The sequence below is a fragment of the Apium graveolens genome, chromosome 1 (assembly GCF_009905375.1).
Source record: "Apium graveolens cultivar Ventura chromosome 1, ASM990537v1, whole genome shotgun sequence".
NCBI lineage: Eukaryota > Viridiplantae > Streptophyta > Magnoliopsida > Apiales > Apiaceae > Apium > Apium graveolens.
Window position 1 is genome coordinate 10,144,825 of NC_133647.1, and position 144,179 is coordinate 10,289,003.

At 34.1% G+C, this 144,179-nt stretch overlaps 5 protein-coding genes, 1 long non-coding RNA gene and 1 pseudogene across 11 annotated transcripts; 2 read left to right on the forward strand and 5 right to left on the reverse strand.

The window, feature by feature from the left end:
- Positions 1–10,656: 10,656 nt before the first annotated feature.
- Positions 10,657–13,495, reverse strand: LOC141707984 (uncharacterized). The gene is made up of 3 exons (XM_074511467.1): positions 11,924–13,495; positions 11,689–11,803; positions 10,657–10,889 (listed from the first exon to the last, which is right to left on the reverse strand). The coding sequence occupies exons 1-3, from the start codon at positions 13,493–13,495 to the stop codon at positions 10,657–10,659; spliced, it is 1,920 nt and encodes a 639-aa protein (XP_074367568.1).
- A 21,568-nt stretch (positions 13,496–35,063) lies between these two features.
- On the reverse strand, positions 35,064–36,610 carry LOC141719155 (putative E3 ubiquitin-protein ligase XBAT35). 4 transcript variants are annotated; one of them, XR_012574040.1, is made up of 5 exons: positions 36,355–36,610; positions 36,129–36,239; positions 35,843–36,041; positions 35,498–35,612; positions 35,064–35,363 (listed from the first exon to the last, which is right to left on the reverse strand). XR_012574040.1 is itself a non-coding variant. In XM_074521538.1 (5 exons), exons 1-5 carry the CDS (start codon positions 36,416–36,418, stop codon positions 35,266–35,268), a joined length of 546 nt encoding a protein of 181 aa, XP_074377639.1. In that variant the 5' UTR covers positions 36,419–36,610; the 3' UTR covers positions 35,064–35,265. The 4 variants fall into 4 exon arrangements, 3 of the variants coding, with proteins under 3 accessions (XP_074377639.1, XP_074377643.1, XP_074377649.1); XM_074521538.1 differs by having other exon boundaries at positions 35,843–35,992; positions 36,347–36,610; XM_074521542.1 differs by having other exon boundaries at positions 35,843–35,992; positions 36,355–36,609.
- Positions 36,611–43,776: 7,166 nt separating this feature from the next.
- Positions 43,777–61,528, forward strand: LOC141708046 (phytyl ester synthase 1, chloroplastic-like; annotated as a pseudogene).
- Positions 61,529–64,806: 3,278 nt separating this feature from the next.
- LOC141708275 (uncharacterized) lies at positions 64,807–66,144 on the reverse strand. Its single transcript, XM_074511843.1, has one exon. It carries the CDS (start codon positions 66,142–66,144, stop codon positions 64,807–64,809), a length of 1,338 nt encoding a protein of 445 aa, XP_074367944.1.
- Positions 66,145–86,172: 20,028 nt separating this feature from the next.
- On the reverse strand, positions 86,173–86,933 carry LOC141719168 (uncharacterized). Its single transcript, XR_012574041.1, has 2 exons — positions 86,564–86,933; positions 86,173–86,437 (listed from the first exon to the last, which is right to left on the reverse strand). It is a non-coding gene; the product is annotated as an uncharacterized LOC141719168 (long non-coding RNA).
- A 5,108-nt stretch (positions 86,934–92,041) lies between these two features.
- LOC141708338 (NDR1/HIN1-like protein 1) lies at positions 92,042–92,686 on the forward strand. Its single transcript, XM_074511957.1, has one exon. The coding sequence runs from the start codon at positions 92,042–92,044 to the stop codon at positions 92,684–92,686; it is 645 nt and encodes a 214-aa protein (XP_074368058.1).
- A 1,648-nt stretch (positions 92,687–94,334) lies between these two features.
- On the reverse strand, positions 94,335–106,680 carry LOC141660705 (alpha-glucan water dikinase 2-like). Of its 3 annotated transcripts, none has more exons than XM_074467701.1 (31): positions 106,078–106,680; positions 105,882–105,991; positions 105,719–105,797; positions 105,540–105,631; positions 105,297–105,450; positions 104,148–104,597; positions 103,228–103,338; positions 103,036–103,134; positions 102,807–102,938; positions 102,377–102,465; positions 101,722–101,856; positions 100,561–100,723; positions 100,387–100,476; positions 100,065–100,250; positions 99,719–99,778; positions 99,570–99,632; positions 99,342–99,401; positions 99,076–99,228; positions 98,913–98,996; positions 98,342–98,518; positions 98,126–98,232; positions 97,752–97,965; positions 97,519–97,622; positions 97,312–97,438; positions 96,843–96,968; positions 96,346–96,456; positions 95,984–96,082; positions 95,714–95,887; positions 95,551–95,643; positions 95,099–95,214; positions 94,335–94,721 (listed from the first exon to the last, which is right to left on the reverse strand). In XM_074467701.1, the coding sequence occupies exons 1-31, from the start codon at positions 106,153–106,155 to the stop codon at positions 94,517–94,519; spliced, it is 4,041 nt and encodes a 1,346-aa protein (XP_074323802.1). In that variant the 5' UTR covers positions 106,156–106,680; the 3' UTR covers positions 94,335–94,516. The 3 variants fall into 3 exon arrangements, 2 of the variants coding, with proteins under 2 accessions (XP_074323802.1, XP_074323797.1); XM_074467696.1 differs by having other exon boundaries at positions 104,148–104,600; XR_012549881.1 differs by lacking the exons at positions 94,335–94,721; positions 95,099–95,214; positions 95,551–95,643 and having other exon boundaries at positions 95,852–95,887; positions 96,313–96,456; positions 104,148–104,600.
- Positions 106,681–144,179: the final 37,499 nt, after the last annotated feature.

Sequence of the window (144,179 nt, forward strand, 5' to 3'; positions counted from 1 at the left end):
TAAAACCAAATAATATTGAAGCCATACACTAAAATATCTGGTTAAAACCACTAAACCTTTTACACTACTTCCAATATTAAAACCACAAAGTCAATTGATGTTGAAGCTTCTTAAATATTTCTTCTAAATACATAAAAACTACACAAAATATGGCTATTGCAAGGTCGAAAAAGTGTAGTACTAGACACCAGATATGTTACAATACAATTTAATGTAATTTTTTTCCCAAAATTTGGGCTTTCATTTGCGGTTGATGTAGTATACCCCTATAGTGACATTTATGCACTTATTGCAACATTTTTAAAGTATTACAATTGCCATTACATTGCAAAACTTTTCTCTATTTTTGTAAAGCAACATTTTTTATAACATTTGTTGAGGTAAAAGTGTTGAACAATGAATTTACTGCAAAATTTAGCCGCAACATTATTTTCGAATTATAATTCTTTATAGTTGTTAACAACATTTATCCGCAACACACTTGTTTTTACTGTAATATTTTTATATTGTATTAATAACAATTATATGCACTTTTTATTATTCCGGATTTCATTATGTTGTTTAATTTTTTATATACCATCACAAAAGTATACCAAACATATTATGGCAAAGAAACAATAATTTGCACTGTTGTCTACAGCTATAGGAAGGCACCCCCAAGAAAGAAATGATTTTTTTCATTGAGTAAAAGACAGGGAAAACTTGCCAACTTTTGTGTGAATGAGTGATTGATCTTCAAGAATGCTACCCAGCACTAAGTATCTTAAGAAAATAAGTGCAAATTCTTGGATAGTGATGTAAATATGTTGGACCGGACACTACACCATAGATGACCTATCGCAATAGTTTAATCATCAATGTTACAAACTTATGTTACATTAGATATGTTTATCTTTGTCTACCGAAACATCGCACATTTTATGTTACCATAGCCTTAGTAACATGTTGCTATAGAAGGAAATTGTTACACACTGCAACATCTGTGAACTTATGTTACCACAAGGTATTGACACATAAATATTATCATTTTACAAAGTAATTAAATATATACATATACATATTAGATTTTAATTCAAATTAAATAATTTTGTATTATAATTAAATAAAAATTAAAAAAATAACTTCAATCAAATAAGTAAATAAATCTATTTATATTTTAAAAATTTAGGTAATATTATGCTTTTAATATATAAAATTTTATCTTTAAGAACTGTATGTTATATTTAATTTTATTATTTGAATATAAAATTAATCAGCTTTTAAAAATTTAAAATTATTAACTGGATTTATAAATTGTAATAAGTGATATTTAAATAATAAAGAATTTAGTTATAATTTATAATAAAAAATCTTACTTCAAAATAAAATAAAGTGCAGAATAGTGAATTAGACCGGCAGGAAAGTTATTTGGGCCAAAATTTGGACAAAGTGCTAAAATTTGGAGAAACGGGCTTTTAGAAAGTCAAAATACACTACCTCATCTCTAACGAAATACACACACACTCTCTCTCTCTCTCATCTTAGTCATCTCTGCAATATTCTATATTTCTCTTAGATTTAAGTGTAAACTAAAATTGATTTCATTCAATACATAGATAAACTTTCACAGATCGATGGATATGAAGGCTGCTTGAACTGATTCGAGCTTCAAAACAAACTAGGGTTTTTATGTTTAAATTATGGGTTTTTGGTTTTTACACAATTCTCCTTGTAATTGGTTTTATCTCTTTGTTCCAGGGTTGCTTTGTTTTTCTTTGAGGTCTAATCAATTTTCACAGCTTGGGCTTAGCTTGTACTTCTACATTAAGGTACTCCCTTTTTTCTATATATTGTCTCTCTCAATCTCTCTTTGTGAACTTGTATTTTTATCAACCCAATTCGACTTTGTTTCATGATATTTAGTGTTGGTAGTTATCTCAAGAATTTTGTTGTTGTTGAATTGAGATAATTATGGTGTATTTGTAGTGGAGATTATAGGGGTTTTATGATAATTTCTTATGTTCATACGAGTTTGTTATGATAATTGCTTGTGTTTAATCTGTGCTGAAGGTAAAAAGCGTTAATCAGAAGTTCTCTCCATAAATATATACAAGTTTGTTACCTTTCTAACCATATTTTGAAGTCACATATTGCACAACAAATTCAAATGACCTATTCTTGAATGATAGATTTTGTGTTTCTCGTATTTGATTCAACAATGTTTAGTGAAGATTCAGGGTCCAGTTTTCTCATGGCGGACATGTTTTGGTCAAAATATTGGTGACAGACTCACCTTCTAGTCTTTACATGCCACTATTAAAACTGTCTAGTTTGTGACCCTGAAAACATTTTTAATGTGTTTCTTATCCTTCCCCTGCAAACATTTTCTTTAATACAGTTGAATTTGCATTATGCTGTACATTATTCACATTTTACAATGTAATGTATAGACCTCAGGCTTTGTAAAGATACTGCAGAATCTTATATATAGATACTGACAATAGAAAGTTGTTACTATTCTGTATTGCACAAAAGTAATTTTGAATGTAGTAACAAGACAACTAATTTAATCAGAAGTCTATTAACTTATCTAAGGTATTTCTGTGTTTTAGGCTTTGTTGCATGTTTCTGTTGCTTGCCACAGGAAATTAATCATTGATTGGATCCCTGTCAGTGATCTCGAAGAAACAACTGCACAAGAGGTTAGTCAGGCTTCCCTTCTCATTAAATATTTATCTGTCCTGTTTCATAATTATATTCTCCTCAACAGAATCCCTATGACTAATCTGCTAACTTTGAGTTAAGAAATAATAGTCCAAGTCAAGAATGAATACAAAATATTATATTACACTTTGGAAAGGCTAGTACATCTTGCACCTCAGCACCTGCTTATTGAAATAGAAAGATTGATAATCCTCCGGCATATACTGATGTAGAGTCAGAGTTTTATGCTTGCAACTAGAAAATAAACTACATACTTAAATTACAACACTGCAGCTGCATCTAGATCTTACAACATTGATACATGAAAGATATACACAGGTTCTGAATTATCAGTGGCATTTGACATAATATATACTTGTTAGGTGCACTAATGGTAAATGCCGAGAGCAGCATAAGAAGGAGACGGAGTCATTGCTGGTCTTGGTACGCTATCCAGTGATAACTCTATCATTTTGATTGCATAAGGTACGTATTGTAGTAGTGAAGCCTCACTAGGATAGGTCTGATGCTGTGAGAAGAAAGTATCACATTCAGCATCAGGTCGCTGGTTGGGAAGGGCCTTGATGCAATTCATGTTGATGTTAAGCATATTTTGGCGTATCAACTTTCGGCACTACAGACCAACATGTGTAAAATAGTTGTCGTTCAATGTAAGTTTGGACAATTTACCTAGCTTGCACAACATCCCAGGCATTGTACCGGTAAAGTAATTATGTGACAAATTCATTAACTGCATATTCTCCAGGCATCCGAAGGAATATGGAATTGGACCCGTTAACTAGTTTTTGCTCATATCAAACACCCTCAGGAATTTCAAGTTTCCTATCCCATAGGGTAGGCATCCAGTGAGGCTGTTGTTCAAGTAAAGCACTTCAACCAAGGTTTCGCTATAGTTACCAATACTTCTAGGGATGTGACTGGTGAATAAATTATTTGCTAAGGTGAGGTAAAGCGCTCAAACGTGGCCTAGATTTTCCGGTATGTACCCGGTGAATTGGTTGTTGTTGAGAAAGAAAACATCGAGGTATAGTTTGAATGCTTCATCTGGAATAGTCCCATTTAGACTGTTGAACTTCATGTCCAAAAATGAGGTTAATTTGTTAATTGATTTTAATTTTGTTAACAACTGCACAAGAGGTTAGTCAGGCTTCCCTTCTCATTAAATATTTATCTGGCCTATTTCAGAATGTGACGAATATATTCTCCTCAACAGAATCACGATGCTTAACTCTGCTAACTTGTGATATTTCTTGCCATAAAATATTTGGCGTCAATTATATAAGTAGTCCCTGCTGAGTTAGAATATATTCTTAACTCTGCTAACTTGTGATATTTCTTGCTTTAAATATGGAAATAAAAGCTTCATAGATGAACGACATCGGCATAGATATGAGGTTTGTTGCACTGATTAAGTTTTGCTTTTATTTTATATGTTGTAGTGCCCTATTGCATTTCGTGTAAGGATATGGTACAGACTTGAGAATTGGGCTTTATTTTATGTAGGTAAACCCGGATATGGTACCGCAACTTGAGAAGGCAGGTCTCTCATTCCCTGGAAAAGATGAAACTGGCCAGCGGATGGAGGTAGGTGTTTTTCCTTGTGGGTAAAAATTTTATTTTCGTATCTCCTAGGTCCAGGGGTTTATTGACATTGAATATGTAAACCCCCTCCCTCGTATTGTAAAAAAAATATTCTTTCTATCTATGTATTTGCTAGATAGAGCTTCTCCAATGGGTATCTTATATATTTGGTGTCAAAATTCAAAAAATATTTCGAAATATCTGTCTTCTTGTAGAATGACGGAGTCCTAAAGGCATGTGTTGAGCCACCCAAAACTGCACAGATGGACAATGAGGGATTTCAGTCAAAGAAAGAATCATTTAGTAGTACGCATCAAAATATGGTGTAACCAAAAGGTAATAATGTCAGTCATCAGCCTTGCCATTCTTCTTTTCTGTCAAATTTGTGTTGTCTAATTAATTTGTGCATTGTTATCTTTGGGGTATCCTGCAGTTAAGGACATGCTGGTAAAGGAGGACAATTAACAAAAAGTGGACCAAACACTTGCGTCTGAAGTCGAGGAGAATGTGAAGAGTTTCTAGTGTTATTATTTTATTAAGTTTATCTTTTTTTTTCTAATGTATAGTAATGAACCTGAACTATTTTGTTTAGTTAAAATAATTTTCGTTGTCGTAGTTTTAGACATGTGATGGTTTGAGTGTTTGAGTTGGTTTGGATGTAATACATTTTATGGTATGTAATGATATTTTTGGATTATTCGATTTCGAATAGCATAATTTTATGTAGTATTGTTTTTTACGTATGAAAAACATGTTAATGGTATATATATTCAGTTTACAAATAATTCCTGCCAAATTAATATAATACAAATCATTATAAATAATGGGGCCTACCTGTGGGCCCCATTTTTTTTCCAAATTCAAAATGCAAAGGTAACATACATAGTGTGATACTATAAACATAAATTGATGTTACCTTTGATGTCTATTGTAACACAAAAGTCCATGTTGCACCAGGGCAAAGGAAATGTTACCTTAGGGGTCAAAGGTAACTCGAAAAAAAGCAACTTAAATTTTATGTTACCTTAGGTCTTTTGGGTGGCTATGGTAACATTTTTTTGGCCTGTTGTAACAATTTTTGGGTGTTGTTGTAGGCCATCTATGGCGTAGTGGGAGATAAACTCACTTGTAAAAATAAGCAGCAGGACCCATAAAAATGCATAAGATTATGACAGCGGCAGAAGTTGCCACTCGATATAAGATGAACAAAACAAGAAAATTAAAAATTTTGATTATGAAGAATACATTCAAGGTCCACTACAAGAAAAAAAGGCTAAATTCGACCGAAAAAAATCGGTCAAATTTAGCTTAATTCGACCGCGCGCATTCGAATTTACGTAAATTCGACCGATTTTAAACCGGTTGTAATAAACAGACTCGAATTTAGAAGTTCGGTCGTATTTAACTAAATTCGACCGTCCAAATAACGATCGAAAAATACGACCGCTTAAATTCGATTGGAAGAATTTGACTGGAGGCAGTCAAATTGATTTATCAATTAAAATTTGAAAATCCCACCAAAACAATTAAAATTTTCAAAAATCCCATCAAATTCAATTGTATGTGGTTGAAAATTAATTTTAACTACTTTTGGTTGTAAATTAAATTTGACCGAAATCAATCAATTTTAACAAACATATTTTAAAAAAAAAGGTAGCGTACATTAGTACTCCATACAAACAAAACCAAAGATCCAAAATTTCATAAAGATCAAATGGGTGGTTTTCAATCACATCAGCAATTACTTTACTTACAAAACGATCCCGCAAACTGAATTAAGATTTACTAGATACCATAATAGTCAAGCTAACTGTTTGATAATTAAATGGTTGAATAGAAGTATAAAACAATCCCCAACAATCAAAGAAACAAATAAAAAACAAGTGATTTTTAATTGTTGCAAAACGAATATCCAAACTTTAAAACCCTAACAAAAAAGGCTTTCATCCTTGCATAAAATCTTTCCCGATTCTTTAATTTGTGCACCCTTTTCTCCAAAACATCAACCTTAACAAACAAAGAAGTAACAAAAAAAGTAGCCAAGAATCAATGAATAATAAGCATCAGCAATGAGTAGAGCATTTCTCTGGCTCTTTCTAATAATCAATTGAGAAAGTTTCGAGTGACTGACTAGGCCCTTTGCGGATTGGGTTTTGAATGGACTTGGCTTACCTTTCCAGCCTCCTGATTAAAATAAAAGATAAACTAATTGAATCAAAGATACATGAGAGAGAGTACAATTTATCGGCTTTAGAGACGAGCTTCTAGGGATTAGAAGTTGTCATGGCTGATCACTTTAATTTTTCACTGATCCTTGCAACAATTAACCAATTATCTCTTACTTGGAGAGAGATGATTAAACAAAAAGAGTTGGAGATTAATGTGTAGCATGAACATGGCGGCGCTGCGTATAGGAAGTAGTAATGCTTTGTCGGGTTTTGAGATGGGGTTTTGAACATGGTTTGTTGGGCTTTTAAATTGGGCCTAAAATCTCAGTTAATAATTTGCTTTATTGAGTAAAAAAGTGGTCGGTGGGTAATGTATTTGTAAATGTAAAATTAGAAGTAAAATAATTATTTTAGTGTCAAGTTCAAATTCTTAGGTTTTTTCGAAAAGAAATGTTATTAGCTTTTGAAGTTGGTGGACAATGAAAGAGATATTATTTATTTACTTTTATGAATGGATTTGATGAGACTTAACGTAAAAATATATCTTATTTTAAATTATTATATATATTGATATTTCAAGGGATTTATTTATATTAATATTCATATATTAATTTTAATGTGTTTGACTATTATCAAAGCTTGCACCATATGAATTCTTTGTTTTAACAAAAATTAGAAACTAGATTTTGTTAAAGTTTATTATAAATGTAACTGAAATTTGAGTGCGGTAAATTTAGAATTAAGTTAAATTATACCTTATTTATTAAAAAAAATTAGGTTATGTGGTTATATATATATATATATATTTTAATTTTGTACATAACATTTTTTCAAAGCATTTTAACATCTATGTGATTGGATCATTCGGTTAAATATGATAATATTCTGAATTTAGCCTTTTATTAGGGTAAAAAATGCTTACAAAAGCTATTGTACACCTAACTAGTCTTTAGTCCTGAATTGGTATTTCAATTTTTTTTAAATATTTTTCAATAGATATATATATTAGGGATATAACCAAAGTTTCAAATCAAATAAATTTATTTGGTTTTCCATTTTAACAGTCACACATCTGTTTGACTAGTACAACTAACAAGTGTTTAGTCCTGAATTGGTGTTTTGATTTTTTTTTTTAAAATTCAACGATTCAACCATATGTATGTCAATATATATATATATATATATATATATATATATATATTAGCGATATAACCAAAGTTGCAGATTAGAATAATTTTATTTGGTTTGTCATTCTAACAGACAAGCATCAGTTTGACTAGTACGACTAACTAATGTTTAGTCCTGAATTGGTCTTTTTATTTTTTTTTAAATATTTTTCATCGATCCAACCGTATGGATGTTAATATATATATATATATATATATATATAAATATATATATATATATATTAGTGATATAACTAAAGTTTTAGATAAAAATAATATTATTTGGTTTGTCATTTTAAAAGTCAAACATGAGTTTGACTAGTACAACTACCTAAGACTAGTACAACTACCTAGTGTTTAGTCCTGAATTGGTGTTTTAATTTTTTTAAAAATATTTTAAATTAATCCAACTGTATGGATGTCCATAGATATATATTAGTGATATAACCAAATTTTCAGATCAAAATAGTTTTATTTGGTTTGCCATTTTAAAAATCAAGTATCAATTTGACTAGTACAACTACATAGTGTTTAGTCCTGAATTTGTGTTTCGATTTTTTAAAAACTATTTTTAATCAATCCAACCATATGGATGTCCATGGATATAACCAAAGTTTCAGATCAATTTTATTTGATTTGCCATTTTAAAAGTCAAGTATCAGTTTGACTAGTACAATTACCTAGTATTTAGTCCTGAATTAATGTTTCAATTTTTTTAAAACTATTTTTCAACTTTCAAACCTTATGGATGTCAATATATATATGTATATATATATATTTGTGATATAATCAAACTTTCATATCAAAACAATTTTATTTGGTTTTCCATTTTAAAAGTCAAACATGAGTTTAACTAGTACAACTACCTAGTGTTTAGTCTTGAATTGGTGTTTTGATTCTTTTAAAAATATTTTACATCGATCCAACCTTATGGATGTCGATATATATATATATATATATATATATATATATATATATATATATATATATACATATATTAGTGATATAACCAAAATTTAAGATCAAAATAATTTTATTTGGTTTACTATTTTAAAGTCAAAGTATCAGTTTGACTAGTACAACTACCTAGTGTTTAATACTGAATTGGTGTTTCGATTTTTCTAAAAAACATTTTATCGATCCAACCGTATGGATGTCCATAAATATATATATATATATATATATATATATATATATATATATATTAGTATAACAAAAGATTCAAATCAAAATGACTTTATTTGGTTTACCATTTTAAAAGTCAAGCATCAGTTTCACTAGTACAACTACCTAGTGTTTAGTCCTAAATTGGTGTTTCAGCTTTTTTAAATATATTTTTTCATCGATCCGAATGTACGGATGTCAAAAGATATATATTAGTAATATAACCAAAGTTTCATATCAAAATAATTTTATTTGATTTGTCATTTGAAAAGTCAAACATTAGTTCGACTAGTACAACTACCCAGTGTTGGCGAGTAGTTAATATCTTAAATAAGTGTGTTTAGTCCTGAATTGGTGTTTCAATTTTTTAAAAATATTTTTAATCGATCCAACTATATGGATGTCCATAGATATGATATAACCAATGTTTCAGATAAAATTAATTTTATTTGGTTTGCCATTTTAAAAGCCAAACATCAGTTTAACTAGTACAACTACCTAGTGTTTAGTCCTAAATTGGTGTTTCGATTTTTTAAAAAACAGTTTATCGATCCAACTGTATGGATGTATATATATATATATATATATTAGTCATATAACCAAAGTTTCAGATCAAAATAATTTTATTTGGTTTGCCGTTTTAAAAGCCAAGCATAAGTTATACTAGTACATCTACCTAGTGTTTAGTCCTGAATTGGTGATTCGGTTTTTCTAAAAATACTTTTCATCAATCCAACCATATGGATGTCAACATATATATATATTAGTAATATAACAAAAGTTTGACTAGTACAACTACTTGGTGTTTAATCCTGAATTGGTGTTTCAATTTTTTAAAAAATATTTTTCAGAGATCTAACCTTATGGATGTCGATATATATATTTTATTGATATAAAAAAAAATTCAGATCAAAATATTTTTATTTGATTTGTTATTTTAAAAGTTAAGCATTAGTTTGAATAGTACAACTTAGTAGCACCAATTTTTTTGAAAAAAGTAAAGAAATTTGAAAATTCTTTTAGCGTACAATTTATGTTTTTAAGAACTAAATTTTTATTTGGATAACTTTTATTCTCTCTCATATTTATAATTTCAAAATATTCACTAACATGTAAATAAATTTTTAATTAAAAATTTAAATTCTGAAAAATCCTAAATACAACCGAATTCCATTGAAATATAACTTTGAAAAGAGCGGGAAAGTTACCATAACTTGTCAAATTTCACCAAACTTGAGTTTGAAGCTCTTACTATTACCAGAAAGAACTATTTATAATGAATATTGGATATCGAAATTCATTTGGTCGCACAAGTTCTTGGAGACACAATCAAAGTGAGAAATAAAGATTCTTAATCAAACCGCGCAAAGGAAATAATTTTTATTCTCCTCCGTCACCTTCATGAAGGCCATATAACTGAATAACTTACTCTGAAAGATCCACTTGAACTTTTTAAAATTTGAGAGATATATATGATCATCAAAAGACCGCGATTCCTCCAAAAGCTTTGATACTAACCCTTTCCCTAAAGTAAATATGCAACAATTTATTAATGAGGTTTTCTTCCATACCTCTTGTACCACTCCCAATGAGAATTATTTGGAAATCAAGTTTCATTCGTTTCAGCTCCGATTCACTTCGGGACGACACCAAATAAACGCCAATACAATTTCATAAATCAACAGGGACAAATTATGAAAAGATATCCAAAATACGGGCCGCCTCAATTTTTCCTCCATACCTCGTGTACTACCCTCTACGAGAATTATTCGGAAACCGAGTTTCATTCGTTTCAACTCTGATTCACTTGCGGGCGACCCCAAATAAACGCGAATGCAATTTCATAAATCCATAGGGACAAATAAAAGTGATGTTTATAGCTTTGGTGTAGTTCTTGTTGAGCTTTTGACAGGACAAAAATCAATCCTTGTACCTATATTCGACAAAGAAGGACGAAGTTTAGCAACACATTTCATATTAGCAATAAAAGAGAATCGAATCTTTGACATTCTTGATCCCCGACTTGTAGAAGAGGGCTGAAAGGAAGAGATCACAACATTTGCTGACATTGCATATAGATGCTTGAACTTGAATGGGAGGAAGAGGCCTACAATGAAACAAGTTGCAGCAGAGCTAGAAAGTATTAACGTGCCACGTAATTCACCTACAGCTGAACAATCTTATGAAGAAATTTAATATCCAGTAAATGATCAACTGAATGGGCTTTGGGAGCTTGTTTAACTTCTATGAGCTCCTCAACAAGTAAGAGTGTCAAGATTGATACAGAGCCTCTTATCAGAAAATAAAAGAAATGGTGTGTCCAGGCCTATTCCTGCTACATGGTCTTAAACAGAGAGCAAAAAAGGCAGGCTCTATCCTCACGGTGAGGTATTCATCCAATCGCATATTAACTATTCTGAATTATTTTTGTACTTCCGTATTTTTTTTCTGTCGCTTTTTGAAAATATTTGAAGGAATGGATAAATATGGTAGAAGCTTCACTTAAGGTATGCCTGTATATTGAGGGTAATGTATTCGAAACTTAAGGAATATATTTAAACTATCACGAGCATATCCTAACATAGCTTCGCTTCCTGAAGTACTAGAACCTAAAATAATGTGATGCAAAAGGAGACCAAGAAAAGTTGCAGCAAGGGTTAATTGTGTGATTGCCTCGCAAAGCAAGGAAACACAATGAACAAGATAATAAGAGGAACTTTGCTAGTTTTTATTAATAATATCAAATGCAAAAGAAAGGTTGAAAAACAACAGAGTACTTATTCATGCCGTTAGATAGGCATTACTGGTTATCACACACCAAACAACTGAAAATTGAAACATGGTCCTAGTGGAAAAGCAAACAACAAAAATGAAACAGACTTCATGTGCCGTTGGATAAGCATTACCGGTGACGCACCGAACAACTGAAAACGAAAACAAGAGACTGATAGTGGAAATAGGAACTATCTCCACTACTCTCCGGACAGTATCTCCACCTGCACGACAATTTATTAGTACTACCTAGAACACAAAACATTACAATACATAAGAAACAGTAATAAGACTTGGACTCAACAACGCGTGCGAGTTTACTAGCAGTTCCTTAAAATCAACAACGCCTTGGTGCCACTTTCATTCCACTTGAGCTCCTTCTTCGATAGGAATGAACTCCCCTAACGGTGACAGTATACCAAACGGCTTCCATTCTGGCTCAGTTTCCATGTCATCAGGGTTCTTAACTAGTGGTTCCTCCAAGCTTTCAACTTTGTAAGAGTAGAAATTGGCGCCAGTAAAAATGCCGTCGTCCATCACTGTGACAACTGTTTCCCCGGTATAAAGGACATCACGCTGAGTGTAAGAAAACGGAACATCACAAGTACCATTGGTTGCCACCATTCGCATCGTCACCTTTTTCCCTGCTGGTACCATCTTCAGGTAGCTATGGGTTGTCTTAGTTTCGTCTACAGTGGTTTTATTCCATGTAAGCTCTCCATTATACTCACTCTCCACTGTTACTTTACCTTCCTTGATAAATGGGATGCCTATCCTAGCAGTAGCTGTCGCAGTCAACCTGATTGAGATACTGCTGCTCCATGTAGTGGTTGTCCTCTGCAGACGTTGGAGCATGTACGCATGCAACTCGGGAGTACTGGTGTTGTTTGAGTATACTTTCTCGCTCATTGTGTCGATGGTCTCATTGTAAATTCTTGCATTCATGAGGTGGTATTGGTAATTAGAGATCGTCCTTGAAGAGACAGCCTCTACAACCTTAAATCTGGATTCTGGAATGATTGAAGAAGGATCACGAGCGAGGTAGTTTTTTTTATTATCCCTGTTGGGCACCCTGTTGCAGAATCTATTAACGGCTACGGTTTTAAGAGCAATAGTATCATCGGTTAATTTGATTGCCTCAAATAGTGTGGTGTTATCTGGCGTAACTAATTCAGGCCGAATCCATCCGCGTTCGTTCCAGTATTTTTGAAAGTGCAAGCTACGAATGTGAATGCTACTATTGGCAGTCTGGATGATCTCATTGGTCGACAAAATTGGATTGTCGTCCACCTTATTTAGATCAAACTGAAGATGTTCATGTTTTTTGTAAGTGACGGATTTGAGAAATTTATTTGCATTCTGGAAAGCCACATATCTTGGAAGTATCACCAGCGACTCCCAATCAATTACATTGAATACATCGGAGAGGTCCGCAGCATTTGAGGTGTACTGTGCCAGTAAGCATCCCTCATAGAGTCCAGTAGTTCTCCAGAAGGACACATTCTTCCCAAGATGAACATTGATAAGCCGGGTGCTATTAGCATTTCCAGTAGGCCTGAACAGCGTACAAGAACGCTTGGATTGGTCTTCCTCAGTGGTTTCAGCCTTGGCAACAACGGCATCATTAGTGTCGTTCAACACCAGGTAGCGGTTGTTGTAACAATTCCTAATGTGAACCATTCCATTCCCAGTTGCAGATCTGTGGACTTCAAACTTTGCTTCGAGCATCCCAACACGCTCAGCATAAAACTTGACATAATCCTTGATGCTGTCTGGATTTCCTTTGACACATCCCAATAAATTGGGACTAAATCTTGACTTGAGCAGAATAAACTTTGGCAAGAAAACAGAAGCCATTTGAATCGGTGTCTCCTGACTTGGAAAAGATACATCAACTATTTCACTCATTTTTGGGTCACTTGGCAAAGTTACAGAAGCCATTTCACTCAATAAATAGTCTTCTAACTTGCTGTATAGATAAATGTATGTGTTTCAGTTGGGATGCCCTTAAACTCATCATATCCACCCTCCTTTTATAGTGAATGACAGGCATACTGATCAGCTTACAGCTGATTCTTTCTATAAATTTCATATTTCACCAATTAAAAATCACATGCATATTCACGTATGAGTACGACCAATCAAACACAAAATCACAAAACAAAAATAAAAACGTGATATTTAAAGAAGGGGCGTGACCACAGGAAATTAGGCAACCAAAGAAAAAGGCAAGAAGAGACACGTGGTTTATTAGTCCCAGCATGAGGACAATTATACATGTCTGTTCCTCGGGGACCCTAAAAACAGTGGACCAAATTAAGTGGATTGATGGGTTGATTAGTGCATGGATATGTGCCTCGATCGGCTGAGAGAGAGAGAGATAGAGCCTTTTTGTTTCTATAGATTTCTGAAATTTATGTTTAACATAAGCGAGAGAGTTTCTAAGAAAGCCATAACTCTTAGGACAATTGCCAGACTAAATTGCCAGACTAAAAGCTAATTAATTGAGAACAAACAATGACAACTCATGACAAAACTAAACGACTGATTTTACATGAAAATACTAAAAACGTGAAATTAAAAGAAGGGATCAGTAGTTAATAAACTAAAGAAAAAGACAGAGAAATGTTTGCAGGAAGGGACACGTGGTTAATTTGTCCCAGCATTAGGATAATGATATATGTCTGTTACTGGGGACCCTAATAACAATGGACCATGGACCAAATTAAGTGAATGAATAGTTTGATTACAACTTTGAAGATTTTTCTTTTAAATGCATTACATTGACTAAATTTCATGTTTTAGACATGGGAGGACCAAGTTTTTTTGATTTATAAAAGTTCTATAAGTAGATGTATTATGTCGTACTTTCCATTTTAAAGACTTTACCTGTTATTTTAAAGACTTTACTGTTTCTATCCCTACGGATGATGTAGGACTGAGATGTGGAAAACCTGTAATAATATGGTGATTGCCTGCCTTACATCTAATGTTTCCCCTACCATTAAAAAATCAGTTATGTACATGTCTTAAGCCAAGGACATATGGCTTAACCTTGAAAAACGATTATCTCTAACTAATGGTAGTAGAAAGTACAAACTCAATAGAGATGTTGTCGAGTCAAAACAAAACTCAAACTCTATCACTGAATGCTACACTGCTATGAAGTCTATCTGGGAAGAGTTGGACTCCCTTAATCTTCTACCTACTTTTACGGCTACTACAACTGATGTCTTGAAACTACTTGAAGCTATTAATTTGCAGAAAGAGGAATCTCGATGTTAGGTCACACAACACTATAGAAGGGGGTTGAATATAGTGTTTACACAATCAAATCGATTTCAACACAAGTATGTAACAAAGATCAAGTATATTCAAATAAACTCTTTTATAATAGAACTGTTGTTCTCTCTCATTGATGAACAAATATCACTAAGAGTTGCTTGGTTACAATGTATAATCTTCTCGATAATGATAACACATATAGTGTAAACCCTAAGTCTGTGTTTATATAGTACACAGTTACAAGATATCTTCTAATTGATAAGAAATATAATTATGTCTCCTAAAATATATCAATCAGATATTTTCAACAAGTCTTTTAGTCCTCTAACTCTTTCCATGCATATATTCTATTATTTTAGTCCAGATCTTCTCCTGTAAATCAGTTTATTTCCTTATCTGAAGTCTTCCCGCACTTAAGTCCTGATATATATCTTCTGACGCCTTAAGTTCTGATATTAAATTATGACTTTAGTAAGTTCTGATTTCAGTAAGTCCTGATATGTCCTGTTGTTAAGTTCTGAAAACTAAATACAAATCAGATTAGACATGACATCTCAAATATATCTAACAATCTCCCCCAACTTGTAAATTATGAAAAATATACAAGTTAATAGATTTGATGATGTCAAAAACATTTTAAGTACAAATGCAATGAGAGTTTAAATAGACAATTAACTACAACTTATAGTCCATGCAGCTTTTACCAATCTCAGTCAGTCAATTTGAATCCAAAGTGATTCTTGACAAAGCTTGATATCAGCTTTTCTTCTTTATTTCTCAGGACTTGAGATAGTGTAGTCTTGACTTGCTTCATCTCTTCTGTTAGATATATTCGATAATGTCATGGCTAATATGTTTTATGTTTAGCTTTCAGATCTTACTGAACAGGATAAATCAGTACTTAACTGTTGATCAGTACTTATACTGGAAGTCAGGACTTAAGGAAACAAGGTGTCAGGGAACTAACACAATTAAGAAGAACAGGAAGACAATATTCACTCAAGAGTATGAACACTTTGACTCAAAGGCTAATGAGTCATTGAATGATTTATATGATAGATTTGTTAAACTTTTGAATGATTTGTCATTGGTTGATAAAGAGTATGATCTTGAAGATTCAAACCTTAAGTTCCTGTTAGCTCTTCCTGAATGCTGGGATTTGAAGGCAACGACAATAAGAGACAACTACAATCTTGATGAAACAACTCTTGACGAAATCTATGGAATGCTCAAGACTCATGAGCTGGAGATGGAACAAAGAAGCAAAAGGAAAGGAGGAAAGTCAAGGACAGTTGCTCTTAAGGCTGAAGAAGAATTCCCCAAAGCAGCTTCCTCAAAGAAAGACAAGGGTAAAGCTCTTTTCATAAATTCTGATACTGAGTCATCAAGTTCTGAGAGTAATGATGACTTAGATTCTGAAAGCTTGCCTGAGACTGATGCTGATGAGGAGATGATGAAGCTGTGTGCTCTTATGGTGAAAGGAATCACAAAGATTGCATACAGGAAGTTCAGGAAGGGAAAGAAGTTTTCCAGGAAAGGCATAAGTTCTGATAAGAAGAATTTCAGAAGATCTGAAGGCAGAGGAGGAAAGTCTGACAGAGGAGATTACACCAATGTTAAATGCTATAACTGTGGTGAGAAAGGCCACATATCTCCTGACTGCAAGAAGGTAAAGGGTGACAAAGGCAAGGCTCTTGTCACAAAGCAGAAAAGCTGGACAGACACCTCAGACACTGAAAGTGAGGAGAACTATGTATTGATGGCAAATGCTGATAAAGAAAGTGCTGAGAGCAGTTCTGAAGCTGCTGAAACAAAGGTACCTCAGACTACTTATGCTTTTCATACTGATGATATTAATGAGTTGAGAAGATATCTTAAAACCATGTTTGTTAGCTATAGAGATCAAACTTTAACATGTGAAAGATTAACTTCTGAAAATCTTGCATTTAAGAAAAGGAATGATTTCTTAGAAAAAGAGTTAGTCATGTTCCATCAAACTCAGAAGGATAGAGATGATGCTTTTTATGTTAGGAATGAAGTGCTAAAATTAAATGAATCTCTAAAAACTGAGTTAGAAAAGGAAAGAGAGATTATCAGGACTTGGACTAACTCTGGCAAAACAACTCTAAATTTGCTAAGTAGTGGAAACTGGAAAGAGGGCTTAGGTTATGGAGAAGATAAGAAAGATAAAGGAACTGAAGAAATTTAGTCTGTTGATAAGCAAAAGCCAAAGTTAAAACCTGTTAAGTTTGTAACTGTAAAGTCTGAAAATGAAAAATCAGAAGTTACAAAGGAATCAACTTCTGACAAACTAAAACAGGAAAAGACAGTTGAAGTGAACATAGGCTTAATGACTAAGAAGCAGCTTAAACATAAGCTGAAAGATGTTAAGAATGCAAACAAGGTAAAATCACCTAGGAAAAATAGGAATGGAAAGGAAGGTGTGAATAAAAGCAATGATTATAAACCTGTTCCTGATGCTCCTAGGAAAACATGTCATAACTGTGGAAGTTCTAACCATCTGGCTTCTTTTTGCAGGAAGAATAAGAATATTAACTCCTTACCTCCAAAATCAGGAGTTAAGAGTCAGTCTGTTAGATACAAACCACAAAATCCTTATTTTCATTGTGGTAGTTTATGGCATTCCATTTATACTTGTAAGGAATATCATAGTTTGTACTATGATTATTATCAAATAGAACCGTCTTTGAAGAAAGTTTCCATTGTTCCTTCTAGTGTAAATTCTGATTCAAAGTTTGATAGTGTAAGTTCTGATAAGAAAAATGTTAACATAAACTCTGATGCTAAATCCGCTGCAAATGTTAACAAACTTAATAAGGCCAAAGGATCCAAGCAAGTCTGGGTCCTTAAAACTAATAATTAGTGGTCTTTGTGATTGCAGGGCAACAGGAAAAATATTCTAGTTCTGGACAGTGGATGTTCAGGACATATGACTGGAAATAAGGCCCTGCTATCAGACTTTGTGGAGAAAGCTGATAGCACTTTGTGGAGAAAGCTGGCCCAAGTGTTTCTTATGGAGATGGCAACATTGGAAAAACATTGGGATATGGCAATATCAATCTTGGAAATGTCATAATTAAACAAGTAGCTCTGGTCTCAGGACTTAAACACAACCTACTGAGTATAAGTCAAATCTGTGACAGAGGTTATCACGTTGATTTCTTTGAAGAACACTGTGAAATTGTGAGTAAATCTAAAGGCAAAGTTGTTCTGAAAGGATACAGGCGTGGTAACATTTATGAAGCTAAGCTTTCAACAAGTACTGATGGTTCTGCAATCTGTCTGATGAGTAGAGCATCAATTGAAGAAAGTTGGAATTGGCATAAGAAACTCTCTCATTTAAATTTCAACAATATAAATGAACTGGTCAAGAAAGATCTTGTGAGAGGATTTCCAAACACAGTATTTGCTCCTGATGGTCTTTGTGAGTCATGTCAGAAAGCCAAACAAAGAAAATCTTCATTCAAGAGCAAGACTGAATCATCAATTCTTGAGCCTTATCATCTAATACATGTTGATCTATTTGGTCCAGTAAATGTCATGTCTATTGCAAAGAAGAAGTATGCGTTGGTCATAGTGGATGAGTTCATCAGATACATATGGGTGTATTTCTTGCACATAAAAAGTGAAACTGCATCTATCTTGATTGATCATGTCAAACAGCTGGATAAAATGGTCAAAGATTCTGTGAAAATTTTAAGGAGTGATAATGGTACTGAGTTCAAGAATTTGATAATGGAAGAGTTCTGCAAAAGCCATGGAATAAAGCAGGAATTTTCTGCTCCTGGAACTCCACAGCAAAATGGAGTTGTTGAAAGCAAGAATAGAACTCTCATTGAAGCTGCACGTACAATGCTTGAAGAAGCAAAGCTTCCAACCTATTTCTGGGCTGAAGCTGTGCAGACTGCTTGTTTTACTCAAAATGCAACACTCATTAACAAGCATGGAAAAACACCATATGAGATGGTGAAGAAAAAGAAGCCAAATCTGCAATATTTTCATGTATTTGGATGCAAGTGTTTTGTTCTCAAGACTCATCCTGAACAGCTATCAAAGTTTGATCTAAAAGCTGATGAAGGAATCTTTGTTGGATATCCACTTTCCACAAAAGCCTTTAGAGTCTATAATTTGAGAACAAGAGTGGTCATGGAATCTATCAATGTCTCTTTTGATGACAAAAAGATTACTGGTCTTGAAGATTTCATTGACCATGATCAGCTGAGATTTGAAAATGAAGACTCAAATTCTGATACAGAAAATTCTGATAGTCTAAGTCCTGATACTGTAAACTCTGATGGATTAAACTCTGATGTTATTGAAACTGTGGAGACTACGTCAAAGGAAGATGCACCTATGCAGGGGGAGCATACTCAAGATCCTACCATAGCTCAAGAAACATCAGAACATACATCTGTCTCTTCAAGTTCTGATTCGTCAAGTTCTGATAAGCCAAGTTCTGATAGTGCTGAAAATCTAAATACTGAAGAATCCAACTCAGAGAGCATAGTTTCAGGGGGAGCATCAGAAAATGAAAATGAAGATAGCATGGATCATGGGGGAGCATCCAGTTCTAGAGAAAACCTTCCATCTGCAAGGAAGTGGACAAAATCACATACACCTGATTTGATAATTGGAAATCCTGATGCAGGTGTCAGAACTAGAACAGGTACTTCAAATGAATGTCTTTACAATTCTTTTCTCTCTCAGACTGAGCCAAAGAAAGTGGAAGAAGCTCTTCAAGATGCTGATTGGGTGCAAGCAATGCAGGAAGAGTTGAATGAATTTGAAAGAAACAAAGTCTGGACCCTAGTGCCAAAACCAAAGAATAGATCTGTTATTGGTATAAAGTGGGTATTCAGAAACAAAACTGACAGTGATGGCATAATTACAAGGAATAAGGCAAGGCTGGTTGCAAAAGGATATTCTCAACAGGAGGGAATTGATTATGATGAAACATTTGCACCAGTTGTTAGGTTAGAAGCCATAAGGATATTTTTGGCTTATGCTGCTCACAAAAAGTTTACTGTCTTTCAAATGGATGTGAAAAGTGCTTTTCTCAATGGAGAATTGGAGGAGGAGGTATATGTTAAACAACCTCCAGGTTTTGTAGATACCAAACATCCAGATTATGTCTACAGGCTTGATAAAGCACTTTATGGACTTAAGCAAGCTCCTAGAGCATGGTATGAGACTTTAGCTCAGTTTCTTCTGGAAAGTGGATTCAACAGAGGGACAATAGACAAAACACTGTTCTATCTCAACCATGGAAAGGACTTACTTCTGGTCCAGATTTATGTTGATGATATCATTTTTGGATCTACAAATGACAAACTTTGCAAAAAGTTTGCCAAGCTAATACAGTCAAGATATCAGATGAGTATGATGGGGGAACTTAGCTATTTTTTGGGCCTTCAAGTCAACAGAATAAGGAAGGCACTTTTATTTGTCAAACCAAGTACACCAGAAACTTGCTGAAGAAATTTAGAATGCAAGATTGTTCAAGTGCATCCACTCCAATGGCCACTGCTACAAAACTGGATAAGGATACCGGTAAATCAGTAGATATTACTGACTACAGAGGTATGATTGGCTCTCTACTCTATCTAACTGCTAGTAGACCTGATATCATGTATGCTACCTGTCTTTGTACAAGATTTCAAGCAGATCCAAGAGAACCTCACTTAACAGCTATAAAAAAATCTTTAAGTATCTTAAAGGAACAGCTGCTCTGGGATTATGGTATCCCAGAGAATCAGATTTTAAACTAATAGGTTACTCAGATGCAGATTTTGCAGGGTGCAAAATTGACAGGAAGAGCACAAGTGGAAGCTGCCAATTTCTTGGAGGCAGATTGGTTTCTTGGTATAGCAAGAAACAAAAGTCAATTTCCACATCAATTGCAGAAGCAGAGTATATTGCTGCAGGAAGCTGTTGTGCACAGATTCTTTGGATGAAGAATCAGTTACTGGATTATGGGTTAACATATTTCAAAATCCCTATTTACTGTGATAATCAAAGTGATATTGCTATGACAGGTAATCCAGTTCAACACTCAATGACGAAGCACATCAGCATCAGGTACCACTTCATCAGGGAATATGTGGATGAAGGTACAGTGGAATTGCATTTTGTTCCCACAGATCAACAACTAGCAGATATCTTCACAAAACCACTGTGTGAAGCTACTTTTACAAGATTGGTAAATGAACTTGGAATGGTTTCAGGTTCTTTCTCTAAATCTGCTTAGTCTTGTTATGTGTTATCAGACTTTATGCTCAGTATTTACAGAATTAATCTCATTGTGTATTCTGTGCTTAATTGATAAATGTCTTTAAGTACTGACTGTTGTCTGATATATGTTTCTAGACTCTGATAAGTGATATGTCTGTTCTAGTACCTATTCAATCCTATGAGGATAACTGTGCTAGATACTGACCTAGTAGTCTTCAATAAACAAATGATTCCATGTAAGAAGTAATTATTTCAGTGGAAATCTTATGACACTAGCAAATTCTGATAATTGAGCTTAGTTAAGTTTACTTTGTATATCTTATTACTAAGTCACAAATTAGAATAATGCTACTCATCTCTTAAGTTCTGATACTAGTAAAACTGCTGAATGTACTAAGTGCTGATAAACCTCACTTATCAAAAGAAAAAGCAAAAAGATCAAAGAATAAAATCAGGTACTCCTTTGAGATCTAGAGTAAAAATGTGGAAGGGACGACCCAAGTGCATTGCTGGTATTAAGTAGATATGCATTAGAAAAGCAAAATATTTTCTTGGTGACTTTTCACACTCTATGATTACTGGAGAAATACTCTGATAATAGCATAAATTCTGATAAACAGTCATGACTCACTTACACTGAGAAGCCACTGTAAAATAGAATTTCAAAAGATGCATAAAATTAGCACAAAACAGTTGAGGTGGACTCAAGCATGAACTCATTCATCAGTAGGTTTCAGGACAATGACAGCTCTTTAGCAAAATTTTAGTTATGCCTTATTTCTAAGATGTACTGAAGTGAATCAGACTTTACTCTTTGTCTGTTATTTAGCTTAATGCACACACTAATCACTCCATCTGAATGATGAAAATTTCTGTGGTGGTCTATGTTATTTTAGATAAACAGTCATTGTGTCACATTGCACAAATTCTGAGGACAAGTTCTAGTTACACGTTCTGATGATTAAGTTTTGACGTCTATAACTCAGAACTTGTATGAGGATTTACTAAGATGGGCATTCCTTTTTCGAGTTAAGAAATTATGTTCTGATGACTGTTAAGTTCTGGTATAGGTCTAAGTTATGATTTCTCAGTCTAATCCTTTACTTGGCTTATCTGTGAATAAAATTTGATAACAGTCTCAGTTCCAACTAGAATATGTTGAAGTGGAAGATTAATAGTCACTATGATTAGGATTAATGGTATTCGTCCTTGAACAGTCCACTGTTTCTTGTGTCTTGTGTGATTTAAACCATGATTCCTCTTTCCAATGAATGTTATTCTTTTTCAAGTCCGGGGAGACGAGGTAGACTTAATTCTACCTGTCAGCATTCAATTTCTTTGCGTCTCCTGGCATTCTCTTACCTATATAAGCAGCAACTTCACATCAGTCTTTCCATCACATTCTTCTCACACACTTATCTTCCTACTTTTTCTTTCAAAAACACAATGGTTAGATACAACATATTTTTGAACTACCAAACATTCAATATGGAGCTAAGTTGTGCCGAGTGGCAGCAGGAGTGGCATGTAACAGCCATTCCTGAGGAGATCTGGGACTCTGTCCCACAGGAGGGTGCTGACTCACCTTCTATTCTTCTATATGGATTACCATCGCCATCTGGAGCGATTGGAGGAGGAAAGGAGGGAAGCTATCCGTCAGCAAGAGCGAATCATCTGACTCGCCATCTTGTTTGTCGAAGATAGGAAGAGGAAGATGACTTAATCTTGTCTTCTTCCTGTTCTTCTTTATCCTCAGCTTTGTCAGGCTTCTTAGCTAGGACTAAAGCTGTTGATGTTAGGTTTAGAAGCTTAGGGAAAATCTTGTATAAGTACTGATGTAAATTTCTAATTCATGAATGTATTGTCTTGATATATTAATGAAAATTGTTTTTACTTCAAGATTTGATCTCTGAGTTATTTGTCTTGTGTTGATAAATCCTGATTGATATTCTGATGACCATTTAAATTTTTTTTTATTTAAGTTCTGATTCTCTGTCAGCACTTATTCATCGAAATTATCTCGGTCATTTTTAACATGATTTATTTTCAGAATATTAATGTTGCAGTGAAAAATAATTCAATCAGTGCTAACGGGTTAAATTTTGAATTAAAATTGTTTCCCTTGATACATGGAACAGTTTTTCCTTGAAACTCGATAAATGGGTAAGTAATGATTACTGTTTTCTCGAGCCCAGTAACTATCCGTTATTACTGCATGTCTGACAGGTGTCCAACGGTAATATTTTTTTTGTATAAGTACAGCAGAGAGAAGATTTCTTTAATCTTTTTTACTTTCTTCATCTTTTATCTCTCTTCTTACTTTTACTCTCCTTCACTTTACTTTGTTTTCATACAGACATTATATCAAACACCTAATAGGCATACTTAATTCTCAATTTTTTTTCACATGGCACCAAAGGATTTAACCATTGATGGGGCTAAGTTTGTTCCCAACAACTACGCAGCAATTCTCGATCACGCTGAAGCTCCATCAGAATTGCACTTTGTGCAAGATCTTCTTGCACATAGTGAGGTTGGGTACGCCCTAACTCAGCCTGAATTATTTTCAAGTCAACAAGTTCTGAGGTTCTGGAGGACTGGAGTTTTTGATGATGGTGGTAAACGAGGAACTCCCAGTATTATCTTCCAAGTGGGTGATTCATCCTATGTAGTCACTCCTGGTACAATACGAAGAGCATTACATCTTCCAGAAGATTGTACTTTCTATATACCAGAAGAATCAAAACTTCGGGAGTTAATGACTGATTTGGGATATGAAAAGAGTCTGATAAAACTAGGACAATTGAAACGGGCTCATATCAGAAGAGAATGGAGTTTCTTCTTCGATTGCATCACCAAGGCTTTTGGCAACAAGTGTTCAAACTTTGATGCTATCCCAATAATGAGTCAGCACATCGGGTATGCACTTATCAAACAAACTCACTTTGATTTTGCAACTGCTTTAATTGGTTTTATTAGGGATAGGATGACAGAGGATAGAACTGTTGTTTACTTTGCTCGATTCTGTCAACTTATTTATACGTATTGTACTGATGAACCCCAGTTAGTCAGCACTTAAACCCCACCTTTTAAGGTTGCAAAAAGGTACTTTAACGACCTGATAAATGCTGACACAAAGAAATCAATGGTGAGACCATTACAGATTCCTCAGTCTGTGAAACAGATTCTAGTAAATGCTGATCCTGCTACTTACCAATCTGTTTACTCCAATGTTCAACCAACTCACCATAACCAAAATTCATCATTTTCAGTCCCTACCACTCATGGTATATCTCAGTCTACCCTCAGAACTTATCTCAAATCCTATCTCTCCACTTCACAGACTGCTCAACCTTCTTCTTCAGCACCTACTGTGAAGCCTACATCCTCTAAGCCAAAGAGAACAAAGACTGTTCCTCAAACACCTCAAAAGAGGAGGAGGATTACTTTGAGAGATGAATCAGATTCTGAGGAACAGATTCCTTCTTCAGAACCTGTGGTAAATGAAGCTGAGAAAGCAACTTCTCAGAAGGATTCTGATATTGGGGGTTCTAAGCTTCTCAAAAGGCTTAGACGAATGACTGTTCCTGAAACTCCCAAAGAATCCAAATCAATCAAGAAGTACAAGAAACAGAGGGCACAAAGGCCAGTTTCAGATGATGAGGAGGAAGCAGCTAAGGAAGGGGATCAGGAATCCCTGATCTCACAAGACAAGGAATTTGCTCCAGTCACTTCTTCTCCATCAACTCCATCTCTGGAAGCTGTATCTGACAAGGCTAACTCTCCATCTGTGTCTCTTGTTGATCCAGGCACAAGTGCTGAAATTGATATTCAGAACCTGGTTGTGCCTGAAATACTTTTCTTAGAAGCTCCAACAGCAAATAATCATTTCACAACACCTGTTACTGATGCTGTTCAAACTCCAGAATTATCAACAACACCTTCTTTGCATCAAGATGTTGATGATCAGACTTTAGGTGAGCATCAGGATTTGGCTGTTGATCAGAACTTAGTATCAGATCAGCAATTAGAGGATGCTGAAGCCTCCATTGCTACTCACACTGTTGTCTTATCAAAAGATACTGATTCTTTAAGTTCTGATGCTGCAAATGCTGGAGATACTGGTGATGCTGCTCCAACTGTAGATGCTGATGAAGCAGGTCCTTCAGGACATACTCCTCAACCGACTCTTCCTAAATCTGAACTGATAAAGGAGTTTGTTATCAGGGATGCACCAGTACCTTGGAGTGAAACTCATGCAGGTCAGGAGTGGACTAAGGAATGGAACTCAGTTTCATGTGTTCCAAATGCATTACATCTTGCTGAGCACTTGACTAAAGCTGATGAAATGATAAATTCTGATGATTTTAAAACCCAGCTTAGAGTCACTGCATTGAGTACTAAACATCTACAAGGTCTTCATTCAACTACTCATGCAGAGCTACACAAGATTCAGGAGAACTTTATCAAACAAAAACAAGTTTGGAAAATTGATAAGAAAAAGTTCTTTCAACCTACCATTGACAGGATTGCTTATATTGAGAAAGCTCAAGAGAAACAACAGGCTCAGATTGATCAAATTCTGACAAATCAAGCTTCTCAGCAATCGCAACTTACTGAAATCCAGACCTCAGTGGAATTACTTATCTCTCTTTTACTACCTGCTGATGCCAAAAAGGGGGAGAAGGTAATTAAGTCCAAATGCAAAACTAACAAGACACTGAAAGGAAAGGATGATGGAAATGATGATCAAGGATACTCTGGAATGGGTAGCGGTCATAGTCAAGGTAGAAGGTTTACATCAAGACAAGCTAGTCACAGGACAAGTTCTGATACTGAGAAAAGAATAAGTTCTGCTGCTGGTAAAAGGATAAGTTCTGATGAACTTCTAGATCTTGATGAAGAAATGTCAAGACAGTTATTTCTTCAAGAAAATCCAGGAATGGACTTGGAAAGTTTAAAGGAAGAAGAAGCCAGACTTAAATCAGAGAAAGTCACATCTAAATCTGAAGCTTCTGGTAAAAAGTCACTTCCAAAACTTAAAGGCATTGTGATCAAAGAAAGGACACATACTGAAGCAACATTGGCTAGATCACAACCACAGATTGATCCAAGATCCAAGGGTAAAGAAATGGTTGGTGAACCTATCAAGGTTTATGTACCTCATGAGGAAGAAGAAATTGCTGATGAAAAAGATGATCTTGCTCTGACTTCAAGAAAAGTTCTTAAAACAACCTCTGACATGGCTCAAGTTGTTCAGAGTCAAGAAATTGTAAGTTCTGATATTCAGAAGAAGCAAGTAACCTCTGACAGAGCTCAAGTTAACTTGATATCAGAAAATAGATTAAAGACACTCCTACCAGGATTCACTAAAGCAAAACAGACTCAATCTTTGAAGACTACTGCAAGTGGTTTTGAAGCAAAAGTAGTTACTGGAAAGGAAGCTAGAGATAAAACTGGATTGGGAAGTGCTGATGAAAGAAGAGTACACAACACTACCAATGATCCAACTTCCTTGAGTGAACCAGGTATTGGAGCAACTCCTGAGAGATTGAATCAACTGGAATCTGTACAGATGGTTTACCATACCTACTTGAAAGAATACATCATGTTGTATTTCATGACAGATGGTAGGGTTTATCATATAAGACAAAATGCCATTCCATTGAAGTATTTTGAAGAATTGGAGCATGTACTTTTCTTACTTCAAGTGGATGATAGAATAACAGGGACTGCTGCAAACTACTTAAAAGAACAGATTCAGAGATAGAAAAGGCTTTATTCTGTTAAGTCTGACAGCACATATGTTCCAAAGTACAGAGATCACAATGGTGATATTGTTGATATGAAGCCTAATACTGCACAGATCAGAACGTATCTTGGTATTAAGGGACTTGAATTCAATCTAGAGTCTGACAAAGCTTATGTTATAAGACTAGATCAGGAGTTGAGAAAAGCAAAGATCAATGATCTCAGAGCTGCAATCTTTCAAACTGGTGAAGATACTGCAGAACTTAAAGATGTTAAAAGGAGAATGATTGATGAACTAAGATATGCTGAGAAATGTTTGTTGAAGAACTATCTCAGAACAACTCCTGACATCAGAGAGATCAGAAAATGAAGAAGCCAAGTCGAAGATCTACAACTGCTTAAATTCTGATATTTATACAGATTGAAGTTGTTATCAGAAGTTGAAATTGGTAAAAGCTTTAAGGACTGTAAGTTGTAGTTATCTAGTCTAATTCTCATGCATTTGTACTTAATGTTTTTGACATTATCAAATATCTGTTAAACTTGTATATTATGTTAATTTACAAGTTGGGGGAGATTGCTAGATATATTTGATAATGTCATGGCTAATATGTTTTATATTTAGCTTTCAGATCTTACTGAACAGGATAAATCAGTACTTAACTGTTGATCAGTACTTATACTGGAAGTCAGGACTTAAGGATATCAGTACGCATGTTATCAGGAGATAATCATCAGAAGATAGATATCAGAACTTAAGTGCTGAAGGATAATCAGATAAGGACAGTAGCTGATTAAAGGAAAGAAGATCAAGATAAACATAAGAAGAGATATGCATGAAGAAGGAATTCCGTGAAGAATGGAATACTTGGAAGAAAAGATATCTGATTGATATATTTTAGGAAGCAGAATTATATTCCATATCAATTAGCGATTATCTTGTAACTGTGTAGTATATAAACACAGATATAGGGTTTACACTATAAGTGTTATCATTATTAGAGAAGATTATTCATTGTAACCCTAGCAGCTCTCGTGATATTTATTCATCACTGAGAGGTAACAGTTCCATACTGTAACAGAGTTTATTATTTCAATAAAGTTTGTTTTCTGTTACTTAAGTTCTTAAAGTTCGATTTGAGTGTACTATACACTGTATTCACCCCCTCTACAGTGTGTGTGTGACCTAACATCTTCATTCTGACTTCCAATCTGGTAGATTGCAGTCCTTAATGTAGAGATATGGTTTCTTTCTAAACCATCACCCAGTCATATTACCTTTGGATGAGAAGAATCTTCATTGTAGCATAGACATTTCTCTTTCCGTATCACTTCATGCTTAGCAGAATCCTTCTTCATTGGAATCTCACTTCCATCATCTTCAACAATGAAGGAATAAATTATGTAACCCTTGAACCAGAAATTCTAGATTTATCTCTTATGGTCTTCAATATAAAATTTGACCATCTCCTGGTAATATCAGACTTTACCTCTAAAAGGTAATGAAAGAATTGAAGTTCTTTCAGTGATTTGTTTAGCACTTCTGATTCTGACATTTGATATGTCCTTCCATCTTTAAGAAATAGAATCACATTTTTTTGACATTACGCTTGTCATGAGCATCCAGTACCATTTGAACAGAGATAACCTTATCAAGGTGTTTCTGTGTAACATCTTCAAGAGGTTTGTCAGTTAACAAAAATGGATCTCTAGTAGCAACTTCAACTCTTGTCTTGATCTTAGCTTCATCGGAACCTAGTCCAGCCCTGTCTCTTGCTTCTCTGGCTTTCAATCCAACAGTCATGAAATCAGATAACAATTGGATTTTCTTTGGATCTGATGGTTTAACATTTTTCCACAGAAGTTTCTTTTTATCAGCTACTTTCATCTTGTCTAAATCAACTTGAGCTCTGTCAGAGGTTGATGTCTTGATGACTTTATCAGAACTTGCTGCGTCTTCTATAGCTTGTTGTTCTTCACTCTGAACAACTTGAGCTTTGTCAGAGGTTGTCTTTAATTCTTCAGAAATCTTCCTTCTTTTCAGAGTTTGAACATCTTCATCTTCAGCAAGAGCATCATCATGAACTTGAACCATTTTGCACACTGGTTTCATCAGGATTTGAGGAATTTTCATCTCGTGTGGCTTTGTTGGTTCATCAACTTTCCCTTTCCATTTATCTTTGGGATTAATATGTGATCTTGTCATGGGCTTTGAAGCCTCATAATTTGACTTCTCTTTGATCACAATGCCTTTTTCCTTAGGCCTTGGAGGTTTCTTAGCAATAGAAGCTTTAGACTTTAGATTTGTCTTTTCAGCTGCAAATCTAGCTTATTCCTCCTTAAGTGTTTCCAAATCCATTCCAGGATTATTTTTTAAAAATAGTCTTCATGCAATTTCCTCATCAAGTGTATAAATTTTAGGATCTTTGTAGTAGACAATAATCTGCTTTCCCTTTAGCTTCCGAGTTTGCAAGAACTTCTGAGAGGCTTGACTTTCAGCTTGTATCAGAACATCAGAACTTGATATCAGATTTTGATTGTCAGAAATTGCTTTCAGAACTTGAGCTTGAGCAGCTTCAGAACTTGTCTTCTGTGTAGAAGATTTGTTAGAGTCAGAAATTTTGTTGCTTTTCCCTTTACCTTGAACTTGACCTCTACCCTTGCTAGGGTTTCCTTGCTCATCAGCTTCATCATCTTTCTTCTTCAGTACTTGATCATTAGAGCATTTGGACTTACCTAACTTCTCCCCCTTTTTGGCATCATCTGATAGTAGGAGAGAGAGAAGAAGTTCTACTAAAGATTGAATTTCATTCAATTGAGTTTGCCGAGATGCTTGATTCTGCAGGACCTCGGTAATTTGGGCCTGTTGCTTATCCTGAATCTTCTCAATTGCTTCAACTTTCTCAGAAATAGGTCTGATAAACCTCTTTTTATCAAGCTTGGTCTCCATATCCATCTTTTTAGCTTTTTCCCGAAAGTTTGTCAACCATTTCATGAGTTGTGGAGTGTTGACCTTGAAGAGACTTGACACTTAGAGCTGTGACTTTGAGTTGTGTCTTGAAATCAGAATTTGTCATCAGCTCAACACCTTTAGCAATATGCTCTGTCAGAACTGTAGAGCTTGGAATGAAATCAGATTAATTCCACTACTTGATCCACTCAACACCTCTGTGAGTTTCTTCCCAAGGAACATGAGCATCTTGTTCAACAAACTTTTCAATCAGTGCCTCCTTTCCAAGAATGGGAGTTGGAGTATCTACTGGAGCTGACTCTCCAGAACTTACAGAAACCTCATCATTCTCTGACAACACAAGTGTATGTATGTGACAGAAAGAGATTCTGTAGAAGCCTCATCTAAATTCTGATCTTCATGTTCCTGATCAAGAATTAATGTAGATGGTATCTCAGCCTCTAAGATTAGAGAATTAACAGTAGATGGTTGAGCTGCAGTTGGAGCTTCCAGATAAAGAATAGTAGGAATATTAAGATTATAAATATCTATATCAGAACTTGTGTCTTGTTCTTCAACATTATCTATAGCTTTTATTGGAGAGACGGGAGGTGTGAGCACTGTGTCTGGAACTGCGTCTTCAGCTTGAGTTAGGGATGGCAAAGCTTCAATTACAATTGGCTTTGAGATCAGAGATTCCTGATCCCCTTCCCCAGCTTCTGTAGTATCCTCAGATGGAGGCTTAGCCATGTGCCTTTCTGCCCTCATTTTCTTTAATCTCCTTGATAGAGAAGGAGTTGCCTTTGCAGCATCAAAACTTACAGTTCTTTTTCTCTTCAAATTATCAGAACCCTCAGCTTCAGAATTTATATGATGGGTTGACCCTTCAGCTTCTTTTTCTTTCTGAAAAACCACATTTTCAGCTTCCACAGTCACAGGTTCTGATGCATGACCCTGTGCTTCTTCATCATCTGATTCATCCCTTACAAGAATTCTCCTTCTTCTCCTTGGTGGAGACTTAGGAACAGACTTTGCTCTTTCAGGCCTAGAGGATGAAGGTCTGATGGTAGGTGTTGATGATTGTTATTGTGAGGAGTGCGCTGGTTGGAAGTATGTTCTGATGGTAGGCTGAGTTGGTTGAGGTTGAGAGGTGGTTGGTTATGTAGTGGTTGGAGGTGCTGATGAAGGTTGGGATGATTGGACATCAGGATATATGGTAGAATAGGTGATTGGGTCAGAGTTAACTAAAATCTGTTTGACTGATAGTGGAATTTGGAGGAGTCTCAAAACAGTTTTCTTATTATCAGTAGATAATAAGTCAGTAAAAGCTCTTTTAGCAAGTTTAAATGGTTCAATTAATTCACTTGTTAGTTGGGGTGCATCAGAGCAACATAAAATGTAAATAAGCTGACATAATCTAGCAAAATTGACTGTATTTCTATCTTCTATCATCCTATCACCTATGAATCCTAAAACAGCATTTGCATAATCAAAATGCCTTTGATTCAAGAGAGCATACCCGATTTGTTGACTCAGTATGGGTATAGTATCAAAATTAGAGAACTTGTTGGAAAAGTGCTTTGTGATGCAGTCAAAGAAGAAACTCCATTCCCTCCTCATGTGAGGTCTCTTCAATTGACCCAGCTTTGCCAAAGACTTCTCATAACCCAGGTTGGCCATCATTTGTTGAAGAGCAGGCTCCTCAATTATTGAACTGTAAACACAGTTTTCTGGAAAATGTAAAGCATGTCTAACTGTAGCCAAAGTCACCACTTGATCATCCTCCCCTGTTGTGAAGATAATACTAGGGGACCCATGTGCACCACTATCATCATATATACCACTCCTTCGGAACTCCAGCACTTGAGTTCCTGAGATTGCTTCTGGTTGGGTCAAAGCATACCCAATCTTACTGTTAGCAAGGAAATCTTGGATAAAGTGAAGTTCTGATGGAGCGTCACCCTTGCTTAGTATAGCCAAGTAGTTGTTAAGAACAAACTTGGCTCCATTGAAAACAATATCTTTTGGTGCCATTTCTGTGAAAAATCAAGTGAGAAAAAGAATGTTTGCAAGGTGTTTAATAAAATGCCTGTACGAAAAATAGCGTTAGAGAATATTAGTGGGTGAGAGAAAATAAGAGAGATGAGAGAATAAGAAAAGTAGGTAAAATATTTAAAAATCTTTTAACTCTCTTATTTATACAACCCACGTGATAACAGCTAAATTTGTAAAGCATGGCAGACAATATACACCTGGAAACCTGTGAACACTCAGTAAATAGTTAAAGCAGTAGTTAGTGGGTACGAGAAATAAGCAGTAACTATTGTGTACATGCAATTTTTCAAGACAAACACGTTTCTCACTAAACAAATGATTACGACTGTTTTTATCTCACTTAAATATATTCTGATAAAATATGACTGTTATAATAAACACTAAAAATAAGCCAAGTAATTAAATAATGTCACGTAAGCATCAGAGTTTCCATCAGGATTTGCATCAGAACTTGACTATTATCAGAACTTAACAGTCATCAGAATATGGCTTCTGTACTCCAAAAGTGAATGTCTGTTTCTGTAATTCTCCACACAAATACTGACTTGTTTTCTTCAGAGTTTAATCATCAGAACTTGTCCTCAGAATTTATGTAGATGACACTTAACAGTTTGTCTAAAACAACTTAATCACCACTACACCATATATGGCCTATTGTAACCCCAAACTACATTTATGTTGCATAAAATGTTACAATAGATGAAAAACTTGCTAGTCTATTGTAATATTTTTGAAAAGTGTTGCATAAAATTAAAAAGTGTTACAAGGTTACGAATCATAGTAACACTTTTAAGATATTGCAATATTTTTGAAAAAGCGTTACAACAAAGTTTACACTTTTGTTCAAATTGAACAAAATATTTGGCGGGATTTTAATATTTTGTTGGGCGGCCTTCCAAATTGGGGCCAAAACTTTTTGACCCTAACTTTAATTACATAAAATTAATTTTTATTTATATTACAAAAAATGAAGTTAACTCATCTCTCCAGCAGTTCTCTCTCGCTCATAACCTCTCTTCTCATCTATGTGGTTCACCCTTTCACTCATGTCTCTCCGTCATATTCCAGAACTCTCTCGAATCCCTAAAATCGAGAGAGTAAAATATAAAAATCCCAAAACTCATTAGATCAAACATTTCTATTATTTCGATTAGGGGTAAACACCCGATTTCTTTGATTATGTTCAATTATATTATATGTATGTATATTGGTGACATTTTTTTAATTAAATTTTATGTTCATGATTTTGAATTCGATTAGAGCATGTATTAATTGATAAATTAGTGGAAATTCTATGTTAAATTTGTAGAAATTTTATGCTATTTACTAGGATTTTTTGTTAATTTTGTGTTGATTAGTGGAGAAAAATGTGTGCTAATTTTTTATAGTTTTGTAATTAGCAGAACTTTCTATTAATTAGTGGAAATATTTTTTCATAAATTTGAGTTAACTAGTGTATTTGTTTGCTACAGATATTCCTATTTGGACATATTGGCAAAATATTTTTACAGTCAACTAATGTGTTTATTGGATAAAGTCAGTACCTCTTATAATATTATGAATGTTGGATCTTGATGTATTTTGAATTTTAATTAATATACAATTTAGCAGAAATTATTGTATATATTCCTTTTGTTAGAGGAACACCGTTACATGTGTCCATTTCATGGACTCTTTTCATTTTTATGAGCCTCTAGGGTGGCATATATAGGCTTTTGGATGTAATATTCCAAATGTCAATCTGGTTAACTTTAGTGTAATTTTTTTAGAATTTTATAAAATGATCTAACATGGTAAAATGGAGTGGCAACTGGCTAGCCTAATAGAATTAAACTTCAGTTTATATTTATATAATCTACTTTAAATTTCCTTTCTTCTTAAATTGCTTTTGTTTAAAGAGTTAATTTCACTTTGCATCCCTTTGGTTTCAGCATAATGTGGATTGGGTCAAAAACTTTAATTATATGCAATATGCATCCCTTTGATTTTAATACCCTTATAATGACCACCCTTCAACCGATTTTTATTAATTTTGACCGTTAAATAACAGTTGACTAGGGGTAAAATGGAGATATTAAGTATAAAATATTTTAAAAATATATTAAAAATTTGAAAAAACTACAAAATAATAGGTATAAAATATAGTTAATTTTTTTATAGTGCGAGTATCTATATAAAAATTTTATAATGTGCGTAATAATTATAAATATATCAAAAAATGTTATTTAACTTGAATATTTTAAAGATGAAATAATTAAATAGAAAAACTAAAAAAAATTATTATTATTTTTAAAAAAGGCTTAAATCGATTTAACACCTGATTCAATTTTTTTTTAAATCATTATATTTTTTACTATTTTTCCAATATTTTAAATTTATTAATGCTTTATTTAAATATTTTATATGTGTTATCTCCGTTTTACCCCTAGTCAACTGAAAATTAACAGTCAAAATGACAGAAAATTGGTTAAGGGGTGGTTATTGTAAGAGTATATAAACCTAAGAAATGCATATTGCATATAATTAAAGTTCTTAACCAAATTTGCATTAAGCTGAAACCGAAGGGATGCAAAATGAATATAACTCTTGTTTAAAATGGTGAATGTTCTGCATATTCATGAGTAGTTTACCGGTTTGGTTTTGCACGATCCAGAGGCAGTTCACTGGTTTGATTCTGAACTTTCTACTTTCCAAATAAACCACTTGTAGTTAGTACCATAGGCCTGACCCTTGATTCATAATTTTATAAGCATGATCTTTTAGAAGCAAGCCTTTTTATTCAAGATTTCATATTACATTTTAATTTTTGGTCCGGTTCAATTTGCCTTTGACATGTGATGAAAACTAGCATTAATCTATTAATTAAAGTTTTAAGAATAAAAACCTTTGTTGAATAAAATAATCTTTCGTTCACTTGTTCTATTGGGAAGATTTTTATTAGTTTTCATTTGACTCAAACTTAAATGCTAAGGAATATCCTGTTTGTATGGATGAGGTTACAGAAGCAGGTATTACTTCGATATATAGAAATGGTAATTGTTCCCGATTAATGGGGACTGATAATGGGTTGAAGATACCACCTAGGCCACCGATGCATCATATAGAAAGTGTGAGGCATAATTATGGAATTATCTATTTTAATTGCCTCTTGTACTTAATAGTTATAGGTATAATTTTGCACAATTATCTATATGGATCATTTGAAAAATAAACGCATTTTGCTTGTTCACATAAAGTCAGAATTAAAATAAAAAAATAATCAACCAAATTCCGCCAACAAAAGATGATTTGGACAACAAAAGATGATAGAAATCACCTTAAGACTAACACAAAATATCGGCCAAACTATCACCAAAGAATAAAACCCACAGCCTAACACAAAATATCCGCCAAACACTAAACTCCAAACATCATTCCTTTACTTGAATAACTTACCTCCATGTGAAAGAAGCAGCTTAACAGTCTGTTCAAGACCTCTTTTGGCAGCATGATGCATCGGAGTCCCAGCATGCTGACCTAAAACATTCCATCAAAAGATAATCAATTTTTTTAAAATATATTTGGCCTTGCACAACAATCACAATGTCAACAAATTTAGCAATACTTATTAGTAGAGCCAAATGAAGCATCTCTCAGTAAAGGGCACTTACCGGGACGATAAGCATTAACATTGGCACCCAATTCAATCAAACTGCTGGCAACATTAATAAGCTCTGGGTTCATACAAGCTGAAATAAGCGGAGTCTTCCCTTCTTTATTAATCCACTGCACCAAAAAGCCCCAAATGAATACTTACACTATAACTAACTAAAAATTCGAAAATTGAAACAAATAAGTCACACCAAATTAAATATGGAATGAGTCCAATATCTGTGAATTTATGCAAACGTAAGAGTGGACAAAAGGATTGCATAATTTAACAAAAGTTATAAAAAGCTTTCACCAGCAGCAGCAAGAGTTAAATGAAACAGGGTATAATAGATAGAAATACATACACCAGCATAAGCAGCATCAACATAAGACACACTAATCTCGACAGAATCACCAGAACCAGGAGCAGAAATAGAATCTGTATAAATAACAGCTGATCCCAATATATCCACAATAGCAGTAGTGGCTACACCATGTACTGAATTAGCCGTGTTCTTTCCATTTTCAAGAAAATCAAGAACTCAATTCTCAGTTGTGTTCTAACTATAATTGCACAAACATGTATCTATATAAACATAAAAGAATCAAGATATAAGAAAAACAAGAAAAATGGGTTGTTGAGTGACAGACCAGTAAACGAGGAGGGATAATCATGGAGCCATTTTTCTTGAACTTATTCCTCAAACACTCAAACTCCTTCCCTTCACTCCCTCCTTTGTACTCTGTATGATGTTGTTTACTCTGTATCATAAACAACTTTACTAGCAATAAATTGAATAAATAATCAAAAAACAAGAAAATAGAGATAAAAAAAGTTGAAAGTAAAATTAGGATTTAAATAGAAATACTTGCATACAAGTTTCATCCCAACCGGGACCGAAGCGAAGGACAACGAGGCGCTCTTCTTCGGTAATAAACATCAAAACAAGAAGATGAATTATTAGAACCCTAATTTTCAAGCTCTGAACTCGATTGAGAAGTGTATCGATTAGTTGAGAGTATTTATTTGTGAGTGTATGTATGTTTGAGAGAGAGAGAGGCTATCTGATTAAACTATCTGATTTTAAAAATGAATTGAGAGAGCGAGAGAGAGGGAGAGAGAGAGAGAGAGAGAGAGAGAGAGAGAGAGAGAGAGAGAGAGAGAGAGAGAAGAGAGTGAAAATAAGAGGGAGAGAGATAATACTGATTTTTAGACAAATTATTGAGTGGGATGGATTTAGTTTTTGGCGGCCCAATATTTTGGTCAAAATTGTATATGCCGCCTAAATATTTAGTCTTATGGTAACACTTATTTTAATATCAATACTAACACTATATATTATGTTACAATAGCAATTTGATCATATCTATGGTAACATCGACTATCCTCTGCTGCAACGTCAAAAAAAAGTGTTACCTGAGATCAAAATTTAGTGATTTAAGGTAACAATTTTGCTTGTAACACCAAAAAAAGTGTTGCTACAGGTCAAATATGGTGTAGTGTTACAATTTGTAAGCCTATAAATACGCCTCATACTTAGACTTGTAAACACCCTTGAATCAATCCAACTTTATTTATTTATTACCTTTAATTTTCTCTTTTTCTCTGCACATATCTAGTATATAGCTATAATAATATATTTTTATAATACGTTATCAGTACAAAGTCGTACATTCATTTAAATTTAGAGGTTAAGATATCCAACACGAAGCAACTCCTCAACCTATATATTAACAAGATCTCCTCCATCTTTTAGGTATGTTTTCATACCTTGAAAAATATGAGGTACTTGATGCATGCCTACTCTTTATTTTAAAATCTTCCTATTTTCTTGTAAACATGCGAATATACTTTTAATTATAACAATGCTTTAAATAATATTTGGCATATTTGCTGATGTTTGAAAATAAAATAGTGTTCTTTATTACGTATATAAATTTTGTAGTTACTATAACATGTCAAATTTCACCAAACTTGAGTTTGAAGCTCTTGATATTACCAGAAAGAACTATTTTTCATGAATATTGGATATAGAAACCCATTTGGCCACACAAGTTCTTGGAGATATAATCAAAGTGAGAAATAAAGAATCTGAATCAAACCGCGCAAATGAAATAATTTTTCTTCGATGCCACCTTCATGAAAGACATATAACTGAATATCTTACTGTGAAAGATCCACTTGAACTTTGTAAATATTTGAGAGATAGATATGATCATCAAAAGACCATGATTCCTCCAAAAGCCTTGATACTAACATTTTCCCTAAAGTAAATATGGAAACTTATAATTTATGAGCGTGAGCTAGGGCTGTCAAACGGATAATTCGGATACGGATCTGCCTATATCCGATCCGGATCCGAATCTGAAAAATTGTATCCGTCTCCGTATCTGAATCTGGAAATATTTAAAGAATAATATATGAATCTGGATCAGACGGATACTATCCGGATACGGATAATATCCGGATCCGAATCCGATTTTCAATCAGATTTCTTTACTTTATATTAAAAATTAAAAACAAATATAGTTAAAAATAAAAATTCATTTTTAAAAATTAAAATAAGTGATAAAGTGATTTAATTATATTTTAATTTTTCAAAAATTAATTTTATTTTTCTTTTCAATATAATCGTTATCTTTAAATTGTTGAACTCAAATGATTTTTTTCTATATGTCTATAAAATTTGTATAAACATAATATTTAATATATATATATATATATATATTTGTATGTGTGTGTGTATACATAAACACATGATAAATTTAATATAATATATTTTCAAATTATTTAAATATTTAAATATATTTATTCGGATTCGGATATTATCAGATACGAATATACCTATATCCGTATCTGTATCCGTAATCGTCGGATTCGAATACGGATAATATCCGCTTTGTGTCGGATATGGATAATATCCGCTTTATTTCGGATACGAATGCGGATTTTTCGGACGAATATCGGATTTTTCGAATTTTTTTGACAGCCCTAGCGTGAGCGTCGTGGCACACATAGTTGTGGACATGGGCGCGGGCACGATCGAGAAAATTAAGTGAGAAACAATAGTTTTTTTCAAATACATAAAACTAAAATCCATCCCAAAGTTGGAGAAAGTGGCGAAAGACAAAAAGGACAATACTTAAAACTGAAAAATATAATGTTAACACTATTTCTGGAAGTATTAATTTAGTTGAGGGCTCTGGAAGAGCTAACTTGTTACCTGGAGGAACAAAAAATTGTTATAACTGGTGCATTATTTCTCTAAAATCTCAAAGAAATTTATTGAGTTTTCAAGATATTCTCCGAAATGGATATCATATTAAAATGATAAGTGAAGAGAGTAAAGAATTTCTTTTTATGAAATGCATCATTTTGGGTAGTAAATATGTGAAGGAAAAATTACCCGTTCTATCTTCCAGATTGCATTATACAAATTTACGTGAAATTGAAATAAATTCTATCATAAATCAGAAGTTTACTGATACAAACAATTTTATTATTTAGCATGACTGGTTGGGAAATCCAGGATCAGTTATGATGTAGAGAATTATTGAAAATTCACATGTGCATCCATTAAAAAACCAGAATATTTCTCAATTGAACGAAGTCTGAAGTGCTGCTTGTTCTCAAGAAAAGTTAATTATTAGACCTTCATTGAAAAAAGTTGGGACATAATTTCCGAAATTTTTAGAATGGATACATGGTGATATTCACACATCATGTGGACTATTTAAAATTTCATGGTATTAATTAATGCATCAACCTGATGGTCACATGTATGCTTATTATCTTCTTGTGAACTCATATTTACGAGACTACTTGCCAAAATAATTTTATTAAGAGCACAATTCCCCGATCATAATACTGTTAAAATCCTTTTAGATAATGCCGAAGAATTCACATCCTGAGCATGCAATGAGTATTGTGTGTCAATTGGAATTAATGTTTAATATCCGGTCGCTCATGTTCATACACTGAATGGTATTGCGGAATCATTCATTATACGACTTCAATTGATTGCCAGATCATTGATTATGAGAATAAATCTCTCAACTTCATCTTAGGGGCATGCTATTTTACATGCAGCGGTACTTGTACACATCAGACCTACAAGTTACCATAGGTTTTCTCCCTTACAATTGGCCTCATAAGAGATCCTAATATTTTGCAACTAAGAACTTTTGGATGTGCAGTATATGTTCCTGTTTCCCCACCGGAACGAACAAATATCGGTCCCAATAAAATATTGGGTATATATTTTTTGTTATAAATCTCCGTCGATATTAAAATATATCGAACCAATGACAGGCGATTTGTTTATAATAAGATTTGTTCACTGTCATTTTGATGAAACTGTATTTCCAAGGTTAGGGGGAGAAAATAAGATTATATTAAAATTAGCGGAAAAAAATAAATAGCTGGAAAAAAATTACATGGTATGCATCAACATTGAATGCTTATGATCGTCATATAAATTAATGTGAAATGGAACTTCAGAAAATAATTCATCTACAAGGCATTCTAAATCAATTTCCTGATGTATTTACTAATATAAATATAGTGACTAAGTCACACATCCCAGCTGAGAATGCTTTTGCAAAAATAGAAGTCCAAGAAGGACAAATAATTAAAGCAACTGAGTCAAGACCTCGTAAAAACGTGGTAGACCAATTGGTTACAAAGATAAAAATACTCAAAAAAGGAGCAAGGAGCGAAGATGCCCAAATAGAGAAAATAAAATCTCCGGAAGAGACTCCTGAAGAAACTCATGACATGAAAGATGGAACCCTAGAAGAGGGACAGGTTCCTCAAATATTGAAGCGAAGAGATGTTGATAAATTATGTCGTCACAGGAAAGAGAAGGAACTGAAATGATACAATCATCGACAAATTATTTGCATATAAGGTAGAGCTTGATATAATGATAGAAGATGAGGATCTTGAACCAAAAACAGTCAATATAGAGATGATTGGACAAAATCGAAAGTCGCAATTGATAAAGAATTGAGCTCACTTAATAAACATAAAGTTTTTGGACCTATAGTGTGAACCCTTGAAGGGACAAAATGCGTTTGTTATAAATGGGTATTTTTACGAAAGAGAAATGATAAAAATTAAATTGTAGATATAAAGCACATCTAGTTGCTCAAGAATTTACACAAAGGCTAGGAATTGATTATGAGAAAACATATTCTCTAGTAATAGATGCTACAATTTTTTGTTATCTTATTAGCCTGACAGTTATTGAAAAAGTAGATATGCGCTTAATGGATGTTGTCATAGCATACTTGTATGGTTCTCTTAAAAAGATATTTATTTGAAGATCCCATAAGGATTTCAAATGTCTGAAGTATCTAGATCACATTCTCGCGATCTCTATTCGATAAAGATTCATATATGGATTAAAACAATCCGGTCAAATGTGGTATGAAAAAATTAAGCGATTACTTGTTGAGGGAACAATATAAAAATAATACTTATAACAACTTTAGACCAATTTATATCATTATGTGGTAAATTTAGTTTAACCACTTATGCAAGAAGTTCATGTAACCACAAATACAACAAAAAGTGAAACACTTATACATTAATTGCAACTACTATCTACCAATTTTACAACTTAACTTATTTTAGCCATTTATATAACACCTATTATTTCAATAAAAAATTAAGAAAATGATTATAAAAAAAAAATAAAATAATTATATAACTTACACAAATTTGAACCTTAAGCAATCAAAGTGGATTTATTTAAATAAAATTGTAATGACTAACATAATCTCTATTGCAACCACTATTGCTCACCACTTAAACCTACATATAAGTAATACAATAAAGTCAATAGAATATTAAAACCAAATAATATTGAAGTCATACACTCAAATATCTGGTTAAAACCACAAAGTCAATTGATGTTGAAGATTCTTAAATATTTCTTCTAAATACATAAATACTACACAAAATATGGCTATTGCAAGGCCGAAAAAGTGTAGTATTAGACACCAAATATGTTACAATATAGTTTAATGTAAAATTTTTGCCAAAATTCGGGCTTTCATTTGCGGTTGATGTAGTATACCCCTATAACAACATTTTTGCATTTATGACAACATTTTTAAAGTATTAGAAATACAATTATATTGCAAAACTTTTCTCAATTTTTGTAAAAGACTAAAGCAACATTTTTTTCTAACATTTGTTGAGGTAAAAGTGTTGAACAATGAATTTATTGTAAAATTTAGCCGCAACATTGTTTCCCTGTTATAGTTATTTATAGTTGTTAACAACATTTATCCGCAACACACTTGTTCTTACTGTAATATTTTTATATTGTATTAATAACAATTATGTGCACTTTTTATTAGTCCGGATTTTATTATGTTGTTTAATTTTTTATATACCATCACAAAATTATACCAAACATATAATCGCAAAGAAACAATAACTTGCATTGTTGTCTACAGCTGTATCAAGGCACCCCTAAGAAATGACTTTTATGATTGAGTAAAAGACATGGAAAACTTGCCAAATTTTGTGTGAATGAGTGATTGATCTTCAAGAATGCTACCCAGCACTGAGTATCTTGAGATAATAAGTGCAAATCCTTGGATAGTGATGTGAATATGTTGGACCGGAGATGAACTCACTTGTAAAAAAAATAACCAGTAGGACCCATAAAACTGCATAAGACGATGAAAGTGGCAGAAGTTGCCACTCGATATAAGATGAAAAAAATAAGAAAATTAAAAATTTCGATTATGAAGAATACATTCAAGGTACATTAAAAGAAAAAAGACTAAATTCTACCGAAAAATCGGTCGAATTTAGCTTCATTCAACCGCGAGCGGTCGAATTTACCTAGTATCGACCGATTTTGAATCAGTTGTAATAAAATGAGTCAAATTTAGAAGTTCGGTCGTATTTAACTAAATTCGACCGTCCAATTACGATCGAAAAAATACGACCGCTTAAATTCGACCGGAAAAATTTGACCTGAGGCAGTCAAATTGATTTATCAATTAAAATTTAAAAATCCCGCCAAAAAAATTAAAATTTTCTAAAAAGTTTGAAAGTTCCGCCCAAAATATAAATTCAATTGTATGTGGTTGAAATTTAATTTTAACTGCTTTTGGTTGTAAAATAAATTCGACCGAAATCAATCAATTTTAACAAACAGATTTTAAAAAAAACAGCGTACATTAATGCTCCATACAAACAAAACCAAAGATTAAAGTTTTTATAAGATCAAATGGGTAGTTTTCAATCACAGCAGCAATTAATTGGCTTACAAAACGATCCCGCAAACTGAATTAAGATTTACTAGATACCATCATAGTCAAGCTAACTGTTTTATAATCAAATGGTTGAATAGAAGTAAAAAACAGTCCCCGACAATCAAAGAAACAAATAACAAAACAAGTGATTTTTAATTGTTGCAAAACGAATATCCAAATTTTAAAACCCTATCAAAAAGGGCTTTCATCCTTGCATAAAATCTTTCCCAATTCTTTAATTTGTGCACCCATTTCTCCAAAACATCTACCTTAACAAACAAAGAAGTAACAAAAAAAGTAGCCAAGAATCAATGAACAATAAGCATCAGCAATGTGCAGAGCATTCCTCTGGCTCGTTCTAATAATCAATTGAGAAAGTTTTGAGTGACTGACTAGGCCCTTTGCGGATTGGGTTTTCAATGGACTTGGCTTACCTTTCCCGCCTCCTGATTAAAACAAAAGATAAACTAATTGAATCAAAGATACATGTAACAGAGAGAAAGTAGCTGTTCCTTATCTTCTTAGCAGAATTATGGATAATTTGTAGGTTGATAAAATAGTTGCAATTTTTTACATAGAATATATAAAATATTTTAAATGATATTTTAAAATATTTAGGTCATGCTTATCTTTAATTTGAATAAAATTAAGTTTATAATAAACTATAAACCCCAAATATTATGTACACCTAGACTTCTCTTTCCTTCCACTTCTCCATATCGAGGTAAGCAGGTATTTAAGTGGTGAGAAATGGACTTATTTGCTTTCAATTAAGTGTTAATCCTAGTCTCTCTTCTCATTTTTCTCAGTGTTTGTAATTATTTCAACTACAGCTTGGAAGTAGCTAGTCTTGAAAAATTTAGTCATATTCTCTTGTTGGTAGTTAATTTAAATTATTTGCAAACACCTAGAATCGGGCTTGTTCTGTTACTAAAATTCTATTTGTAATAAAACTCGGCTATAATAATAACTGATTGAATAAATCCTAATCTTCCATATATTTGCACTGATCCTATGATCTATGACTGGTGTGTTTTTCGTGTGAATTCAGTAAATAAAGAGTTCTTAAACAGTTAAAATATACTCATTCCATGGATAGCTTTTAATATTCCGGCGTGTACAAAATAAACTTACACAGTTATACTAATTTATATTTATGACACTGGGATTTTAAAATTGTATGCTTCCAATAAATCTTACTGTATTAAGCAGGTGACCCTATGAAGATGGCAATGGTCAACATTGATAAGTCACTTCCTCGTGCAATCATTACTGAGAAAATGTCCACCAACCTTACTGCTTTGCTACCACTTCTGTCTGTAAGATCTACTATAAATCATCAAATCTTTAAATGTTAGGCTACTTCCATGTTTTTGGAAGTTCCGATATTAAAAATAAATTCATAGTGCAAGGGCGACAAATTTACTAGATCTAGAAATATTTGTTTTAGTGTGATACATATTCAAGTCGTGCACAACCATTTCTGTGTTATTATGAATCCAGTGTGCTGTGTAAGAATGTTAAAGTCATTTGAGTATGAAGTCAAATTCTTGCTAGTTTTTGAAACTATCTTTGTTTTGTACAGGTGATTCTTTCTTATTTCACCTCTTTTACATTTTACCTTACAGTCAATGTCTGATATCATACCAAAAGATACTCTTCTTTGGAAGTTGAAGCTTCTTAGGTCAGCTTCTTCCTACCGAAATTCACGTCTCCATGCCGTAACAGCTGAAGTATTAATTCTTGCAAGGTTTCTTTCTTCACAACTTGGGCCAATATATTCCTACATACTATCTGTTGGCCATTCATCTTTGCTAACTTTTTTGTTCTGGCAAGCTCTCATTTACAAAGCAAAGTATTCACGGTCCCAGATCGACCTCTCTATATATTTGGAGGCTATATCATTATCTTTAAATCTTTACTGCTAATTTTACGTTATCTGATTGCCGAGCAATTTTTATATTTTTTTTGGAAAGCTGATAATAATGGTGTGAAAATAGAATATCTTATGTTTTATGTTTAATTATTATCACATGCATGCATCCAGATGCTTAATTTGTATTTAAGGAGTACCATATTTTTGTACCTCAAGCTCTAGTTGACATAGGTGATGTTGGAAATCTCACTAACAAATATAGCAACATAGAAGCAAGTGAATAAAGAATTTAGCAAGTTTAGGCCAAGACCACAGTTAACAAAACAAAACATGCAGGTAAACAAAATCAGTAACTGAAATAACGAAGAGAGAAAGAAAGATGTACCCGAAACCATAGCTTTTAACAGTGACTGAAATAAAGGTTCACAGATACAAAATGCCAAGAAAATGATCACAGCTGAGTCACCAGGCCTTACTCGAAGCCCTGGCTGCTCTTGAAGAGAATATTGCCCCTACCGGCTGCGTTTGGGATGCGCACAATATCTCCACCAGGATAAAACAGCTCGGAGTTTATGTTAACAGCAGCAACAAAAGCTCCACTTCGACCAGCACCTCAGTCGCCGGAAAATATCAGCACTTCAGGACTTTTGGGAGAGAAATGCAGAGAGGTTGAAGAGAAGAGAAGAGAATGTAGTGTGTTGTACTTATTCATTCAGTTTAGCCTCTATTTATAGGAGAGGAAAAATGAAACTGTCAACACACTTAATGTCTGAATTAAACTGTTTCATTAATGAAAAAATCAAAACTGATCATATTTTGAATTTAAATTATTTGTAACAGCTTTTCACATTAACACCCACATTATTATCAGAACTTAAGTTAAGTTCTGATTTGATTCATCAGTACTTAAGTTTTGATTCTGATATCAGAACTTGTTAAGTTCTGATTTTATTCACCAGTTCTTAAGTTCTGATTCTGATATCAGAACTTGTTACTGATCAGATTATTTGCAGGTTCAATTTATTTAGACTAAGCCCACTAACAAAGTGACTTAGCCTATTTCAGTACCCAGCCCAATAATCCAGTCACCGATAAATAAATTCGAATTAAAATAATTCTCAAATAAATAAAATCCTCGCCCAGGTCGCCTCGCGTACGCGAGACGCCGAGACATTCGCCCAAATCGCCCTTCGACCCGACCCGGTGCGGTGCGGTGCGTGGCGTGGCGGGGCGGGGCGCGCGTGTGTGCGCGTGAAGCACACAACAACACAATGGACCATCACACACCTTAGTAGTTGTATACTACTCATGTGGGTAATACCATATAAAGCACACAACCCCCTTTATTTATTTCAATGTGGGACAAACATTCTCAAATTTTCCAAGCTTTTCCAAGCTACTTTCAACTCTCATTTCATATGGATTTCATTAAGAAAATTCTTAAAACCATACATGAAAATTTAAGTTCAAATATCATTGAACAATTTCCAATCATTAGATTTTAGGATTAACATCAAGAACATAATTAAATTAAGCTCTAAAATCCTAATTTTCTAACAATCCCCCACAAATCCATACAGAAATGCGATCAATTTCCCATCATGACTTGTTTTTCAGAGTCGGTACCCTTCCGGGTTTGAACCCTCCTAATTCCTCTACTTCAATGGCTATCAGACTCAGATGGAATATTTCACCTTGATTCTTAATCCGTTTAGTATAACCATATTCCATAGACGACGACAAGTCAAAGGTTATGGTGCCAATCTACGGCTTTGAGACATTAATGGTCATGTCTCGATCCTGTTCGTCGAATGCTTCAAGGATTAACCCTATGCTCTAATTGCAACCACACAATTATATTCGCTTAGCTGGGCATCTCCAGAGATATACTGCCTCTATCTCGTCAAATGACTTGATCCCATTCAGAGTTTTAACACTCTTACTTTTCTGGCAGTGTCAGTACCTTCTAGGTTTACAGGGGATAGACTCAGATACTATAGTATCATCTATGTAGCAAAGGTACTACCAACTCATCCTTACAGCTTGTTATTACCCATTGAATACACTTTGAGGGATCTCCTCTCATGTGTATTGGGTTCCCACTGTTGATGAATTATGATGGGTTGACAGTCCCATCCCCAACCTTGACTTAAGGACCACTGCAGGTTCCAATCCTTTAGTAAGAGGATCAGCTATATTATTCTGAGTTCCTATGAACTCTATAGCTATGATCCTATCAGTCACTAAACCCCTTATAGACTTGAGTCTAACTTGGATGTGTCTCTTAGTTTTAGCATTATGCTTTTTACTGCTAATCTTGTCGATAGTTGTTCGACTATCACAGTGAATAGCAATAGCGGTCTGCTTACTACAGGTATTGCAGACATAAGTCCGTGTAATCATTCAGCCTCCGTCCCTGTGGCATCAAGTGCACACAACTCAGCCTCAAAAGTAGACCGAGTAACTATAGTCTGTCTGCTTGACTTCCAGGATATTGCTCCACCAGCCAAGGTGAACACGTATCCAGTCACTCCATTGGAACCAGACTTCTTAGCTATCCAACTTGCATCACTGTACCCTTCAAGCACACCAGGAAATCTCCTGTAGTGTAAACTAAGGTACATTGTGCCTTTTAGATATCTAAGTACTCTATCAAGAGCATCCCAATGAGTTCGGTTTGGACAGCTTGTATATCTAGCCAATTTAGACACAGAATATGAAATATCTGGTCTAGTACAGTTAGCAAGATACTGCAAGCTCCCAATAATCTGAGAATACCTTAACTGAGACACAGGCACTCCTGAAGTATTCTTGACAAGGGTAACTTTCGAATCATAAGGTGTACTAGCGATTCTACACTGTGAATAACCATATTTCTCAAGTATAGATTTCTCTATATAATGAGATTGAGTCAAGGTTATTCCTTCAGTGGACTGAATCAATTTGATTCCAAGAATCACACTTGCCTCACCCATATCCTTCATTTCAAAATGCCTTTTCAAGAATTCTTTAGTCTCGTTAATAATCTCAATATTGGTTCCAAACAGTAAAATGTCATCCACATATAGGCACAAAATAACACACTCATTACCTTTAACTTTAGTGTAGACACACTTATCACTTTCATTAATCTTATAACTGAAAGGCAATATAGTTTCATCAAACTTTTTATGCCAATCTCTGGGAGCTTGTTTCAAGCCATAGATGGACTTGATCAACTTACATACTATCCTTTCATTGCCTGATACAACAAATCCATCAGGCTGATCCATATAAATCTCTTCCTCAAGTTCACCATGAAGAAAAGCCGTCTTTACATCCATCTGATGGATGATAAGACCATGGACTGAAGCCAATGCTATAAGCATTCGGATTGTTACCATTCTTGCAACCGGAGAGTATGTATCAAAATAATCAATTCCTTCCTTTTGCTTAAAACCCTTAGCTACCAGTCTAGCTTTGTACTTGTCTATTGAGCCGTCAGGGTTCAACTTCCTTTTAAAGACCCATTTGCACCCAATAGTAGAACACCCTGGAGGGAGATCAACCAACTCCCATGTTCCATTAGAAACAATAGAGTCAATTTCACTCTTGACAGCGCCCTTCCAGTGCCTTGACTCAGAAGAATCCATAGCTTGCCGGAAAGTTAAAGGTTCGTCCTCGATATTGTAAGTGATGAAATCACCTCCAAAATCCTTGACTACCTTTGCACGCTTACTTCTCCTTGGTTCCTCTAGTTCCTTAGGACTAGAGCTACTACTAGGTTCCGCCCCCACATTTGTCATCTTTTCCACATGATCAGGAATAGAACTTGATGTGTAAGAAGGATCTTCCTCAGAAGTCGTTTCAGGTATTCCAGTCTTCATAGGGTAGACATCCTCAAAGAATGTCGCATCTCGAAATTCAACTATCGTGTTTGCCACTATACCATCTATGTCAGATTTTAACACTAAAAATCTCATAGCTGTAGTGGTTTCAAGATAGCCCAGAAAGATACAGTCAACAGTCTTTGGACCTAGTTTCTTTCTCTTGTGTTCAGGAACAAGCACCTTAGCAAGACACCCCCACACACGAAGATACTTAAGACTAGTCATCCTGCCTTTCCATAACTCCAAGGGTGTTTTATCCATGTGTTTCAGAGGGACTCTATTCAAAATATGGCAAGCCGTATTTAGAGCCTCTCCCCACATGTATTTAGGCAACCCAGAGTTAATAAGCATACTATTAATCATATCTTTAAATGTTCTGTTCTTTCGCTCAGCAACCCCATTAGACTCAGGTGTGTATGGTGGAGTAACTTCATGAACTATACCATTGTTTGCACAAAATTCATTAAAAGCATTACTCGTATACTCACCACCTCTATCAGATCTCAACCTTTTAAGTAACTTACTAGTTTATTTTTCTACTTCAGTTTTATATATAATGAATTTACTAAGTGCTTCATCCTTATGTCTAAGTAAATAAATATAACAGTATCTACTACTATCATCTATAAAAGTAATGAAGTATCTAAACTGGTCCTTGGTCAACATACCACCAAATTCACAAATATCAGTGTGTACTAAATCTAACAAGTCTGAATCCCTAACAACGTTATGAAAAGGTTTCCTTATTTGTTTAGCAGACACACATACTTGAAATTTAGAATTCTTTTCTATGGTATATTTTGGAATCAACTCTAAGTTCATCATGTTCTTAAGAGCACCAAAGTTTAAATGACCTAGTCTAGCATGCCATATATTTGAGGATTCAATACAGTTAACAGTAGGAATAACATTATTATTTAAATTTCCCAAAACGGGATCCGCATTAATAACAAATAAACCATTTGACAAGTAACCCTTGCCAAAGAATGTACCAGTGTGAATAAGAACTACTTTATTACACTTGAACGAAATTTCAAAACCACTAGAAACTAAACAGCTTCCACTTATTATATTTCTACGCATGTTGGGAACATGATGCACTCTCGTCAGACATAGAATACGTCCTGAAGGGAACTTCAGATCCACATTTCCAACTCCGGCAACACTAGCATTCCCCATCTTCACAGTCAGGCTATGACTCTGTTGATAAGATACAAATAAACTAATATCAGCACAAATATGTACATTAGCTCCAGTATCTATCAACCATTCATTTGACAGATAGGTAGAAAATATTACAGGGTTGTAGGAAACATACCGGTCAACGTCAGTTTCAGAAGCCGTAGCCTCACCAACAACCATGTTCACTACAGGCCCACTTGCGGTTCCAAGCACAACATTTGTTTGCGCTACCTCGGTTTTCTTCGCTTTCTTCGTAGGGCAGTCCTTACTCCAGTGCCCAACCTGCCCACAAGACCAGCATGGTTTGTTTGCCTTGGATTTCTTAGCCTTGTCCTTGTCACTCTTAGGTTTATTACTATTAGATTTCTTAGCAAACGCCTTCCTCTTTTGTCCTACAGTTGCTATGTTTACCTTCGAGGTACCGTGTTCAGTTGGCATCACATGTCCCTGTTTGGACTTGTGTTGTTCTTGCACCGAGATGTCCAGCATAAGGTTGGTCCAGGTGATCTCTCCTTTCTGTCTTTTCAGGGAGAGAGAGAACTCTTCCCAATACTTCGGGAGTTTTTCAATCACACTCATCACCTTGAACTTCTCCGGGAGATTCATTCCAGACTCCTTCAAAGCATGCACTATCATCTCGAACTCATGCACCTGCTCAGTCATGGACTTATTGTCCACCAGCTTGAACTCGAGGAACCTTGCCACAGAATACTTTTCTAGACCTTGTGAGTCAGTATTATGTGTCTGGTCCAGCTTCTCCCATAAGAGTTTTGCAGAGTAGGCATCAGAAGAATAGACATCAAACAAAGTGTTTGTTAGTGCCGCCAGAATGGATGCCCTAGCCACTCCATCCTTCTCAGCCCACTTCGCAAAAGCCTTAACTGTGTCAGCCTTCTCTTGATCCACTACTGGTTTCTCATATTCCACAACCGGCCACAGACCCTTTATAGTCAGCCACAACTTCATTCTTTTCTGCCAGCGAGAAAAGCCAATGCCACCATTGAATTTCTCCGATAAACCGGTTAGTTCAACAGCCTGTGGGAAACTATAGGTGGTCCAATCAATGGCCCCAGCAGTTGCACCCGAACTGCTACCACCACCAACGATAACCTCACTTTCGTTAACCATTATGCTAAATTCAATATAACTAATATTCTATTCAAGAATGTTGGAAATCTCACTAACAAATATAGCAACATAGAAGCAAGTGAATAAAGAATTTAGCAAGTTTAGGCCAAGACCACAGTTAACAAAACAAAACATGCAGGTAAACAAAATCAGTAACTGAAATAACGAAGAGAGAAAGAAAGATGTACCCGAAACCATAGCTTTTAACAGTGACTGAAATAAAGGTTCACAGATACAAAATGCCAAGAAAATGATCACAGCTGAGTCACCAGGCCTTGCTCGAAGTCCTGGCTGCTCTTGAAGAGAATATTGCCCCTACCGGCTGCGTTTGGGATGCGCACAATATCTCCACCAGGATAAAACAGCTCGGAGTTTATGTTAACAGCAGCAACAAAAGCTCCACTTCGACCAGCACCTCAGTCGCCGAAAAATATCAGCACTTCAGGACTTTTGGGAGAGAAATGCAGAGAGGTTGAAGAGAAGAGAAGAGAATGTAGTGTGTTGTACTTATTCATTCAGTTTAGCCTCTATTTATAGGAGAGGAAAAATGAAACTGTCAACACACTTAATGTATGAATTAAACTGCTTCATTAATGAAAAAATCAAAACTGATCAGATTTTGAATTTAAATTATTTGTAACAGCTTTTCACATTAACACCCACATTATTATCAGAACTTAAGTTAAGTTCTGATTTGATTCATCAGTACTTAAGTTTTGATTCTGATATCAGAACTTGTTAAGTTCTGATTTTATTCTCCAGTTCTTAAGTTCTGATTCTGATATCAGAACTTGTTACAGATCAGATTATTTGCAGGTTCAATGTATTTAGACTATGCCCACTAACAAAGTGACTTAGCCTATTTCAGTACCCAGCCCAATAATCCAGTCACCGATAAATAAATTCGAATTAAAATAATTATCAAATAAATAAAATCCTCGCCCAGGTCGCCTCGCGTACGCGAGACGCCGAGACATTCGCCCAAATCGCCCTTCGACCCGATGCGGTGCGTGGCGTGGCGGGGCGCGCGTGTATGCGAGTGAAGCACACAACAACACAATGGACCATCACACACCTTAGTAGTTGTATACTAGTCATGTGGGTAATACCATATAAAGCACACAACCCCCTTTATTTATTTCAATGTGGGACAAACATTCTCAAATTTTCCAAGCTTTTCCAAGCTACTTTCAACTCTCATTTCATATGGATTTCATTAAGAAAATTCTTAAAACCATACATGAAAATTGAAGTTCAAATATCATTGAACAATTTCCAATCATTCGATTTTAGGATTAACATCAAGAACATAATTAAATTAAGCTCTAAAATCCTAATTTTCTAACAGGTGACACTTCCCGAGTCTATGTAGGTCGAATATTGTTATCAAACTCAGAAATGGAGAATGGTTGAGGGGAAATGGAGAATTCTCAATGATTTTTTTTTGAAGTTATCAATCCCTGGTCATGATCTAGGAATGATGAATTTATCCCTTTTTTTTTAACCGAAGCAATAAGCAACAAAGATAAATTTTAGGAATTAATTTTTTTGCTAGTAGTACGATAGCTACAAACAAGTAGGAAACAAAATATTGGGGCAATTAAATGATAATATACACCTGAAAATAGCAGACAAGGAAGGAAAAACTTGACTAAGTTCACCGATCACCTTAGTCTTAAGTTACACAAGTATTTTTCTATGTCAGAACCTTTTACTGTGGCATAAGATTCCTTAGCAAGGAACTTGTTCTATGTGGTTGAAGTAGTTGCAAGAGACTCAGTTTAGGAAACAGATGACTATCTACAAGAACAAGCCTGGCAGTTACCCTTTACTCTTTGTAATAAGAGGTTGAGGATTTAAGCCTATCGACTTTGCAAGTCCTCTAGATTCGTAACCAATGCGGAATGTGCAATACCAGTTGAGCGCCTAGTCTCTTCAAAATCAGCCACATTAAGAAATCAGTGGTATCCAAAAGGCTGAACCAAAGGTGCTAAACATACTTATCAAATTGATACAAATTCAAAGATAAATGAACTGAAACAGTACGTCGAATACCCAAAGCCTAGTAAACTGACAATCTTTTTTTCCCAATTGTTTTTGCACCTTAGCAAGGCACTTATCTGTTGCAAACAAGAGTTTAAGAATCCTATTTTTTATCTATATTTGTGAATACTAGAAGATGATAGAAATAGAATCCTTAAGATCTTTTGTTTTTTTTGTAGCCTGTGCATGTTAGCAGAAGTGTACATGTCTGTGTTTTTTATGCCAAATCAAATTACTTGTTGATTAGAGCATTTGGAGGGCTTCTGGCTTTTATGCGGTTTTAAACATATTCATTTGTTATTGTGTTGCATGTTGCTTCCATATTACTGTTTCATATGTGAATTTCATTGTAATTGAAAAATATGGAAATCAAAAATGAAAAAATATGTTTACTGTTATCTTTTATCATGGTATTTAATGGTTATGAACCTTACATATCACAGTTACTTGTCTTATCTAGTAGTACTGCCAGCTAGCTAATAAAGGGTGTATTGGACATTTTATATTACCGTTAGTTGATGCTCTCTCTCTCACTATTTTGTCATATAATGTGAATGACCGGGGAGAATAGATCTAGGTTGATACTTTTATGTTTGTGTGTAGAAAGCTGTGGTTGAGCCTTTTTAGTCAAGAACTTTTCCTTCTGTCATCTTCATTCTCTGCATTCATAATTAATCATTCTGGTATCAGAGCATTGAGTGCAGAATATTCATTCTTCTTGTCTAGCTTAAGGTCCAGCATATCACAAACTTTATCACCTCTGTTTGCACCAGACACAGATCTGAGCCTTATTTTTTGAATCTATGGCCACTGTAGGTCGATTCACATTTACGGATATGCAAAATCCGTTATTCTTACATCCATCTGATGGACCTTTATCCATAAGTGTTGAAAAACTGCAAGGTGCGGGTGATTACAGAAGCTGGAAACGATTGTTTGAGATTCAACTTTCCGCTAAACGAAAGCTGGGTTTTGTTCATGGAACAGTGGAACGAAGCACAACAGATGACACCTTGAAGCAGCAGTGGGACACCTGTAACGATTTGGTAATCTCTTGGCTACTTAATAATGTATGTGATAGTATCAAAAAGTCTATTCTTTTTATCACTTCTGCTCATGAGATCTGGAAGCAATTAGAAAAAAGGTTTCAACTTAGTAATGGCTCTAGAAAATACAAACTAAATAGAGATATGTTCAACCTTAAAAAAGGTAAAATGAAAATCAATGAGTATTTTACAAGTCTTAGTAGTCTTTGGGAAGAGATAGAGTCTATGAATTTATTGCCTGCTGTTACTACAGTTAGTCCCGAAATTACTGCTTCGTTGAATGCTATTAATACACAAAGAGAAGAGGCCAAACTCTTTGTGTTTTTGAATGGTCTTGATGAAGCCTATGGTCCTTTAAGAAGCCAATTATTGATGCAAATACCACTCCCAAATATAGAAGTTGCCTGTGCATTTATCCAGCAAGAAGAATCCCAAAGGGATGTGTTAAATGGTTCTCTGGATGATGTTGAGTATGCTGCTATGTATAGCAAGTCTAATACAGACTCAAGGCCCCCTGTTTGTTCTCATTGTGGAGGCAAAGGCCACTTCAGTGACAGATGTTGGACTGTAATCGGGTACCCAAAGTGGCTTAAAGCATAAAAGACCCAATGTAAGAAATGTCTCTGCACCTAGCTCATCCAGATGGACCAACAATAGAACTCAACAAAGACCTGCAGCCAACAATGTCAGCCTCACCAGCCCTGGCTCATCACAGGAAATTCATTTCACTTCTCAGCAGTTGGAACATCTGTTGAAAATCTTTCCAAGTAACACTGTGCAACAGCTGAAAGGTTCAGAAACTGATGAGGAACTGGAAGCATGCTTCTCTGGTATGGTGACTTGCCACAAGGATAAAGTACACAGCTCTCTTGCCACATGGATAATTGATTCAGGGGCGAGTGCACATGACATCATCTAGTCAGCATTTGTCTAATCTGAGACCAGTTGCTTCACACCTGATAATAAACCTACCTACTGGAGATGGCTCTCAGATTACTCATATGGGAGATGCTGTGTTACCAAATGGACTTATCCTCAAAAATGTTCTGGTTGTCCCTCAGTTCAAGCACAACTTACTATCCATCCACACTCTAGCAAGGGATAATAATTGTCAGGTGCAATTCAGCACTAATGGCTGTGAAATTATTGACTCTGCAACAAAAAGGATTCAAGCTATGGGAACACTATCTGGAGGTCTGTATTATCTTCAGAACAATACTGCAATGGCAAACACCTGTAGCCAGGGGGAGCAAGTACCAACAAAGACATCAACTGGCCAAAGCCTTGAATTTCAAAAGTGGCATCTAAGACTTGGACATGCAGCAGCTACAACAATGCAACACATAGAAGCCATCAAGAAATGTATTACTAAATTTGAGGTATGCATTACTTGTCCAATGGCTAAGTTTACTAAACTTCCATATACTCTCAGTGATTCTCGTGTTGTATTACCATTTGATTTAATACATATTGATACCTGGGGTCCCTATAAGGTCTGTACTAGAGGTCATTACAAATATTTCTTGACTATCGTGGATGATAACTCTAGGTTTACATGGTTGTTCCTTATGAAAAACTAATCAGATTACCTATCTTGTGTCAAAACCTTTTACAACCATGTTCAAACTCAATTTAAAGCTTCAATAAAATCTATTCGATCTGACAATGCACCAGAGTTTGCAGACTCTTTATGCAGTCAATTTTATTCTTCTTTAAGCATATTTCATCAGAAATCATGTGTCAATCGACCTCAACAAAATGCTCGGGTCGAGAGAAAACATAGACAAATTCTTGAGATTGCTAGATACCTTAAATTTCAATCTGGTCTGTCATTGATGTATTAGGGAGAGTTTGTTATGACTGCAGCATACTTGATAAATAGACTACCTACCCAGGCCTTGAAACACAAAATCCCATATGAAATTTTGTACAATGAGCCAGTAGCATATGATAATTTGAGGGCATTTGGATGTTTATCTCTTGCTTCAAACCCAAACCATAACTCTGATAAATTTGAGGTCAGATCTGTACCATGTATAATGGTGGGATATCCTATCAACCAGAAAGGTTATAGGCTATTAAACCTTTCTAATATGCAGATATTTGTAACAAGGGATGCTCTATTTCATGAGAGCATTTTTCCCTTAAATCCCAACACACCCAAACCTTACCTGCTACCAAACCCCTGTGTCTTGCCAACTGCTACCACCCACATTGAATCAGATGATATTTTTGTACATGAATCTGATGATCATGTTACCTATACTGCGGATTCTTTTACACCTGACATCCCAAATTCATCAACTAATCCTGATACACCACCTCCAGTTCTCAGAAAATCAACCAAAAACACCAAACAACCATCCTGGCTTCAACAATATGTCCACACCTTACCTGATAAAGCCAATATTGCACAAATTGCAGACCATTTCATTCACCCTCAGTTTCTGTGTTTCTTAGCTTCTTTGACATCCACTGCTGACCCTACAACCTCTAAACAAGCTGTTCAATCTATTCCTTGGGTAGAAGCCATGAATAAGGAATTGACAGCCCTTGAAGATAATGGCACCTGGGAAATCACTACTCTACCTCCAAATAAAAAGGCTATTGGGTGTAAATGGATTTTTAAGACAAAATACAATCCAGATGGGACTGTTGAAAGACACAAGGCCAGATTAGTCGTATTGGGCTGCAAACAGGTATATGGAGTGGATTATATGGACACATTTGCACCTGTGGCTAAATTAACCACAGTAAGGACTCTGTTAGCAGTTACTGCCATACAAGATTGGATCACAATCCAAATAGATGTCACCAATGCATTTCTGCGTGGTGACCTCCATGATACTGTATTCATGAAACTGCCTCAAGGTTATACAGGGATGGGAAGCAGGATCACATTGTATCAGTCTGAAATTCAACGTTCTGTTTTGGTCTGCAGATTGATTAAATCACTATATGGTCTGAAACACAGCCCCAGATTATAGTTCACCAAGCTATCTAAGAAGCTGATTGCTCTCGGATATGTCCAGTCAAAGACTGATTATAGTCTCTTTAGAAATCTGATGGGAGAATTGATCACTCTGGTTTTGGTCTATGTAGATGACCTTCTGATATCAGGCAATTCACCTACAGCAATATCAGATCTCAAGCTCCTTCTCTCCACTTCCTTTCACTTGAAAGATTTGGGCAATGTGAGGTATTTATTAGGCATTGAAATTGATAAAACTAATGCTGGTTATTTCCTGTCTCAGAAAAAAATACACACTTGACCTGCTACAAGAATTTGGTATGATGTCAACCACACCTGTGAAGATACCAATGGATATCCACCTGAAACTTGATCCCACTAAAGGTGATGTCCTACCAGATCCACACCCCTGCCAACGTTTACTAGGAAAGCTCATTTATTTGACAGTCACCAGGCCCGACATCATATTTTCAGTTCATGTCTTGAGCCAATACATGCACCAGCCTACTAATGTGCATATGCAAGCTGCAAAACACGTGCTTAGATATCTGGTGGCCAACCCTGCACAAGGTATTCTCTTAACCAACTCTTCTGCTGCACAGATTCAAGCTTACTGTGATAGTGATTGGGCCAGTTGCCCAGCCACTCGGAGATCAACTTCAGGATTCTGTATACTACCGGGCAATTCTCCAATTTCATGGAAATCAAAGAAGTAAAGTGTAGTTGCTCGTTCGACTGCAGAAGCAGAATACCGTGCAATGGCACTCACTGCATGTGAAATTACCTGGCTAGCTGCCCTCTTCAAAGATATGGGATTAAAGGATCTTCCTCCGGCAATGCTAAAATGCGATAACATGGCTGCCATTTCTATAGCAGCTAACTCAGTTCTACACGAGAGGACAAAACACGTCAAAATCGACTGCCATTTCATACGGGAAAAGATAAATTCTGGATCCATAAACACACACTATATGCCTTCTCACTCCCAGCTCGCAGATATTATGACGAAGACACTTCCAGTCAAGCAACACCATAAACTCCTTACCAAGCTTGGAGCTTCAGGTTCACCATCAGCACCGCTTGAGGGGGAGTAATGAAGCCCATATTATTTTGCTCTATTATTAGCTCATCACAGTATCAGTACATGGAGTCACCTTTGTCTCATTCCTTTTACTTGTCTTATCTAGTAGTACTGCCAGCTAACTAATAAAGGGTGTATTGGACATTTTATATTACCGTTAGTAGATGCTCTCTCTCACTATTTTGTCATATAATGTGAATGATTGGGGATAATAGATCTAGGTTGATACTTTTATGTTTGTGTGTAGAAAGCTGTGGTTCAGCCTTTTTATTCAAGAACTTTTCCTTCTGTCATCTTTATTCTCTGCATTTATAATTAATCATTAAGAGAGAATTAGGAGAATAAAAAAATCTCATGTTCTGTTGATAAATTGTAACTGAGAACTAATTATGCTTTAATACTTCAGTGGCAATGATAACATGCTTCCCAGTAAAGATGAAGCACAAAGGCTTTCAACTTCCTTGAGGAACTCCAAAATTTGTTACTTCAAAGACAATGGACATACTGTTTTATTGGTAGGAAATCTTTATGTTCTCTTTTACATGTTCCCTCTCTTGTTATTACTGGAGTAAAAAATATAAATGATCTCATACATCTCATTTATTCTGTGCAGGAAGATGATGTCAATTTGTTGACTATTATCAAAGGCACTCCAAATATCGTCGTTCACGGAAACATGATTTTATTAAGAATTTTATACCTCCTAGCATGTCAGAATACAAGAAGGCGGTTGAAACATACGGGTAAATATTTTAGAATTTGCATTATGATTAAATTTAGTATTTTTGTTTTTAACTTCATTAACAATTTAGAATGCTTATGATTTTTCTGTTCCTAAATAATTTCAAGTTCTGTTAAACATGGGTATATGGCTAAGAAGTGAGGATACTACCGTAAATATGATAATATGGGATTTAGGTTTGGAGTAGGGTGTATGCGTTTTCAGTTTTGGGATAAAAGTCGAACCAAACCGCGAAAAGCGGTTTTTGAAAATTATCATCTAAATAACCCCGTCAATTGCGGTTGCGAATTTGCGATTATTGCGGATCGATTTGTGCTTCAACCACTTATTATAACATAAATAATAATTTGCCAAAAGAAATAAATTTGAAACATTAATAAATTTAAGTTTAAGGTACTTGATATGTTTACATTTTAAAATAAAATATGAACTAATGCTCAGTGCGTAGTAAGGATACTAAAAATATAATAAAATACGCACCGTATGCAGAAATTAGAAACATGAAAATTAAGTTGCAAATTTTGCATCTTAGCAACTAAGGTGAAACTACTTTAGTACGAATAAATATAAACTTAATTATTAAAGAAAGTCAATTAATCTTAAAATATTAAAGAATTTTTTAAATAATAAATATGTTTATTTATTAATTTATATGATATCAAGTATATTTTTGAAAATATATCTTATTATAAATATATGTCGCGGTTTGCGGTTCGAATTTTGCAATTTTTAAAATTTTAAAACTGCATCCAAACCGCGAATAAGCGATTGTTAAAATTTAAATCCGCAACCAACCAACATTTCGCGATTATCCGTAAAATACGGTTCGGTTGCGAGCGGTTCATCTTTGCAGTCCTAGTTTGGAGGATACAACATATGTATAAATCATAAATATAAATTTGATGTGGTGAATGCTAAAATCCATTAATAAAATTAAAAAACTTAATGCAAACTGAATCAAATGCATAACTTAATCATCTAGGACACAAGAATTAAAGTTGGAGTCATCATTTTTGTAGGAGTGAATCTAGACATCAAAACGATTTTTTTGTCTGGCTAATTAATATTAATAGTTTTCTTTCATTAAATTAGTTAATAACCAATTTTGAAATGATTTCTGATTAAGCTTGTGATTGGGCGAGTATCCAAGTACTCCATACAGGGGTGCTTGTTATTGCACAAGTATTGAAGTACTCTATATAGGAGTGGATTGGGTACACCAAGCCCCACTGCTTCCTAGGTATATGATGTATCAATCTTCAACTTTACTGGTTGATATATACATGTTGTTGATTGAAATGGTCCACCACTAAAATTCTACTTTCAAACATGTTATAATATTGCTCTCTTTCTTCAGTGGTGGCTAATTATAAAATTCTGGATTTAATGAAATGTAGGTCATATCGTTATTATGTTAGTCCAGTAATGCTCTCAACTATGCCAGATGGAAAAATTGTGAGAGGCCTCGCTGGGGTTCCAAGTGAAGGCCCTGTGTTATTAGTTAGTTATCATATGCTGATGGGAACAGAACTTGTTCCTCTTGCTTTAGAATTCTTGAAAATAAGCAAAGTCACATTTTGTGTTATATTATAATCTTGTTTTGGCCATCTGTGATTTGTAGGGTGAGGTGTATAAGTTGTTTTGGCCTGATCTACCAGAATTTGTTAGAATGGCAGCTAAATTTGGGATAACCATTGTTCCATTTGGAGTAGTTGGAGAGGATGACATAGCTGAAGTAAGCACCTGCCTTTGTCTCTTTTAATTAGTCACCCACAAGAGACCCTAATAATTTTCGATACACACCGGCAAATGTTACTTATAAAGATTATAGCCAGTATGCTATACATACATATTGTAAATGTAAATGCGCAAAGTGTCTGAATACCTCTCTTAATAGTTCGTCAACAATGTAGTCATTCAATTTGGGGAAGATATAGTTGATGCTTGTCTCTTCTAATTTATAATTTTTGTTGCTAGCTAACCCTTTTATATTGTACAATTTGCAGGTAGTACTCGATTATAATGACTATATGAGAATTCTTGTCATCAGTGACCTTATAAAAAAATCTAATGACGAGGGTATAAGGTTAAGGTGAGTGGTGAATTACGTTGTATTTCTCCTATTTTCTTTTTTAACAACTGGCGCTCAATCGTGCTACATTGTCGTGCTACATTGTCGATACCCTCCTATTTGTAACTCTGTGGACATCCTTTTTTCTTGCAGGACTGATATGGGGGGCGAGATAGCAAATTAAGATCTTTACTTTCCTGGCCTTCTTCCAAAGATTCCTGGACGCTTTTACTTTTTGTTTGGCAAGCCAATAGAAACCAAAGGGCAGGAAAGTGTGCTGAAAAACCGAGTATCATCGAACGAGTTGTATTTGCAGATAAAGTCTGAGGTAGAAGACAACATAGCTTATTTGCTTAAGAAAAGAAAGGAGGATCCTTATCGAAATATTGTTGACAGGACTATATACAGAGCATTTGATACGTCAATAGATGAAGCACCATCATTTGAAGTCTGATTCTTGTATAGATGAAGCACTATGATTTGAACATTGATAGGTAGATAGTTGTATAGATGAGGAACTATCATTTGAACTTGAATACATTTCAGAATGCAAATCTATAGTATATTTTCCAAAGTTGTATATGTTCCTCTGTATCAGCTACCAAACTCTGAATTAATTAGTATCTCAAATTCTCAATAGGAGATAGATAATTTCATTCTGCAGGTAGCATGCTGCACTGAAGTTGTAGCTTTGATGCATATGTAAACATTTGATATTAAGCATATGAAGCTGTGCAAAAAAGAAAGAGAGGATATGGGAAAGCAAACTGTTTGATTCAAATTACTGCAATCTTATGAGTTTGTTACACTACATGCTTGTTCTTTTATGCACTATAGTCCATATATCCATAACAAACTATTAAATGATTCAGACAAGTACTCTTAAGACCATTACACTTGTCATTCTTAACATACTAAATAAGACAAAAGAGAATAGTACACTGCAGTAACAATGAGAAAACTATTCCTGCTTTATTCCAGCAAACTTGGTAAAATAACTTGGTTTTAGGGTGCTGCATGGGACTGTATGCCTTCTTCTCCTTCAATACTCCCCCTCAAGATGGGTGTAGGTGCAACTGGAACTCCAATCTTGTGCAAAAGATAGTTATGTTGCTTCGCTGTCAAGGGCTTTGTCATGATATCTGCAAGTTGCTGATGCGAAGGAATGTGAACAGTAGTAACAGAACCATCTGCAATTTTATCACGAATGTAGTGACAATCGAGCTCGATGTGCTTTGTTCGTTCATGTAACACAGGATTCGCAGCAATGGACAACGCAGCTTGATTGTCACTCTTTAGAACAGTGGGAGGTAAAGTTGAAAGACCCAGATCTTTGAGCAAGCCTGTCAACCAAGTAATTTCACAACAAGTTAAGGCCATAGCTCGATATTCCGCTTCAGCCGTGGACCGAGCAACAACAGATTGTTTCTTAGTTTTCCACGAGATAGGAGAGGTACCAAGCAAAACACAGTAGCCAGTAGTGGATTTACGTGTGGTTAGGCAACTAGCCCAATCACTATCACAATATGCCGTTAGTTGAGCTACAGAAGTAGAGGCTAGAAGTATGCCTTGGCCAGGATTAAGGAGTAAATAGCGAAGCACATGCTTTGCAGCTTGCATGTGGACATTAATGGGATGTATGTTGCATGAATTGTGCAAGGTTGTGCACTGGAAAGCTCAAGTCAAGTCGAGTGAGAGTAAGGTAAATCAATTTACCCAGAAGCTATTGAAATGGATGAGGATCTGGAAGGATGGTTCCTTTATCTGGAGTAAGTTTGAAATGAGAATCCATAGGTAATTTCAGAGGAGTAGCATTGAGCATCTTAAATTCTTCCAAGGGATCAAGCACATATTTCTTTTGTGAGATAAAAAATCCATTTGTTGTCCTATCGATTTCGAGACCCAAGAAATATGTGACAGAACCTAAGTCCTTCATATGAAATGTACTACACAACACAGACTTTAAGCTGGTAATAGAAGTATCACAGTTCACGCTTATCAAAAGATCATCAACATATATTAAAATAAGAGTTATAGAGGTAGGTGAGACCTTGGTGTATAGGCTGTAATCAGCCTTGGAGTGAGTAAAACCAACAGCCAAGAGAGTCTCTGACAACTTGTCAAACCATTCACATGGTGCCTGTCGCAAGCCGTATAAAGCTTTAATCAGTCGACATACCAACGTAGTTGATGATTGTGCATGTATCTCACCCAGATTATGTGAAATTCGACTCCCAAGTTCAGAGTAACCTTGTGGAAACTTCATATACACTATTTCATTCAATGTTCCATGTAAGAATGCATCGGAAACATCCATGTGAATAACATCCCAGTCCATCATAGCTGCAATAGCCAACACAGCTCGCATTGTTGACATTTTTGCAACAGGAGCGAAAGTTTCCAAGTAATCGATTCCATAGGTTTGCTTGTTTCCTAAAACAACTAACCGTGCTTTATATTTGTCCACAGACCCATCAGGTTTGTACTCTGTTTTGAAGATCCATTTGCATCCAATAGCTTTCCTATTTGGTGGAAGCTCAGTGATCTCCCATGTGTGATTACGCTCAAGTGCCTCGAGCTCTTCATTCATAGCATCAATCCACTATGGTTGTGTTATGGCCTGTTGGAAATGTACAGGGTCCTTGTGCTCTGCAATTCTTGCCAAAAAGCACCCAAAAGTCCTGTTTACAGGTTGACATATCACTGCAGATGCACTAACCGCAGTATTGGATAGTGATTGAACAAAATCTTCTAACCATTGTGGTGGCTTGACATTTTTAGTAGAGCGTCGCAACACTGGACTTGTTGTACCTGTTGAAGAGCTCACCTCCTCACTTGATTCTGCTATTGTATCAGCAATGTGTGAATCAGGTGGGTTGGTATTTGGCTCATCTTCTTCATTATCAGAAAGTGGAGCTAAGGGAATGCTATCAACATCATCTATATAGGCCGGTGGTTCTGGTTGTTTCAGTGTAACAGGCAATGGCTGGATGAAGGAAGGAGCAGAGCTTTTATTGAGTGGAAACACTTGTTCATTGAATACAAAATGTCTTGTGATATAAATTTGCATTGAGACTAAATTGAGCAAACGAAATCCCTTCTGTAAGCAAGGATAACCCATAAAAACCGATGGATATCCTCTAGCAGCAAACTTATCATTATGACAACTTGGATCTTTTCCAAAAGCGAGACATCCGAATACCTTCGGGTGTTCATAAGTAGGCACTTTTTCATGCAACTTCTCATAGGGTGTGCAGAAATTCAATGCTGCATTTGGTAATAGATTGATCAAGTGTGTTGCAGTTAAAACACACTCTCCCCAAAAAGACAAGGGAAGGCCTGATTGAAAACGCAATGCACGAGCTACCTCAAGTAGATGTCGGTGCTTCCTTTCCACCCTTGCATTTTGCTGGGGTGTGTAAGGACACGATTTTTGATGAAGAATGCCTAACTGATTCATGAACTCAAAACATGCTTTGTTAGAAAACTCAAGCACATTATTGGTTCTTATAGTACGAATCTCACCCTTCAAGTGTGTAACCACATATTTTTGAAATGCCATCATAACACCAAGATAATCTGATTTCTTAGTTAACAAGTAGATCCAAGTCACTCTGCTATAGTCATCAACAATGGTGAGGAAGAATCGAAATTTACCTCATGTGAGAACTTTATACGGTCCCCAAACATCGATATGAACAAGAGAAAATGCTGCAGCTGCCCGAGAAGTGCTAACCGAAAATGGTTGATTTGTCAGCTTTGCCATTGGACAAGTAAGGCACACTTGGGTTTGATTGTTCAGAAAAGGTTTTATCCAGTCAATATGCTTCATCTTGGACAAAGAAGCATGCCCTAGTCTTTGATGCGAAAGACTGAATTTGTTTACAGAGCTAGTGTCTGCAGCTACACTCATACATACCTCTAAAGGCTCTATTTTGCACTGCAGATAATACAGGCCTTCTTTAAGAACTCATTTTGCTATCACCTACTTTGTTTTCGAGTTAATAACCATACATTGACTTGGCTGAAACAACACATCACATTATGCATCCTTGGCCAATTTGTGAATTGACAACAGATTGTGAGTAAACAAGGGAACATACAGGATATCTAGCAGCTTTAGACCATTTGGAAGAATGACATCCCCAATGTGACTTATAGAGGCTGTAGCTCCAGTGGGTAATTTTATAGTGAAAGTAGAGGGTGCTACCTTCACGTTGACTAAATTATCCAGTGAACATGTCATATGGTCTGATGCACCTGAGTCAACAATCCATTCCCCTTGTTTTGTCACTGTCACCTCCTTTGCTTTGCCTTTCTGTGCATTCACCATTCCTGAAAAAACATACTCGAGCTCCTCATCAGAGTTATTATGTTTATAGCTATCTTTGGGCAACAATTTCAATAGCTGCTCAAGTTGGTGAGCAGTCATTGTCACTTCCTCAGAACTGTTCACAGTGCCTTGTGCATTGTTAGCCATCTTGGTAACACCTGCATTGTTTGAGACAAACTTTTGCCCTGGTTTTCGATACTTGTGATGCCACTTGGGGTACCCCGCCACAGTCCAGCATCGCTCTCTAGTATGACCTTTTAGACCACATGCCACACAAATCATCACCTTTTCAGTGCTCCCCTTGTTGTACATAGCAGACACATCAGTTTCGCTCACAATGGACTGATTTAAGACTTCCCTTTGTGACTCCTCTTGCTGCACAGCAGCACATGCCATTTCAACAGAAGGCAAAGGTGACATCATAAGCAGCTGACTCCTTTGAGCACCGTACAAATCATCAAGACCGTTAAGAAATTGGAATAACTTGGCTTCCTCTTTCATGGTTTGTATGGCCATTAGTAACTTAGTAACATCTGGTGTCATGATATCAACTGTTGGTAACCCATTCATGGACTCAAGCTCTTCCCAGAGAGAGCTCAAACTTGTGAAATACTCATGAACTTTGGCACAATTTTGGTTTAAATTAAAGAGATCTCGACTAAGCTTGTATTTGTGAGAACCATTTGTTAAGGAAAATCGTTTGGCAAGTTGAGACCAGATTTCACTAGCAGTACTGATAAATAAAATAGAGGATTTAATAGTATCAGACACGTTATTATGGATCCAGGAGATTACCATACTGTTAACAGTGTCCCATTGAGCTGCCTCATTCGTGTCTATAGTGCTGCGAGTGACTGAACCGTCCACAAAACCAAGCTTCCTTTTTGCTGAGACTTGAATCTCGAACAGTCTTTTCCATGCTCTATAATCAACAGCTCCCTGAAGTTTTGACACACTAATCGATAGTGGGCTATCAGAGGGGTGCAAGAACAAGGGATTTTGCAAATCTGAGTAGGAGAGCCTACTACTAGTACTGCTAGACGCCATAGATCTAAAAACAAACTCCTAGAATAAACACCTAGAGTGACAGATCAAGAATAAATAAACGACTAGCGATTTAAAAATTGTATACTCTCTCTATTTACTTTATTCTACTCTCAAGCTAACATATACGGCTTTGATACCATGTAAACATTTGATATTAAGCATATGAAACTGTGCAGAAAAGAAAGATAGGATATGGGAAAGCAAACTGTTTGATTCAAATTACTGCAATCTCACATATGAGTTTGTTACACTACATGCTTGTTCTTTTATCCACTACAGTCCATATATCCATAACAAACTATTAAATGATTCAGAGAAGTACTCTTAGGACCGTTACACTTGTCATTCTTAACATACTAAATAAGACAAAAGAGAATAGTACACTACAGTAACAATGTGAAAACTATTCCTGCTTTATTCTAGCAAACTTGGTGAAATAACTTGGTTTTAGGGTGCTGCATGGGACTGTATGCCTTCTTCTCCTTCAATAGCATATATTTTTCGACAATATACCTTTCTCGAAAATGCTGTCTAAATTTGTCCTGTAACAACTAGTCAACTATGAACAATGTACGCACCCGTCCCAATTTATCTTTCTTGTTTAACTTTTTTCGGTCAAATTGACCCAACTTTGACTGAAAATTTCACAAAGTGAATTTTTTAAAAATATTTATAGAAATTATATCATTAGAAAGTATGTTTAATGTACTTTAATATGTATTTTCTAGTTTTTGAAAATAATGAAAGAATAAGTTTTTATTTATGGTCAAAGTTGAGTCAATTTGACAATCAAAAGTCAAACAAGATAGATAAATTGGAACGAAGTACTAAAATTAAGCGTTGGTTATTTGTATCAAGTTTCTGCAAACCCTGTGTGTTTCACAATTTTTGTTTTATCAAGAACATAAAATTGACTAGATAAATAATATTGACCCATTGATATTGGCACTAGTGAAAAGTGAAATTATAGAAAAATCAGCAAACAAACCAATATAAATAAGGGAAACCTGAAAAATAACCAGCAGGTAAAAATAAAAACTAAAGAGTAAAAAGAATTCCAAACAAGCTCGCAGAATGACAATAGGTAACACAACATATGTCTACTACATGCGAAAAATAAAGCATCCATAACAAATTCTCTGAATAGCAATACATAACACGACATAACTCTACTCCATGCGAAAAAATAAAGAAGAAACATCATGTCTTAGGATTACTAATACATGACTTTCACCACCATTGTCTTATTTTTACTACTAATACATGACTTTCGCCATCATTACATGTCTTCAAACCTTACAAATGAAGGTTTTTCATTGCCATTTCATGTTATAAAATACCAGATTTGTAGGTAGGAATGTGAAAAAAGTGAGTTCACAAACACAATTACATAAATACAATGCCAAGACATATAGACGTTTAAACTTTCAAATAACAGAGTTTGATGGTCTTTCGACAGAAACCATTGTTTCTTTGCACTACAGCTAAACTTAGGACAGACGGATGGGCAAGAGAAAAAAATTCAAATTCCCATGAAGGGGTATAAAGTTAAACCACGTTCCTCGTGATTCTTATTACTAGTATACCCGAAAAGTTTCTTGTTCTTCTAGGAAATGCATCATAGCATGGCTTAGGTTCCTGAAATACTAGATGTAAAAGAAGCATCCTCAGATTGTAATGTGAATACCAATGTGATGCAAGATTATGGTATTACATGTGATTGGTATGTATGGGTTGCAATAGTAAAGGAAAACTAATGTTACAAAAAAAAAGTAAACCAAGAAAAGTTGCAACAAGGTCCAACATACAAGTACCATCTGATAGCCTCACATATAGTAAGTTCCTGACTTCCTGCAATTGCATCATCAGAGCAGAGAAACATTTGATAAAAGATAATCATGGTTTTGGGTGCAAAGAAGAAATGATTGAAATGTGTGATAGAGAAGAGCAGTGATCAAGTGGTTATTACAATCACTATGTCCGAGTGTCGAGTATCTAACACGGGTACTTGAGAAAATTGAAGAGTCGGGATAACATAATATAAGTATATATAATTGAAAGAATTACTTTACTTACCTAGAGAGCAAGGCAGCTATCAAGTCTACTAGGAGAATCAAGATCATAGATGTTATTTCTCAAGGAACTAACAATGAGATTTACAGAAGGGGGGTTGAATGTAAATCTCCAAACTTTTTCAAGTTTTGAGCAGTTTGTAAAAGCTAAGTGTATGAAGAACAAATATGTTTGAATTGCTTTGTGCAGGTGCAGACATGTGTATATTCAAGAACACAAATGTAAAGAACACACAAGTTTTAAAAACTTTTTTGGTGGATTGTTATTCCACCAGAGATGTATATTTCAGAAAATCTGTGATACAAAGAATTGTACACAGTTGCTTCCTAGTACAAACTAGATGATTTTATCTCTGAGTTCTTCTAAATAACTCTGGAAAATTCACCTCTAATTACTAGCTGCAACTTGGTTTATATTCCACCAAGTTTACAAGTGAAGACAAAAATAAATATAATTATAAAATTGGTCTTCACATGTTTTTTCTTCATTTCTCTATCCAATGTAATCCAAGGTAAATTGTGAATCTTTGAATACTTCCTTGTTTGCACCAGAATGGAAATGCTTCTCTTTCTTTGTTTCCTCCAAGAGGCTACCATAGTCCAATTGTCTGTCAACCCATGTGCCTCTATCAGCTTATGAATTGGCACTATCAACTGCTATGGAACTGAGCATTCATTGAAGTTTTCATCCGTTGATGGCTTTATCCGTTGATGCTCTTACCCGTTGATGTACCTATCTGTTGATACTTTAGTGATATCAGTTGATGCTTTAGCAGTTGAAGTTTATCCGTTGAAGCACTCATCCGTTGATGGATGTTATTCGTTGAAGCTTTAGAGACATCCGTTGAAGCTTTGTTTTTGATCCGTTGAAAGCCTTTAATTTATCAGTTGATACTACTTCACTTATAAAAAATTACAAGGTGTGAAATATTTACAATTACCCCTCCTATTTGCATATCCACTAGTAGTAAACATGACTTATAATTTCCTACAACTTCTAAGAATTATGGCTTAAATACAAAGACTGGAATGTGCTACAATACTGAACTTATTTCTAAGTAAAGCTACTCCATCAACGGATAGTTAAAGTGGTCTTATCCGTTCAGGCTACAAACACTAGTTTTCTACTTAAGTATTTTGTTTAACTTATCATCGAACTAATACACATATATTCCGAACAATCTCCCCCTATTTATGTCTACTAGAATTGTAGGCATAAATTCAGGGTTAACTTGATGATAACAAAACACTTAACAAATGTATGAATTAAAACTATGTAGAAATTCAAAAGTGCTACAAAAGTGTATGTACTGAGATAGAGTTGAAGATTTACAGTGTTTCCAAGGGTGCTCCTCTAGCCTGAGCAAATCATCTTCTTTTCCTTTGTTCCCTTATTTTCTTCCCTAGCCTCCTGTCATTTTCCTCTACTTGGAGTTGGAGTTGTCTGTAGAATTCAGCTTCATCTTCATCACTGATATCCAACATAGATTGCATGTCTTTGAGAGTTTCATTACTGGCAATCTTAAGCTGATCTTCAAGTCTGAAAAATCTTCTGACTCCTTTATTGTCTCTGAACTCCATCAACCAATGAGGTGATTTATGAATTATAATTCCATGCTCTGGGATGAGTAATGTTCTAGGCAAGGAATTTGACACTCTCCAAGTCTTCCTTATGCTGGCAATCTTGTTGAGAACCTCAGTCTTGGCAGCTCTGGTAAAACCAGTGTCCCTTTTTATAGCTGAGTGAACTTTAATCAAGGTAGAGTAGCCCTCATTTAGAATTCTTTGAAGAGGCCAAGTCCTTTCCACACTTCCTTTATATTTGAACACTAGCCTTTCTGGTGGCTGTCTATAGGCACATATTCCCCTTACTTCCTCCAGCTCATCCAGGTAGAGTTCAATATCTGAAAATTCTTTTATGTCACAAATGTGAACATAATCATCCTTTGAGATTTTTGGCTTAGGATTAGGCTTTTGTTTCTGAGTTAATTTCTTTGAGGTTATGGGAGGTATGGATTTTCTGATTTGTCTTTTCTGTTTCTTTGGTGGTAGAGGAGTGGTTAAGAAGGTAGGCAATTTGATGGTGTCCCAATCAATAGGTTCCTCTTTAGCAAATGATTGGTTCACCATGGATATTGATACTAGGATCAGCAACAAAAGGTTCAGGAAAGGAAGGTAGTGGTTTAGATTTTGATTGGATTTCTTCAGTGTTATCTTCACTCTTCTTTTTTGCCCTAGCCTTCTTTCTGTGACCCTTCTGTCATTTCTTTCTTTCCTCACTCTTTTCCTCCACACTTTCACCAACCATATTCCCCATATCCACATTTTTATTTTCAGCCTTGTTTTCTTCACTCTTGTCTTCAATCTCTTTCTTCTCTTCTTCAAGTTGGTTTGACTTTAGCTGTTTTTCAGGCTGTGCTTGTGCACTTTTGTCAGCCTCCAACTTTTTAGCTTCTTCCTTTAACCTCATGATCTCTTCCCTCTTGGCTATTGAGAATTTGGGATATCCTTGAATCACACAGATACTCTTTCCCTCTCTATAGATGATAGCCATATTCATTCTTTCCACTACATCCCTGGTCTCTTTGTGCTTTATAATATCACCACCCATAACTTTGTCTTCATCAGGCTTTGGAAGAGGAAAATCCACTTCTTTTAGCTGAGCAGGAGTTAGAGGGTTATTTGTAGAGGCCTTATTGAATCTAGTGGTTGGCTTGAGTACCATGGGCTTCAGGTTCCTTGTAGAAGTTTCTCCAAAATTATTCCTCCTTACTGGCTTTTGCTCCATAATTATTGGCTCAACTTTTGTGCTATGTTTCACAGATATAGATTTTGTAGTCGTAGAGCCAAACACTTGTTGCATCATTTCATCAATTCTCCTCATTTGCTCTTTCACCTTCATCTTAGCTGTTGCTATCTGGATTAGATCAATTCCATCAAGCTTTCCTTTGATTTGAAGTGTTGGAGAAGAGTGATGGCAGGAACTAGCACTTTTGATATTTGAATTTGTGTAGATTGCTCCCCTTCCCCTTTATTCTCCCCCTTTTATTATCATCAAGGAGAGGGGTCAAGCCCTGTGCTTGAGCCAGTTGCATGAGAAGACTTGTCTGAGACTGTTGATTCTAAAGAATGGTCACCATAGAGTCTTCAATAACTTGAACTCTTTGCTCCAATTTGGCCATCTTCTTTTCAGCATCTGATTCTTTTCTCAGTCTCAGCAAAAGCTCCTGCATAGTACCAAATGGCATAATTGCATCCAGCTTCAGTGTTGTGTAGGACTTCAAATCAGCTATATCCTTTTTGAGTTCATTCACACTTAGACCCTTTCTTAATTGTTGTAGCTTCATCAGGTGTAGAGAGTCTAAGTGGGCCTGCAGAATTGCCTTGGTGTCAGCATTTGTAGTTTCCAGAATGGCCTTTTGGATAGCCATGGCTTGTTTGACCAAGGGGACATTTAAGTGCCCTGGTGTGGACTCCTTGGCCAATGCCCATTCTGGTAACCCTGGAATAGAGCTTAGGCCTTCTTCTCCCTCTAAGCTCATGCTCCCATCAAAAGAACCAGAGTCATCATCATCAGAATTTACTCCAAATTCTTCAGATGGCTCTCCAGCTACAGAAGGCATCATGTTGATAGCAGTTTTATCCCTTTGTAGAGACTCTGAAGTGTGTACTAGATGTAGAGTCCTTTCTGCCTCCTCATTGCCCTGGGCAGCCAACAGTTGATAGGCTGACATAGGATGAGTAAAAGTGTCAGCATCCAAGGAAATATTATCAATTTCAGCTTTGTAATGTTGCTGAAATTGTCTTTTCTTTTCAGCATCATCCACAATCATTGACTCACTAGAAATGGCTGGATCCACCCTTATTTCTCCTGTACCTGCCTTTCTCTCATTTTCTCTCTTTTCTTGCATCAGGGGCTCCCCCTGGCTCACTCCCCTCACACCCTCACCTTCACCATCTAAGGTAGCACTCCTCTCACTCTCTTTTTCCACGCTGGAAGAAATATCATGCATGTTTAGACTCTCAAGCTCTCCTTTTTCCTGGGAGCAACCCAGCCTCTCACTCAAGTTTTCACTCCCTTCCCTCAGCCCTAGAAGTGATTGTACAGTTACCATGTCTTCTACACTTGGAATTAATTCAGTTGTTTGTGTAGAGACTATCAACAGATAAGGAATATCTGTTGAAGTTGAAATTGATGTCATCAACGGATAACTGCTGTTAAGCTTATCCGTTGAAGAACAACCACTTGTCAACAGATGAGGGATATCCGTTGAAGAAGGAAAAGAAGTAGAAATTGAAAGTGACATAATTGTTGAATCTGTGTGGATTGATTTTAAATTGAGTGACACGGATTCTTCAATTAAGTCTGAAAGAATTGGTTGGTGATCCAACAAATCATCTAAAAGATGATGATCACCAGTACTTGAGTGGGGCTCCTCCCTGAGTTGTAAAGAGGGAGAATCAGGAAGTGATGTGAAAATCATGTCCACATCCAGAGAAGGTGATGGAGAACTTTGTGTTTGATGTGTATCGATTGTGAGAGAATGGGGCTGTGACTCCATATTTGTTGGAGCCACATCAAACTGAATTTGGGAAGGCATAGATACAAGTGATTGTATATGTGCAGTGTGTGCACCCAGTGATGAATCTAGGGTTTTGGCCCTCTTTCTCCTTGTGAAGGCTTTTATGGGTGAGTGTTTGGCTTCAGTGTCCCTCCCCCTTTTGTTTTGCGTCCCTAGTTGGGGACTATTTTCAATAGCTACACCCTTTTGGGAGGGTACAACTAGGTATGAGTCTGAATCCTTTTCAACCACCATAATCTTTTGAGAGAATGGGGCTTGGCTAGTTTGGGTAACACTAACCTCTCCTACCTTATTCTGGGGTTTTCTTTATGTTCACCCCTTCCCTCACCACTAACACCCTGTTCACTCCCCTCAGGGTTTATAGTAGTTGTTACAACTGTTGTCTTTTGAAAGACAACAGAGGTGACTTTCTTTGACTTGGATTTGGAAATTTTGGGTTTGGTGGCCTTAGTAGGAATCTGTTGGGGGCATTGACACAGATCCCATGGCCACACTTGAAGATAAAGAAATGGAAGGGTTGGAAGTAGTAGAGTTGAAGAAGTATTTACCTCACTTATCTGAGGTGCATCCATTATTCGTAAGTATACCAATGGCACCTTACTGTTGAGGTTGATCCTTAGAAGGTCTGCAAGGACCCTCTTCTCTTGTACCCAGCTTTTGAGCTTATTACTCTCATTATTGATTACCATACCTTCAGCAATATGGTTAGCCAATAACATAAAGAATCTAGCATAATAGATGTTTTGAGCTCTATTAGCCTTGTTACCTAATCTGGTACCAAATTCTAGCATCACTGATAAAGGCATCACTGAGAAAACTTCACTCCTTCCTAAGGCCTTTTCTCTTAATACTACCTAAACTAGTGGAATCAAGGGAATAGCCTATGGAATCTAACATGCTAGATACATCACTATCAGTGTGTGGTGTTATGACATTATTTTCAGGTAATTTAAAGCAAGACTGTATATCATCAGAGTTAATACAGTAGTCCTTACCTTTGAGAGAGAAGGAGATGATCATATCAGTGGAGTTGAACTCATCAGTTGTCCATATCTCCTCAACTACCTCACAGTATATTGTTGGGGCCTCCAGCATTGCATAGCTCAGTTTACAGTTCTTGATGAAGTCCATCATCTTGTGGTAGTCAGAGTGAGCTTCATTCTTTTCTACCAATGCTACAAAATTGTCTTCTCATAGACAAACCCGGATTGGGACATCACCTTTACTACTGGTGCCATTTTTTTGGGTATGAAGTTGTAGAGAAAAATTGAGAGTTTTAGGAGAGAAGGAGAGTAAAAGTTTTTGAAAATTCAAGAAAGCGTAAAGTGAAAATAAGAAATCAAAGGGGGTTTTATACTTTCTCAAATTAAAACATAAAGAAAATGATTAAACAATTTTTTGGGTAAATTACAGCCGTTTAAGAATTAAAGAAAAACTGTAGGTATTCTAAAAACTACCCATTAATACATATACATACAGCTGTATACATGTATCAACGGATAAGAGAATAGAATCAACGGCTGTGATTCACTTGAATCGACTGATGTGACACTTCAACGGATAAGGTAAACTGTCATCCGTTGAAGAGTAACACAATTTTATCCGTCGAAGGATAAAATTTCCAGAAATGTATTTATCTTTCAACGGATAATGGACATCCGTTGATAGAACAACTTTGGCTTTCAACGGATAGGGAATATCCATTGATAGAATAAACTTTACTTAAAGCCAACTTTGCTCTTGCAACAAATTCATTTCAGGCTGCATGACAAATTACAATTTGGACATAAATTTAAGAATAATTAAGCATACCTAGCTCACTTACCAACCTTGTGAATGTTGATTCATCAAGTGGCTTGGTAAATATGTCTACAATTTATTTTTCACTTGGAACAAAATAAAGTTCCACTCTACCATTCATCACATGTTCCCTTATGAAGTGGTATTTAATGTCAATGTGCTTGGTTCTTGAATGTTGCACTGGATTTTCAGTAATGGCAATAGCACTTGTGTTGTCACAGAATATTGGAAATTTGTCAACATTTAACCCATAGTTAAATAGTTGATTCCTCATCCATAATATCTGTATACGGTAACTACCAGCAGCAATGTACTCAGCCTCTGCTGTTGATGTAGAAACAGAATTTTGTTTCTTACTGAACCATGACACAAGCTTATTCCCTAGAAATTGACAGGTGCCAGTTGTACTTTTCCTGTCTATTTTGCAACCTACATAATCTGCATCTGAGTATCCAATTAGATCAAAACCAGACTCTCTAGGGTACCAAATTCCTAGATTTGGTGTCCCTTTGAGATATCTGAAAATTCTCTTAATATCAACTAAGTGAGATTCTCTAGGATCAGCTTGAAATCTAGCACAAAGACATGTAGCAAACATTATATCAGGTCTACTAGCAGTTAAATATAGAAGTGAACCAACCATGCCTCTATAGCTTGTAATGTCCACAGACTTTTCAGCCTTGTTTAATTCAAGCTTAGTGGCAGTGACCATGGGAGTTTTTGCAGATGAACATTCCATTAAATCAAACTTCTTTAAAAGATCATAAATATATTTAGTTTGACTAATGAAAATTCCACCACTAACTTGTTTAACTTGTAAACCAATAAAATAAGTTAGTTCTCCCATCATGCTCATTTCATATTTATCTTGCATCAATTTAGCAAACTTTTTACAAAGTTTATCATCTGTAGAACCAAATATAATATCATCTACATAAATTTGAACAAGTATTGTAGAGCCATTAACATTTCTAAAGAAAAAAGTTTTGTCAACAGTACCTCTTGTGAAGTGATTATCTAGAAGAAATTTTGACAAAGTCTCATACCAGGCTCTAGGTGCTTGCTTTAGTCCATAGAGTGCTTTCAACAGATAATACACATGGTCTGGAAAATTTGGATCTTCAAACCCTGGAGGTTGACTCACATAGACTTCTTCCTCCAATTCTCCATTCAGAAACGCACTCTTGACATCCATTTGATAGACTTTGAAATTGGCATGGGCTGCATAGGCTAGAAAAATTCTGATGGCTTCAATTCTTGCAACATGAGCAAATGTCTCATCAAAATCTATTCCCTTTTATTGAGAGTAGCCCTTGGCAACCAATCCAGCTTTATTCCTTATAACGATGTCATTTTCATCCATCTTGTTTCTGAACACCCATTTTATGTCAGTAGAACTCTTGTTCTTTGGATTGGGTACCAGCTTCCATACTTTGTTCCTATCAAATTGGTTTAGCTCCTCTTGCATTGCTAAAATCCAATCTGGATCCAATAGAGCTTCTTCCACTCTCTTAGGTTCCTCCTGTGATAGAAAGCTACTGTATAGACATTCATCTTCAGTAGCCCTTCTTGTTTGCACTTCAGATGTTGCATCACCAATGATCAATTCAAAGGGATGACTCTTGGTCCATTTCCTTTGAGATGGTAGATTAGCTTTAGATGAGGTGGCCTCAGTATTGTCATGATGTGAGATAAAGTGTTGATTAGTTGAGACTCCCCCTGAGTTGTTGGTCCTTTACAGGGAACTAGGAGTTCTATCAACTGATGATCTAATTTGATTATCCGTTGATGAACTATGATCAACGGATGCTCCATTATGTACTTCAACGGATAATGCATTTTGTCTTTCAATGGATGCTACATTACTTCTGTCAACGGATGCTGCATTACTTCTTTTAACGGATGCTGAGTTATGACTTCTGTCAACTGATGCAGCATTTTGTGCATTATCCAAAGGCAAATTTTGAGTCCTTTTTGAAGTGTCTTCTCCATCATTCTCATCTTCACTGTCATCATAATATATCTCAATGTTATCAAATTTGAGTCCTTCATGGTGACCCTCATCTGTTAGTCCATCAATCTTTTTATCGTCAAACACAACATGCACATATTCCATAACAATGTTGGTTCTTAGATTGTAGACCCTATATGATTTTCCAGCAGAATAACCAACAAATATCCCTTCATCAGCCTTTGCATCAAACTTGCCTTTGTGGTCAGGTTGATTCCTCAAAATGTAGCATTTGCAACCAAAGACATGAAGAAAATTTAAAGTTGGTTTTCTTCTCTTGAATAATTGATAGGGAGTCATGCCTTTTGCTTGATTAATTAGAGAAATATTCTGAGTGTAACATGCACAGTTAACAGCCTCAACCCAAAAATATGTTGGGAGTTTTGACTCTTCAAGCATTGTTCTTGCAGCTTCAATTAGTGATCTATTCTTCCTCTCCACCACACCATTTTGTTATGGAGTCCTTGGAGCTGAGAACTCATGCATGATCCCATTTTCTTCACAGAACAACCTCATGGTAGAATTCTTGAACTCAGTTCCATTGTCACTCCTGATATTCCTTACTTTGAAATCTGGATGATTGTTGACTTGCTTGATATGATTGATAATGATTTCACTAGCTTCATCCTTTGAACCAAGAAAATAAGTCCATGAAAACTTTGAGAAGTCATCTACAATCACTAGGCAATATCTTTTCCTTGAAATTGACAATACATTGACTGGTCCAAAAAGATCCATGTGTAGCAGTTGTAATGGTTCATCAATTACTAATTCAAGCTTCTTACTGAATGATGCTCTCTTTTGCTTTCCAATCTGACAAGCATCACACAGTCCATCCCTTGAGAATTCCACTAGTGGCATTCCTCTAACTAAGTCCTTTTTGACTAGATCATTCATTTTCTTGAAATTCAGATGGGACAACTTCTTGTGCCATAACCAACTTTCATCTTGACTTGCTTTGCTAAAAAGGCAAGTGATTGATTCTGCATCTGTAGAGTTGAAGTCAGCCAAGTACACATTCCCTTTTCTAACTCCAGTTAGAACCACTTTGTTGTCCTTCTTGCTGGTAACAATACATGCTTCAGAATTGAAGGAAACAGTATTCCCTCTGTCACATAGTTGACTGATGCTCAATAGATTATGTTTGAGACCATCAACTAGTGCAACTTCATCAATGATGATATTTTCCTTTGAAATCAGGCCATATCCCATAGTAAACCCTTTGCTGTCATCTCCAAAGGTTATGCTAGGGCCAGCTCTCTCCTTGAACTATGTGAGCAGGGTGGAATTTCTTGTCATGTGCCTTGAAAAACCACTGTCCAAGTACCATAGATTCCTTTTTTTTCCCTGCACATAACAAAATCAAATCAAGTTGATTTTGGTACCCAAGTTTCCTTGGGTCCAGCCTTGTTAGTCTTTTTCCTAGACTTCACACTTTCTGCACCTTTTGACTTAGGTAACTTTGAGCCAACCTTGGTCTTAGATGTAAATGGTTGAAGTGTAGGGTTAGTCACAGAATTATTTAGTACATTTGGTTGAATTTGATAAGGCATGGATTGTGCAAACATGTTATTCCATATAGGCATATTGTATGGCATTTGCGGCATACTAAATGCAGCAAAATAAGGATTATTAACATATGGCATGTTTGTAAAATGTGCATGAGGATTCTGTTGAGACAGAACATGCATGTCATGCAATGGTGACATAGACATATTAGGCATGGAAGGAGTTAAAGGCATGGGAGCATTCTTAACAGATTTGCAGTTAGCAGATAGATGATTAACACTACTACAGTGCACACAACTTTTTCTAGGAGCATACTTATCAGGCGTGTAGTTGTTATGTTTGTTAATCCCAACCTTCTCAGTTCTATTGTATTTTCTTTTAGTTTCATTTTTATCCTCAACTAAATTAAGCCTATTCTTCAACTGATCTAAAGTCATGTGTCCTATATTCACCTTACTAGCATCTTTGGATGTGCTAGCTTCTTCTTTGACAAAGTTCTTGGAAATTGAACCAAATTTCTTATTGAGATTTTTCAAATTATCCTTTTTAGAATCATTTTCCTATTTCAGCTGATGAGCCTTCAACGGATGCTCTTTTTCTTCCAACGGATAACTTTCATCATCCGTTGATTCCACATCTGTTGACAGTCCATCAACTGTTTCCATTTTCTTTTTGTTTTTCTTCCAGGCATTCTCACAGAATGATTCAATTCCTTGAACTTTGACAATTTGAGCATTAACATCCCTAGATGTTTTCCAGGCCTTGATTACCTCTTGCTCACGTTCTAGTTGTTTAGAAATAATTTCAACTTTCTTAACAGACTCTTCTAGTTCATCCTCAACAGACAAGCATTTGATTTTAATCTTTTTAATCTCAATCACCTTACCCTCTAACACAGCATTCCTATCACTTAAGAACACATTATTCTCTTTAATTCTCATGTTCTCTTTAGTCAGTGATATGTCAGTGAAGACATATCATTTATAGCTTCATTGCATTCATCTTTAGAAAGCTATGAAAGATCGGTAGTGATTACCTGGTTGCTTGATGAACTAGTTTCATTCTCATCAGAATCAACCATCGGAGCTAAGTTAACATACTCCACATCATCATCTTCATTGGCTCCATCAACTGCCCAGTCATTCTCATGAGTCAGTAAATCCCTTTTCTTTTGTTTGAGCAACTCAAAATACTTCTTCATGTAATCCACTTGCTCAAATTTCTTCTTATCAGAAGTTTGCTTTCTGCACTCACTTGCAAAGTGTTCACTAATGCCACAGTTATAACACTTGAACTTTGACTTGTCCACCATGTTCTTGTTTGGCTTAGTGGCTCTAGTGTTTTTCCTGAATTTCATCATTGCAAATCTTCTGGACTAGAAAAGCTAGATGTTCATCAACTCCATCAGAGTCATCTTGAATGGAATTGTCTTCAACTTCAGTTACTTGCTCCTTTCCCTTGCTTGTGCCAATTTTGAGACTTGGCATAGTCTTGACTTCATTCCTGATTTCATTTCTCTCATCCTCAACTACAAGTGCAACTGATCCACTCTTTTTCTTTCCCTTCTCCAACAACTCATCTTGCTCCATCTCAAGCTCATAGGTCTTCAAAATTCCATATAGTCTTTCAAGTGTGAAGTCCTTATAATCTTGAGAGTTCCTCAGTGAAACAGTCATAGGTTTCCATTCCTTTGGTAGAGACCTTAGAAATTTTAAGTTGGAATCCTTAACTTGGTACACTCTTCCATACAGCTTCAATCCATTCAACAGTTTTTGAAATCTATTGAAAGTATCATTCAATGATTATCCTTCTTCAGAATGAAAGTATTCATACTGTTGAATGAGAAGCTGCATTTTTATTCTCTCTAACTTGCCCAGTACCTTCACAAATGAGTTGTACAGTATCCCAAATTTCCTTAGAAGAGAGGTTGTTAATGACATTATCAAACATGTCTTTGTCTAGGCCATTAAATAAAATGTGCATGGCCTTCGTGTCCTTGTGAACCTCTTCAATATCTTCAGGAGTCCATTCTGCTCTTGGCTTGGGAATAGACTATCCAACAGCAACTGTGGCACTAGCAACTGTGGCCACTTTATGAGGGATGTGAGGATCATTCTCAATGCAGTTTATGTAGCTTTCATCTTGAGAGAGAAGATGTAGATGCATCTTCACTTTCCAGTGATGATAATTATCCTTTTTCAAGACTGGAATCTTCACTCCAATATCCTTCTTACTCATGGTGTTAGTAGAATAGATCTTTACACTCTTTGTATGTCAAGAGCTTGCTCTGATACCAATTGTTATTTTTCAAGGAACTAACAATGAGATTTATAGAAGGGGGGTTGAATGTAAATCTCAAAACTTTTTCAAGATTTAAGCAGTTTGTAAAAGCTAAGTGTGTGAAGAACAAATGTGTTTGAATTGCTTTGTGAAGGTGCAGACAGATGTATATTCAAGAACACAAATGTAAAGAACACACAAGCTTTAAAAACTTTTCTGGTGGATTGTTGTTCCACCAGAGATATATATTTCAGAAAATCTGTGATACAAAGAATTGTACACAGCTGCTTTCTAGTACAAACTAGATGATTTTCTCTCTGAGTTCTTCTAAACAGCTCTGGAAAATTCACATCTAATTACTAGCTGCAACTTGGTTTATATTCCACCAAGTTTATAAGTGAAGACAAAAATAAATACAATTATAAAATTGGTCTTCACATGTTTCTTCTTCATTTCTCTATCCAATATAATCCAAGGTAAATTGTGAATCTTTGAATACTTCCTTGTTTGCACCAGAATGGAAATGCTGCCCTTTCTTTGTTTCCTCCAAGAGGCTACCACATTCCAATTGCCTCTGTCAACCCATGTGCCTCTGTCAGCTTATGAATTGTCACTATCAACTGCTATGGAACTGAGCATCCATTGAAGTTTTCATCCGTTGATGGCTTTATCCGTTGATACTCTTATCTGTTGATGTACCTATCAGTTGATGCTTTAGTGACATCAGTTGATGCTTTAGCAGTTGAAGCTTTATCCGTTGAAGCTTTAGAGACATCTGTTGAAGATTTGTTTCTCATCCGTTGAAGGCCTTTAATTTATCAGTTGATACTACTTCACTTATACAAAATTACAAGGCATGAAATTTTTACAATTAGCCCTCCTATTTGCATATCCACTAGTAGTCAACATGACTTATAATTTCCTACAACTTCTAAGAATTATAGCTTATATACAAAGACTAAATGTGCTACAATACTAAACTTATTTCTAAGTAAACGTACTCCATCAACGGATAGCTAAAGTGGTCTTATCCGTTGAGGCTACAAACACTAGTTTTCTACTTAAGTGTTTTGTTTAACATATCATCAAACTAATACACATATATTCCTAACAATAGAGTTTGGAAGAAAGCGGAGTGACAAGCACTGCCTTAGAGCATCTCCAATAGAGGTTACCAAGGTGTTGTTAAATCTTATGTGGCATGGTACCCTTGGTTGCCAACCTATTGGAGTTGTATGGTTAGCAAGAGGTTACCTATCAAGATTGCCAAAACTTGTCAACTTCTTAAAATGGTTAAAATACATATACAAATGTAAAATATTTATATCAATAATGCATTTTTTAGTTTATGAATCATTTTATAATTTTTTTTTGCTAAATGAATCATTTTACAATTTAATTTAAGGGACCACATAGGCAACAATTAAAGGTTACTAATTATTGGAATAGAATATTGTCAAGTTGATATAAAATTGAGTGAAAATAAAATATTAATATATATGATCATTTGGCAAAGTTGGCAATTAGCTTAACAACCCCTTATTGGAGATGCTCTTAGTGTCTCTTTAAATAGCACTGCATGAATGAACAATGGTTTGACGGTCCTTATGTAATATACATGAATTTTAGATAATAATAATAATAATAATAATAATAATAATAATAATAATAATAATAATAATAATAATAATAATAATAGGTGATGAATTTGATTTAAGTTAAAATAGGAATTATAAAGAATTTGTTTGAGTTAATAATAATTAGATTAGAATAAGGAGTCTTTGTAAAATTATAAATATTCAGCACCCCTATTAAAACAAACATATATATTATTATTAAAATCCTAGATTAGGGCGAGAAAGAAAAGGAGAGACAGAGGAGCGGAGAGAAAACAGAGTAGAACAAAGCAGCGCTGAGCAGTCTTGTGCACTAGTAGCAAAACAAGTAAGACATGTGCACTAGTAGCAAAACAAGTAAGACATTTTTTTATTTTTATAAGGACAAGATGATTAAATATTGATATTTGTGCAATTTTTTATTTTTATAATGACAAGATGATTAAATATAGATATTTGTGTGAATAAACCCTTTTCCAGGTTAAGATCATGTGAGTATTATTTGTAGTTCTTGTTAGTTAAGGTAGGCCTAACTTTATATGAGTTGTATTTATGATTTAATGTGGTGATTGCTTCACATTTTTTTATATATAATTATTTGTTTTAATGATTTTAAGTCACGATGATTTGCACAAAGACATCCTTATATACAGTTTCAATCACATATTTATACAAGAACTTGATTTATAATACTTAATCTTTAGATTATTTTTATAATACATAATGTTATTTTAATTGTTACATGAATTGCATAGTTGATATTGAATGTATGCGTATTAGTATGACTACCATACTCCTAAGTTGTCCAATTTATATGTTTCCGGTTGATCAAATAAGATAATTAAAATAATGAGTGTGTTCATATTAAGCCAACATATGTGAATCAGTTGTGTAATATTTAGTAATATTAAAATAGGAGATAGCATGTGCGGGACTAAAAGATTATTTTTTAATATATATAAAAGTGCTCTAACTTGTGTTCATATGTCTATGTCTTGTATACTATTTTATTTATTAGCATAATCACCTCCTGACTAGTATATATACATTCATGTGAATTTTTATAAACTAGTTAATTAGTATATAGTAAAACTGATTTTATATGCACGTCTCGACTCCATAACAGGGTATAAATATCTATAAAAATAATTTACAGGTAGTAATGATTAAATAATAAATTATTAAATAAGATGCATATTAATCATATATTATGATTTTGTATTTAGAACGCGTGCTACTGTTTATGCGTTTTTCAAAATTTATCTATGACACCCTCTGTTTTGAAAATTTAAATTATTTGTCTGGTATGATTTTAAATTCTGCCAGAATTATTTTATTTGGACCCTTAGTGTGATTTAGGGTATACCGAGTTAACCAGCTGTAGGGGGACTACAGTCATGTTATTGCGGCACCAGTGACATGACACTTCCGTGACAGTGAGATTGGTCACGGCATATCCTTCTGTTAGCTCTTGGGAGGAGTTTTTGCGCATTTAATATTTGTTCAGGATACGTGGGTGCACCCAGAGTTTGATTTATGATTTGAATTATGGTGACGTTGTATATGTTGTAGACGTTATTCATTCTGTTGCACACATTAGGTATCCAATGATGTGTGTATTTGTATCTGTTCTGATCTCGGTATGAAATATCATAACTTCTCGTTACTTCAGCCTTGCTGTATTTGCTTTATTATTAATTGCAGATTATTTATTTCTGATCTCTTTGTTTTGTAAACTGTATTCCAAATCCGTACTGGGCATTTGGCTCATGCCATATTCTTTTTTTGGCAGGTGCTTAGGGGGATCTGGGACTGTGTGGTGGAGAGCTACCCCATTTATCGATTAGGATTTCAGACTTCATCATTATCTAGACTTAATTATTTAATTAGAAATTCTACATTTATATTATAGGTTTAGAAAGTTTGGAGATTTAATAATATTTGAAGATTATTGATTGTTTAATTATTGTTAGAAATATACTACTGCTATGTTTAATATCCCCTTCTAATTAAAGAAGGGGGTATTACACCTTATAACAGGAAGCAATCAAGCAGAATATGTCAGTGCCTAAATGTACCAAAGATTCATAACCGTAGAAAGTTGGATAAGATTCTTCTGAGGCTACATCAGGTGACACTTCCAACCATTATTTGGCGGCTATATGTTAGGAGCAAGTCTAATTCCACACTGATATGATATTGTTCGCTTTGAGCTGAGCCGCACCGGTTTATTTTTGGGTCACCCCCAAAATTCTCGTACTAATGAAATTATCTAACTGCTTATATTCTAGCAAACTGCTCCTCCCACAAATGATGTGGGAAAACTCTTAACAATAAGCCATGAAAAATTCCTTAAGTTCGCGCCCATGAACATATATAACCCCGTGTATTACGGGATCAAATTTCAAAAACCAGCCTCCAAACTCCTCCGCTATACACTCCCATTGTTGTTGTTTCCGAGAAGGATAATACCACCATGGAATTGGTGCAACTAACATCCTGGACTGTACAAGGAAGGGCTGAGAAACCACCAGTAACATCTGGAATATAGTAACCAGTAGTGTTGACAAAACTACCAGTAGAGACTCTTTGTTGGGCTTGCACTAGAACACGATGGTTATCTACTGAATCACAATCCATAATCCCTCTCCTTTTTTCTGCACCAGCCTTTCCTTTTTGAAAAAGGCCACAAATGTCATTGCCCTCAATGTCACTTTCCAAAAAGTTGGCCCTAATCTATAACTCTGTAAGTCAGGGTATATTGAACTTGGATTTTAAAGGATTTTTTTTATTCATTTAACTAGGATTTAAAAAAATAAAATGTATCAGAATTTTATTGTATTCAACTGGGATTTTAAATTATGTTACAAAATCCGATGGTATTCAATCAGAATTTTAAATTATGCTTAAAAATCTGATGGTATTCAACTGAGATTATTTAAAATCCATTAAAATATGATGGTATTGACGAATTTTATTAGACTTCATAAATTGATGGAATTTGTGGGATTGTTATTTTATGGTTTTTGAAATCCCACCATAATTCATGAGATTTTGAAGGATTGTGTTTAAATCCTAAAGACTCTTCATCAACTTTACGATATTTTATTTAGAATCCGCGTAAAATTAAAACAAGATATAATCTATTAAAATCTCAGTTCAATACACCCCCTCAGTTTCAATTCATGTTTTTGTTAAATATAAAAACTCATTCTCATTTAACGTTTTTAACATTTTTTCTTATTTTTTTTAATTTATTACATAACTGATTATCATGTTTGCAGACCCAAAACAACACTTGATATTAGGTTTTTAATAATAAAACATATATTAAACATACGTTTTTAATTATTTTTAATAATATTTTATATTTTCATATCTTTTTATTGGCTTTCAAAAACTTTAAATTTTAAATTAATTTTTTAAAATTCAATCATGGGCCCTATTTTACTTTTTTTAACATTTTAGGGTTCACCAATTCCCTTTTGGGTTTTAGAAATATTAAAAAATAAATTAATAAAAGATAACCCTAAACTCTAGAGTCTAAACCCTAGTTTAATTACTAGGAACCAAACTCTAATTCCTTACCCTTTTTAATATTTTAGGGTTAACCAATTCTCAATTTGGGTTTTAAAAATATTAAAATAGTTATTAATCCGAATAAAATATGAAACAAAATATCTGTTAAAATAAAGTTTTAAACTTGAAAATATAACATTATCTAGCATTTTGGAGGGAAAAAGGAAAAAAAAAAATAAAACCAAAAGCAAAACGCAAATCCAAAATGAGTTCATACGAAAAACTCAACTTGAGGTTGTGTTCCCCCTAAACATGAATTAATGTTGCGTTTTCAGTTTAAAGTAAAAAATTGAAAATGTAACACGCAACTCCGTTTTTCATTAAAAAGAAAAACATAATACGAAACTCCGTTTTGGACTGATATTTAGGGTTATCTTTCCCCAAAATGACGTGGAGGGTCATTCTCAAATTGTGACATATAAGTCACCACCCCTCCTTTTTCTGTTCTGAGAGCTATTCTTTTTCTTGCTACCAAGCAAATCAAGAAAATATTTTTAGATGAAAATCCGAAAATAAAAAACATTTTCCAACAAAACAAATAAATTAAAGGTTCTAAAATTTTTAATGTGCCTGTAATATTAAGCTAAGTTTCGATGACTATATTGTAATTTGTAAATACATATTTACTCGGTATCATACTAACATGTCTCCATACAAATATGTAACAAGTGTGATGGCCAATACAAATATGTAACAAGTGTGATGGCCAAAGTTAACCCAGAAAAATAGATTCAAACATTTGCTTTGAGACTGAAGTGTTTAAACCAGTGTTGTGGAAATCGGCCGATCCGTCGATAAATCGCCCGATATATCGGCAGAATTGCTTCTCACGATCTTATTTTCCTGAATAGGTGGATTACCCGGTTTGGGTAAAATTGGGTCAAATAGCGGGTCAAACCTGTTAAAATCGGATCACCCAAAAATTTACAGATTGAAAAATGTAATACTCAAAAGATGATTAGCACTCACGACTTTGGTAGAGAGAGAAGGAAAATCATCCTTTAAGCTGCGCTGTAGCTTCTTGAAACTAATCGGTCTATCTTCCATTGATTTTTCTTCCGGAGGCGAAGTGAAGAAGGCTAGTGAAATCAAGACTCCAATAGGTGTGAAGAAAAGAAGAAAATGAATTGATTTTAGGTATTGATTTTAGGTGTGAAGCCACCTAAAATCAAGGGTAAGAAAATCCAGAGTACTCCCGAACGAAGAAGAAGAAACCTTCAAAGTATGCCGCAAGTTGCAACTAAGAAATACTAATAGATATTTATGCATAGTGTGAGCAATATGTTCAATTTCTAATATCTACATAATTTGTTTTAATATCTAATATATGCCAATGTTCTTGAAATTAGGATCTAATAAAAATATATTTGTAAATAAATAACTAATATAATTATAATAATATATTAATATAATTTAATAAATAATTTATCCAATTTTTACTCGAATTAATCCTTCCGATTCCATAGCTCGACCGATATTCACTGATTCCCGATTTTTACAACACTGGTTTAAACTGACTTTGAAGATAAGCCGTAAAAAGTAAATGAAGCTATCGTTTGATTTTTGTCACAGTTACGAAAATCGGTGTGTTAAATCTTTAGTAGTAGAAAATTTGTATTTTTGGAAAAAAAATGTAAAAACATTATTTTTGCATATAAAAATCTAAAAAATGTACTTTTTTTTAATTTTTGGAGTAATGATATTGATTTGAGTTTTTTTTTTTTAAAAAAAAGCCAAAGCCAAAAATATTTTTGCAAAACTACTGTCATTTTTAAAAAAACTGCTAAAACACCTTTTTATTTGCAAAAATCCTATATTTTTTTATTTTGTTTTCCAAAATAAGGTTTTCTGCAATTCGATTCAATTATATGCAATATTCGGTAAGTTTACACAACTCCATGCAACCTCGTACAGTCTCAAATTCAACCAAAAAACACGATTCAAATAGTTGCATGTCTGCTTGAATTTGGTTGATTCCTAATTTTCGCAAAAAAATCTGAAAATAATAAAATAGCAAAAAAATTAAAAAAAAATAGTATTTTTGGTAATTTTTTTATTATTTTATAAAATTCTATCTAGGTCTGAATTTTTTTCAAGAAAACCTAATTTTAATATTTGAATAAGTTTTATTCTCTCGTATATATGTATATTCCAAAATGTTCGTTTATATAAATTTTTTTTAAAAGAAATTGTGAAAATTCTAAATATAATCAAATACGGTCATATTTGATAAATCAATCTCATTTTCGTTAAAATATAATTTTCTTTCCTTTTGAACCAATTTTTTTAAAAGTACAGGAAACTTCCCTTTTCCAAATGTCAAATTCGACCAGTATCGTTCAAATTTAGGAGCAAAAAATAATATAATTAGCGAAAAATTATCGTCATATTTTGGTAATGATGAATTCGACCATATAAATATACCGGTCAAATTTAGTCGTACAAAAATACCGGTGAAAATTTTAATTAAATTCAACAACACTATTTTAACCAGATTTAAATTCGACCCTTAATGATTATATATTTACCGGTACTCAGTCAAACATTCATTAAGTTGACCATTAATTCAACGAAATAGGCTAGTTAAATTTGTATAACTATATTAAGCCTTTATTGTAGTAAAATTTGTGGAGAAGACAAGATCTCGGCTTTTATATTTTATTAGTATTTGAACAGGCATTCCTAATTGCTAAGATGCTCTCACCGTAGTCAAAAGTAGATGTTATAGAATATATTATAATAGTAGTTTATCCAATTATTTATTATTTTATCTTTTAATAATAATTTAAATATACTATTACAGTACAACTTTGATGTTATAATCAAATCTATTTGTTCAAAAAATTACAATACATTAATATTTCAGGATAAATTATATGTCCCCATAAGATTTCTAAAAGAAAAAAGTTGGTTACGGAAACTTTTTAGAATACATGTTATGTTTTTTTCAATTCAGCATCTTTTTTTTTAAATAAATAAATAAATATCGATCTCTTTTTTATTTTATTTTCTGTTCTAAATAATTACTTTGCTCATTTGCAGTCCATCAGATTCACTTTTAATCCCTAACTAGCCTAAAACCCGGACGATACATGAATTATTTTTAATATTACATAACTTTTTTTAATATAATTTGAAATCAAAAATTTTAAGTTATGAAACTTATTTATTTAAAATTTTAATAATATGATTCGATAATATTTATTAATATACACATACGTGTATAAGTTAATTATACTACAGTTTTAAAAAATAATGTAATTATTAAAATTTATATTTTCATTGATATTTATAAGTGTATTTACGAAAAATTATTATATTTAATTAAAGTAAATTTTAGCTCAAATCTATAGTATATGAATTGTCATTAGTCTTAACTGACCATATTTAACAAACTATATCCAGATTTATGTCAGTTTAATATGTTTAAACCCGAATAAATGGTAACATTTTGTGTTAATGGCAAAAAGATTTAGTAATTATACTTACTATTTTGTTTAATTTTATTTTAGCCCGAGATGATTATTATTTTAATTTAGACCGAATGGATAATATATATTATTTTATTTTAGTTTGATGACATGATATCGACCACACAAATTTCTTTTCAAATTTATATTTTGTTATAGTCCGGTTCAATAATAAATATTTATATCGGGATCAATAATATTTATAAATTTATTTTAGCCCAATTTTTCAAATTCAACTAAATATATGTAATTTTTTTAATTTTTTATTTAAAATTGGATCAATAGTATAATTTTGTTTAGTCTGACCGGTAATTTAATGACATTATATCGACCCCACGAATTTCCTTTCAAATTTTAATTTTATTATAGTCCGGTCCAATAATATAATATTTTTAGCGGGATCAATAATATATTTTATTTTATTTTATCCCAATTATTAAAATCCATTTAGTTAACAATATGTAGTTTTTAATTTTTTATTTAAAATTGGATCAATATTATAATTTTGTTTAGCTCAGCCGGGTGAATTTTATATATTATTCCGTTTCAATAAAAAGCATTAGACATATTATAATTATATTATGAATATTTATCTATTTGTGAGAGTGTTTTAATTTAAATATTATTATTATTACGGTGACCAAACCGACTATCAACCAAACTTTCATTATTTCGTCCCTAATATAATAGTATAGATAGATATTATCGAAGATTGATAGATTGATAGATATATAGATAATCAGTATATATTAAAAAGAATTGTCCATAATATTTTTAGAGAAAAATTTATTTTATTTGGAGAAAATAAAAAGACAACATGTTTTACTTAAGAAAGATATAGATTAAAAAGAATTGTCTAAAATATTTGTAGCAAAAGAGTTGTTTTAGTTGGTTAAAATAAAAAAAGCAATATATTTTACTTTATATTGGTTAAATATTAATTAAGTAAGAGCAATTGGGTAAAATTTTAATTTTTTTTTAATAAAGGGTAATTATGTAATTGAAGGAAAGATCTTAAAATTTTGTATTTAATAGAATAATATAAATAGATAAATAATTCGACTAAAAAATCAAATAATTTTTCTTTATTTGTTTATGTAATTGAATTGTAAGATAATGTTTACTTTAAGTATATTTGTCGTTAGTAAAAATTATATAAAACAAATATTTTTTACTGTGGACTCGTATAAAATATATATGTGACAACTATTGGTTAGAGCTGCAGATGGTTTTGACTTTTGCATGAAAAAAATAATTTATTAGTTATTAGTAATTATAATTTTATTAATCGATTTCATATATTTAGAGAAGTTGTTTTAATTAATATATATAAAAAATATAACATATTATAGTTGAAAACGATTTTTATTTCTTTTTATATAATAATTCGATTACTAAGACTAATAAAAATTTTAAGTAAAATAAGGGTAATTTAGTAAATTCAGCTTGTACCAAAATATAGGTACCGATATCAAAAATTTTAATGTTTCGTTTTTTATATAATAGTAATAGATAGATAATATTGATCTTGCAGTCAATGAATTTATAAATTTATTTTAGGTAAACAGAAAACACTGGGAAGGAAAATTAAATATAATACAAGGAAAATTCACTATACCAGTCAGACTGCATAGGTAAGTGGAGTTGTAGACCTATGAATTTCTCAGTTGATTCCTCAAAGAATTTACGAACATGCAGACAATTCACATTAAGAGTTTTCAGGTATGATGTAAAATTACGAATAAGTCCCTCATACCGACTAAACGTAGGTTCTGACAGAATGGGTCGGTCATAACCGGCAAGAACGCTTTTTGTTAGCCCTCTTTCTGTCAAAGTTTTCCAATAAACATCTATTTTGAAACCACATCTTACATAGTTTAGAAGTGCATGTGAAAATAGATTTATAGCATACAAAGAAATAAGTAACACAAATAATTATTTTCTTAGACTTCATTGTGTTAAATATTTGCAAATAACTTCGAATTATAATTACTGATCTCTCGTTACACTTATTAACATATACCTCACATATAACTGTCTCAGAATTGTAACTGATTGTTTACTAAGACTTTAAAGAGCTGAGACATTGAGACAAACTGATTGTTTACTAAGACTTTAAAGAGCTGAGACATTGAGACAAAGAAAGTTTTTTCATAAAATGGAAACAATAAACACATTGGAGCACGAAATATCTATTACTCTCATTATTTCCATGTGTTTTATCAAGCATTATTGTCCAGCTACTCGTCAAAAGCATAAAAGATTCTATTACTAACATAAATTGAAAAACTAGACGTTATAGTAAAATTTCAGGAGAAAGACAAAATCCCGCTTCTATATTTTCGTAGTATTTGTTCAGGCATTCCTAATTGCCAAAGATGTTGTCACCTTAGTCAAAAATAGATGTTATAAAATATATTACAATATTAGTTTATCCAATTATTTATTATTTTCTTTTTTAATAATAATTAAAATATATTATTACAGTACAACTTTGATACTATAATCAAATCTATTTGATCAAAAAATTACAATAAATTAATATTTCAGGACAAATTATAATGCCCGGATAAGATTTCTTGAAGAAAAAAGTCTGTTATTAAAACTTTTTACAACATTATCTTTAATAACTTTTTCAATTCAACATCAATTTTTTAAAAATAAATAAACATCGATCTCTTTTTTTTTTTTTATGTTCTAAATAATTACCTTACCCAATTGCAGTCCATAGGATCCACTGTTAATCCCTAATCCTAATATAATTACTATTGATCTGCGGTCAACGATTATGTAAACTTATTTTAGGTAAACATAGAACATTGTGAAGGAAAATTAAATAGAATACAACAAGGAAATACCCGCGAGTCCTGCACCTGCTTTCCATTACTCCATTTTCATTCGTACATCCTTGGCTTCTTGACAAACCCCAGAAGTTCTCTTGTCTGATCAAGACAATACCACTGACTTCTTCTCCTCAATGGCAGCTGAAGAGTGCGCCGTCCACCACCAAAAGGAAAAAAACGAGAAACGATATCAAACTATTTACTGCTTCATAATTGGCATCTTCTTCACTGCCGGCCTCATAGTTTTTATCACATGGCTTGTCCTAAACCCGAAAAATCCCCGTTTCATGATCCAAGACGCTACCTTCTACAATTTCAGTGTCACCTCCTCTCCGGACCTCTTCACTTGTGTTTTCCAAGTCACTATCATCTCCTATAATCCTAATGACAGATTAGGTATATACTACGAAAATTTAAAGGCTTCTGCTCACTACCGTGACCAAATAATATCACTGCCTACTTCTATACCGCCTACTTATCAAGGCCACCACGATTCAAACATATGGTCACCGTTTATAGAAGGAATTAGCACGCCAATATCTCCGTATAACGTATATGCACTGAACCAGGACCAGGCTAGTGGAGCCATTCCAATGACGATCAAAATCAATGGAGACCTTATGTGGAAAGCGCTCTCCAGAAAATTCAGTAATAAAGGTTTGCATGTTACTTGTCGGGCTCTTATTCCTTATGGAACTGAAATCCGAGATAGTTTGGCTGCTGGAACACGAACTTCAATCAAGTACCCGCTCTCAGTCAATTGCAGGGTCGATGTTTAGCTAAAATTAGTACACTAAAATAGTTTCTACAAAGGTTTTTTTATCCGTATTATGTCATAACCTTGATTTGTTTTTTATTTTGATTACTAGACCTAGCATTCAGTTTGTATCTGGGCTTTGCTTTTAACTGGGTTTAATTTACACTTTACAATAGGAGAAGTTTCGATTATAAAAATAAGAATATGAGTAGAAACTCTCTTATGTATACTGAATACTCTATTATATCTTGAGTACTGCAGGTCTGTTACCACGAAAGAAGAATAGAGTACTATTATTTTCATGACCCTGAAATCCACATTGTATCTATTGAGCAACCATATAAAGATAATTGTTGTAGCCACCGACCAAGAACACACAAGCACTTAATAGACTTGATAGATTTAGTTACTCATACGGTTAAAAGGTATTAGTTACAAAACCTTAACTTTGCCTTTTGAGAAAAATAAGGGAATGCATGTCCTGGAAGTAAGTTCCAAGATAAACAGGAATTTTAAGAGTAATACTGAACCTAATTTTAGATCAACAAGAACATGAAAATGAGGGCTATGATCATACCATTATAGAGCCGAAGTTCCAAAATGAAATTGGTGCTATGTCAATGCAAGAGCTTTCTGAAGATCACATGATCAAAGAATATCTTGTTTAAACACAAAATTTGCAAGTCTAATGCCCTCTTCCAAATAATAAACAAGTTATGACCACCCGAACCAAGAACTTGAAGGAGGCCACAAAAGTTCACCGGAAAGAACAGAATTGATTATCTCTTTCATCATTTTTTATTATAGAAGGATCAACTTAGTAGTTTTCTCTTTGAATTAGTAAATTTTATTTTGGATCAATTAATGTTTATAATTCTCATGTTCAGTCAGTTTTTATCTTTTCGGATATGTCATATGTGCATGCTCTGCTGAATATTCACCATGTCTTTTTGTCAAGAACCTGCTATTATGATTTTCTTGCTGCTTCATTATGTTGTGAGAATTTTTAAAAATGAGATTTTTTGGGCTACTATTGTGTCAGCAAATAAAATTTATCAAGTAAACTTTGAAACTTTCTGAATTGTATTCCTTAAACTTTGATGAGAAGCGTTGAAAGAACCAAAATGAATGCTTGTAATCCAGTGAGACTTGAATCTGTAAAGGGTTAAAACCATACTATAATATTTCTGTAAATTGAACAGACTTGTATCTGTTCTAAAAATAAATACAGAAGACCTGAGATATATTGTAAAGAGCATGGGAAAATGGTGATCTCTTGAAAGAGGAAAAATCTCTGTAGTAATTCTATGACAAAAAAGCTTCACTATTGACAAAAAGATGGAGGGATCAATATGTGGTAAAACATGTATAATACTATTGTAGGAGACGAGTTAAAGAAGCAACTTAGAAACCGATGGAACTTCATTGAAAGTTAATTCATTCATGATCGAGTTAACCACGTGAGAGGTTTAACATGATCGAATGAAACATGTGAAGATTGACAGGCCATAGGAGGGATACTTAAGAATAGAATTATATGATCGAATGAAACACTTGAACATGTATAATAGAATTACAGTTTAGGGGATTCTTAAGTTCTTCATTTGTGCAATTTACACTTATGCACTAACTTGAAAGGAACTTTGAACATATAACGGGATTAGTTGATATGTAGATAACCTAGCTTTTCTCAAAAATCAAAATATTCTGAATATATTGTTTCAAATATCAACCTTGATGTAGAAAGTTCATCAATATGTTATTTCTTTATTTATCCAATTTATTGTAACATACGTAAAATATGAAAAATATCAGTTTGCTGTAACGCTTGACCAGCAGCATAATGTTAATTCTAGATCTGCGGCCTACTTTGGACAACATAAATTTCTCCACTTCTGACAACTCCTTCAATGTCCTGGGCACAGCCGAAGAGGCCTTCAATGAGTTTGCCTGCCTCCGCAATTCTTGTGAACAGAGAGGCTTGAAAAGCTTTGTCAATCACCAACGGATCGTTTGAATAGTCCAGTACAACTTCTTGTGCTTTGTCCATAGGTAAGCTGTACATTTATCATTTTAAACAAAATTGTGGAAAGAACGGGTAATTGGAAGATGGTAATTTACATGTCATATTAAACTGTTGGGTGCTATGTGCTAAGCATTATTAATCTACTGGTCACTCACATTCAATCAGTAAGGTTGTTAAGTTCTATCAGATATGACTGGGACCGAGATATGTATGTTTCATACAAACATTTGATTGGTGGCGTTTAATTTAACTATTACGGTGCTTAGTATCAGAAGTTCTGATCCTATAGACACTTGAAAATCAAAAGAAGCAATATATGAAGTTGTTATTTTCATTTCACTTTTCTGTAATCATTATAAATAAAATGAACTGAATCGTTGTTAACAAAATGAGTAATTCTGAACATACCTGTCATAAAGACCAGCACCGGCATATCCCTTTAGGTCCTCGCCATTGGAATCAGATCTAAATATAATAGACTGTTTAACGTATAGTCCTATTGATTTGCTCGGATAGCCAATAACCTGACATTCTCATTATATATTAGAAGAGTTCATTCGGAATTCAGATTAGATCCATAGGGCAGAGAAGTCAATTTCAATATATTGGTTGAGAAGCAGTAGAACAATTGGAAACTATAGAAGAGAGCATAAATAAGGACTATCAAAATAACTCAGATGAAGAAATTGATTCACATAAGTTGAACTCAAGACCTTATGACTCAACTGCTTCAGTAAAATAATATGAATTAAATGATGTAAATTAATATCTTCAATATTGTAAGAAAAACCGCCAGGTACTTTGTAGCTCGTCCTGTTATGTACCATTATTATGAGAAGAATGATCTGAAGTACACTTACATTATGAGATTTAAGATTTGTTTTTCTAGTGGTAAAGCTCATTGCTCTTCCAGGATAGGCGCCTACCAAGGTCTCCCCCAAGCCTCTGACAACCTGATTTTGCACCAAAATTAACAATTTGAAGGCTTTCTCTATGAATAACGGAAAAAAAATCATTGTTTACCTCACTATATATCTCCGAAGCATCACCAGATATTGGATTCTTGGTGTGAATTACAAAGGCATAATCAGCTCTGATGATTTCTTGAACTAAGATGGCCATGCAAATGTCGTTATGGTTCAAAGAACCCTTCCTGCAGCTGATATATGCTCTTTCATTCCATTTGGAAGCCCAAACCTAACAAAAAAATTAATTAATCATCTAGGAAATTATTTTATCCGTTCTTAGCAATCATGTAGTATTTTATTAGGAGTAGAAGGGTTCGAAAATTACTCTTATTATTGCTTCCCAAGCTCGGTTCCAGAAGTTCACACTCTCTTCTTCCAGCCATGGGATTCTCAAACTTTTCATTTTGCTCTTAAGCTCCAGAATCTATCAAGAGTTAAGAATGAAGTATGTCACACAAGTTTGTAGGAACAACGCCAGCATGTTATTACTAAATATCACAAGAACCTCCTGGCAAATATATATGGCCCAGTATACAACAGTGAAATGCAAGTGGACTCGAATAGTACCATGTTTCTATGAACATAAGTGGGGTCAGTAAATTCATAGAACATTAAAATGCAACTTGTTTATGAATTAATATATATATCGAAAACCTATTATTAGTTGCTGAAGATGTAAAAAATAACCAGACGCGTGGGTGCTTTGATTTGGTGAACAGTTTCTTGTATTGCCCGAAGTTTTGAAAGGTCGCCATTATCTACTAGCTTACTGAGGTTGTAAATTTGCTCAGCTTGCTCCTGTAACAAACGATCATTATAGAATGAAAATGAAATTAAACGCAATTTTTAAACAAGCATTTGAAACATGTTATAATGCGAAGAATTGCATAACATTGTCTTTGAAAAATTATGAATTTGGTATTAAGAAGTGAAAGTTAAAAGCTACAAGGAGCCAGAGCAACAACAGTGAGCACTTTATAGGTAAATAAACACATCTGTAAAAGAATTATGATTTCTTGAGCATTAATTGACTTAAGCATGAATTTTTGCGGTGAGCAACCATGAAAAACAGGTATATATTTTAGGTGTAATCATGTCCTAGTACACATTGATATTAAACAAATCAACCTAATCTCAAGCTGTGCCAAAAAGCAAATAAATGCCCGAAAGGCAAGAACTTGTACCTTATTTATGTCATCCGATAGAATAGTCTCAAACACTCCGAAAGGAATGGCAATGGACACCGGAAGTTTAATCCAACTAGGCAACCTCTCACTTAAAAGTCTGATGTTGCAAGATTTCGCACCAACCTATATTGGACAAAAACAGTCGGTCATAATGTCCATCTCCAAGGCATACATCTTAAATAAAGAATCTAGTATATTATAGATTTATAGTGACTACTGACTACTGGCTACTGAGGCATACACGAGACACCCTACTGAACACACTTTAAATGAACAGCGGAAGGTCTATATGACCGATTCCCTTAAATGCAAACTAAGCATTTCTTGAAAGTTGAACATAATTAAAAAGACAAGGTATCAATAGAACGAATGAACGTAATATTACAATCCACAATTTTAATACTCAAATTTAATATCTAAATAATTCATTTTTTGACATCCAATGCAAACTTGTGGAAGAGCTTACCATCTCAGTGCTGAACTCCTGGAGTGATATAGCAAATTTTCCCTTGAATCTTTTTTTGCTAAATAGTCCTCGGGAGCTAGAGGAAGAGGGTGCATATTTGGAAGATAAAGTTGAACTAGAAATGTCCCTGCAGGAGATATCATAGGAGTTTTGTAAGTGAAATCTTGAGACACTCCTAAATTCCAACCACCACTTAAAACGACATACATGATTATAAGATTTCCTAGCTTCAATAGGATTGACACGACTTTTCCTTGCTTCAGTTTGAGGTCCTTATAAACATTCTGATCCAAACATGAAGCAAACAAAATCTGCAAGATGCTAGTTAAGTTAGTTTTTATTACGAACATACCCACAACAAAGGAAACATGAGACTATCCGAAAAGTGTAATGTTTCATTTCTGCAAGTACAAAGAATAAAATACACAAAAAGATCATGCCTTGCTATTTCTTGCTCTTATAGATACATGAGCCAGAACATCTGGCAAATCAGATGTCAATACAGCAACAGCACCATCAGGGATCTCCTCCTCTCCACTAACCTTATTTGCAACGATAACTGTTGGCTCTCTATAAACTTTGTGTTGCACACTAATCAATTTATTTACATTGACTACAAAACCACGCACTTCAGCAGGGCTTATGACTTGCCAACTGCCATTAGTTTTTTGTTCAGTATTCAGTAAAATCAAATTATGCAAAGAAAGTCACTCTATGCAGAGTGAAACTGATCTGACTAAAAGAGACAGAAAAATGGAAGTATGAAAGCAATAATTATTGATGGTTTATTGTTGCTTCACAGTTTTAACCCTACCAGCCTAAATTTGCAAATTTACGCAGTATCGGGTCTAAACGATTAATAAGCATGGAAAGACTCCCAGCTGATCCCGTTCTAATCAATTCCTCTGTAAATGTGTCAATCTGCACACAAATTTGTTATCAGTTAATATAATATGACAACAAGCTAAGAATGAAATTTTATAGACTATGAACTTGATGTTAGGAATGAGGTTCAAAGTCATCAACATACAGCCCCTTTTTCCACATAGAGTAAAGGACCAAGATATTGCACACTAGGCTGGATCTTTTTCTGGTAAAACTCTGCTTTGTCAGCCAGTGCTAACCGGATTCTGTCAACAACAGCCTTTGTTTGCAGTGCCCAGTTGGCATCGCTTGGTTTGTATGATTCACATACGCGGTACAAGTCCTTTGGTTGTGCTCACAGAAAAAAGTCGAAAAAGGAACACCAGTTAACATTATCGGTTAAATTTTTTAACGAAGATAAATTATGAGGCAAGTTTAAATGAATTATCGGGGAAGTAGTGATGACGTATAAATAGGTGATCTGAGGGTAGATAGAGTAAATACTAAGCATTTTGTAGATAACTTATATTGACCATTGGAAATTATGCACCATACAAATTTATCGGGAAACATACACAATTTGTAACCAACTGCCAGTCTTCAGTGTACAGATAGTTCAATTATAAGATGCAAAGGACGAAATACTATGCTACCTTTTATCAATATTAATAGTTGCTTAAACACAGCTGTTCATTTACGAAGAAGATGTGGCATTTAAAGTAAGGAGAATATATTACCTTTGTACAATATATAAGTTCTTCGTTGTCAACACTTGACAGGCACAAGTTTTCAAGAACCAAAGTGGTGAAGAACATGATTGCCTAATGACATAACAGATAATTTGTTTGCTAGAAAAATTATGAGAATATTTTAAAAATCAAAAAATATATATATCATTACTGGAACGTCCGAGGAATTGAGATTTGCAAGACCCCTTTCCATTGTCGTTCTAACAGCTGAGTCCAGAGCAAGATCGAGGAAGAGCAAATCTTTTAATCTTCCATGAGATGTAACAATTCTGGGACGGAGCTCAATTCGAGACTCCAGTAATTTCTGATAACGAGAGAACAAACAATAAATCGAAAATAAATTGTTATTTGCTTTTATGATGATTGAATGATAAAGTATTTGATAATATATACTATGATCAAGTTGAAGAAGTAAACCTCCATCAAGGGACCGATACTCGTATCACCTGTATGTGCTTTAATAAATTGAAGATAATCCTGCAGTTCATTGGAAAAGTTTAGACATGGAAATATTATTCATAGATCTGAAAATTAAAATTTCCTTCTATAAAGAGCAAAAGCAGAAAAAAGTATCAATTAATCGATGTGATAATCTTTTGCTCATATGTTGACTCTAAATGGAAGATACACAGAGAGGGAAAGTACTTGCAGCTTAAGCGTTAATCCAACGGATGAAGGATTTCTGTAAGCTCCCATTAATCCGTGTCCCTGTGATGCAGTAAATTAAATTTAAAAAACAGAATCACACAAAAGGTTGATTAACTTCAGAACATTTGAACAATATATGCATTTACCTCAGGAGTACTTAAACATATGTCAATAGTGGATTCCAAGTCGCTACCTGAGTGAACAGCCTGCATAAATCTAGCCAAATTAATTAGAAGTTCCAATAAGAATTGAAAGAGAAGCCTTTACTGAGATTGAATATAGTAGTTGACAGAAAATCGTGACAGAAGAATGCAAATTATGATTGTAAAGTATCATGCCCTGTGTTACTAAGTATCATTACCAGACAGACTGGATAGTTATGTGGAGTTGTGGACCTATGGATTTCTCAGTTGATTCCTCAAAAAATTTTACGAAAGAGAACACAAAATATAAATAAATATATGTATATAAACATGCAGACAATGCACACACCTTAAGGGTTTTCAGGTATGACGTAAGATCACGAATAAGTCCCTCCCTGGTATCAGGACTAAACTTAGGTTCTGACAGAATGGGTCGGTCATAACTTGCAAGCACGCTTTTTGTTAGCCCTCTTTCTGTCAAAGTTTTCCAATAAACATCTATTCTGAAACCACATCTTACATAGTTTAGAAGTGCCTGTGAAAATAGATTTATAGCATAAAAAGAAATAAGTAACACAAACAATTGTTTTCTTAGACTTCATTGTGTTAAATATTTGCAAATAGCTTCGAATTATAATTACTGATCTCTCTTTACACTTATTAACATATACCTCACATATAACCACATCATCTGGGCTACTATTGTTGTGCAACTTCTGATGCCACTCCTCCATCATGCCACCCTTACAGTTATTGTTTCTCTGAAAGTTATAATGACAGGAAAGAAGCTTAGATTTAAAGTACAGTATGTTCACGAGTAAATAATCAAGATCGAGAAGATGCACCTGAAGCACCAGTATTTCATCACGAATCCTCTGTCCAGATTGACCTTCGCCACCCCGGCCAACACATCCCATGGCTAGTTTCACAATCTCGCGATTGCTTGGCTGCTCCAAATATATCTTTTGAAGTAAATTTGTGAACTTATCTTGAGCTTCACTAATTTCTCTGCAAGAGAGATACTAATTCTTTCTTGAACATTGTTACTTCATATAGGCATATATTTAGGAGAAAAATAAGAAAAACTTGTGATATAAGGTTAATGTATGTTATACTCTTGTGATACAAGTTAAATAATTAAAATCTTGAAATCAATTCAAATGTTGCAAGAAACAGATGTTTTAAGCCCAACCCCTAATTAGCAGAGAATTTATAGATTTTGCATTCGTACTTCTATAAAGTTCACATCCAGATAATGAGTTTCTTGGTGCTGGAAAGTAATAAAGCTGGTAATACACCAAATATCTTGAAGGCATGCCAACCATGTTCTTAAGCAAAGATAAAACCCCATGTTGTACTTCTTACTCGAATGATTCGGTTCTATGGGTATACCAAAATTTTGTATGTAGGAATACCAAAGTTTCATTTCAATCCATCACAAAATAAATATGTTAATCACAGACAATATATAACTTTTGCTACATAAAATTTCCAATTTCTGAGAGAAGATGCATTCAAACAGAGATCACAGAACCACTCATTAACTGCAGTTTCGACCTCAGTACAATTAAAATTGGATTTTGAGATTGGCTAATTCTCAAACTTAATAAAATGACTATCGACTCAACAATTCAATAATTCGCATTCTTAATAGTATACAAAACCAGCAGAGAAAAGTATCTTCTAATTAATATTTAAACTAGCTACTTGGTCTTGCTTTAGGCCACAATGACAAATATATAAGATGACTACTTGATCTGCCAAAACAGTTTTAAATCTGATTTGCTAACAATTGGCCATAAATGCCATGGAAGTGAGCAAATTCAGATATCGTTAACATATTATGTACCTTTATTTGGAATTTAATGTGTTTTTAAGATATTTTGGACAACTGAAAGGTAACACTGACTTCAGGCTTTACTTATAAAATTGTAATCACTAATCAGAAAGATAAGAAATATTCTCTAAATTTTCTTATTGAGGAAAAGAGAAGAAGTAATCTCTACCTAGGTTTGACATTGTAATTCTTATTCCAATTAAGTTGCCTGCAAGCCATAAACCTCAGCCACACAAATATACCAATAAGCCCCATGTCACCTTCAGATTTACAGCGTTCAGTCAACTCCGTTGCAATACAGAACCTGTGCAAAATGGATGAACAAAATCAAGATAGACACTTGTAATCCATTTTTCCCTCTTCTTTTAATTTTGTTTTGGCATGCAACAGTTTTTGTCACATGACTTAAAGGTCCATTCAAGGAGCAATGTCTGTGACTGGATAATCATTATTAAAAAAAATTGAATTCTGAGTCACACAAGTAAATCTCAAATAAGCATAACAAAATCCTTGTCTTGAGACTGATGACTCAAATTTCAATTTGAACATCAATGTGTGTGACAATCTAATAGTTGATGAAAAGCGAGATCGAATTTTTAAGTCTTGAAAGAAATTCGATTTGTCCCTACCATCTTAATATCCTATATCTAGCGCTATCCTTGATTAAGTAGATAAGGCTATGTTTTCAGTCAATAAGTTACAAATTTAATCTTAATATCCCATATCTAGCTCCATCCTTGATTTAAGTAGACAAGTCTATGTTTTGAGTGAAGAAGTTACAAATTTAATCGAGTGACACTTTTTTTTTCTAATTTCATACTCACCTGTGCATCAGTGACCTTTCAGCTTCTTTCTCTCGCTGTGATATTTCATTAAGTAGCCATTTGAGAATCCCTCTTCCATCATGTTCAATCTGCAGAAATGATATATCAATCAATTTCATGCTTTCTATTTCAAAAAAAAAATAGTAAACAAACTTAAAGTTCAAAACCATTAAGATGCAGTCATTAAACATGATCCTTATTATATGATCATCTCTTACTCAATTCTATTTCTGATTTTTAAGCCAGTATGACTTCTGTTTAGATACTTCACCTTAAGTGGAATCAAACTATAGAATATATATCAAAAGGTCTCTGCTGTAAATTCTTGTTTTTCATTGCAAAAATGCTAAGTTTAACTACTGCCGTTTAGGGACAATAGTAATAAGTACAGGAAGTACTATGAAAATCGACTAAAAAGTATTGGAAAAACCTTTCCGTTTGGACTGTAGGAATTTAGGCCTACTAAGAAATTTGCCCCATTATTTTTAATCCATGAACCTCCTGACCAGATGACAAACTGGATCCCTGCAAACTTTCGTTTCTGCAGATTTATATCAACTAACTGCAGACAGAAAACACAAACATGCATTTCGAAACTTACAACAATGAGTCAAAAAGAAAAAAAAAATTGACTTTCAAAAGAATATCTCCAATACTACCTGAAAAGCTCCTTTGGCATTTGAAATGTCTGTGAAATAGGTTTGACATGCTGCATCCAGCAACTTGGAATTTTCAGGCAACATATCCTTTGGGGGAGCCTGCAATTAACAGAAATACAATATATTAATGGAATTGAATACACCGTGTAGTTTCCAAGAAAAGGCCTGTGAATAATAGAACTGCAGACTCACCAACCACTCATTGGGGGTTAAACTGGATACACCCCAGTGAAGAACTGTAGCACCTTTGGTGTTTCCAGCAACCAGAACATGACAATCACCAGCAACAACTTTCACGAGGACCTGGAAATTAAATGCAGGTTACTAGCTACCCTATAACATCTGCGCTCAATCTCAATGGACAATATAGCGACTATGAAATAATAATAAAAACAATTTCAAGTTTTTTTATATTTAAGAACGATCCTCTGGACAAAATCAAATGCACATACGCTAAATTATGGCCAAACTAGATTTTATAACAATGTTTACAATTCTTTTTGAAGAACCTGAATGTTAGCTCTGCGCTAATGATACTTGATGCCCTTGGCATAACTGTATACCGATCCAAAAAAAAGATACAAACTATAAGTGTGGCCATAATATTGTAGAAGTTCGTCTTTCTGTACTACTTATACAATCATCGCAGTAAATAGAAAAACTTGAGAAATAAACTCAAACCGTGTAGCTGATTCTTCACTAAGACTTTAAAAGAGTTGAGACACATTGAGACAACGAAAGCTTTTTCAGAAAATGGAATGCAGACAATAAACACATTGGAGCAGGAAATATCTATTGCTCTCAATATTTCCATGTGTTTTTTCCAGCATTATTGTCCAGCTATTCGTTAAAAAGCATAAAAGACTCTATTACTAACATAAATTGAAAAACTAGGACCTGAGATCAGAATTAAAATGACTTGATACTTAAACTGTTCAAGTGAAATTATCATGTACAGCTCGTTACATGTTTACATCAATATCTTTACACAATCCAGCTATGCAACTGTGCTTAACATCATCCTCCAAGTTGTTGACATCTCATGTAGTTTACTGCTTCTAGCAAGATTAAAGAGCTCATGAAATAAAAAACAATAGGAATGCGTAACTAACCACTATTTCATAGTTGCAAACATGATAAGATTGCCTCAAAATCACATTCTCTCCCCCCACAGAGTTCTCAACCACATCGATTGGTGATAAAGGAGTAGGCTTTTTCTCTTCGTCTTGGGAGTACTTATTCAACCACTTTTGAACATCATATCTCCTGCGTAAGGAGTAAGATGTTTGAATTGGCTGCTCTTCTTTTTTGACTACAACAATGTTATTACTCGCAGCATATTGGCCAGATCTTTGAATTGACTGCTCTTCTTTCTTGATGGAAACTACATTGTTAGTTGCAGCACAGGAGCTAGCTTGTCCAGATCTTTGAATTGACTGCTCTTCTTTCTTGATGGAAACCACATTGTTAGTTGCATCACGAGAGCTAGCTTGTAAGTCGTTCAGCGAAACCCCCTTTGATAGCATACTCTGGATCTCTCTTAGAGCATCATCATAATTTTGCTGCTTCAGATAAAGAAGCATAATATCACTAAAACAACTTTTCCCCCAGATTTCCCTAAATGTTTCTTTTACTTCAAACAGATTGTAATTTGCATATAAATCCAGTGAGATAATTTATTGTACTATCAAAATTAGAATGCATAAAATAAAAACATAAGCAACGTGATACAATTGTGTGCTTTTCTCCCATGACTTGTCTAAATTGATAGGATACCCATTTTGATATTAATCACTTATCATTTATCACAGTATATAAACAGCCAATGATAATCTATTTTTTAAAGTTACAATCGTACAATCTATTTTTTAAAGTTACAATCGTATACACTATAGTGCAATTATTAAAAAAAATTGCACATATTATTTATTGGGTCTAATCTCGCATAAACTTGTTACACTAGTTCAGGATTCTTCACATTCATTCAATTAAAGATAACACATCGAATGTATTGGTTAGGAGGTCAAAGTTTTGGGTGGTGTTGTTTCTTCTCAAAATGGAAGGAAAATTGTTACTGAAGGAACAAAGATTCTGGAAGAAACTTCAATAAGACTTTCAGTGAAGCAGGCAAGACTATAATAAAAAGAATTTAAAAAAGTAGCGTCTTCCTGAAGTGCTTGGAATGGGAGCATGCTCAACCAATCTTTCAAATATATATATCAATAGCATAAATGCTAGCTGTAATTAATTGCATATATTACCTTTTGTTGTATCGGAGAGCTATGCGGCCTACCCTTACTCTCCCAGATAGTGTAAGCTTTGCGTTCAATCAAATCCTTTGGTATTAGCAGAGGAGGATTATCTGTTACATATTTTGGAATTTGAATTTGGAAATTTCCTTGGCCCAGTTTTATCCTGAAATTCAAGTGCAAAAAGGTTTGAACATAAATAATATCCGACTCAATCATAAATCAAAGGAGGAGTAGATGGAGAAATTTTTATACCATTTATCGTATCTGCCATCTTTTATGACAAACTCTATAGCATGTATCTTAGGGTCTCGTAGCTGAATGAGAATAACATCTATATCTTCTCTCTGCAGCTCAATTTAGGAAGCATTTCACATAATAAGCAATTTTCCGTGTTTGATCAAATGAAACATGACTAAAGAAATGATACTGACCTTCATAAATGGTGTTTGTAGCGCCATTTGTTTATAAACTGCTGTTCCTGGAGGACGATCAACAGGAAAAAACCACTTCCTATAAGGAAAAAAAGAGGAACTGAATCAACATTTTCAAGACACTGGAGTGCTACAAAAACAACAGTAGTGTTCCAAAATTTACGTATTTCCGGGGTAAGTACAACCCCAGTGTAGAATCCATGCTCTTGAGCAGTTTTTCAGTTGAATTTCTACTTTGGCGTCGTGTCGATTTGAGAATCCAGTTACATTAACCTATCGCACAAATTATCGAAAGTCTATTAATTTCAGAAGTTGAATAAAAAACACTTACAAGCTTAATATTCAAAGAAAACTGCTACCTGAAGTTCCAATCCATCTGAAAGCTTGTAATCATGAACTTTAGGAAGCTGACAGACAGCTGATGTTGTTGACGCCATTGTAACACAACGATGGCATTGAACACGGAAATCTGCATATGAAACGAAAAATACTCTACGACAAAATATACCATATATACGAGCTAAAATCAAGTTATTCTAATTCCAGTGAAAAGTAGGACGTGGGGCAGCGAAGTGGATTCTATTCGTTTCTTGACATTCATATTGTCCTAGTTCACTTTATTCCCTTTAATCAATCTCTGGACCTTGTTCTAAATTCCCAAAAACTAAAATGTCACTTCTTGACATTTTAATTGCTTCTTAACAAAGAACCAACAAATCTTAAACTACTTAACATCACACATTTCAGTTAAACTTGCTTTTTATGACACAATTAACACATTGTTAAGTTCCGATGATGTTTGCATTTAATATATGTAAAACAAAATAAATAATTCTGTAAAGCAAATTCCAAAATGAATGATCAATACGTAGACGTACTATATTCCGGCTTTTTTTACTTGTTCATTTTGAAAAACGAGTACATTCCTTTTATTTTGAAAACGAGGTTAATGCGTAGATTACCCAAAATTTGAAGCGACACTCTGAATTGCTCAAAGTTTAAGGGATCAGATTCTCTCATAATGGCATAGAAATTGTATATAAGTAGATGCGTATTGCTTTTCATTGGGAAGCAGATTCAAAGTCGGATGCACCAGAGAGGCTGGTGTGCACATTTCCCACAATTTTTACTTCACTCCATCAAAAAGAATACACTCAATTTGTCGCTTTCTGCGTTTTTAGGGTTCGGTTAAGTGTTTGGTTTTTATTTACAAAAATTGATTGAATTTTATTATTTACAAAAATCAGTTGAACTTGTTTCGAGTTTCTTTTTTACGAGAACCAAATCCAAACCGGACCTATTAGCTCTATTATATCTAGAAGACTAGGAGTGAGCATTTACCGGTTCAGAACCGAGAACGGAACCGAACCGATCAAAAATTGCGGTTCTGGTTCGGTTCTTCACTAATTCGAGTCCGGTTCGGTTCTTGTTTTTCTAGAAATTTCGGTTCTCCGTTCGGTTCGGTTCTTAACATACTAGAACCGTAAGAACCGAATCGAACAGTATATAAATGAATAAATATAAAAATATATATAAATATATGTCTATATATTACGTATTATGTTTTCTTATTTATAATATTTAGATAAATTTTAAGAAAAATATGATTTTATAATATTACTCGTTTCTTTAAATATATATGGAGTTTCGAATATTTTTATAAATATTTTTCTTCTTATATATTAGAAAGTAATCGAATTTAAAATGATCCACCACTAATAAAAATCTTTTTTTACTAAGTTACCCTTAATAAATAATCAAAACTAGTCAAAAATTAAAAAGTTAGAATATAAAATAATATGTAAAATAAATAAATTAAAATAAAATATAACTTCGGTTCTTTCGGTTCGGAACTGAACCGAACCGAAATTTACGGTTCGGTTCCGGTTCGGGTTCGTCTCTTACATATAAACGGGTCTGGTTCGATTCTTGAAATATTGTTATTTCGGTTCTCGGTTCTTTGGGTTCCGGTTCGGTTCGGTCCGGTTCTAACCTGTTGTTCACCCCTAATTATATCTATTACCTCCTAAAATATATTATGATATATTTTTTAATTCAGAAGGTATAAGAAAATGTATATTTTAACCCTCAAAATATAAGTAATATATATACATTTTAACCCTTTAGAGTATAATTCGGATACGGTAAAATATCTTTTTTACTCCTCCGATATATACCGATAACAGTAAAAAAAAGGCTAAAGGTACGAAGTCTCATACCTTAAGGGTTAAAATATACGAGTTCAAATATTTGGGGCAGATGGGTATAACACTATATACTTTAAGGGTTAAAAGGTCATTAAGCCTTAAATTTACCAATAAAAACCCGTGCGATACACCGACTAACTTAATATTGTATAATTTTTAAATAAATTTTAATATAATCTTTTCAAAATATTTATTAATTTGAATTCAATTTATAGTGGGATTTAGTTTAAAAGGTAATTTTTTGGTAATTATTAATTAACAATAAACTAATAAATGAATTTAACAAATTAATATATATTTATTTTTTTCCAAGACATATCTATAATATATATATTTACTATATTATAATAGACGAAATATTAAAAATTTGGTAGTCGGTCGATCTGTACTTACTGAAATTACTTAATTACCGTTCCCAATTAATCTACAATTAGACTAATATTAATATAAAGTCGATTTCTACTAATTTCATATGAAGACTTCTACAACATCTATTATTCTCATATCAGTTGCGATTCCAACATTAATACAACAACAATCATAAATATTACTTGCTGCTTCCCCTGGGTTGATCGAAACAAACAAAAATTCTTAGAATTACCTTACTTTTTTTTTGGCCAGGACACCTTATATGTATATTATATTAAAATATATCAAACATTAAATTTTTGTTGGTTAATACTCGATATCATATCTATTTAATTTGCTTAACTACTTTATTTAATTAAGATCACACATTTCAGTTAAACTTGCTTTTTATGACACAATTAACAAGTTGTTAAGTTCTTATAATATTTGCATTATATGTTAAACAAAATAAATAATTCTATAAAACAAATTCCAAAAAAATAATCAATACGTAGATGTACTACATTATGTCCCATTTTATTTGTTCATTTTGAAAAATCATGAATATTAAGACGAGTACATTCCTTTTATTTTAAAAAGTTGGATAACTCAAGTAATTTACAGTTTATTATCTATCGTGTCAGGTTCGATCCTCGCTCATCCCGAGAATTTATGAGAACAGATACTAATTTATAAGGTTATAAGCCATATTTGTCAAAAAAACGAGATTATTGTATTGATTACCCAAACTTTGAAGTGACACTCTGTGAATTGCTCAAAGTTTAAGTGATCATAATCTCTCATGATAAGAAATTGTAATTAGATGCGTATTGTCAAGATAAGAAATTGTAAGTAGATGCGTATTGCTTTTTTACTCCGCTCCATCTACGTTTTTATGGTTCATTTACGTGTATGATTTTTATTTACCAAAATTGATTGAATTTTGTTATTTACAAAAATTAATTGAATTTTGTTAGAGTTTCTTTTTGACCAGAACTGAGCCAAAACCCGACCTTAATATTTGAAAGCGGATGGAAGGCAAAATCAAATTGAAAATTAAACAAACCTCATATATTAAATTTACCGGTTTAATTAAATTTTGGTTTAATCTTTTTAATAATCATTATTAGTTTGAATTCACTTTATAGTGTGTTTTACTTTAAAAAGGAAATTTGTTGTTTATTAATAATTAACAAGAAATGAATTTAACAAATTAGTATAAATCTATTATTTTCCGAGAGATATGTAGGTAAAGTTAGTTAGGTAAATTTAACGTGTATCAAAATACAGGTAAAATGATCAAATTTTTAATATTTCGTCTATTATAATGTAGTACTACGTTAAAACCCATGCAATGTACGAACCTTTTTTTAAGATTATGTAACTTTTTAAAAATATAAATTTGAATTGAATTCTTAAATTTGCACATTTAAAATTTTAAATTATTTTAATAAATTAACTTTTGATAGTATAGCTTTAGATATTTATAATATCACTATACTAATTAAATTGTTTGTTATGGACATATAGTAAAAATTGTTATAGAAATCAATTAAATAAAAAATAAATTAGTAGAATAAGTTGAATTTGATATTAATTAGGATAATATAGACTTCAACATGAATTAGAATTTAAATTTACAAAGGACTTGACTTTAATATCAAATACAATAACACAAAGTTCAATATGAATTAAAATTTAATTTGACAGAGAAAATTGATTTCAACATCAATTATAATTAGAATGACCGACCGACCAACCAAACTTTCAATAATTTGTATATTATATAATAGTATTGATAGTTTAGAACCCTTACGATGTACACATTTTCTTTAATAATACTTTTGATTTGATTTTAACTAAAAAATTTTAATATTTGTTAATCTTTTAAATTTAATTCGAAAATAATTATATGATTATTAAAAATCTCAGGTAACTTAGAGGAGGTTGTATGACAGTTCTACATGAATACTAAATGACATTTTTGTAATAATTGAAATTTTCCCATGTTCCATATTAAGAGCTAAACTGAACCGAAACCGAACCGAACCGAATTAGCACGGTTCGGTTTGTTCCTAATATTTTCAGAAATACCGAATTGACCGAAATAAAAAAAATTTGGTTCGGTTCTTTTAACAAATATTTTGATCCGGACCAAATAGATCGAATAGACCAAACAATAAAGGGTTAAATGATATTTTGGTAACTCAACTAACCGAAAACTTGCAGTTGGGTCAGTCAACTCAAAAAACTTTCAGTTACATCATTTTACTCTTAAAAATTTTCATCCAGATCACTCACCGTTACATTCCGTTAAAAACTTGACGGAATGCTGACTAAGCTTGGTGACTTGGCTTAAATAAATTTACCGTGTCATATACAGTCAATTGATGCGGCATTTTGGTCACTCAACTGGCTTGAAACTTGCAATTTGGTCATCAAACTGAAAAAATTTCTTATATACCATTGACCATTATATCCATTAAAAATTGAAAAGAAAAATGAAAGAACAGGTCTCCTACAAAAACGTTAAGGGCCCTCCCATCACACCTTTTTACAACAAATACACAAATCATCAATAATTTTACTGACATAAACTAGGGGTGCACATGGGTCGGATTAGCCACGGTAAATGTATTTTAGCAATCCGACCCAAAGTTTGAAATTTTATAACTCGACCCATAAAAAATAAAAATGCAACATAACCCTACCATTTATTTGTCAATTTAGATCGATTTGAATTGAGTTGAACGAGTTATTAAAAGTTATTTAAAATAAATAATTTTAAAAAAAAATGTATTTATGATAAGAGAATATCGTGCAAACATACGAGTCCAAAAATAAAATCACGTTACGAGTCATTAAAAAACAATGACTTGAATGAAAAAAAATTAGTTTGATGACCAAATTACAAGTTTTGAACCAGCTGGGTGACCAAAACGCCATTTCATCTGACTCTACATGCCACGATACATTTATTAAAGGCAAGTCACCAAGTTGAGTCAGCATTCCGTTAAGTTTTTAACGGAATGTAACGCGAGTGACCTGGATGAAAAGTTTTAAGAGTAAAATGATGTGATTGAAAGTTTTTTGAGTTGGATGACCTAACTGCAAGTTTCCGGTCAGCTGAGTGACCAAAATGCCATTTAACCCGCATATACTATAATTTCATATTATATATAGATTTTACATATATTTTAAAATTTATAATCATAATTTTTAATGAGATTTACAGAAGGGGGGTTGAATGTAAATCTCAAAACTTTTTCAAGTTTTGAGCAGTTTCTAAGACTAAGTGTTTCTGAGAACAAGTGTGTGTGTGAATTGCTTAAAGCCAATGCAGACAGATATATATTCAAACACAAATGTAAAGAACACAAAGAACTTAAAAACTTTTCTGGTGGATTTGTTGTTCCACTAGAGATGTGTTATTTCAGAAAATCTGTAATTCAAAGAATTAAATCACAGCTGCTTCCTAGTACAAACTAGATGATTTTCTCTCTGGATATTTCTAAACAGCTCAGGAAAATTCTTTTCTAATTACTAGCTGCTACTTGGTTTATATATCACCAAGTTTACAAGTGAAGACAAAACTGTAAAATAGAATTAAAAAGATTCTTCACATGTTTCTTCTTCATTTCTCTATCAAATGCAATTTAGGCTTGGCTGTAAATCTTTGAATACTTCCTTGTTTGCATCAGAATGGAAATGCTGCATTTTCTTGATTCCTCCTAGAGGCTTCCACATTCCAGTTTGTCTCTGTCAACCCATGTGCCTCTGTCAGCTTATGAATTGTCACTATCAACTGCTAATGAACTAAGCATCCGTTGATGCCTTCATCCGTTGATGCCTTATCCGTTGAGGTTTTATCCGTTGAAGCTTTATCCGTTGATGCATTATCAGTTGAAGTCTTTATCCGTTGAAGTACATATCCGTTGATCGATATTATCCGTTGAAGCATTAGAGACGTCCGTTGAAGCTTTGTTTCTTATCCGTTGAAGGTCTTTAATATCAGTTGATACTTCTTCACTTATACAAAATTACAAGGCATGAAATATTTACAATTAGCCCTCCTATTTGCATATCCACTAGTAGTCAACATGACTGATACTTTCCTACAACATCTAAGAATTACAACTTGAATCCAGAGAATGAAATGTGCTACAATACTAAACTTATTGCTAAGTAAAGCTACTCCTTCAACGGATAGCCAATATGGTCTTATCCGTTGAGGCTGCAATCACTAGATTTCTACTTAAGTGTTTTATTTAACTTATCATCAAACTAATACACATATTTCTAACAATCTCCCCCTATTTATGTCTACTAGAACTGTAGGCATAAATTTGGGTTTAGCTTGATGATAACAAAACACTTGACAAATATATTAATAGTAATAAAGCAGAAATTCAAAAGTGCTACAAAAATGTGTATGATGAGATGGAATAGAAGAATTACATTATTTCCAAGAGTGCTCCTTTAGCCTGAGCAGATTACTTTCTTTTCCTTTGCTCCCTTATTTTCTTTCCTAGCCTCCTGTCATTCTCCTCTATTTGAAGTTGAAGTTGTCTGTAGAATTCAGCTTCATCTTCTTCATTGATGTCCAACTTAGATTGCATATCCTTGAGAGTTTCATTACTGGCAATCTTGAGCTGATCTTCAATTCTGAAAAATCTTCTGACTCCTTTGTTGTCTCTGAACTCCATCAACCAATGAGGTGATTTGTGAACTGTAATTCCTCTTTCTTGAATGAGTAATGTTTTGGAAAAGGCATTGGGCTCCCACCAAGTCTTCCTTATGTTGGCAATCTTGTTGAGAATCTCAGTCTTGGCAATCCTGGTAAAGCCAGAATCCCTTTGTATGGCTGAGTAGACTCTAATCAAGGTAGAGTAGCCTTCATTCAGAACCCTGTAGAGAGGCTAAGTTCTTTCCCCACTTCCTTTGTATTTGAACACTAGTCTTTCTGGCAGCTGTCTGTAGGCAGCTATTCCCCTTACTTTCTCCAGCTCATCCAGATAGAGTTCAATGTCTGAAAATTCTTTTATGTCACAAATGTGAACATAATCATCCTTAGAGGCTTGTGGCTTAGGCTTAGGCTTCTGAGTGAATTTGATTGAGGTTTTGGGAGGTGTTGATTTAGTTCTTCTTTTCTGCTTCTTTGATGGTGGAGAAGAGGTTAAGAAGGTGGGTAATTTGATGGTGTCCCAATCAATTGGTTCCTCCTTAGGAATGATTGGTTCACCATGAATGTTTATGAAGGGGTCAGGCACAATGGGTTCAGGAATAGAGGGTAGTGGTTTGGATATTGATTGGGTTTCTTCAGTCTCATCTACCATCTTTCTCTTTGCATTAGCCTTCTTTCTATTCCCTTTCTGTCATTCCTCTCTTTCCTTACTTCTCTCTTCCATATCAGTATCAACCATGTCCCCCATAGCTTCAACTTCACTTCTTTCTTCAATTTCTTTCTTTTCTTCAGCTTGACTTGACTTTAGCTGTTTTTCAAGCTTTGCTTGTGCTCTTTTGTCAGCCTTTAGCTTTTTGGCTTCTTCCTTCAACCTTCTGGTTTCTTCCCTCTTGGCTATTGAGAATTTGGGATGTCCTTGCATCACACAGATGCTCTTTCCCTCTCTAAAGATAATAGCCATGTTCCTCCTCTCAACCACATCCATGGTCTCTTTGTGCTTTATGATACTTCCACCCAAAGTCTTGTCTTCATCAGGCTTTGGAAGAGGAAAATCCACTTCTTTCATCTGAGCAAGGCTTAGAGGGTTCTTTGTAGAGTCCTTGTTGGATCTGTTGTTGGGCTTGAGAACCATAGGTTTCAGATTCTTGGAAGAAGTTTCTCCAACCTTATTCCTCCTTACTAGCTTGAGCTCCATAATAATTGGTTCCACTTTTGTGCTATGCTTCACAAATTGTGATTGAGAAGTTGTAGAACCAAAAATTTGTTGCATCTTTTCATCAATCTTCTTCCTTTGCTCTTTGACTTGCAATTCAGCTGCTGCTATCTGGATTAGATCAATTCCATCAAGCTTTCCTTTGATTTGAATAGTTGGAGAAGTGGTGATGGCAGGAACTAGCACTTGAGATATTTGAACTGTTGTTGATGGCTCTCCTTCCCCTTTCCCTTTATTCTCCCCCTTTTTGTTATCATCAAGGGTAGGGGTCAAGCCTTGTGCTTGTGCCAGCTGCATGAGTAGATTTGTTTGAGTTTGTTGATTCTGAAGAATGGTGACCATAGAGTCTTCAATGACCTGAACTCTATCTTCCAACCTTGCCAGCCTCTTGTCAGCATCAGATGCTTTCCTCAGTCTCCCCAATAAATCTTGCATAGTACCATAAGGTATGACTGAATCCAATTTCTCAGCATTGTAGGATTTCAGATCAGCAATGTCCTGCTTGAGCTCATCCACACTTAGATTCTGCTTGAAATGCTGCAACTGCAAAAGATGCAGAGATTCCAGATGAGCTTGAAGAATTGCCTTGGTACCAGCATCTGTAGTCTCCTGAAGGGCCTTCTGAATTGTCATGACTTGTCTGACCAAAGTGACACCAAACTCTCCTGGTGTTGATGCTTTTGCCCATGCCCATTCAGGAAGATCTGGAACAGAACTTGGGCCTGCTACTCCCCCTAATTTCATGCTCTCATCCAAAGAATCAGAGTCATCATCATTAGAATTTACTCCAAATTCTTCAGATGGCTCACCAGCTTGAGAAGGCAGCTTGTTAACAGCGGCTTTGTCTCTGAGAAGAGATTCTGAAGTGTGTACAATGTTTAAAGTCTGTTCTGCCTCCACATTGCCCTGAGCAGCCAACAATTGATAGGCTGGAACAGGGTGAGTAAAAGTGTCAGCATCCAAGGAAGTGTTATCAATTACAGCTTTGTAATGTTGCTGAAATTGTCTTTCCTTTTCTGCATCATCCACTTTCATTGACTCACTAGCAATGACTGGATCCACCCTTATAGCTTCTGTACCTGCATTTCTCTCTTTTTCTCTATATTCTTGCATCAGGGGCTCCCCTGGCTCACACACACCCTCACACCCTCACCCTCACCTGCTAAGGTGGCACTCCCCTCATTCACTTTTGCCATGCTGGAAGAAATAGCATGCATAAGGTGACTCTCAACCTCTCGTTTTGCCTGGGAGCAACCCAGCCTCTCACTCAAAAGATCACTCCCTTCCCTCAAACCTAAAAGTGATTGTACAGTAACCATGTCCTCTACAGTTGGAATTGTTTCTGTTAAGTGTGTAGAGACCATCAACGGATAGGGAGTATCCGTTGAAGTGGAAACTGATGGTATCAACGGATAACTGCTGTTAAGCTTATCTGTTGAAGAACAACCACTTGTCAACGGATGAGAGATATCCGTTGAAGAAGGAAAAGATTTAGATATAGAAAGTGACATAATTGTTGAATATGAATTGATTTTAAGTGAGGTGACACAGATTCTTCAATCATATAAAGAATTGGCTGATGATCCAACAAATCATCTAAAAGATGATGATCATCAGGTTTTGAGTGGGGCTCCTCCCTGAGTTTTAATGAGGGAGAATCAGGAATTGATGTGAATATCATATCCACATCCAGAGAGGGTGATGGAGAGTTTGATGATTGGTGTGTTTCTATTATGAGAGAATGGGGCTGTGACTCCACATTTGCTGGAATCACATCAAGCTGAATTTGAGAAGGCACAGATACAGGTGGATGTATCTGTGCTGTGTATGCCCCTTGTGTGGAAACTAGGGTCTTGGCCTTCTTCTTCCTTGAGAAGGCTTTAATTGGTGAATGTGTGGTTTCAGTGTCCCTCCCTCTTTTGTTCTGTGTCCCTAGTTGGGGACTATTTTCAATAGTTACATCCTTTTGGGAGGATGCAACTAGGGATGTGTTAGACTCCTTTTGAACCACCACAGTCTTTTGAGAGACTGTGGCTTGGCTGGCTTGGGTACCACTCACCTCTCCCACCTTATCCTGGGGGTTTTTTGATGTTCACCCCTCCCCTCACCCCTCACACCCTGTTCACTCCCTTCAGGATTTATGGTAGTTGTTACAACTGTTGTCTTTTGAGAAACAACAGAGGTGGTTTTCTTTGACTTGAGTTTTGAAATTTTAGTTTTGGTGGCTTTGGTAGGAACCTGTTTGGACAAAGAAACGAATTCCATTGCCACACTAGAAGGCAAAGAAACAATGGGGTTGGAAATAGTAGGAGTTATAGAAGTGTTTACCTCACTTACCAGTGGTGCATTCATGATTGGCAAATATACCAATGGCACCTGGCTGTTGAGGTTCATTCTCACAAGGTCTGCAAGGACCCTTTTCTCTTGTGCCCAGTATTTTGAGTTTATTATTCTCATTTGATATGACCAATCCTTCAGCAACATGGTTAGCCAATAACATAAAGAATCTAGCATAGTAGATGTTATGTGGTCTATTAGCTTTGTTACCTAATCTGGAACCTAATTCTAGCATAACACAGTTGCTAAAATTAAAGTACCTATCAGAAACTAGCAAATAGAGCATATTAACAAGAGATGAAGTTATGACATCAAAATTGCTAATCTTCCCAGAGAAAACCTTAATAAAGGCATCTCCAATAAAAATCCATTCTTTCCTAAGGCCTTTCCTTCTAATACTACCTAAACTAGCAGAATCAAAAGCATAGCCTATGGAATCTAGCATAGCAGATACATCTTTATCATTGTGTGGTGTCATGGCATTATTCTCAGGCAACTTAAAGCAAGACTGTATATTATCACAGTTAATGCAATAATCCTTACCTTTGAGAGAAAAGGCAATAGTCATATCTGTGGAGTTGAACTCTGCAGTTGTCCAAATCTCCTCAATCACCTCACAGTAGATGGTTGGGGCTTCCAGCATTGCAGAGCTTAGTTTGCAGTTTTTGATGAAGTCCATCATCTTGTGATAATCAGAATGGGCTTCATTCTTTTCAACCAAGGCTACGAAATTATTCTTTTCATAAACAAATCCTGTTTGAGACATAATTTTGACTACTAGTGCCATTATTGTGAGTAAATGTTGCAGAGAAAAACTTGAGAATTTTGGGAGAGAAGGAGAATAGAAATTGCAAGAAAGCGTAAAGTGAAAATAAAAGTTCAATTGGGCTTTTATACTTTCTTGAATTAAAACATAAATAAAATGATTAAATGATACTTTTAAATAAATTACAGCCGTTTAAGAATAATGAAAACTGTAGAAATTCTGTAACCTGCCTTTAATACAAGTACATACAACAGTGTATATCTGTATCAACGGTTAAGGAAAAGAATGAATGGCTGTGACTTACTAAAAGTAACTGATGTGACACTTCAACGGATAAGGTAAATAGTTATCCGTTGATGATCAACACTATTTTATCTGTTGAAGGATAAAATTACCAGAAATGTATTTGTCTTTCAATGGATAATGAACATCTGTTGATAAAACAATTTTGGCTTTCAACGGATAGGGAATATCCGTTGATAGGATAAGTCTTACTTAAAGCCAACTTTGTTCTTGCAGCAAATTCATTTCAGGCTTCAAGGCAGATTAGATAGATGACATAAATTATGAATAATTAAGCATACCTAGCTCACTTACTAATCTTGTGAATGTTGATTCATCAAGTGGCTTGGTAAATATGTCTGCAATCTGCTTTTCACTTGGAACAAAATGAAGTTCCATTGTACCTTTCATCACATGTTCCCTAATGAAGTGGTACTTGATATCAATGTGCTTGGTTCTTGAGTGCTGCACTGGATTTTCAGTAATGGCAATGGCACTTGTGTTGTCACAGAATATTGGAATTTTGTCAACAGTTAGACCATAGTCAAACAGTTGATTCCTCATCCATAGTATCTGTGCACAGCAACTACCAGCAGCAATATACTCAGCTTCAGCTGTTGATGTAGACACAGAATTTTGCTTCTTGCTGAACCATGACACAAGCTTGTTCCCTAGAAATTGACAGGTACCAGTTGTGCTTTTCCTGTCTATTTTGCAGCCTGCATAATCTGCATCTGAGTAGCCAATTAGATCAAAACCAGACTCTCTAGGGTACCAAATTCCTAGATTTGGAGTCCCTTTGAGATATCTGAAAATTCTTTTAATAGCCACTAAGTGAGATTCTTTAGGGTCAGCTTGAAATCTAGCACAGAGACATGTAGAAAACATTATATCAGGTCTACTAGCAGTTAAATATAAAAGTGAGCCAACCATGCCTCTATAACTTGAAATATCCACAGACTTTTCAGCCTTGTTTAATTCAAGCTTAGTGGCAGTGGCCATGGGAGTTTTTGCAGGTGAACAATCCATTAAGTCAAACTTCTTTAAAAGATCATAAATATATTTAGTTTGACTAATGAAAATTCCACCACTAACTTGTTTAAGTTGTAAACCAAGAAAATAAGTTAGCTCTCCCATCATGCTAATTTCATATTTACTTTGCATTAATTTAGCAAACTTTTTACAAAGCTTATCATCTGTAGATCCAAATATAATATCATCTACATAGATTTGTACAAGTATTTTAGAGCCAATAACATTTCTAAAGAAGAGAGTTTTGTCAACAGTAACTCTTGTGAAGTGATTATCTAGAAGGAATTTTGACAAAGTCTCATACCGGGCTCTAGGTGCTTGTTTTAGTCCATAGAGTGCTTTCAACAGATAATACACATAGTCTGGAAAATTTAGATCTTCAAATCCTGGAGGTTGGCTTACATAAACTTCTTCCTCCAATTCCCCATTTAGAAATGCACTCTTGACATCCATTTGATAGACTTTGAAATTGGCATTAGCTGCATAGGCTAGAAAGATTCTGATGGCTTCAAGTCTGGCAACTGGAGCAAATGTTTCATCAAAATCTATTCTCTCTTGTTGAGAATAGCCTTTAGCAACCAATCTGGCTTTATTCCTTATGACAATGCCATTTTCATCCATCTTGTTTCTGAATACCCATTTTGTGTCAATAGAATTCTTGTTCTTTGGCTTGGGTATCAGCTTCCAAACTTTGTTTCTCTCAAATTGGTTTAGCTCCTCTTGCATTGCTAAAATCCAATCTGGATTCAAAAGAGCTTCTTCTACTCTCTTAGGTTCCTCCTGAGATAGAAAGCTACTGTACATACATTCATCTTGAGTAGCCCTTCTAGTTTGCACTTTAGATGTAGCATCACCAATGATCAGTTCAAAAGGGTAATTATTGGTCCATTTCCTTTGAGATGGAAGATTAGCTCTAGATGAGGTTGCCTCAGTATTGTCATGATGTGAGATAGAATGTTGATTGGTTGACACTCCCCCTGAGTTGCTGATCCTTTGAAAGGAATTGTGAGTTCTATCAACTGATGAAGTGAATTGATTATCCGTTGACAGACTGTGATCAACGGTTGATTCATTACGAACTTCAACGGATGATGCACTTTGTCTTTCAACGGATGCTGCATTGCTTCTTTCAACGGAAGCTGAATTATGACTTTCAACGGATGCAGCATTCTGTGTATTATCCAAAGGCAGATTTTGAATTCTTCTTGAGATGCCTTCTTCATCATTCTCATCTTCACTATCATCACAATATATCTCAATGTTGTCAAATGTGAGTCCTTCATGATGTCCTTCATCTGTTAGTCCATCAATCTTTTTATCATCAAACACAACATGCACAGATTCCATGACAATGTTGGTTCTTAGATTGTAGACCCTATAAGATTTTCCAGCAGAATAACCAACAAATATTCCTTCATCAGCCTTTGCATCAAACTTCCCTTTGTGATCAGATTGATTCCTTAAGATGTAGCATTTGCAACCAAAGACATGCAGAAAGTTTAAAGTTGGTTTTCTTCTCTTGAATAATTGGTAGGGAGTCATGCCTTTTGCTTGATTGATTAGAGAAATGTTCTGAGTGTAACATGCACAGTTAACAGCCTCAGCCCAAAAGTAAGTTGGGATTTTTGACTCTTCAAGCATTGTCCTTGCAGCTTCAATTAGTGATCTGTTTTTCCTTTCCACCACACCATTTTGTTGTGGAGTCCTTGGAGCTGAGAACTCATGCATGATCCCATATTCTTCACAGAACAACTTCATTGTTGAATTCTTGAACTCAGTTCCATTATCACTCCTAATATTCCTTACTTTGAAATCAGGATGATTGTTGACTTGCTTGATATGATTGATAATGATTTCACTAGCTTCATCCTTTGATCCAAGAAAATAAACCCAAGAGAACTTTGAGAAATCATCTACAATCACTAGGCAATATCTTTTTCTTGAAATTGAAAATACATTAACTGGTCCAAAGAGATCCATGTGTAGCAGTTGTAATGGTTCATCAATTGCAGATTCAAGCTTCTTACTGAATGATACTTTCTTTTTTTTTTACTTTCTGACAAGCATCACACAGTCCATCCCTTGTGAATTCCACTAGAGGTATTCCTCTAACTAAGTCCTTTTTGACTAGATCATTCATTGTCTTGAAATTCAAATGAGACAGCTTCTCGTGCCATAGCCAACTTTCAACTGCACTTGCTTTGCTGAAAAGACAAGTAATGGATTCTGCATCTGTAGAGTTGAAGTCAGCTAAGTACACATTCCCTTTTCTAACTCCAGTTAGAACCACTTTATTGTCCTTCTTACTTGTGACAATACAGGCTTCAGAATTGAAGGAAACAGTATTCCCTCTATCACATAGTTGACTGATGCTCAATAGATTGTGTTTGAGACCATCAACCAATGCAATCATCAATGATGACATTTTCTTTTGAAATCAAGCCATATCCCATAGTGAATCCTTTATTGTCATCTCCAAAGGTTATGCTAGGGCCAGCTCTCTCCTTAAACTCTGTGAGCAGGGTTAAATCTCCTGTCATGTGTCCTGAACAGCCACTGTTCAAGTACCATAGATTCCTTCTTTTTCCCTGGTTGCTTGATGAGCTAGTTTCATTTTCATCAGAATTAGCCATCAGGGCTAAGTTGACATATTCCATATCATCATCTTCATTGACTCCATCTGATGCCCAATCATCTTGAGTGAGAAAAGCTCTTTCCTTTTGTTTGAGCAAATCAAAGTACTTCTTTTTATAATCAACTTGCTAAAATTTCTTTTTATCAGATGTTGGCTTCCTACACTCACTTGCAAAGTGTCCACTCATGCCACAGTTATAACATTTGAACTTGGATTTGTCCACCATGTTTTTGTTTGGCTTAGTGAATTTTGTATTTTTCCTGAACTTCATCTTTGCAAACCTCCTGGACAGAAAAGCCAGATGTTCATCAACATCATCAGAGTCATCCTGACTGGAATTGTCTTCTTCCTCAGCTACTTGCTCTTTACCCTTGCTTGATTCTGATTTGCTTGTGCCAATTTTGAGACTTGGCATTGTCTTCTCCTCATTCCTGGCTTCCATCTTCTCACTGTCAATTACAAGTGCAACTGTTCCTCCTTTTCTCTTTCCCTTTTCCAACAGCTCATCCTGCTCCATTTCAAGTTCATAAGTCTTCAAAATTCCATATAATCTTTCAAGTATGAAGTTCTTATAATCTTGAGAATTTCTTAGAGAGACAGACATGGGCTTCCATTCCTTTGGTAGAGACCTAAGAAATTTTAAGTTGGAATCCTTGACTTGATACACTCTACCATACAGCTTCAATCCATTCAACAGTTTCTGAAATCTGTTGAAGGTATCATTTAATTATTCACCTTCTTCAAAGTGAAAATATTCATACTGTTGAATAAGAAGCTGCATCTTGTTCTCTCTGACCTGCTCAGTACCTTCACAGATGATTTGTACAGTATCCCAAACTTCCTTTGCAGTTTGGCTATTGATGACATTGTCAAACATATCTTGATCTAAGCCATTAAACAAAATGTTCATGGCTTTCTTGTCCTTGCGGATTTCTTCCATGTCTTCAATAGTCCATTCTGCTTTTGGCTTGGGAATGGACTGTCCAACAGCAACTGTTGCAGTAGCAGCTGTGGCTACTTTGTGAGGGATGTGAGGACCATTTTCAATACAGTTGATGTAGCTTTCATCTTGAGAAAGAAGATGTAAATACATCTTCACTTTCCAGTAATGATAATTATCTTTTTCCAGGACTGGAATCTTTATACCAATATCCTTCCTACTCATGATGGTTGCAGGAGGATTCTTCTGTGCACTCATGTTGTTAGCAGAATAGATCTTTAAACTCTTTGTATGTTAAGAGCTTGCTCTGATACCAATTGTTATTCCCAGTGGACTAACAATGAGATTTACAGAAGGGGGGTTGAATATAAATCTCAAAAGTTTTTCAAGTTTTGAGCAGTTTCTAAGACTAAGTGTTTCTGAGAACAATTGTGTGTGTGTGAATTGCTTAAAGCCAATGCAGACGGATATATATTCAAACACAAATGTAAAGAACACAAAGAACTTAAAAACTTTTCTGGTGGATTTGTTGTTCCACCAGAGATGTGTTATTTCAGAAAATCTGTGATTCAAAGAATTAAATCACAGCTGCTTCCTAGTACAAACTAGATGATTTTCTCTCTGGATATTTCTAAACAGCTCAGGAAAATTCTTGTCTAATTACTAGCTGCTACTTGGTTTATATATCACCAAGTTTACAAGTGAAGACAAAACTGTAAAATACAATTAAAAAGATTCTTCACATGTTTCTTCTTCATTTCTCTATCAAATGCAATTTAGGCTTGGCTGTAGATCTTTGAATACTTCCTTGTTTGCATCAGAATGGAAATGCTGCATTTTCTTGATTCCTCCTAGAGGCTTCCACATTCCAGTTTGTCTCTGTCAACCCATGTGCCTCTGTCAGCTTATGAATTATCACTATCAACTGCTAATGAACTAAGCATCCGTTGAAGCTTTCATCCGTTGATGCCTTATCCGTTGAGACTTTATCCGTTGAAGCTTTATCCGTTGATGCATTATCAGTTGAAGTCTTTATCTGTTGAAGCACTTATCCGTTGATGGATATTATCCGTTGAAGCATTAGAGACATCCGTTGAAGCTTTGTTTCTTATCCGTTGAAGGTCTTCAATATCAGTTGATACTTCTTCACTTATACAAAATTACAAGGCATGAAATATTTATAATTAGTCCTCCTATTTGCATATCCACTAGTAGTCAACATGACTGATACTTTCCTACAACATCTAAGAATTACAACTTGAATCCAGAGAATGAAATGTGCTACAATACTAAACTTATTGCTAAGTAAAGCTACTCCTTCAACGGATAGCCAAGATGGTCTTATCCGTTGAGGCTACAATCACTAGATTTCTACTTAAGTGTTTTGTTTAACTTATCATCAAACTAATAAACATATTCCTAACAATATTTATAAAATATTAGAACTCTACATAGCACATTATTTTAATTATATTTTAAATTTTAACATTTTTGATTTAATTTTGAATGCAATTTTCTAAAAAAAAAATTGATCTGTTCGATCCAAGACCGGAGCGAATCGAATTATTTCAGTTCGGTTCGGTCCGGTCCATAATATAACTTCAGTCCGGTTCGGTCGAAGAAAAAATGCCTATTCCGTTTTTCGGTCTATTCAGTTCGGTCCGGTTTTCGACCGAACCGGCTGAATGCTCAGCCCTATATGGCATTTTTGTGTTGTGTTTCAGTTTTTTTGGAAAGGTAGGTGATAAATTCAAAACATTTAGTTTTGAGCATGATCTTTAAGGAAAGATTAAGTTTGAGGAAACAAAATGAGGAATATAAGTGATTTACGACAATCACTATTGACCTTCAAACCTACAAGGAAAGGGCTTAAATGATCCGATGAGCGAAGATTTTTACAACATATGTAAGTCCCATGTAAAGAAAATCATTGGCCAAACTATTGTCCCGTTTACTTTTACGTACTTTTATGTATTATTGTATATGATTTTGTACCTAAAACACATATATATATATATATGCACACACAAGCCGAAGGTATTTTCAGGAAACATAGCATTCATTTTTTGGAATAAGGATCAGGCTGCGTACAATATAGCCTCCATAGACACGGTCGCATTATATACTGGTACGGTTGATTGGTTGATTGAATGATTTTAAAATTATACTCTGTCCATCTCATAATTTTTACCTTGTTTAACTTTTTTATGTCAAATTGACCGAATTTTTACCACAAATTACATATACAATATAATTAAGAACAAATTAAGATGTATCTTTTGAATTTTTAAAAATATTCAAAAAGTATATGTAAATAATTTTAAGGTAAAAAACTAAAAAAATACATATGGCATTATGAATCATATACTCAACATCGCTCATAATTAAATGCCAAAATTTTTGGTCTCTTCTCGTCCCGTTTCCAGTTCATATAACTTATTAAAAAATTTAAAAGGAAGAACATAATATTTTAGACAAATTGCAGTAAAAATTGATAAAATTATTATATTTATAAAAAGTTATCATCTATCCAACTCATTTTTTATAAATTTTTTCATGTCCGACATGTATTTTAAAGACTAATATAAAGTATTATGTTATAACTTATTTTTAATTTCTTTTATAAATATTGAACATTATATATTTTTTTTGAAGAACTTTTAAAAAAAAAAATAGTATAACTATTTTAAAGTGCGTGTTTTCATGGGTAATTTCCCTTCTGCACCTTGCCTTATACAAGGAAACCTTCCTCTATTCCTCTTATATATACATTCGTCCCCTGATCTATGAACAACCGCAAAACCTTTCACAGAGAAACAGAAAACCTTTCACACAACACAGAAAGCCTGAAAAACGAAGAGGCTAGCACCATATCAACACCAAAAACACTTCTGTTTATTGTTTCCTTGACTTGCTGATAGACAGATATCTCCGTTCTTCGAATTCGGATTTCAACTCAGTAAACGAAATTTCGAACCGTATTAATGTTGTAATTCTGCCAATCTCCGTCGGACATGGAAAAAGACTGGAAAAAAATCTTCATTCGAACTTGTGGAAGATTTGGCAAATTTTCAAGATAAGTTCCACAAGTTTGATTGAAGATTCTTCTATAATCTTTTTTCGAGTCTGAACTGAGATTGGCAGCAGTTCACCCAAGGAAGATATGTGTCCATGAGCAAGCCAAAGAAATAATAAATCAATGGACCGATGGCAGTTAAAAGGAAGGTTTCCTTGTACATGACAAGGTGCAGAACAGAAAATTAATGCATGGAAACTAATAGGTAACTTTTCATAATTATAACCTTGTCCATTTTTATAATCTAAAATATAGCCTGCCCCTTCCATTATAAATTTTGGGATTTTGTTAAATTCTTGTTTAGCTGGAATAAGAATTACAACGTCGAACCTCAGTGTAGATTACTTCTTATCTTTTTCTCAATAAGAAAATTTTGAGAACAATTCCTATCTTTTTGATTAGTAATTATAATTTTATACGCTTAGACAGTAATAAGTGTTTAACCGGTTTTTATGTAACTTTCATAGGTTCCTAACATTGTTTATATCTTAAAATTAACCATATGAACAAGTATTATATTTTGTTTTGAATAGATTATCTTTGCTTAAGAATGTGGTTGGAAGATCTTTATCACTTACCAGCATCATTATACTCATTATCTGTATGTGAACTTAAGAGAAATACTAAGGAAAATCTATATGAACTCCGTTAATTAGAACTTGGGCTTAAAACGTCTGTTTCTTGCAATATTTGAATTGTTTTCACGATATTTTGTCAGATATTTTGTCATTGTGATTTTTTTTATTTAATTTGTATCACAAGAGTACGACATACATTAACTTTATTTCTCAATTTTTTTTCTTATTTTTCTCCTCGATATTTTCCTACATGAAGAAATTATATCTGAAGTAGAAGTGTTACTAGACAGAATTATATCTCTCTTGCAGAGAAATTAGTGAAGCTGAAGATAAGTTCACAAATTTACTTTAAAAGACTTATTTGGAGCAGCCAAAAAATCCGGGGATTGCTAGATTAGTCACGGGATGTGTTGGCCGTGGTGGTGAAGGTCATTGTGGACAGAGAAAGTCGTGATGAAACAATTACATTCAAAGAAACAATAACGGCAGGGATGGCATGATGGAAAACAGGAGGAATGGCATCAGAAATCATAGCCCAGATGACGTGGTTATATGTGAGGTATATGTTGATAAATGTAAGCAGAGATCTTCAATTATCATGGAAGCCATTTGAAAATACTTAGCACAATAAAGTCTAACAAAACAGTTATTGTGTTACTTATTACTCTATCTGGTCAAAATCTTTTTTGACAGAAACTTCTAAGCTATATGTAAGATTTGGTTTCAGAATAGATGTTTGTTAGAAAACTTTGACAGAAAGAGCTTTTACACCCATTCTCTCAGAACCTAAGTTTATTCCTAATACCATATGTTATACCGGAAATTCCTTGATACAATCCCCCATTGACATATGTATAAGTTTTCCTCAGGTAAATGCAAAAGTTTTTCAAGCTTTCTGAAGTTTAATTTTAATTTGCTGCATCACAGGTTCACGGATTATTTTGGTGCCTACAGAAATCCTTCATTTGTTGGATTAATGCTTAAGCTGCAAGTACTTTCCATTTAAAGTTTACATATGAAGAAGATTATGACAGTCATTAAGTTTTATGTGCTTCTGCTTTTGCGCTTATAGGAGCAAATTATAATGTTAAGATTATATTTTCCAAGTCTTGAATTTTTGAATGACCTACACAAGTATTATTAATTTGTTTAAGCACATATTGGTGATACGAGGATCGGTCCGCTAATAGAGGTTTACTTGTTGAACTTGAACTTGATCATTATATATATATATATTTTCAAATAATCTGTCATTCAATCATCAAGAAGGAAAAAAATAATAATAATAGAATTTTATTTTTTAATTTATTGTTTATTCTCGCTCTACCAGAAATTACTGAAGATTTTCTGTTAGAATAACAATGTAAAGGGGTCTTGCAAATCTCAATTTTCTGTACATTCCAGTAATGATAGCTTTTTTAATGTGTAAGATATGCTCATAAGTTTCTAATTTCTTGTTGTTTATCTCAACAAACAAAATTATCTGTAACGTCATCGGGCAATCATACTCTTCAATACTTGTGGTTCTTGAAATTTATGCATGTCAAGTGTTCACAACGAAGAACTTAATTATTTATTATACAAAAGTAATATATCCTCCTTACTGCAAAAAATGGATTGCCTTGTTCTACAATCTTTTGAACTTTGGCATCTGAGTATCTGACATTATTTTCAAATTTAATCAGATTAGGGTTTGATGGGTTTTGAGAGAGATGGGTTTAAGGGAGATGGGTATGTATATGGTGAGAGAGGAGAGAGACATGAGAGATTGACTAGATGTTATGAAACAAGTACTCCATTTAATTTCTATACATGCGGTTTGTGTGAGAAGTTTGGCAACGGGATATTTTATTCTGATGAATCATCCGGATATCTGGTCGATATTGGATGTGCAGCAATTCCTAGTGAAATCAAACATAAAAGCCATAAACACACTCTTCACCGAATGAGTGGCATTGCGTACAAGAATTGCAGAAGGAACAATTAAGCACAGATGGGATGGACATCGACTTTTCTTGATGTTTCCTCCAGTTAAAGGTCATCCAAACTCTTTCAACTGTGAACTATGTTCCAATGATATTAATCCAAACTACTGGTTTTATAATTGTCGCAAATGTGATACATCATTTCATGCTATATGCATTGATCAAGATTTCGGTTCCAATATCAAGTATATATGGGGGAATATTTAAGGTTGAGAATCTGCATAAACACAGCCTTGAACTCACTGGAACTAAACAAACACTGAAATTTCAGATGGTTGGTAATGAAATATTCGGTTCGTAAATCAAGAAAAACCGTTGGCAAGAGCACTTCCTAACAGAATAACAACCGAATCAGATGGTTAGTGTGTAGCTAAGTTAGTAACGAAATACTAACAAACTAATAACGCACATCTTGCCATCAAAAGTAACAAACTACCAACAAATAATCCGTGGTTAAATTTAGTAACAAACTTCTAACAAAATTTTTCTAACAACTACTAACAAATTATCTGTTGTTAAATTTAGTAACGAACTTGTAACATAATTTTTGGTAGTAGATCTAGAAAGACAATGATAAGTTTAAAAGTTGCTAACAAAAAAGTTCGACATCATTTCGTTATAACAAATCTGAAATCCGACGTAATTTCGTTGTTACAATTCTACATTTATGATGGCATTCTGTTGGTAAACATGCTTAAATGGTGCAAAGATTTCAATTTCCAGAATTGTTGACATTTCTGTATCAATAAATATGCAATTAAATTAAAAATTAACAAAATCTAATTTGTTTCATATCATAACGCAGCACACTGTCCAAAATGGGGTAAGAGTTGCACTACACTCAAACCAAGTACACAAACACAATATAACACCATATATAGTAAGCTGTCTTAAATCCAAACGCAGTGGAATACTGGCCATAACTATAAATATTAGTAGCACTATTAGTGTCCAACATTACCATTCACCATCAATGTACTAAACTAGTTACTTTAGTGGTCACCACCATTTTCACTATCCTCATCATCATTCTCACTATCTAAATCAGTGGCAGGGGTTTGAGCAACTTGGGCAGAAGTAACCTCCAGAATTTTGGCTATTTTATCCTCCATTACTTTCATCTTATCCTTCATAATTTTTAGCTCTTTCTGCAATTTCTGATTTTCTGCATCGGCTGATGAACTGCTGGGAATTGTCTCCGGCTTATAAAACAGAGTTTGCGATGAACCAACGCCATACACCCTCTTTCTCTTGTCAACCCCTCCTGTTGCCTCAAGAAATATAGCATTTTTGTCAATTGGCTCTCCAGCATTCTCATATAACTCACAAAACTTCAGGAATGTTTCCTGTACACACCAACAATAGTTACCAACCAAATTTATAACATCAATCCCATAAAATTTATTTCAACATCAACTCGTGACTACAAATATATGGGTACAAGTAACAACATCAACCAGTGACTACAAAATATATGGCTACAAATATAAACAGGAGACTTGAAGTAATAAAGAACAAACACTTCTGCAGGTCAATGCAATATCCGGCTGACATTAGCTTACTTTTTTAAAAAAAATTATGTTGCATTAATTTTTCTCATCTGCTCAGAGAAAACTCTTAATGCTCTCGTATTTTTCGTGGAAGGGTGCTAGTCTTAACTTGTTCAGAGATCATTGTTTATATGATTGAGATTATTCTCCCTGATCTCTCACCCTTACCATACACGCAGTGAGATTTCTATAATTTGTATGTTGTTTTCTTGAGTTTAAGTAGCAGATATAGACAGTTTATCCAACAATGTTGTAGTGTTACTGGCTTCTCTTTTAAAATACTAAACTCTAGGCAGAGGACATATTACCCTTGAAGATAATTTCTAAATAATCACTTGTCAATGAATTCTAATGACAATGAATCATAATTGACAGTATTATAAAATATCTATACTAGTAGTGATTTTATATCAGCATTCTCAACTCTACTAGTAAAGTATAATTCATAAAATCAGGTAAATTTCGTTGGGCTTCCGTTATTATTCGATTGGCTTTTTAAAACCTTAAATTTCGTTAGTAATCTGTTAGTAACTATCAACGGATTGTTATCCGTTGTTAATTTTTGTTAGCATTATCCAGAATTCTTGTAGTGAAAACTTCATCTGCGGATAATTTGGTAAAAGCAGATATTTGTGTTATGAATGGGAGCCGCGTCTTAAATGCTGATCATGTAAATTTTGTGTTTGCATTAGCGTATTGTAACGTATTGTGGGTCTTTCCGTGAATCCAAGTCTGGCAAGAAAAAATCAATCATCGGCTGTTCTCTATAGTGTTAAATTATCTTTTGTGTAATTTACTTTTTTGTTATATTGTAAACCGTTCTGTTATCTTAAAAAATGTCATGGTGTAAACTTGTCAAATGCAACCCAGACACGTAACAACCTCCGTGGTCAACAAGTTTACTTTATGGAGTTGTCATTTTTTGCTGCTAGAACGGTTCATTGGTGACCTCTATAAGTATTATCAATATGTTGATACTAGGCCTGGCTAGTAAAACTTTGATCCCCTCAGAAAAGAGTGAGGAAAATGTAAATGAACCTTGCAATGCGCAGTGAATCTTACGATATAAAGTTCTGCCTGTTTATAAATCCCGCAATCTGCCATTCTACTTCTGTAAAACAAATGGACCTACTTTTCCATAAGCTTCCTCTAATCCTCTCGAAATACATGTGCAGACCTACTTTTCATAATCCAACACCATCTTCACACAAAGCATTTTCTAACTCTTAAATCATCTACTTGTTCTTGCTTGCACACGTCCAATGCACTTTATCATCAGCAAAGTATATTTTTTATTCCTTTTCTAGATAGAGCCCTTTTTTTTTGCTTCATCAGTTTTTAAGTTTTAGGGTGTGTTTGGTATTGCTGTTGCAGACAGCAATAACACTTTTCGCAGAAAATCAGTTAAAAAACTGTTTGGTAAAATTTAAAAGCTGCAAAAGTGCTTTTGGCTTAAAAGCTACTGTTAGATAAAGTAAGTCCCCCATGCTTTTAGAAAAAGCTGATTTTCAGCTGTTGCGGGGAGCAGATGCTGATTTCACCATCAAACTTTACCAAAAGCATCATTATTTTTAATTTTTTCATCAAAACATATACGTATCAAAAAAATTACCAAACAGTCATCTGATTTTTACAACAGTACTTTTTCCAGCAGTACTTTTTTTAACAGCACAACAATTTTTAACAGCAATCCCAAACAGAGCCTTAGTTGGTTGCTTGATTATTTAATTTAAATTTCGATTTAGATCTAGCAAAGATTACAGGAACAAAGTAATGAGGGAGACCTCGAAGAATCTAATTAAGTATATGATCAAAACTAATTATTAAAAATATTTGTTGTAGAATTATAAAATATTAGCATTAATACTATAGAATGAAAATCAAAACTGAAATTCCTAGATTTGAAAATTTAAAATTTACAATTTATAAATAAAAGAACTCCTAAAAAAAATATTTTCATAAATATATTATATGTTATGATTAAAATATTCTCTTTATAAATTTATAATGTGCAAAAATGAGACAACCAAGAAATAAAATAAATTATAACATATATATATATATTTAGGTTATCGAGATCAAATATAAAAATATAATAATAACTCAATATATAAGTACAAAAAGTAAATATTTTAAAAATATATATATTCAGGAAAAACATAAGACAATTGATTAGTATAAAAAAGTCCTATAACAATAAGATGTAAAGTATTTTTTTCAAAGTTATTATTAGAATAGAAAAAATTATAAAAGATTTTTACAAATACGCCAATATGAAATCTCAAACAACTTTTCAATATTTGATCAAATTCCTGAAAAGAAAATATATAAATAAAAGAAAAATATTTACGCAAAAATATTATATGGTATGATTAAAATATTCTCCTTACAAATTTATAATGTGAAAAAATCAGATAACTAATAAGTAAAATAAATTATAATACATATATTATATTTAGGTTATTAAAATCAAATTTAAAAATAAAATAAAAACTAAATATACAAGTATAAAAAAGTATAATTTTTAAAAAAATATATAATCCATTAAAAAATATAAAATTTGTTTAAGAAATAAACTTATTATATTAAAATTTAGTTAAATAACTTTTTTAACACAAATTATATAAAAAAATGATAATCATTACAAACTAGTAAATGTCTAAGGCAAAATTTCCACATCACAGTTCCTTCCGGAGGGTTGTGGTACTAACAAGGATCCGCAATAAATCATTGCTGAAACTATTTCCTTATTTAACTATTTTAAAATATAACATTCTTATATTATATTTAAATTATGTTTTCAATATTAAATAATTCAACTATAATAAAATTAAGTATTTCATAAATTTAGCAAAAATATGTAGCACTGAATAATAAAATTATAATTTAAATATAATAATACTCATTTCATATTTATTACTATTAGATTATTTCGAGAAACGTTTATCCGAGAAGATTTTTGATTCATAACTCATGACACCGTGAGTTTATGAATCAAAAATCATACAACGTACACGTTTTTCAAAATAATATAATAGTAGTAATAATTAAATGAGTAATATTTAATTAAAATTATTAATTTTGTATTATTTAATGAAATATATTTTTACTAAATTTATAAAATAATTTTTGAAAAATATAAATGTGAATATTAGAATCCTACTTTGAAAATAATTTACTTATTATATTTGAATATATATATATATATATTTCAAATTTAAATATACAAAAATTTTCATTTCAAATAAAATGATATAATTTATATTCAAAGTCCTTTATTCGTGATTATGATGTGTTAAAATATTTTGATACATAATTGTATATTATTCTTTTCTTACCGGATTTATACCATACACAAATTATTCTAAAATCAATATTTTATTTGTTAACTTATTTCTTTTACTTTTTAGTACTTATTTAACCAAAATAGAAGGTAAAATAAACAATATTTTATGTTCATTTTTTTAAAAAAAATGATATCAAAAATTTGTATAAAATCAATAAGGGTTATCAAATTTATAATGAATTTAAAAAAAAAAATTATTTTTTTGTAACACAAAAAAATTATTTTAAAAAAAAAATTCACTGCTTCCGCAATGATTCATTGCGGAAGTATATGCTTCCGTAATGATTAATTACGGAAGGAGAGAAAAATTTTAATAATTCGCGCGTCACTAGCGCCTAGGTCGGTTGGAGAAGTGAATACACTTTCCGCAATAATTCATTGCGGAAACATTAAATGTACTCTTTGCGGAAGGAGTATATAATGCATTCTCACTGATCTCCTTTTTCAAATTTTCAAATATAAATTACTTAAATAAATTATAAAAAATTGAAAATAATATAATTTTGGTCAAAAAAATTGAAATTACACCTAGAGGGGGTGAATAGGTGATTATGGCTAACTAGGATTACTTTTAAATTTTACCCGATAATAGCTTACTGAGATTTTACCAACTGAACTATAATCTAACAATGATAGTAAACTGAGATGACTAAATGCAATGCAGAAAATAATGTGCAGAAAAGTAAATAAAACACACAAGCATTTTAGCCAGGTTCGACCCCTAAGCCCATATGGTCTACGTCCTGGTCCCTTACCAACTTGGTAAGAGAATATATTATCGAATAATGAAGGTTACAACTACAAGATACAATAATATATCTCCCTTTATCCCAACTGCTGATAATGGCTTGCTGAAACCCTGTTTAAGAACCTGCTCTCTAAGTACTATACTACCCCGTAGTACAAACTCCTCTAGCAAGTACCACTAAACCCTTATTTCCCTTAGCCAACTTATCTAACAACTAATCAATACAATTTGAACAATACAAATCAATGATAAAGTTTACAACTCAAACTATAGACTCTCTTCAATAAAATACGTGTATATAATTAGGAGCTCGAGAGTATTTTGAAATCAATAAAAATCAGGAGTTGTATGTGTTCTTGCTTGCCAAGTCGTCAGTCATAAAACTGCAAGAAACCACATATATAACCACAAATTAACGTTTGAAACATTCTCAACAAATTACAACGGCTAGAATCCAATTCTACTGTTTAAAATCGTTGGCATGGTTTCCGACGTTCATGTGTATATTAGATAAAAGAGAAAGAAAGAAGAACAACGTTCAGAAAACATCTCTTCTATTTTGCAGAGTATAAAACGTTTTAATCAGAAGATAGAAGATAGAGTTTGAAAGAGAAATAAACTCCTATTCTTTAGAAAATCAATTTGAATAAGTAAAAACATTTTATAATTGAGCTCTCTATATATCATGCACGTATATTATATTAGAGAAGTCCTTACAACTGATATATATGAAGATCCTATAATATCTCCATGAAATTCGACTTTCTTGTTGAATCTGGACTGTGCATCTTGGCTTGCTATTATTCTGACACTGTTGACCATAGCTTGCTGAAATAGATTACTGTCTTATGATAGCTTGCTGTCATGATACTTAAACAGCAATGACATTAAGCTGTTATATCCTGCAAACATTCTCAAATAACAACATGATGGCTTGCTGTGTTGTGATCATCAAAACTAAGGAGTTACAATCTCCCCTTTTTTTATGATTACACACATTTAGGAGAATTATAAAAACTCCCCCTAAATCTATGCATATCTCAAAATAAAATTAAAACTAAGACATTACAATCAGCATAATAAACTTCAAAATGCAAAAATAACTTAACAGATTTCAAATACCAGTAGCATCAGCATAAACAGGTCTTAAAACAAAAACAACCATCAACAAGTTAACCAAACCACATAAACAAAACCATCAAATCAGGTACCAGATGCAACAAGTCTTAAATAAATCAAGTTCAGAAACTGAGTACTTAAAAGAAATAGAAATTCTCCTAAGTTCTCCCCCTTATATCATCAAAAACAAATTAGTCTTCCTGAGCAGAATTGACAGCTGCATCCTCTTTTGGTGAAAGAAACTCATCTATCTTGCTTCTCCTGTTGTTCCAAATCTTCAGCAGCATCCACAAGATCATCCAAGCCAGTGTCTAAATCTGCATTTAACTGAGAAGCTGAAGGTTTCTGAGCAGACATGAAGTTTGGCAAAATATCCTTTAAGCCCTTAACCTCTGTCTTGAGCTGGTTGATTTGCTCAGTAGTGGCAGCAATATGACCAAACAACAAGGTATTATCATCTTGAATACCTTTTAGCAGCTGCATCATCTCAGCAGTTGGAGTAAAGGTTGAAGGCTCAGCTGTAGCAGAAGACTCAGGAACAATGGTAGGCAAAATCCTAACTAACTCTCCATTGTCAATTTGTAAATTAGACTGAGCTAACACTTTAGCATCCAAAACTTCCTTGACACTCACATTAACAGCAATCTTAAGTTCAATCTTAAAGAATTCAAATACCTTGGTAAGCATTAAACCATAAGGAAGTCCAATTTTTTTCTGATTAACAGCAACAATCATATTCTTTAGAACCAGATTTGACAAATCAAAAGCCCTACCAGCTAGAAGTATAGAAACCAGAGTAACATCTTGACAACCAAAGGTTTATTTATTCCCACCCCTAGGACAAACATTAGCCCTACATATTTTAAACAACAAATGTGCCATAGGAGTTACTTGAGTAGTGGAAGGGGGCTGAGGGTTTTCTTCAACAGTAGCATCAGATCCTAATAGCAACTTAAATTGATCCATCACAGAAAAATCAGGGAATGACACATATCCTTTTCCAGTAAAAATATCAATCTCAGAGGGATTCTCAAACTTGATGATAGAACTTAAAATGGGAGGGTTAAGCCTAATTTTCTTGTCATGCACAGTGGTAATACAGTTCTCATACTTATCTTCAATCAAATTAGCATAGAATTCACGAATTAAATCAGGATATTAGACCTTAGGCATTTGGACGATAAAAGAATCCATACCCAAATTATGAAACAAAAGTAAGGCACCGAAGTTTTGAAAAATCTTACCAACAATCGGGATTCCAAAGATAATAGGACGAATATCCAAAGCATTTTCAGTGAATCGTTGTTGAAGATCAGGAGAATCAAATGCCAAAGATTGCTTAAGTTTCTTCGAATCAGGGCTGTGAGAGACTTCTTCATCGCTCTCATGACCCAAATCAACCACTGTAGTATCCATCTTGGAGGAAGTATGCTTGCCTAAAGTACTGGAGTTTCGAGTAGCACGAACCATGTTGAAGAATTGAGACGGTGATTTTTCAGAAGCGGCGGTTGATAATTAGAACTGAGAAGCGGCGTTAAATAAAACCCTAACCCGTGCTATTTTAATGATATTTAGGGGAGAGTTTAGGATAAAAATTAAAAATAAATTATAGATATCCTAAAATCTAATATTTATCATTAAAACAGTTTAAATCTATCTAAAACACCACAATTAGCACTTTTATCATAACAAGTAAAGCAGCAAATCATGCAAATATTTAAACATAATTAAACAGACAATGATATATCATAATTAAAAAAATTAAATTAAACAAAAAAATGTCATTTTAATAACCCATCATAGTAAGCTAACATACAAAATGATAGTAAGCCAACATTACCAAATTTCCAATGATAGCTTGCCATTATACACTGTACATGCCAAGTTCCCTTCGAATGGTAGAAAATCTTGCTTGTCCAAGGGGTTTTGTAAAGATATCTGCCAATTGATATTCAGTAGGTACAAAAACTAATTCAATCTTACCTTTGGCAGCATTATCTCGCAAGAAATGGTGACGAACATCAATATGCTTTGTTCTTGAGTGATTAACCGGATTCTTTGATGTATTGATGGTGCTAGTGTTGTCACAATAGATTGGAACTTTGCCACACTTGATTCCAAAATCTAGTAGAGTCTGAATCATCTACAAAATTTGAGAGCAACAGCTACCAGCTACCAAATACTCACATTCTTTTGTGGATAATGCAACTGAAGTTTGTTTCTTACTTTGCCAAGATACGAGACTTTGTCCTAAATATTTACAAACACCACTTGTGCTCTTTCTATCAGTTTGATATCTTGCATAGTCAGCATCACTATACCCCACAAGATCAAATGTGCTTGTAATAGGATAAAATAACCCAAGATTAATAGTCCCACTTATATATCGAAATATTGTTTTAACTGCATTTAAGTGTGATTCCTTAGGTTTTGCTTGAAAACGAGCACATACACAAACACTATACATAATATCTGGCCGAGAAGCAGTAAGATATAAAAGACTACCAATCATACCTCTATACTTCATGATATCAACATCTTTACCTTTCTCATCCGATGTCAGCTTGCTGTTTTGATTCATTGGAGTAGATTTAGGCTTGACAGTGTCAAAACCAAACTTGGTCAGCAAATTCTTGACATATTTTGATTGATGCACATAAATTCCATCTTTAGATTGTTTGATTTGGAGCCTCAAGAAATAATTGAGCTCACCCATCATGCTCATGTCAAATTCACTGCTCATACACTTTGAAAACCACTCACACATAGAATCATTAGTGGATCCAAAGATTATATCATCTACATATATCTGGACAATCAAAATATCATCACCATTTTTCCTAGTAAATAAAGTAGGATCAATTTTACCTCTAATGAAGCCATTTTTGATCAAAAACTTACTAAGCCTCATGTACCAAGCCCTTGGTGCTTGCTTCAAGCCATATAATGCCTTCTTGAGCTTGTAAACATAGTCCGGATGTTGTTCATGTTCAAAACCAGGGGGTTGCTTGACATAAACTTCCCCTTCCAGAAATCCATTAAGAAAAGCACTTTTGACGTCCATTTGATGTAGCTTGATCTTCTTGTAGCATGCATAAGCAAGAAGCATCCTAATTGATTCCAATCTAGCTACTGGAGCATAAGTTTGATCAAAGTCAATGCCTTCTTGTTGACCCTTGTGCCACGAGCCTTGCTTTATTTCGAGTAACAATACCAAATTCATCCACTTTATTCTTGAAAATCCATTTTATACCAATGACTGAAGCATCCTTTGGTGGCTTGACAAGTTCTCGAACATCACATTGTTCGAATTGATTGAGTTCTTCTTGCATAGCCGTGATCCAATTTTCATCTTTGAATGCTTCTTTGACATTCTTGGGTTCCTCTTGAGCTAGAAATGCAGCATAAGTACAAAAATTTGCAGTGCCTTTTCTTGTCTTGAGACCATCAAAAATATCACCAATAACCTGTTCTGGAAGGTGATTCTTCACTGTCCGAGTAGCTTTTGACAATGAATGCTTTGCGATATCTTCATGTGAGGTTTTCCTTATCTTAGATGGAGGAGCTAATCTTCACCATCAAAGATTGGCATTTTATCCTTTGCTTTATTTCCTTTAGGACCATCAAGAGTCATCTTTTCCATCTTTACAATTGCATCATCAACTGGAGTAGAAGTTTCTGCTTGCTGATTTCCAGAGGCAGTCTCTGTTTCAGCTTGCTGTTTTGGAGTAGTCTTCTCTGTTTCAGCTTGCTGTTGTCTGGCTTCACCTGCATCATCTTTCTCGTCTCTTGGAAGATCATTGTTATGTTCTTGAAAAGTAACATCTATAGATTCCTCAACAATATGCTTAGACAAATTATAAACTCTATAAGTTTTACTATTCATAGAATAACTAAGAAAAATAGCTTCATAAGATTTAGCATCGAATTTACCATCATTACCAATTTTCTTGAGCACAAAACACTTTGAGCCAAAACACTTTGAGCCAAATATCTTGAAGTAACTGATGTTGGGATTCTTTTTCTTGAGCAATTCATATGGAGTCTTGTCTAAAATAGGTCTTATCAATACTCTATTCAGAACATAGCATGCTGTGTTGACTGCTTCAGCCCAAAAAACTTCTAGGTAACTTGCTTTCTTGCAATAATGTTCTTGTTGTCTCTTACAATGACCTATTATTACGTTCCACCACACCATTTTGTTGTGGAGTCCTTGGAGCCGAGAATTCATGTGATATTCCTCTTTATTCACAATAAGTAACAAAGTCTTTTTGGAATTCACCACCTCGATCACTCCTTATACCTACAAGTTTTGTGTTGAGCTTATTCTCAAGTAATTTAATTAGTTTCTCAAACTCATTAAAAGCAACATCTTTAGTTTTAAGAAACAATACCCATGTAAAACGAGAATAATCATCAACAATTACAAAACCATATTGCTTACCTCCTATACTTTTATAGGCTTCTGGACCAAATAAGTCTAAATGCAAAAGTTCTAAGGGTTTAGAAATAGATACCATTTTCTTTGCTTTGTGAGTACTTCTAATTTGCTTGCCCAATTGGCATGTCGAACACACCTCAGTCTTGACATACTTGATTTTGGGTAAACCTCTGACTGACTTCTTCTTTGAAAGCTTGTTAAGCAAGTCCATGTGAGCATGACCCAATCTTCTATGCCAAACATAAGGATCAGTGTCTATTGTAGTAAGACAGCAAGCTGTTTTCTGTAACTCAAAGTCCAAAATATATATATTTCCTTCCCTTCTAGCAACTAGGGGGACTTTGTTAGTACCAATAGAAATAATACACCTATCAATACCAAAGTTAACAGTATGGTCATCATCATATAACTGACTTATGCTAAGCAGATTATATTTAAGGCCTTTAACATATTGAACTTTATCAATCGAAATGTGTTTATTACATATTTTACCTTTTCCAAGGATTTGAAGAGTTTTGTTATCGCCAATAATCACTCTTCCACCCTTTTTCATCTGAAGACTCAAGAATTGTGCTTTGTCTCCACTCATATGTCTAGTACATCCGCTATCCAAGATCCATTGAGTTGATTTGACTCGATCGGCAAGACACATCTACAAAATAAATAAAACAACTCAACCTTTTGGTACCCAAAGTTTGTTGGGTCCGACATGGTTAGCAGATAAAACATATAAAACATGTAAATCAGATTTCTTTATCCATTTTTGGATAAATCTAGGTGATTTAACTCTGCAGCCTGATGATAGTAAGTTGTCTTTGTTCTGCCATTCTGACCATAGTAAGCTGTTTTCTGTTTGTTTCCTCCATGGTATGATTTTTGTCCATTCTGAACTCTGCAATATTTTTTAAGATGCCCTTTCTTTCCACATCTTTTGCATATCTTCCACGGCATAGCATAATCATAGGGTATGCCATGTTTTCCTTCATATCTTAGAGCTTTGTCCTTCTTGTTGGCATTCATTCCAAGTCCTTCTCTGACCAATGGAATATTTGTGTTGTTCATCATTGATTTGAGACTCTCTTCTCCTTGAACAAAAGATCCCATGCCCCTTTTCAGATCCTCAACCTCCTTTGTGAGCATATCAATCTTTTCAGCTTGCTGACTTATGATTTCAGCTTGCCCTTATGATTTCAGCTTGCTGAGATGGTTAGTCTGCTTGATTTGAAGGTGTTGCATCTATTGATTCTTTGAGTTTGAACAGCTCCAAACATTCATCCCTTACTTCAATCTCCTTTTTAACTCTGTGATCTCCATTAATTGAGTCTTGTTTCTTTTGAGGAGAATTTTGTTGAAGTTTTCCACATGACTGATTTTAGCTTGAAGATCCTTGATTTCAGCCTCTTTGTCAGCTTGTGTAGGTACCTTCTTGTCAATCCAAGTATCCACTTTGCTCATCAAATCTTGAACCATAGTCTTGAGATAATTATTCTTCTCTTTTAGTTTGCTATTTTCAGCTTTAAGAGAATAATATTCTCCCATAGATACATTCTCACATTCCTGCATGGTTAGTGGTTCCAAAACAATATTTTCAGAAGATAAATTATATTTACAAGAGTTTACCTCACTCTGATCTTCTTCTAAATCACTTTCTAGGTATCCACTTTCTGAATTTCCTCGAACAGAATCATAATCAAGTCCAACTAGGGAAAGATTGACCATGTCTCCACTTGAATCATCACTGGAAACTGAGTCATCATCACTCCAAGTCATTAGAGCTTTAGCTTTCTTCTTATCCTTGAAGACAGTTTGCTATTTTGACTTCAATTTGTAGCAGTCCAGCTTATAATGGCCTGGCTTTCCACAATTAAAGCATGTCTGATCTTTAGAATCTTTGTTGGGCTTCTCGTTGGAAAATCTGCCTTTATCTCTTTTCAGCCTGTTCTTCTTCTCGATCATCTTTCTGATCTTCCTGGATATTAAAGCTAATTTTTCATCTAACTCATCTTCAGATTCCAGTAAGCTGTTATTAGTGTGAAGAGCTAATTGCTTCATTTGAGCAACTGGAGCTTGCATAGAACTTGATTGGCTTTTCTTGATTTTTCTTTCAAATTGTTCCAATTCTGCAAAAAATAACTAATTGATCCATAGTATCTATAGTTGGAGAGGATTCTAGAGCCGTTACCTTTGGTTCATAGATAAATGGCACAACACTAAGTATCTTCATGTTGATTTCCTCTTATGGGATATGTTTGCCAAGCTGCTTTAAGGCATTCAGATTTATCTGGAATCTTGCTTGACTTTCTCGAATAGTTTCTCCATCTTAAAGCTTGAAATTTCCAAACTCATTCATTAGTTTGCCCAATTTCACCTTCCTTAAGCTCTTGGATCCTTCATGATACAATTCCAGAGTATCCCATATCTCTTTAGCTGATTTGCATGAAGAGATTTTATCACATTCACTAGGACATAATCCATTCATGACAGAATTTCTAGCCTTTCCATTGAAGCTGTATTTAATTAGTGCAGCCTCTGTGAGATCATCAACGTCTTTCACTCTGCCTTCTTTGTCCTTGAACTGAAATGGACCCTCCTGAACAACTCTCAAAGCTAGTGGCTCCCTGGATAGATACACTTCCATGTGACCTTTCCACCAGTTGTAGTTTTCTGTACCAAGCAAAAGAGGTGCCCGATAATCCGAGGTTCCTTCGGGATATTTGTCAGCCATTTTGATCGAATACTATTCCTGTTACAGAAAGATTAGTATACCAAAGCTCTGATACCAACTGAAATTACACCTAGAGGGGGGGTGAATAGGTGATTATGGCAAACTAGGATTACTTTTAAATTTTACCCAATAATAGCTTACTGAGATTTTACGAACTGAACTATAATCTGACAATGATAGTAAGCTGAGATGACTAAATACAATGCAGAAAATAATGTGCAGAAAAGTTTATAGAACACACAAGAATTTTAGCCAGGTTCGACCCCTAAGCCCCTATGGTCTACGTCCTGGTCCCTTACCAACTTGGTAAGAGAATATATTATTGATCAATGAAGGTTACAACTACAAGATACAACAATATATCTCCCTTTATCCCAGCTGCTGATAATGGCTTGCTGAAACCCTGTTTAAGAACCTACTCTCTAAGTACTATACTACCCCGTAGTACAAACTCCTCTGGCAAGTACCACTAAACCCTTGTTTCCCTTAGCCAACTTATCCAGCAACTAATCAATATAATTTGAACAATACAAATCAATGATAAAGTTACAACTCAAACTATAGACTCTCTTCAATAATATACGTGTATTTAATTAGGAGCTCGAGAGTACTTTGAAATCAATAAAAATCAGGAGTTGTATGTGTTCTTGCTTGCCAAGTCGTCAATCATAAAACTGCAAGAAACCACATATATAACCACACATTAATGTTTGAAACATTCTCAACAAATTACAACGGCTAGAATTCAATTCTACCGTTTAAAATCGTTGGGATGGTTTCCAACGTTCATGTGTACGTTAGATAGAATAGAAAGAAAGAAGAACAACGTTCAGAAAATATCTCTTCTATTTTGCAGAGTATAAAACGTTTTAATCAGAAGATAGAAGATAGAGTTTGAAAGAGAAACAAACTCCTATTCTTTAGGAAATCAATTTGAATAACTAAAAACGTTTTATAATTGAGCTCTCTATATATCATGCACGTATACTATAATAGAAAAGTCCTTATAATTGATATATATGAGGATCCTATAATATCTCCATGAAATTCGACTTCCTTGTTGAATCTGGACTGTGCATCTTGGCTTGTTGTTATTCTGACACTGTCAATAGCTTGCTAAAATAGATTACTGTCTTATGACAGCTTGCTGTCATGATACTTAAACAGCAATGACATTAAGCTGTTATATCCTGCAAACATTCTCAAATAACAACATGATGACTTGCTGTGTTGTGATCATCAAAACTAAGGAGTTACAAAAATTACACTATTTATTTTCAAAAATACCAAAATTTGTACATTTTTTTCTGAAATTATTTGAAAATATTTTTTATTTTTCCTTTTTGTATTACTTCATTTAATTTCATATTTAAATTACTTCAAAAAATTATAAAGAAAAAATAAATTTTAGTCAAAAAAATTATAATATTTATTTCTCAAAACAATTAATTTTCCTAATTTTTTTCTGGAATTTTTTAAATATATTTTTATTTTTCCTTTTTTAATCACTTAATTCAAATTTTCAAATTTAATTAATTAAAAATTTATAAAAAAAAATTGAAAATAATATAAATTTAATTGCGGACGGAAAAGAACAAGAAGTTGCATTTGTTATCTTCTAATCTCTTAAATTGTCTCAATTATACATATTTTAAGTTTTAATAGAATAAAAACTATTAACTACAAAAATAAAATTCATCAATTTTCGCTTTCGTCAATTATTCGTTGGGGAAGGGTTGGTTGGCTGTCAACCAACCATGGTTGGGGAAGGATGTCTAATGAGTTAATCTATCAAATTTGGAAAGTGACGACTAAATCTAGGGTTGAGCGGTCATATTCCCAACCAACTTAAAATCAATTCAAAATTTATCAATTATTTTTATGTAATTTTATATTTAATTTTTTTATTATTGAACGAAAGGTGACTAATTATTCAATTTTTGATATTTCATAACACAAATTTTCATAATGTTAGATTAAAGTTTCAAATAAATCTACTTTTCAATATGAACTTTAACATTTTAAAACACTCCCTAATAAAAATTAGAATTACATAAATATACATTATGTTTTTCGAATTTATGTTTTGATATTGTTGTGTTAGGCAAAACAAAGGGCATATTTGTGTACTCACTGATAAGTTAATAATTTATCGATGAGTGTTTGTCGATCTAACTTATAAGTTGAATTTATAATTTATAAGATAATAAGTGAAATATTGGTAATGACGTACTTTTTCTCAATTTATTTTGAATTTTTTTCCTTTTTACTAACTAAAATTTTAAATTATATGTTTAAAATGTTAATTTAATTTAAAATTTATGAATTTATATAATTATATTTAAAATTTAATTATTTTAGTTTATTTAAATTAAAAAATTTTGACTTATAAACAAAATTATCTAAACACTTATATAGTGTGTATATATTTATTACTTATTATTTTAAG

Coding starts and splice junctions, on each gene's coding strand:
- LOC141707984 (XM_074511467.1), bottom strand. CDS start 13,495: ATGGCTTCTGTAACTTTGCCAAGTGACCCAAAAATGAGTGAAATAGTT. Junction 11,804..11,923: donor CTATCGAAGAAGGAGCTCAA/GTGGAATGAAAG, acceptor TTTGTGTTCTAG/GTAGTACTAATAAATTGTCG. Junction 10,890..11,688: donor AGTTGTTCGGTGCGTCACCG/GTAATGCTTATC, acceptor GTTTCATTGTAG/GCCTCTTCCTCCCATTCAAG.
- LOC141719155 (XM_074521538.1), bottom strand. CDS start 36,418: ATGTTTATTACCGAAGAAGAGCGCCTCGTTGTCCTTCGCTTCGGTCCC. Junction 36,240..36,346: donor GGGATGAAACTTGTATGCAA/GTATTTCTATTT, acceptor TTTATGATACAG/AGTAAACAACATCATACAGA. Junction 35,613..35,842: donor TTGATGCTGCTTATGCTGGT/GTATGTATTTCT, acceptor TTTTTGGTGCAG/TGGATTAATAAAGAAGGGAA.
- LOC141708275 (XM_074511843.1), bottom strand. CDS start 66,144: ATGGCGTCTAGCAGTACTAGTAGTAGGCTCTCCTACTCAGATTTGCAA.
- LOC141708338 (XM_074511957.1), top strand. CDS start 92,042: ATGGCAGCTGAAGAGTGCGCCGTCCACCACCAAAAGGAAAAAAACGAG.
- LOC141660705 (XM_074467696.1), bottom strand. CDS start 106,155: ATGGCGTCAACAACATCAGCTGTCTGTCAGCTTCCTAAAGTTCATGAT. Junction 97,966..98,125: donor AAATTTGCAAATTTAGGCTG/GTAGGGTTAAAA, acceptor AACTAATGGCAG/TTGGCAAGTCATAAGCCCTG. Junction 95,644..95,713: donor CTTCGGAGATATATAGTGAG/GTAAACAATGAT, acceptor GTGCAAAATCAG/GTTGTCAGAGGCTTGGGGGA.